Source organism: Mustelus asterias, chromosome 25 (genome assembly GCF_964213995.1).
Source record: "Mustelus asterias chromosome 25, sMusAst1.hap1.1, whole genome shotgun sequence".
NCBI classification, from domain to species: Eukaryota; Metazoa; Chordata; class Chondrichthyes; order Carcharhiniformes; family Triakidae; genus Mustelus; species Mustelus asterias.
The window spans coordinates 6,775,329-6,878,035 of record NC_135825.1 but is presented as its reverse complement, the minus strand read 5'-3'; the positions used below and the strand labels follow the sequence as shown (position 1 = coordinate 6,878,035).

The following is a 102,707-nucleotide window of genomic DNA, read 5'->3' as shown; positions in this document are numbered from 1 at the left end:
ATTACCACTCCTTTGAATGCTTTCCTACACTAATGGCATTATATATTTTAAAAATTTATTTTAATGGGTGTTGCTGGCTAGGCCAATATATTGCCGACTCCTAATTGCCCTTGAGAAGGGGATGGTGGGCTGCCTTCTGGAACTGCTGCAGTCCCTTCATCTCTGTCTTAAATGGATGATCCCTTTACTCTGAGATCATGCCCTCTGGTCCTGGACCCTCCTGCAAGGGAAACAACCTCTCAGCATCTACCTTGTGAAGCCCCGTTCGAATCCTATATGTCTCAGTAAGGTCACTTCTCATTCTTCTAAACTCCAATGAGTACAGGCCCAACTTACTCAACCTCTCCTCATATGAAAATCCTTCTATGCCTGGGATCAGCCTAGTGAACCTTCTCTGGACTGCCTCTGATGCCAGTATATCTTTCTTTAGACAAGAGGTGTTCAGAAGAGTGCGGGAGCAGAGGAGATTGTGGATGTAGGGAGGAGCTGAGGCCATGTATGGATTTTAAAGCAAGGATGAAAATTGTAATATCAAGTTGCTGCTGTCATGAACCTGGCTGATGATATCTGCAAGGGTGTCCCCACCTGGAATACCGGTTTGTATGAGCGTATAATATTGGTTTTTGAATGGTCCTATCATTTGAAACATAGAAACTAGAAGCAGCAGGAGGCCATTCAGCCCTTCGAGCTGCTCCACCATCCATTTTGATCATGGCTGATCATCGAATTCAATATCCTGATTCCCACTACCTCCCGTATCCCTTGATCCCTGTAGCCCCAAGAGCAATATCTAAGATATATATAATAAGCTGATCTTTCTCTAATCTATCAAGGGGAGGTATACATACGGTCATTTTTTTAGAACCACTGAAGCTGAGGGGACAGACAGCAAACACGCAGAGAGAACTTTCAAAGGGAAAAGTAGTATAATTGCCAACCTTACATAGAAGCAAGGAGGCAGTTTCCACGTAGCAGCCTGTAAGTCAGTTCTAGCTAGCAGACCAGAAGCAAGAGTGCAGAAACCTTTGTGGAGGCAGTTAAAATCATATCTTCACTGAACCATAAGAGATGTTTCATAGAACATAGAACATTACAGCGCAGTACAGGCCCTTCGGCTCTCAATGTTGCGCCGACCTGTGAAACCAATCTAAAGCCCATCTAACCTACACTATTCCAATATCATCCATATGTTTATCCAATGACCCTTTAAATGCCCTTAAAGTTGACGAGTCCACTACTGCTGCAGGCAGGGCATTCCACGCCCTTACTACTCTCTGAGTAAAGAACCTACCTCTGACATCTGTCCTATATCTATCACCCCTCAATTTAAAGTTATGTCCCCTCGTGCTAGCCATCACCATCTGAGGAAAAAAGCTCTCACTGTCCACCCTATCTAATCCTCTGATCATCTTGTATGCCTCTATTAAGTCACCTCTTAACCTTCTTCTCTCTAACGAAAACAGCCTCAAGTTACTCAGCCTTTCCTCATAAGACCTTCCCACCATACCAGGCAACATCCTGGTAAATCTCCTCTGCACCCTTTCCAATGCTTCCACATCCTTCCTATAATGCGGCGACCAGAACTGTACCCAATACTCCAAGTGCGGCCGCAGCAGAGTTTTGTACGGCTGCAACATGACCTCCTGGCTCCGAAACTCAATCCCTCTACCAATAAAAGCTAACACACTGTACGCCTTCTTAACAACCCTATTAACCTGGGTGCCAACTTTCAGGGATCTATGCACATGGACACCGAGATCTCTCTGCTCACCCACACTACCAAGTATCTTACCATTAGCCCAGTACTCTGTATTCTTGTTACTCCTTCCAAAGTGAATCACCTTTTCCGCATTAAACTCCATTTGCCACCTCTCAGCCCTACTCTGCAGCTTATCTATGTCCCTCTGTAACCTGCAACATCCTTCCGCAAATAATAATAGTTTCCAAGAATAACTCCTTTATCGTGTGCAGTGGGGTAACTATAAGCTGGCCTTTACTTATAGATCATTTAAGCAGATGTTGTTTGGGAAGAGGGAAGTGCTGAAAAGAGTTCAGATCTTGTAGGTGTACTCTGGATCAAAAAAGGGTCATTCCTACATTAGCTATGAGAATGTGTTTAGTAATTCCTATATGTAACTGTTTTAGATCATTATAGTCTATTGGCGTAGAAGTGTCTTTTTTTATTGTGATGAATAGCCTTTACTAAATGTTATACTCTGACTGGGCTGGTTACTTTCTCACTATGTCTTCCATGTGGCTCCTCACACCATTCCCATAATCTGATTTATTATAAAGCTTCCTGTCATAAATTTGTGTATCCACATTTACAATGGAAACCTGCCCCGTCACATGTATTGGGATACAGTAAAAAGTATTGCTTCTTGCGCGCTATACAGCCAAAACATATAGTTCATAGAGCACATAGGGGAGAAGGAAAGGAGAGGGTGCTGGATATAGTGTTGCAGTTACAGGTAGGGTGAAGAGTTAAAGTTAAAGTTTATTTATTAGTAACAAATAGGCTTACATTGATACTGCAATGAAGTTACTGTGGGAGGAAACCAGAGCACCCGGAGGAAACCCACGCAGACATGGGGAGAACGTGCAAACTCCACACAGATAGTGACCCAAGCCGGGAATCGAACCCAGATCCCTGGCACTGTGAGGCAGCAGTGCTAACCACTGTGCCACCATGCCGCCCACGGCACATACGCTTCTGGCCTGTTTCTGTGTTTCTAAAAATTGTCATATGGGAATAAGATACAGGAGTCTGAAAACATGACTCAAGAACAGCTTTTTCCCAGCTATCGTCAGGCATTTGAATGATCTAATCTTACAGAAACATAGAAACACAGAAACTAGAAGCAGGAATAGGCCATTCAGCCCTTCGAGCCTGCTCCGCCATTCATTTTGATCATAGCTGATCATCGAATTCAATATCCTGATTCCCACTTCCCCCATTATCCCTTGATCCTTGTAGCCACAAGAGCTATATCAAAGCTATATATATATATTAAGCTGATCTTCCTCTTCACCCTACCTGTGACTGCAACACTATATCCTGCACCCTATCATTTCCTTCTCCCTATGTATTCTATGAATCGTGTATTTTGACTGTATAATGCGAGAAACAATACTTTTTACTCTATCCCTGGAATTTAGAAGAATGAGGGGAGATCAAATTGAGGAATACAAGATGATAAAAGGTATGGATAAAGTAGACATGGAGCGAATGCTTCCTCTTGTGGGACATTCTAAGACGAGAGGTCAGAATCTTAGGATAAGGGGCAGCAAATTCAAAACAGAATTGAGGAGAAACTACTTCTCCCAAAGGGTTGTGAATCTGTGGAATTCGCTGCCCCAAAGTGCAGTGGATGCTGGGACAGTGAGTAAATTTAAGGAGGAGTTAGACAGATTTTTAATTGGTAACGGGTTGAAGGGTTATGGGGAGAAGGCAGGAAAATGGGGATGAGGAGCATATCAGCCATGATCTAATGGCAGAGCGGACTCAATGGGCCGAATGGCCTATTTCTGCTCCTATATCGTATGAATTTAGGTGGCAAGTTTCCATTGTAAATGTGAGTACACAAATTTATTAGAGGAAGATTTATAACAAATCAAATCAAATCAAATCCTCTTGATAGTTTGCCTAATTAAGGTGTTTCCTATTAGCAGGATGATGTATTCTTCTGGTGTGTCTAAAACCTGCTCATCTTGTTACTGAGGAACTCACATCCTGTGAAACGTCTTTTGAAATGCTGATGGCTTCTGACCTGTTGGTTTTGTGACACTCTTGGTGTTGCTTGTTACTGGACACATTCATGACATTGCGGGACCCAACGTGAGCCAATGTGGGCCAGTGAGCTTGGGAAGCTTCACAACACCACCAAAGTAATAGGAAAAATGAACATCGCAAATCACGGTGGCACAGTGGTTAGCACTGCTACCTCACAGCGCCAATGACCCGGGTTCGATTCCTGGCTTGGGTCACTTTGTGTGGAGTTTGCATGTTATCTCCGTGGGTTTCCTCTGGGTGCTCCAGTTTCCTCCCACAGTCTGAAAGACGTGCTGGTTAGGTGCATTGGCCATGCTAAATTCTCCCTCAGTGTACCCGAACAGGCGCCGGAGTGTGGCGACTAGGGGATTTTCACAGTAACTTCATGGCAGTGTGAATGTAAGCCTACTTGTAACTAACAAATAAAACTTTAATTTAAACCTATCAGCTTGTATTGGGCCATTTAGGCAGGATTATGTTTTTCTGACATTTTCAGTCAAGTCAGTTTTTTATTTTTCCACTTTTGTTGGCTCCTTTCTCCTCAATTCACGGTTGGAAGGGCAGGATACAACAACAACTTGCATTCCTCTACCACCTTTCACAGAGTAAAACATGCTTTGCTGGATGGAGTGTTATCAGACAACATTTAACACTGAGTCACATGTGGAGTTGTGAGGACTGGTGACCAAAAACCTCGGTCCAAGAGGTAGGCTCAAAGCATCTCCTTAGATGGGGGCTAGGGTGAGGGGTTTGGGTGAGGGGTTTGGGTGGGGGGGTGTCGGGGGTTGCATAGAGAGGCATTGGCTGGGAAATCAAGAATTTAGATCCCAGGCAGCTGGAGAGGGAGCACGTGGTGTTCAAGGGCCGCTATTGAGGCCTTCCGTGCCTGTTGGACACCGCGGGGACTGGAATATGTCATTGATCTTTTTAATTACCTTTTGATTTGATGCTTTAAGGTTCATTTGTGCTTTGTTTCTGTTTTGGGCGGTTCCCCTTTGAAGGAGCTGCCCTTCTTGCTTTGTCCCTCAGTTTGTTTGATTTAGTTTATTTGACTGGCCAAAAAGATTGGCAGCTGAAAGCACATACCTTGTCGATGAGGTAGGGTGGTAGGAGGCTCTTTAGGGCAGTATGACTTCTTTCTCATGCTACATTAACCCTATGGAGGGCAGGACGGTGGCACTGCATTGGCACTGGACCCAGGTTCGATTCCCAGCTTGAGTGACTGTGCGGAGTCTGCACGTTCTCCCCGTGTCTGCGTGGGTTTCCTCCAGAGGCTCCGGTTTCCTCCCACAGTCCAAACGATGTGCTGGCTATTGATTTGATTTGATTTATTATTGTCACATGTATTAGTATGCAGTGAAAAGTGTTGTTTCTTGCGCACTATACAGAAAAAGCATACCGTTCATAGAGAAGGAAAGGAGAGGGTGCAGAACGTAGTGTTACAGTCATAGCCAGGGTGTAACGAATTCCACGGATTCACAACCCTTTGGGAGAAGTAGTTTCTCCTCAACTCGGTTTTAAATTTGCTGCCCCTTATCCTAAGACTATGACCTCTCGTCCTAGAATGCCCCACAAGAGGAAGCATCCGCTCCACGTCTACTTTATCCATATCTTTTATCATCTTGTATACCTCAATTTGATCTCTCCTCATTCTTCAAATTCCAGGGATAGAGTAAAAAGATCAACTTAGTGTGAGGAAGGTCCATTCAAAAGTCTGATGGCAGCAGGGAAGAAGCTGTTCTTGAGTCGTTAGGTGCATCGGCCATGCTAAATTCCCCCTCAGTGTACCCGATCAGGTGCCGGATTGTGGTGACTGGAGGATTTTCACAGTAACATCATTGCAGTGTTGATGTAAGCCTTACTTGTGACTAATAAATAAACTTTAAAAACTATATAGCGCGCGAGAAACAATGCTTTTACTGTCAGATAACATTTAACACTGAGTCACAAGTGGAGTTGTGAGGACTGGTGACCAAAAACCACGGTCCAAGAGATAGGCTTGAAGCATCACCCTTCGAAGGGGGCTGGGGTGAGGGGTTTGGGTGGGAGGGCGGGGGTTGGATAGAGAGGCTTTGGCTGGGAAGTCAAGAATTTCAGGCCCAGGCAGCTGGAGAGGGAGCACGAGGTGTTCAGGGGGCGCCATTGAGGCCTTCCGTGCCTGTTGGGCACCGCGGGGACTGGAATGTGTCATTGATCTTTTTAATTACCTTTTGATTTGATGTTTTAAGATTCATTTGTGCTTTGTTTCTGTTTCGGGAGGTTCCCCTTTGATCTTTATTAGTCACAGATAGGCTTAAATCTTTTTATTGTATCAATAAAAAGGGTTGTGAATCTGTGGAATTCGCTACCCCAAAGTGCGGTGGATGCTGGGACAGTGAGTAAATATAAGGAGGAGTTAGACAGATTTTTAATTGGTAATGGGTTGAAGGGTTATGGGGAGAAGGCAGGAAAATGGGGATGAGGAGCATATCAGTCATGATCGAATGGTGCAGCGGACTCGATGGGCCGAATGGTCTAATTCTGCTCCTATATCTTATGAACTTATGTGGCAAGTTCCCATTGTAAGTATGGGTACAAATTTATAAGACAAAGATTTATAACAAATCAAATCAAATCAAATCCCCTTGATAGTTTGATTGCCTAATTAAGGCTGGCACGGTGGCACAGTGGTTAGCACTGCTGCCTCACAGCACCAAGGGCCTGGGTTCGATTCCTGGTTCGGGTCACTGTTTTTGTGGTGTTTGCACGTTGTCTGTGTGGGTTTCCTCCGGGTGCTCCGGTTTTTCTCCCACAGTCTGAAAGACGTGCTGGTTAGAGGCATTGACCCGAACAGACGGCGGACTGTGGTGACAAGGGGAATTTCACAGTAACTTCATTGCAGTGTGAATGTAAGCCTACTTGTGACTAATAGATAAAACTTTAATTTAAACCTATCAGCTTGTATTGGGTCATTTAGGCAGGATTATGTTTTTCTGACATTTTCAGTCACGTCAGTTTTTTTATTTTTCCACTTTTGTTGGCTCCTTTCTCCTCAATTCACGGTTGGAAGGGCAGGATACAACAACAACTTACATTCCTCTACCACCTTTCACAGAGTAAAACATGCTTTGCTGGATGGAGTGTTATCAGACAACATTTAACACTGAGTCACATGTGGAGTTGTGAGGACTGGTGACCAAAAACTTCAGTCCAAGAGGTAGGCTTAAAGCATCTCCTTAGATGGGGGCTAGGGTGAGGGGTTTGGGTGGGGGGTTTGGGTGAGGGGTTTGGGTGGGGGGGTGGGGGGGGGGGGGTTGGTGGTTGGATAGAGAGGCATTGGCTGGGAAATCAAAAATTTAGGGCCCAGGCAGCTGGAGAGGGAGCACGCGGTGTTCAAGGGCCGCCATTGAGACCTTCCGTGCCTGTTGGGCGCCACTGGGACTGGAATGTGTCATTGATCTTTTTAATTACCATTTGATTTGATGCTTTAAGGTTCATTTGTGCTTTGTTTCTGTTTTGGGCGGTTCCCCTTTGAAGGAGCTGCCCTTCTTGCTTTGTCCCTCAGTTTGTTTGATTTAGTTTATTTGACTGGCCAAAAAGATTGGCAGCTGAAAGCACATACCTTGTAGATGAGGTAGGGTGGTAGGAGGCTCTTTAGGGCAGTATGACTTCTTTCTCATGCTACATTAACCCCATGGAGGGCAGCACGGTGGCACTGCGTTAGCACTGGACCCAGGTTCCATTCCCAGCTTGGGTGACTGTCTGTGCGGAGTCTGCACGTTCTCCCCGTGTCTGCGTGGGTTTCCTCCGGGGGCTCCGGTTTCCTCCCACAGTCTGAAAGATGTGCTGGTTATTGATTTGATTTGAGTTATTATTGTCACATGTATTAGTATTCAGTGAAAAGTGTTGTTTCTTGCGCGCTTTACTGAAAAAGCATACCGTTCATAGAGAAGGAAAGGAGAGGGTGCAGAATGTAGTGTTACAGTCATAGCCAGGGTGTAGCGAATTCCAGAGATTCACAACCCTTTGGGAGAAGTAGTTTCTACTCAACTCTGTTTTAAATTTGCTGCCCCTTATCCTAAGACTATGACCTCTCGTCCTAGAATGTCCCAGAAGAGGAAGCATCCACTCCATGTCTACTTTATCCATACCTTTTATCATCTTTTATACCTCAATTTGATCTCCCCTCATTCTTCAAATTCCAGGGATACAGTAAGAAGATCAACTGACTGCGAGGTAGATCCATTCAAAAATCTGATGGCAGCAGGGAAGAAGCTGTTTTTGAAGGAGGCACATGACATGCATAGGCAGCTGGGATCAAATTAATCCCTTGAAGAGTATAGAGAGTGCAGGAGTAGAGTTAAGAGAGAAATCAGGAGGGCAAAAAGGGGACACGAGATTGTTTTGGCAGATAAGGCAAAGGAGAATCCAAAGTGCTTCTGCAAATACATAAAGGCCAAAAGAGTAACTAGGGAGAGAGTGGGGCCTCTTAAGGATCCACAAGAGATGGGTGAGATCCTAAATGAATATTTCTCATCAGCATTTACTGTTGAGAAAAGCATGAATGTTAGGGAATTTGGGAAATAAACAGTGATGTCTTGAGGAGTGTACATATTACAGAGAAGGAGGTGCTGGAAGTCTTAAAGCGCATCAAGGTAGATAATCCCCGGGACCTGATGAAGTGTATCCCAGGACATTATGGGAGGCTAGGGAAGAAATTGCGGGTTCCCTAGCAGAGATATTTGAATCATCGTTAGTCAAGGGTGAAGTGCCTGAAGATTGGAGAGTGGCAAATATTGTGCCTTTGTTTAAAAAGGGCTGCAGGGAAAAACCTGAGAAATACAGGCACAGGTGAGCCTCACATCTGTGGTGGGTAAGTTGTTGGAAGATATTTTGAGAAACAGGATCTACAGGCATTTAGAGACGCAAGGACTGATTGGGGACAGTCAGCATGGCTTTGTGACTGGAAAATCATGTCTCACAAATTTGATTGAGTTTTTTGAAGGGGTAACCAAGAAGGTAGATGAGGGCAATGCAGTTGATGTTGTCTACATGGACGTTAGCAAGGCCTTTGACAAAGTACTGCATGGTAGGTTTTTGCATAAGGTTAAATCTCATGGGATCCAGGGTGAGGTAGCTAAATGGATACAAAATTGGCTTGATGACAGAAGCCAGAGGGTGGTTGTAGAGGGTTGTTTTTCAAACTGGAGGCCTGTGACCAGCGGTGTGCCTCAGGGATCGGTGCTGGGTCCACTGTTATTTGTCATTTATATTAATGATTTGGATGAGAATATAGGAGACATGGTTAGTAAGTTTGCAGATGACACCAAGATTGGTGGCATAATGGACAGTGAAGAAGCTTATCTAAGATTGCAACGGGATCTTGATCAATTGGGCCAGTGGGCTGACGAATGGCAGATGGAGTTTAATTTAGATAAATGCGAGGTGATGCATTTTGGTAGATTGAACCAGGGCAGGACTTACTCAGTTAATGGTAGGGCATTGCGGAGAGTTACAGAGCAAAGAGATCTCGGGTTACAGGTTCAGAGCTCCTTGAAAGTGGAGTCACAGCTGGACAGAGTGGTGAAGAAGGCTTTCAGCATGCTTGGTTTCATTGGTCAGAACTTTGAATATAGGAGTTCGGACGTCTTGTTGAAGTTGTACAAGACATTGGTAAGGCTGCTCTTGGAATACTGTGTACAGTTCTGGTCACCCTATTAAAGAAAGGATATTATTAAACTAGGAAGAGTGCAAAAGAGATTTACTAGGTGATGCGCTATCAATTGGGCAAAAGACTACTTGTGTGCCAATACAACTGTAGGCTTTTATTCATTACAGAACTAGGAGCATATCCCAACAGATAACCGACCCGAACTGAACAAGGGGGAGGAAACAGCCACCTTTATACTAGGTGACAAGGGGAGGAGCCGGCAGGGGATGTGTCCAGGCATGACAAACACACAACGGTGGTCCAGGCAGGACAAAGGCGCAACTGAAGTCCACCACACTAGGATGCTACCGGAACTTGATGGCTTGAGTTATAAGGAAAGGTTGGATAGATGGGACTTTTCTCTGGAGCGTAGAAGGCTGAGGGGTGAACTTATAGAGATCTAAAAAATAATGACGGGTATAGATCAGCTAGATAGTCAATATCTTTTCCCAAAAGTAGGGGAGTCTAAAACTAGAGGGCATAGGTTTAAGGTGAGAGAGGAGAAATGCAAAAGTGTCCAGAGGGGCAATTTTTTCACACACAGGGTGGTGAGTGTCTGGAACAAGCTGCCAGAGGCAGTAGTAGAGGCGGGTACAATTTTGTCTTTTAAAAAGTGTTTAGACAGTTACATGGGTAAGATGGGTATAGAGGGATATGGGCCAAATGCGGGCAATTGGGACTAGTTTAGGGGTTTAAAAAAAAGGGCGGCATGGACAAGTTGGGCCAAAGGGCCTGTTTCCATGCTGTAAACCTCTATGACTCTATGAGTCGTTAGGTGCATTGGCCATGCTAAATTCTTCCTCAATGGCGCCAGAGTGTGGCGACTAGCGGTTAATGTAAGCCTTACTTGTGATACTAATAAATAAACTTTAAACAAATTACTTATGTACTCTATCCTGATATATGATCACCTGGGAATATTTCCTCTGAATCTCCATCTTTTGAATAGAGTCACCTGTCTCGTATTTTGAATGTGAAGTGCATCTGAGGAAGCTATCTTTGTTTAGGTAAGTCAGGTGAAGGGAGTGTTCCAATGGTGTAAAATGATCACACTGTCCAGCAAACAATGATCTATGATAAGCAAATGCACAATGGCTGAGTTCCAACTGATTACCAAGTGGAAGAAGAGAATCACTGAGGCCAACCTGGATCCAATCTTCCCACACCAGATAGCAAAGACTCTGGCATTTAATATAAGTTCTCCGATTCTTTCTGAACCTTGAACCTCAGATATACTTATTTGTATACCAGTGCACAATCTATTAAATCTTCCTGTTGTAAATTTGTGTACCCACATTTACGATGGAAACTTGCCACATTGCAAGTTGCACTGGAGGAGGTTTAGAAAGATATCAGAACAGAGAGGTCATGACAATGGGGGAAAAAAAATATTTGAACAGACTGGGACTAACAAACACAAGATAAGACAGGTAGGGAGCGGGCACGCCAACCTGCTCCCTACCAACCCACTCCCTTTCTGAATAAATTATATAATCAATTAAACTTAACCAAATAAACTGAGGGACAAATTAAAGAAGCATCCCTTTAAAGGGATTCAACAAAAAACAAATCACAGTTGAAACTGCAAACATCAAAACAAAATATGATTGAGAGGGTCGAGAAGGCACCTCAGCCCCCATGGTGTCCAGGGGGCATGGAATCCCTCAATGGTGTCGGTGGACTCCATGTGCTCCCTCTCTAAGGACACCCGGACACAGATGTAGCCACAGTGGAGCGGCAGGCTGTCAGGTCGGACGGCCTCCTTGGTCACCCGCTGCCTGACCCTATTTATGGCAAGTTTGGCCAAGCCCAGGAGCTGGTTCACCAGGTGGTCCTCCTCCTTCCCTGCCACTCTCCACACTGGGTGTCCATAGATCAGGAGCGTTGGACTGAAGTGCAAACAAAACTGTAATAATTGTTTTGTAAGAAACTGAAAAGTGGGTCTACATTAGGCCTCAATCCAATTGAGCAGGGGGGGGGGGGTGGGATACCATCGGTGGACTTCCTGCCCTTGGACCTATTGAGGCCCTTAAATGGTTACTTATGGGTGGCATGCTGCCATGGCGATTATAATGTTGATGGCAGGACAGTGGGAGAGGCTCACAACAGCCAGAAAACCCAACAGCTTTAGTGGTGTCGGACAAAGAGGCAGGGAATTTCCTTTCTGGACCTTTGGTCTCAATGAAGGCAAATTCCAACCCCCAAGCCCTCCCGTGTCACTCCGAGGTGCCGTTAGGTGGCACGGTGGCACAGTGGTTAGCACTGCTGCCTCACAGCGCCAGGGACTCGGGTTTGACTCCGGTCTCAGGTCATTGTCTGTGTGGAGTTTGCATGTTCTCCCCATATCTGCGTGGGTTTCCTCCGGGTGCTCCGGTTTCCTCCCACAGTCCAAAAATGTGCAGGTTAGGTGCATTGTGCATGCTAAATTGTGTCCCGGGATGCGTAGGTTAGAGAGATTAGTGGGTAAATATGTCAGGTTATGGGGATAGGCCTGGGTGGGATTGTTGTCAGTGCAGATGGGCCGAATGGCCTCCTTCTGCATTATAGGGTTTCTATGATCATCTCAATCCTCTCCCAATCGCTTCCAGAACTCATCTCCCCACCCCACCTCACCCCGCTTACCACGGCCCACCCACGCACCTCCAGTGAGACTCCAGGCATGTCTGTCAAGACAGGCTCCTGGGCATGGCGGATGGCCTGTAGTCCCAGCAGTGGCCACTGCTCCTGGTGGCGCTGCTGGGACTACAGAGCTGCTGTGCATCTGATTGGTCTGTAGCTCTCTAGGGTGGGAATTCCTCATGGGTAGAAGTCCCTCCTTATGCCGCATAATGTTGCTCCCAGGATCTGTTGGGGTTGGAGAGGGTTCCCCACTCCACGCTCTGCCCCCCCGAACCCCCCTTCCCCCACACCCACCAACTTTTAGCCAGTTAGCCAGGGATTGCGGCACTCAGTTAAATCCAAACCAGAGTTACGAATAAATCTAACAGAGAAGTAAGGAGAAGTTTATTTACATAAGGAGTGGCTAGGATGCAAATTGCTTGTGTGACACGGTGGCACAGTGGTTAGCACTGCTGCCTCACAGCACCAGAAACCCAAGTTCAATTCTAGCCTTGGGTGACTATCTGTGTGGAGTTTGCCTAATCATAGCTAATCATAGAATCCTACAGTGCAGAAGGAGGCCATTCGGCCCATTGAGTCTGCACCGACCATAATCCCACCCAGGCCCCATCCCCATGACCCCATGCATTTACGCTAGCTAGTCCCCCTGACACTAAGGGGCAACATAGCATGGCCAATCCACCTAACCCGCACATCTTTGCCTAATGCATGTCAGCAAATTATTTAGCATCCAATGTCCCCTTCAAGTTAGGATACGTGAAATAAAACTTTTTACTTTATCTTAAGTTTTATTACCAAGTAACGGCAGTAAGAATTTAAGGACTAATTCAGTTTTTTTAAACTGCTGGAAATACCATCTGGTCACCATCAGAAAAAAAATTATGAAACGAGAGAATAAAGTCAGCTAATTAAGTAAGTAGCCATTAAAGTCAACTAAACATTCAAATATACAATAGAGAGACTATTTAAAGTTCTTGGCATGAATATGGAGCTTTCCACAAAATATAAAGTAAATTTATTAGTTACAAGTAAGGCTTACATTAACACTGCAATGAAGTTACTGCGAAATTCCCCGAGTCGCCACACTCGGCGCCTGTTCGGGTACACTGAGGGAGAATTTAGCACGGCCGATGCAACTAACCAGCACGTCTTTCAGACTGTGGGAGGAAACTGGAGCACCCGGAGGAAACCCACGCAGACACGGGGAGAATGTGCAAACTCCACACAGACAGTGACCCGAGACTGGAATCAAACCCAGGTCCCTGGCGCTGTGAGGCAGCAGTGCTAACCACTGTGCCACCGTGCCGCCCAAACCTAAAGCATTGGGAAGGCACCTGTAAAAACTGGTACTTCCGGGTGTAATCATAGAATGATATTGGGGTGAAAGGGCTAAATAGTAATGGCAGATCGCGTAGAGCAGGCTTGTATACTATCAAGTGTCAGATTAAAGGATGATCTAACTGAGGTATCGAAGGTGACTAAAGGATTTGATAGGGTAGATAGAGAGAAATGATTCCCTCTGGGGGGAAAAGAGACCAAACTAAGAAGGAATAACAGCTAGGCTCAAAAACAGAAAATGCTGGAAAATCTCAGCAGGTCTGACAGCATCTACGGAGAGAGAATAGAGCCAACATTTTGCGTCTGGATGACCCTTTGTCAGAGCACTTAGAGCATTACAGCTAGGCTGCGCGATGGCAATATCAGGGAGGACTTCTTCACACAAAGGGACATCTAGATATCTGGAAATTCTCTTCCCAAAAAAGTTGGCAGGGTTGGGAGAAAATTGAAATTTGAAAACTGAGATTAGTAGCACTAATACAGTGACACAGTGGTTCGCACTGCTTCCTCACAGCGCCAGGGACCCGGGTTCGATTCCCGGCTTGGCTCACTGTCTGTGCGGAGTCTGCACGTTCTCCCCGTGTCTGCGTGGGCTTCCTCCGGGTGCACCGGTTTCCTCCCAAAGTCCGAAAGACGTGCTGGTTAGGTACATTGGCCGTGCTAAATTCTCTCTCAGTGTACGCAAACAAGCATCAGAGTGTGGCGACTAGGGGATTTTCACAGTAACTTCACTACAGTGTTAATGTAAGCCTTACTTGTGACACTAATGAATAAACTTCACTAGCTTTCTGTTAGACAAGAGTCCTAATGAGATATAGAACAAAGGCAAGTAAATGTATTAATATACAGATTAACAATGATCAAACTGAATGAGGAAACAGACTCAAGGGCCGAATAGTCTTCTGCTTGAAAACAAGGATAGGAATTTTAAAATCAATGAATCCAAATAAATATCTGTTATTAGAAAGTATGATTTGGCCCATTCCATGCTTGTGGAGAGGTTAGTTGGCAGCCTGGGCTCAATAGGCTGCCAGCTTCTTTCTGAGTAAGAAGTTTAACAACACCAGGTTAAAGTCCAACAGGTTTATTTGGTAGCAAAAGCCACACAAGCTTTCGAAGCTCAAACTTCTTACTGTGTTTACCCCAGTCCAACGCCGGCATCTCCACATCAGCTTCTTTCTGAGTCAGAAGGTTGTTGGTTCAGGTCCCAGATCACATTCTGTGTTGGCTTCTCATTATAGCACGGAATATTTTGGATGAGATGTTAAATTGAGGCCACCTCTTGTCTGCACTCAGGTGGACATAATGATCCCAAAATCTTTCTGAAGAGGAACAGCATTCATGAGATCTGTGGAATCTGATCAGGAAAATGCCTTCTGGGGACAAGGAGAGATAAATGACAGAAGAGGGACAGTATCCTGGCCAAACTAACATCTCATCATATCCGAGTATTAATCTCATTTCTGCTGCCTCACAGCTCCAGGGACTCTGTTCGATTCCAACCTCGAGTCACTGTCTGTGCAGTCTGCACATTCTCCCAGTGTCTGCTTGGGTTTCCTCCGGGTGCTCCAGCTTCCTCCCACAGTCCGAAAGACATGCTGGTTAGGTGGATTGGCCATACTAAATTCCCCCTCAGTGTACCCGAACAGGCGCTGGATTGTGACGACTAGGGGATTTTCACAGTAATTTCATTGCAGTGTTAATGTAAGCCTGCTTATGACACTGATAAATAAACTTAAACTTCGGAGAAATGTGGTGAGCCGCTGGAACTCTCTTCCTCAAAAGGCAGTGGAAGCAGAGACTGGGAATATTTTTAAGGCAGAGTTAGATAGATTCCTGATTAACAAGGAGGTGGAAGGTTATTGGAAGGCTGGAATGTGGGGTTAAAGTTACCCAGATCAGCCATCATCTCCGTGACTGGCAGAGCAGGCTCGAGGGGCTGAGTGGCCTACTCCTGATCCTAGTTCATTTATTTGTATAGTTCACATACATCCACTCAAAAGTACCTCTTTTGGCTGTTAAGCATTTTGGGATGTCTTAAGGTTGTGAAAGGTGTTGCGATGTTTGCTTCTAAATTCCCTTCTGAATTAATTCCCTTAATTCATACTTCTACGAGTATGAATTACTCATAGAATCCCTACAGTACAGAAGGAGACTATTCGGCCCATTGAGTCTGTGCCAACTACAGTCCCACTCAGACCCTATTCCCGTAACCCTCACTTACTCTGTTAATCCCCCTGACACTGGGGTCAATTTATCATGGCCAATCAACCTAATCCGCCCATCTTTGGACTGCGGGGGGAAACCGGAGCACCCGGAGGAAACCCACACAGTCACAGGGAGAACGTGCAAACTCCACACAGACAGCGGCCCGAGGCTGGAATCGAACCCGGGTCCCTGGCGCTGTGAGGCAGCAATGCTAACCACTGTGCCACCGTGCCACCATACTGATTCAACTCTTCCTACTTTTTTGAAAGATACTGAAGAGATCGCATGGGTTCAGCATTTAACTTTCAACTATCTGTGGGTACAGGTGTGCTAATCTCTTTCCGGAGTGTTGCTTCATTGGGTAACTAACTCGAAAGCTTTCTTAGTGTCTCAGATGGTGATTGAGTCACACAGACCCAGGAATGTCCTCATGATTAATCTCTAATCCAGGAATTAATTTGCCTGTGCGGTGCCCAAACAAACACAGGAAATAAACTCCAATGCACATTACCTGCAACATTCCTGCCAAATATTCTCCAGAAACGTCAATGGCTGGAGGAAGGCCTTGCATTTACAAAGCAACTTTCAACACCTCAGAACATTTCAAAGTTCAAAGTCCTCTCCAGCCAATGAAGTACTGTTCGAAGTGTACGCACTGTTACAGTGTGGGAAACAGCTCATTTGCATACAGCACGATCCCTCAAACAGCAGTGAGATCAATGACAAAATAATCAGCACTTAGATCAAGGATGTGAAAATATATGCTCGAATTCGATGGCTCACTGTAAACTACCAGTCCCAGCTATACCAACTGACACCAGTACTAGTGTCCACTTTAATTTAGAATCCCGACAGTACAGAAGGAGGCCATTCGGCCCATTGAGTCTGCACTGACCACAATTCCATCCAGACCCCATTCCCGTGACCCTCATTTACCCAGCTAATCCCCCTGATACGAGGGTCAACTTAGCATGGCCAATCAACCAGCCTCCCATCCATTGACTCTGTCTATACTTCCCGCTGCCTCGGCAAAGCAGCCAGAATAATTAACGACCCCACGCACCCTGGACTTCTCTCTTCCACCTTCGGGAAAAAGATACAAAAGTCTGAGGTCACGTACCAACCGACTCAAGAACAACTTCTTCCCCGCTGCTGTCAGACTTTTGAATGGACCTACCTCGCATTAAGTTGATCTTTCTCTACACCCTAGCTATGACCATAACACTACATTCTGCACTCTCTCGTTTCCTTCTCTATGAACGGTATGTTTTGTCTGTATAGCGTGCAAGAAGCAATACTTTTCACTGTATGTTAATACATGTGACAATAATAAATCAAACCTAACCCACATTATCTTTGGACTGGTGGGAAAACCGGAACACCCCGGAGGAAACCCACGCAGACATGGGGAGAATGTGCAAACTCCACACAGACAGCGACCTGGGGCCGGAATTGAACCCAGGTTCCTGGCACTGTGAGGCAGCAGTGCTAACCACTGCGCCACCGTGCTGCCTTACAGCAATCTGTGCATGCCGGAGAGATTCTTCAGTTGACAAGGCAGTGGCATCCATACCTTGATCAGATTCTTCCTTCACACAGCATAACACTTGGTGTATTTTCCCCCACCCACATTTCCTGCTTGTTTTTGCAGTGTGAATTTTCCCCAAGCTACAGACACAATGGAATGCTTTCTATTCTCCCACATTGTTCCCATTTGAGCGGAAACAGGAAACGTTGTAATGAATAGAGATGGCAGAATGATATTGTATTTACTATTTATTAAGGAGCAAATTCAGCCAGGGATCCCATTTGTGATTACGATTCTGTGTCTTCTGAATGGCTGCGAACATCAGATGAGAACAAAACTGTTCTCGGGATGATACCCTCCACATTGGATGTCCTACTTTTGCTCACAATGTGAATCATAAATTGATACAGGCCATCGAGCCTGCATAACTCTAAATCCCACTACCCTACCCATTCCATAGTCACAGAATCCTTACACAATGGACGGAGGCCATTCGGCCCACCGAGCCTGCCCCGACAACAATTCCACCCAGGCCCCATTCCCATGTATTTATCCTGCATATCTCTCTGACACCAATGGGTCAATTCATCATAGCCAATCAACCTAACTTGCACATCTTTGGACTGTGGAAGGAAACCGGAGCATCCGGAGGAAACCCACGCAGACACGGGGAGAACGTGCAAACTCCACGCACACAGTGACCCGAGGCCGGAATTGAACCCGGGTCCCTGGTGCTGTGGGGCAGCAGTGCTGACCACTGTGCCACCATTTCTAATCATAGAATCCTACAGTGCAGATGGAGGCTATTTGGCCCATTGGGTCTGCACTGATCACAATCCCACTCAGGCCCTATTCCCATAACCCCATGTATTTACCCTGCTAATCTCCCTGACACTAAGGGGCAATTTAGCACGGCCAATCCACCTAACCCGCACATTTTTGGAGTGTGGGAGGAAACCGGAGCACCCGGAGGAAACCCACGCAGACACGGGGAGAATGCACAGACTCCGCACAGACAGTGAGCCCAGCTGGGAATCGAACCCGGCTCCCTGACGCTGTGAGGCAGCAGTGCTAACCACTGTGCCACCATGCCACCCCAAAATCAAAGTGGAGAATATTCCTCATTTTAAAGCACCTTTTTTTTAAAAAGTAAAATTTCTAGACTCAGTGTTGAGTGATGGCTTCGATAAGGATTCTATCTGGAACATGGGCTGCTTCAGTGGGTGATTGGAGATGATGTATTTTCGCATTGATACAGGCCCCAGTATGAAGCCATGCTTTCCTGGGACCAAGGAATATAGGAGACCCTTGGGGGGATTGAGAGAACCCAACTGTTACACATCAAAATTATATTGTTGGTATTGTTTTGTAAATAGTATGCTAACAACACTTAGGACAATATTGCACTCAGCCTCGAGTTTAAGAGCAGCAGACACATGGGAAAACCACCACCTGCAAGATTCCCTCCAAGCTTACACACCATTCTGACTTGGAACCATGTCACCGTTCCTTCAGTCACTGGGTGAAAATCCTGGAACTCCCTTCCTAACAGCATTGTGGGTGTACCTACACCTTGCAGCGTTCAGGAAGGTGGCTCACCATCACTTTCACAAGGGCAATGACGGATGGGAAATAAATGCTTGTCTAGCCAGCGACACCCACATTCCCTGAATGAATGGAAAGACGATGTAGAAACAGGAGTAGGCCATTCGACCCCTCGAGCCCACTCCCCCATCCAATAGGATCATGGCTAATCCAACATTCCTCAGGCTCACTTTCCTGCCCTTTCCCCGTAACCCTTCATTCCCTTACTGATCAAAAATCTATCTATCTCAGCCTTAAATATACACAAGGACTCTGCCCCCCCAGCTCTCTGTGGCAAGGAGTTCCAAAGACTCAAACCACTGTGAGTGAATAACTTCCTGCTCATCTCTGTCTTAAATTGGTGCCCCTTTATTCTGAGGCTATGCCCTCTGGCACTAGGCTTTCCCATGAGGGGAAACATCCCCTCAGCATTTACTCTGTCAAGCCCCTTCAGAATCCTATATGCTTCAATGAGATCATCTCTCATTCTTCTAAACTCCAGTGAGTCCAAACCTGTTTAACCTTTCCTCATAAGACAATCCCTCCATACCGGGGATCATCCTAGTGAACCTTCTCTGAACTGCCTCCAATGAAATAATATCTTTCCTTCGGGGAGCAAATCTGCTCACAGACATGATCTAAGGAGATCCATCAAAGATGCCAAAAGACAGTACTGGACCAAGCTAGAGTCCCAGGCTAGCCACACCGACCCCCCGCCGACTATGACAAGGTCTGCAAGACATAACAGGCTACAAGATGAAGGCATGTAAAATTGCCGGCTAACGCACCCCTCCCTGTTGAGCTCAATGCATTCTACTCCCATTTTGAGCAACATGCCAGCGAAAGCATGTCCTCCACCCTGGAAGCCCTGGATGAACCTGTATCTGGGGGTCACCATTGCAGATGTCAGAGCAGCTTTCTTGAAGGTCAACCCACGGAAAGCAAGTGGCCCGGATGGGGTACCCGGACGAGCACTCAGATCCTGCGCGGATCAGCTGGCGGGGGTATTCGCAGACATCTTCAACCTCTCTTTACAACAATCTGAGGTCCCTATCTGCTCCAAGAAGACGACCATCATCCCTGTACCTAAGAAAAACCAAGCAGCGTGCCTTAATGACTATCGGCCGGTGGCTCTAACATCCTTCAGTATGAAGTGCTTTGAAAGGTTAGTCATGGCACAAATCAATTCCAGCCTCCCGGATTACCTGGAACCACTACAGTTTGCCTATCGCCGCAACATGTCCACAGCAGATGACATTTCCCTGGCCCTGCACTCAACCCTGAAACACCTAGATAACAAAGACACCTATGTAAGACTCCTATTTATTGACTACAGCTCAGCCTTCAACACTATTATTCCCATGAAACTCACCTCCAAACTCCGTGGCCTGGGCCTCGGCACCTCTCCCTGTGACTGGATCCTGAACTTTCTAACTCACAGACCACAATCAGTAAGGATAGGCAACAACGCATCCACCACGATCATCCTCAACGCCGGTACCCCACAAGGCTGTGTTCTCAGCCCCCTACTATACTCCTTATACACCTATGACTGTGTGGCCAAATTCCCCTCCAATTCAATTTTTTAGTTTGCTGACGACACCACCGTAGTGGGTCGGATCTCAAACAATGACGAGACAGAGTACAGGAATGAGATAGAGAATCTGGTGAACTGGTGCAGCAACAATAATCTCTCCCTCAATGTCAACAAAATGAAGGAGATTGTCATCGACTTCAGGAAGCGTAGTGGAGAACATGCCCCTGTCTACATTAACGGGGACAAAGTAGAAATGGTCGAGAGCTTCAGGTTTTCAGGTGTCCAGATCGCCAACAACCTGTCCTGGTCCCCCCATCCGACATTATAGTTAAGAAAACTCACCAATGCCTCGACTTTCTCAGAAGACTAAGGAAATTCGACATGTCAGCTACGACTCTCACCAACTTTTACAGATGCACCATAGAAAGGATTCTTTCTGGTTGTATCACAGCTTGGTATGGGCTTCTGCTCTGCCCAAGACCGCAAGGAACTACAAAATGTCGCGAATGGAGCCCAGTCCATCACACAAACCAGCCTCCCATCCATTGACTCTGTCTACACTTCCCGCTGCCTCGGCAAAGCAGCCAGCATAATTAAGGACCCCACGCACCCCGGACATTCTCTCTTCCACCTTCTTCTGTCAGGAAAAAGATACAAAAGTTTGAGGTCACGTACCAACCGACTCAAGAACAGCTTCCTCCCTGCTGCTGTCAGACTTTTGAATGGACTTACCTTGCATTAATTGATCTTTCTCTACACCCTAGCTATGACTGTAACATTATATTCTGCACTCTCTTGTTTCCTTCTCTATGAATGGTATGTTTTGTCTGTATAGCGTGCAAGAAACAATGCTTTTCACCGTATACTACTACATGTGACAATAATAAATCAAATCAAATCAAAAGTTCCAGATGTGGTCTCATCAGTACCTTGTCCAGTTGCAGTAAGACTTCCCCACTCTTATACTACAACCCCCTTGAAATACAGCACTGCTGCCTCACAGCACCAGGGATCCGGGTTTGATTCCCGGGTTGGGTCACTGTCTGTGCGGAGTCTGCATGTTCTCCCCGTGTCTGCATGGGTTTCTTCCGGGCGCTCCAGTTTCCTCCCACAGTCTGGGTTGGTTAGGTGCATTGGCCATGCTAAATTCTCTCTCAGTGTGCCCGAACAGGTGCCTGAGTGTGGCGACTAGGGGGTTTTCACAGTAACTTCGTTGCAGTGTTAATGTAAGCCTACTTGTGACACTAATAAGTAAACTTTAAAACTTGAAACAAGGGTCACCATTCCATTAGCCTTCCTGGTTACCTGCTGCACCTTCGTGCTAGCTTTCTGTGTTTCGTGCACAAGTTCCCCCAAGTCCCTTTGTGCTGCAGCTTTCTGCAGTTTTTCTCCATTTAAATAATTCTCTGTTCTTTTGTTCTGCCTTCCAAAATGAACAACTTCACATTTTCCCGCATTATACGCCATTTGCCAACTTTTTTGCCCATTTACTTAACCTATCAATATCTTTGTAAACTGTTAGAAAGAGATATTGATAGGTTCGCACTGCTGCCTCACAGCACCAGGGATCAATTTCAGCCTTGGGTGACTGTCTGTGTGGAGTTTGCATGTTCTCCTCGTGTCTGCGTGGGTTTGCTCCAGGCGTTCCGGTTTCCTCCCACAGAGATGCATAGGTTGGGTGGCTTGGCCATTGACCCAAGCCGGGAATCAAACCCAGGTCCCTGGAGCTGTGAAGCAGTCGTGCTAACCACTGTGCCCCTTAGTGTCCAAAGCTGTGAAAGTTAGGTGGATTGACCATGCTAAATTGCCCCTTGGTGTCCAAAGATGTGCAGGTTAGATAGATGGGCCATGCTAAATTGCCCCTTAGTGTCAGGGGGATTAGCAGGGGGTTACGGAGTTAGGGTGGGATTGTTGTTGGTGCAGGTTGGATGGGCTGAATGGCCTTTTGCCGCACTGTAGGGATTCCATGATTCTATTGTATGCACTTCAGTTTTGTTTGAGTTCAATGACCCACAAACTCTTTAGCGCCCCGAGGGGATAAAATCAAACTGAATTAAGCAGGTCAACATTGAGAAACATTAACCATTCCAAGCGCGTTTAACTCAACTCGCTCACAGTTTAACAACAATATGCCACACATCTTCCAATCCTTGCCCAATACTTTACCAAGAAACCCATTCACTCACACCCACCCTCTCTCCCTCTCCAGCCTCCCCCCGGGCAGTGAGTAAGCCATTAATGTAACATTGCTCCAGGGGTCAGATGACGATGACCAAACTCACCCTGCATGATGTGTGTGAAAGCAAACGGTTAATACCTGCTGCAGGGAGAGTATAAAAAGCAGGAGGGTTGCTGCTCTCGGAACCTGCTTTTGTTTGGGGGAGGTGGAGTCTAAATCTCTCTGCAGATTCTGTGCTGAAGCCAAGACGTGCCAAAGCAGGAGTTCTGTAGCCTCCACTTGCTGAGTTGGGTTTTTAGTTAATTCCAGTTGGGTGGAATTGAGTTACCTGTCCCCCTTGTCTCTCTCTCTCTGTACTCCCTCTCCCTCCCTCTCTGCATTGGGCACCGAGATGTGGGACGACCGTCGCTGGGCACTCTTCAAGCGCAACTTGCAGCCCACCCTGACCCTGTGGAGCGCTTTCTGCTCCTTCGGGCTGTGCATGGCTTTTCTGGGTCCAACACTACTCGACCTCCGCTGTCAGACACACTCCAGCCTGCAACAGATCACCTGGGTCTTCTTCGCTCAGAACTTCTGCGTCCTGGTCGGAACCATCATCGGTGGAGCCTTCAAAAAAACGTGAGACACCAACTGATTTCGCATCGCCCTTTAATCTTTCATTCCCCTTCTCTCTCTCCACTATTTAATATATCCTTCCAGATCCCAGTGTTTGAATTCCCTTTCTCTCTGGCCTTTAGCCAATTTGAATGAATTAGTTTACAAGCATCCATACTAAACCAGCATCAACTACATTGGCTTTATTTTTTATCCCCATGGGATTCGCTCCTGGCTGGATTGTATCATTGCTTTTGTAATCGTTTATAACCCAGGTTTGGGGATTTATTATTGAGTGAATGCATCACGTTGTGTTTTCAGATGTTCTTTTTGTTCCATATCTGTCCCTTTTAAAGTTTCAGACGAATGAGGGCGGGATCTCATAAAGACTTATAAAACTCTAACAGGGTAGATTGCAGGGAGGATTTTCCCGACGGTGGGAGGATGTCCAGAACCAGGGGTCACAGTCTGAGGATTTGGGGTAGATCGTTTAGTTTGGAAATTAGGAGACATTTCTTCAGCCAAAGAGTGGTGAGCCTGTGGAATTCATTACCGCAGGAAGTAGTTGATGCCAAAACATTGAATGTATTCAAGAGGCGGCTGGATATAGCACTTGGAGCGAATGGGATCAAAGGTTATGGGGAGAAAGAAGGGTTAGGCTATTGAGTTGGATGATCAGCCATGATCGTGATGAATGGCGGAGCAGGCTCGAAGGGCTGAATGGCCTCCTCCTGCTCCTATCTTACACATTTATTAGTGTCACAACTAGGCTTACATTAACACTGCAATGAAGTTACTGTGAAAATCCCCTAGTTGCCACACTCCGGCACCTGTTCAGGTACACTGAGGGAGAATTTAGCACGGCCGATGCACCTAACCAGCACATCTTTCGGAGTGTGTGAGGAAACCGGAGCACCCGGAGGAAATCCACGCAGACACAGGGAAAATGTGCAGACTCCACGCAGACAGTGACGCAAGCCAGGAATCGAACCCGGGTCCCTGGCGCTGTGAAGCAGCAGTGCTAATCCACTGTGCCACCATATGGATCACATTTGGTTCAGTTTGTTCCCTCTCACACAACCCAGTGAGAATAATGGTTCTGGTTACAAAAGCTCCCAGGAGAAGATGATCAAATAAAAAGTTGCCACCCATTAGGCTCCAGAGGACAAGTGACCAGAGGTTTGCTTGGAAGAGGCAGGTTCTGAGGAGAGGAGGGAGGCAGAGAGATTGGAGATGGATGAGGAGGAAATTGGACTTTGTGGCCTCTGGCAGCTAAAGTAAAGTAAAGTTTATTTATTAGTCACAAGTAGGCTTACATTAACACTGCAATGAAGTTATTGTGAAAATCCCCTAGCTGTACAGCAGAACCCCAGTGATGGAGGCACTGGGGCTGCTCCAAGGGTTAGAATTTTTGATTTGATTTATTATTGTTACATGTATTAACATACAATGAAAAGTATTGTTTCTTGCGCACTATACAGACAGAGCATACCGTTCATAGAGAAGGAAAGGAGAGAGTGCAGAATGTAGTGTTACAGTCATAGCTAGGGTGTAGAGAAAGATCAACTTAATATGAGGTAAGTCCATTCAAAAGTCTTGAACAGCAGCCGGGAAGAAGCTGTCCTTGAGTCGGTTGGTACGTGACCTCAGACTTTCGTATCTTTTTCCCAACAGAAGAAGGTGGAGGAGAGTATGTTCAGGGTGCGTGGGGTCCTGCTTTACTGAGGCAGCGGGAAGTGTAGACAGAGTCAATGGATGGGAGGCTGGTTTGAGTGATGGACCGGACTTCGTTAATGACCTTTTATAGATTCTTGTGGTCTTGGGCAGAACAGAATTGGCGGAGTGCAGTTGACTGTGAAGGTTGTGCAGCTGGAGGAGATCACAGAGGGAAGCCATGGGAGGGTGGCTGAAAAAAAAATCAGAACATGCTGGAAAATCTCAGCATCTGCGGAGAGAGAATAGAGCCAATGTTTTGAGTCAAGATGACCCTTCGTCAGAGGCTGGTTACACTCTGTTCAATCTTGATTGTCCCTTCCTCTGTTGCGATACGGACTAACTTGAGCCAGCTACTGTTGATAGAAGACTTCTAAAACTCAAATACTGGAAAGTAAACACATTTAGTCATATAAACACAGAACCAAGAGTTCTGCCCCGGCTTGCTTGTGTGTGAACTGACTTTAAGCATCTGTACCAGGACAGGCAGAGCACAACTACAGTTTTATTTTATTTCATTCTCTGGAATTCCTATTTAGTTTTCGATTTGAAATTGTAGTTAAATTCACTAAGCAACAGAAGGCAGAACATTTTAATCTGTCGATGATAAGATTAGGTGTGAAAAGTTTAACGTCTTAGGAACCTCAAGAGTTTTCACCTTCACCCCTTTTGTCACGAGAATATTGAATCTTTCGACCCGAGCTTTCAGGTTTATATTGTCGAAGTGGTTGATTGTGCTGTTTAACAGAGACAACGAACGGGCGAGAGAAACTTCTGAAAACAGTGCAATGCCATCCCTGCATTCAGGCGGTGAGAGAACAGACGCTTGTATGCAGTTCATAGAATTTACTGGTACAGAAGGAGGCTATTCAGCCCATTCTGCCTCTGCCAGCCCTTTGAAAACATTACTCAATCAATCCAAGATCATTGCTTTTTCTCCGTGGCCTTGCAAATGTAAAACAGTCACTGTTGTATCGTCCAAAATGCGGCAGCCAAATTGGGCACAGCAAGATCCCATGAACAGCAATGCGACAGATAATCTGTTTTGTAGCGATGTATTCCTGAGGAATACATGTTTTCCGGGATACTCCCCTGCCCTTCTTCAAGGTAGTGCAGGTTGGTTATTGTATGAGAGTGCAAATCGCCCTTTAGTTCAATGTCTCATCCAAAAAGGTAGCACTTCCAAGAAACACAGCATGTCCCCGGTATTCCACTGGAGAGTCCATCTCTGTTTTGTGCTCAGGTAGGATCTGAAATCATAATCTTCTGACATCTAATACAGGTCTTGAGAATTCTGAAAGGTTTTGACAGAGTTGGCTACAGAGAGAATGGGCGGGATTTTATGGCCTCACTCGAGCGAGACCGGAAATTCCCGCCCGAGGTCAACGGAAATTTCCGTTGTCGGGCCCCCGCCTGCTCCGATTGCGTGGCGGACAAGGTGGTCGAGTTCCGGCCAATGTTTCCAGTTGTGAGGAAGAGCAGAAGACGAGGCCATTAGTATAAGATAGTCCCCAAAAAAATCCAACTGGGAATTCAGAAGAAACTTCTTTATCTAAAGAGTAATGAGAATGTGGAGCCCGATACTACATTGAGTGGTAAAAGTGAACTGTAAGCATGTGTTTGAGGGAAAGCTAAATAAGGGAAGGAAAAGAGGGTCCCAATGATAGGTTTAGCTGAAGAAAGATGGGCGGAGGCTGGAATGTATGGGTTGGGCTGAATGGCCTCTTCCTGTGTCCTGAATCCTATACAATAATCATTCTCTTACGAACCTGAACCTGTGATGTGGAGTTGCCGGCGTTGGACTGGGGTGGGCACAGTAAGAAGTCTCACAACACCATGTTAAAGCCCAACAGGTTTATTTGGTAGTACAAGCTTTCAGAGTGCTCTCACCTGATGAAGGAGTAGCGCTCTGAAAGCTTGTGCTACCAAATAAACCTGGTGGACTTTAACCTGGTGTTGTTCGACTTCTTACTGTGCTAACCTGTACCTGTAATCCCCTTAGAGTCAGAGTCATAGAGGTTTACAGCATGGAAACAGGCCCTTCGGCCCAACTTGTCCATGCCACCCTTTTTTTAAAAAACCCGTAAACTAATCCCAATTGCCCGCATTTGGCCCATATCCCTCTATATCCATCTTACTCATGTGACTATCTAAATGTGTTTTAAAAGACAAAATTGTACCCGCCTCTACTACTACCTCTGGCAGCTTGTTCCAGACACTCATCACCCTTTGTGTGAAAACCTTGCCCCTCTGGACACTTTTGTATCTCTCCCCTCTCACCTTAAACCTGTGCCCTTCAGTTTTAGACTCCCCTACCTTTGGGAAAAGATGTTGACTATCTAGCTGATCTGTGCCCCTCATTATTTTATAGACCTCTATAAGATCACCCCTCAGCCTCCTACGCTCCAGAGAAAAAAGTCCCAGTCTATCCAGCCTCTCCTTATAACTCAATCCATCAAGTCCCGGTAGCATCCCAGTAAATCTTTTCTGCACTCTTTCTAGTTTAATAATATCCTTTCTATAATAGGGTGAGCAGAATTGCACACAGTATTCCAAGTGTGGCCTTACCAATGTCTTGTACAACTTTAACAAGACATTCCAACTTCTGTATTCAATGTTCTGACTGATGAAACCAAGCATGCCGAATGCCTTCTTCACCACTCTGTCCACCTGTGACTCCACTTTCAAGGAGCTATGAACATGTACCTCTAGATCTCTTTGTTCTGTAACTCTCCCCAACGCCCTACCATTAACTGAGTAAGTCCTGCCCTGGTTCAATCTACCAAAATGCATCACCTCGCATTTGTCTAAATTAAACTCCATCTGCCATTTGTCAGCCCACTGGCCCAATTGATCAAGATCCCGTTGCAATTGGAGATAACCTTCCTCACTGTCCACTATGCCACCAATCTTAGTGTCATCTGCCCCTTGTCGCAACTTCATTCATTATGTCCAAGCCCACTACAATATTATGCACAGGGTGGCACGGTGGCACAGTGGTTAGCACTGCTGTCTTACAGCGCCAAGGACCCGGGTTCAATTCTAGGCTTGGGTTACTGTCTGTGTGGAGTTTGCACGTTCTCCCAGTGTTTCCTCCGGGTGCTCCGGTTTCCTCCCACACTCCAAAGGTGTGTGGGTTAGGTTGATTGGCCATGCTAAATTGACCCTAGTGTCAGAGGGATTAGCAGGGTAAATGAGGGTTATGGGAATCGGGCCGAGGTAGGATTGTGGTCAGTACAGACTCGATGGGCCGAATGGCCTCCTTCTGTACTGTAGGGATTCTATGACCAGTTCCAAATGATCACTGATAATCCCAAGCTTCTCCCATCTTCTGCTAAAGCTATTGATTCAACCTTTATTTTCAAGAGGGAGGTGTTGCCTAAATTTCCTGAGGTATTTCTTACAGTGAGAGTGTTGACAGCTTTGGGATATCGAGTGGGGTTGACTAATCTGACAAGGTGAGGAGGCAAAAGAAAACCAAAGGTTTGGTGATCAGATTCAGACACGGCTGAGGCACATTCAAAACAGTGAGATAGAGAGAGAAGCATATTCAGATGAGCTTTTGAGACAACTTGACTGGTCGCTAAGGGAGCCTGCAGAGCTGTGGCGAGAGTTGCAAGCAGGTTTTTGGGCAATGAATTCCTTCTCTCTTGAAACGCCGTTGGAATCCTGAGATTTGCATCGGAAATGTCACAATGTAAGAAAAAAATAGACTAGATTAAAGACTTGGCACAAAAATATATAAGCCAGAATATTGTTGGAATCAAGGCAACTGAACAATTCAGGAAAAGGCGCAATGGCTTCTATGTACGTGATGGGATGGCAGAGTAAAGAGCCATTAAAGAGAGGAACTTTTTCTTTCTATTGTAATTAGTAGCCTGGATGACTAGGCACTCGAAGAAGCCATGATACATCGTGGGCCTGCCCCATCATTTAGTTAGATCATGGCTGACCTGTATCTCGATTTCATTCCCCCACCTTTGTTTTCCATTTCTTGCTACCCTTCCCCAACCAAATTCCATCAACCTCGGTCTTGAAGGCCCCTCACCCCTGGTGTTCACAGGCTTCTTTGGGAAGAGGGTTCCAGATTTCTGTAACTCATTGCTCCACCACTGGTGGCCCTACCTTCAGCTGTCTGTGCCCCAAACACTGGAAGCCCCACTTTGAACCTCTCTGCCTCTCAGTCAATTTCTTTCATTCTTGCTGCTTAAAATCCACTTCTTTGACCAAGGTTTTGGTCACCTGTCCCATGAAACTCAGGGTCAAATTTTGTCAGATAGAAAACAAAGAGTTGCAATAGATGGGTAATTTTCAGGGTGAAGAGATATAACTAGTGGAGTACCGCAGGGATAGGTTCAGTATTTACATTAATGACCTGGAGGAAGGAACAGAATGTAAGGCTTCCAACTTTGCCGATGACACGAAGATAGGTGGAAGGGCAGGTCGTGATGAGGATAATGTGATCCTGCAACGAGATATAGGTTGATTGAGTGATTGAGTGAAACCTGGCAAATGGAGTTTAATGTGGACAAGTGTGAGGCCATGCACTTTGATAGGAAGAATCAAAAGGCAGATTATTATCAAAATGGAGAGAGACTGCAGGTAAGTGAAGTACAGACAGGTCAAGGTGTTCTCGTGCATGAATCACGAGAAGCTAGCAAGCAGGTCCAACAAGTAGTTAACAAGGCAAATGGCATTTTGGTCTCTATCATAGAATCCCGACAGTGCAGTAGGAAGCCATTCGACCCATCGAGTCTGCACTGACAACAATTCCACCCAGGCCCAATCCATGTAACTCCGTGTATTTACGCTGCTAATCCCCCTGGCACTAATGATAAATTTAGCACGGCTGATCCACCTAACCCGCACATCTTTGGAGTGTGGGAGGGAACCACAGCACCTGGAGAAAAACTCACGCAGATATGGGGAGAATGTGCAAACTCCACACAGACAGTGACCTGAGGCCGGAATTGAACCTGGGTCCCTGGCGCTGTGAGACAGCAGTGCTAACCACTGTGCCACCATGCCACCCCGTGCAAAGGGGTTGGAGTTTAAAAATAGGGAGGCTTTGTTGCAATTGTACAGGGTGTTGGTGAGGCCTCACCAGGAATACTGTTTTGGTACAGTACAGTTTTGGTCCCTTACCTTAAAAAGGATATAGTAACATTGGAAGCAGTCCAAAGGAGATTCACCAGGCTAATTCCTGGGATGAGAGGGTTGTCCTATCAAGGGAGACTAAATAATCTGGGTCTGTATTCTTTGGAGTTTAGAAGAGTGAGGGGTGACCTTATTCAAACATATAAGAACCCGAGGAGCTTGCAAGGGTAGATGGTGAGATGGTTTCACTAGTGGGCGAGTCTTGAACAAGGGGGCATAGCTACAAGATAAAGGGTTGGTGATTTAAAACCGAGGTGCGTAGAAATGTCTTCTCGCAGAGGGTGGTGAATCTTGATGTTGATTTCATTTATTACGGTCACATATATTAACATACAGTGAAAAGTATTGTTTCTTGCACACTATACAGACAAAGCATACCGTTCATAGAGAAGGGAAGGAGAGAGTGCAGAATGTAGTGTTGCAGTCATAGCTAGGGTGTAGAGAAAGATCAACTTAATGAGAGGTAGGTCCATTCTGATGGCAGCAGGGAAGAAGCTGTTCTTGAGTCGGTTGGTACGTGACCTCAGACATTTGTATCTTTTTCCCGACGGAAGAATGGGGAAGAGAGAATGTCCAGGGTGTGTGGGGTACTTAAGTATGCCGGCTGCTTTGCTGAGGCAGCAGGAAGTGTAGACAGAGTCAATGGATGGGAGGTTCTGGAATTCTCTGCCCCATAGGGGAGTGGAGGCTGGATCATTAAAAGTATTTAAGGTGGAGGTGGATAACTATTTGATAGATCGAGGAATATAGGGCCACAGAACAGGAGTTGAGGCCACTATGGATCAGCCATGATGGTATTGAATGGCGGGGCAGGCTTGAAGGGCCTGGTGGCCACTCCTGCTTCTATTTCTGGTCTTGTGTGTGATAATGCTTTGACAAAATTGTGCAGTTTTGGTCTCCTTTTCTGAGGAATGATGTTCTTGCTCTCGAGGGAGTGCAGCGAAGGTTTACCAGGCTGATTCTGGGGATGGCGGGGCTGATGTATGAGGAGAGATTGACTAGGTTAGGAATATTTTTGCTGGAGTTCAGACAAATGACAGGGGATCTCATAGAGACTTATAAAATTCTAACAGGACTACACAGGGCAGATGCAGGGAGGATGTTCCCGATGGTGGGGGAGTCCAGAACCAGGGGTCACAGTCTGAGGATTCAGGGTAGACCATTTAGGATGGAGATGAGGAGACATTTCTTCACCTAAGGAGTGGTGAGCCTGTGGAATTCATTACCACAGGAAGTAGTTGATGCCAAAACATTGAATGTACTCAAGAGGCGGCTGGATATAGCACTTGGGGCGAATGGGATCAAAGGTTATGGGGAGAAGGCAGGATTATGCTATTGAGTTGGACGATCAGCCATGATCGTAATGAATGGTGGAGCAGGCTCGAAGGGCCAAATGGCCTCCTCCTGCTCCTATTTTCTATGTTCCTATGTAATTCTCTGGGATAGTTTACTGCATTAGAGATATGAAAACAAAACAGGTTATTGTTGACTGAAGAGTTGTGTTGTATTTAAATGTTTTTTACAAAATGGTGACATTTATCACATGCATCTGTTTGACACCTGGTTACAACTGCAGCATTAAGAAGTTGTGGCTGATTCTAATGGGAACAGAACTGCATGTATAATTGGCATGTAGAATGTGCTCTAAGATGCTCTATTTTATAGGGGCTGCATATTTGCCCTGTAACGTTCGGGAGCGTAGACTGCTCATTTAGAAACTCACCGTTGATGTTCAATCCACGTCCACAGTTTAAGTTGACAATCAAACCTGTTTTTTTCACATCAAAGGAGAAACATCTCTTGCCCGAAGGCCAGATCACAAACTTACTGACTTTTCTACCAACCGGACACGGTTTCCTGCGGTAATACTGCAATGCCTTTTATTTCCAGGGAATTTGGGCTACTGCAAAGAAACGCTCTTTGTAAAGTTAAGTCGCAAAACCAGTAAAGGAACTTGGTGATGTGTTGACTCAGATTTTAGCCACAACGCGGTGAGTTTTCCAGTCACTTCCTCCCAACCACGGGAATTGTCAGGGGCGAGACGGACAGTTTCACGGACCAATGAAAGCTCCATTGACCTTGGGTGAGAACTTCCAGTCCTGGGGTGGGCGGCGGGACTGGAGAACTCCATCCATAGAATGGTAACAGCACAGAGGGAGGCCATTCAGCCCATCATGTTTGTTGCTGACTCAGTAAACAGCAAGGTGTCAACCACTTTCAGTTTGCATTTAAGTAGACAGTTTAGGACTGGAAGTGTAACTGTGACTCGGGAGCCTGGAGCAGGCTGTGACCTGGAGTATCCATAAACTCCATGGCTTAGTTAGTAATGTCTTTGCCTCTGAGTTACATTGTTCTGGGTTGGAGACCCCCTCCAGCATTTCAGTAGAAAAATCAGGCCTGATACTCCAGTGCAGTATTGAGGGAGTGCTGCACTGCATGAGGTGCACTCATAGAGTCATAGAGGTTTATAGCATGGAAACAGATTCTTTGGCCCAACTTGTCCATGCCGCCCCTTTTTTAATCCACTTAGTCCCAATTGCCCGCATTTGGCCCATATCCCTCTATACCCATCTTACCCATGTAACTGTCTAAACACTTTTTAAAAGACAAAACTGTACCCGCCTCTACTTGCAGCCACTCACCACCCTCTGTGTGAAAACATTGCCCCTCTGGACCCTTTCGTATCTCTCCCCTCTCACCTTGAACCTATGCCCTCTAGTTTTAGACTCCCCTACCTTTGGAAAAAGATGTTGACTATCTAGCGGATCTATGCCCCTCATTATTTCATAGACCTCTATAAGATCACCCCTAAGTCTCCTACGCTCCAGGGAAAACAGTCCCAGTCTATCCAGCTTCTCCTTATAACTCAAACCACCAAGTCCCGGTAGCATCCTAGTAAATCTTTTCTCCGCTCTTTCTGGTTCAATAATATCTTTGGAATGAGATGTTAGACTGAGACCGCCTGCCCAAGCGGATGTAAGAGTAAGGGAGTTAACTCCTGGTGCACTGGCCAAAATTAATCCTTCAACCAATATCATAAAAAACAGATTGTCTGGTCAGTATTAAATCTCTGTTTGTGCGAGTTTGCTGTGTGAAAACTGGCTGCTGCGTTTCCTATATTGAAACAATGACTCCACTTCAAGGAGCACGTCCTCTTGTGCAAAGTGCTTTGAGACGTCTGAAAAGTGCTATGCAAATCTTTCTTTTCTGATGGAACAAGTAAATGCCAAAGGAACAACCTTTATTGTGAGCCGAGTCACACTAGGAGAGCTTGGACGAGGTTAAAGGGAATGTTGGGAAGTGGAAAGAAGGCAGGCGGAGGGAGTTGGAGCTGGCAGGGTTGAGGGGACTGAGCATTTCACTCTGAGTGACGGAGCAGTGAGCGAGGGGCAGGCGTGGGAAGTCGAGGGTGAGAGAGTGGGCAATATGCTGGTGGCGATTGCAGAGATAAAGAGGGCAAAGGTCATGGATGGACTTGAAGCTGAAGTTGAGGAGTTCAAAGCCTACGAACTTTTAAGTTTATTTTGTTAGCATCACAAGTAGGCTGACATTAACGCTGCACTGAAGTTACTGTGAAAATCCCCTAGTCACCACACTCCAGCGCCTGTTCGGGTACACTGAGGGAAAATTTATCATGACCAATCCACCTAACCTGCACACCTTTGGACCGTGGGAGGAAACCGGAGCCCCCGGAAGAAACCCACGCAGACACGTGGAGAACATACAGACTCCGCACAGACAGTGACCCAAGCCAGGAATTGAACCCGGGTCCCTGGCATTACGAGGCAGCAGTGCTAACCACTGTGCCACTGTGCCGTACTGGGGAAGAAGGAATAGGTGTGAACCACCTGAGTTGGCCATGATGAGTGAGCATTCTTCAGTGGAACAGGGCATGTAAAAAGAGTGAAACTTTATAAGGCTCCGTGTTAAACCTTTGCAGATAGCTGCGGGCCTGTCGAGAAACTGCCAATGTTATGTGCACAGTACACAGATCCTTAGTCAGTGATGAACACAACGCGAATGATTTCCTGATAATTGACCACTGCCAGCGAAAGCCCACCCTTTGCATCAGCTTACTGAAAATGTCCAAAATTGTCTGAGAAAGGACAGTCGAGAGGGTAAACAAAGCACAACATGGACCACCCAATTCAACTGTGGCCAATGCCGCTGTCATGAGGAGTGCCTGCATTTATGGAGAAATGTAAGAACCGATCGAGATGGCCTTCTAACTCATCAGATCCTGCACTACTGACCGAGGTCATGTCCCTAACAACCACTGTCATTTCTTTCTGCTAGTTTAGCTGTTGATGCATCTCATCGAGTCATAGAGGTTTACAGCATGAAAACAGGCCATTCGGCCCAACTTGTCCATGCCACCCTCTTTTTTAACTACCAAGCTAATCCCAATTGCCCACATTTGGTCCATGTCCCTCTATACCCATCTTATCCATGTAACTGTCGAAATGCTTTTTAAAAGACAAATTGGTACCAGCCTCTACTACTGTCTCTGGCAGCTTGTTCCAGACACTCGCCAACGTCTGTTTGAAAGATTTGCTCCTCTGGACCCTTTTTGTATCTCTCCCCAACCACCTTAAACCTATGCCCTCTAGTTTTAGACTCCCTTACCTTTGGGAAAAAATATTGACTATCTAGCTGATCTATGCCCCCCAATATTTTACAGACCTCTATAAGATCACCCCCTAAGCCTCCTACGCTCCAGGGGAAAAAATCCCAGTCTATCCAGCCTCTCCTTATAACTCAAACCATCAAGTCCTGATAGCATCCTAGTAAATCTTTTCTGCACTCTTTCTAGTTTAATAATATCCTTTCTATAATCGGCTGACCAGAACTGTACACAATATTCCAAGTGTGGCCTTGTATAACTTCAACAAGATGTCCCAACTCCTGTATTCAATGTTCTGACCAATGAAACCAAGCATGCCGAATGCCTTCTTTATCGCTCTATTGACCTGTGACTCCACTTTCAAGGAGCTATGAACCTGTAACCCGAGATCTCGTGTTCTGTAACTCTCCCCAACGCCATACCATTAACTGAGTAAGTCCTGCCCTGGTTCGATCGACCAAAATGCATCACCTCGCATTTATCTAAATTAAACTCCATCTGCCATTCGTCAGCCCACTGGCCCAATTGATCAAGATCCTGTTGCAATCCGAGATAACCTTCTTCACTGTCCGCTATGCCACAATCTTTGTGTGTTCTCTAGACATCATCCTTTTTCCTCATATTTGCTTTGATTATGCATCGTATTCTCTCTGGGTACATTATACTGAATGTCACCACAATGAGAACCTTAATTTATGCAGTGTTTTCTTTATCGTAACAAAACATCCAATCTTCACAGCGATGTAATCAGACATGCATTCGCTGTTCATGAGGAGATATTAGTGAATGTATCCCAAAGTTTGGCCGAAGAGTTAGGTTTTTGGGAACATCTTAGAGGAAGAGAGAGGGAGGTAGAAATGGGGAGAGGTTTCAGGAGGACATTCCAGAGCTTAGGGCCCAGGCAGCTGAAGGCACAACTGCCAATCACTGAGCAACAGAAACCAGGGATATGCAAGAGGCTCATATTGGAGGAGTGCAGAGATCTGGGATATTAGGCCACTCGGCCCATCGAGTCTGCACTGCTATTCAATCATGGTTGATATTTTTCACATCCCCATTCTCCTGCCTTTTCCCCATAACCCCTGATCCCCTTATTAATCAAGAATCTATCTATCTCTGTCTTAAAGACACTCAATGACCTGGCCTCCACAGCCTTCTGCGGCAAAGAGTTCCACAGATTCACCACTCTCTGGCTGAAGAAATTCCCCCTCATCTCGGTTTTAAAGGATCATCCCTTTAACCTGAGGTTGTGCTCTTTGGTTCTAGTTTTTCCCCCCTAGTGGAAACATCCTCTCCACGTCCACTCTATCCAGGCCTCGCAGTGTCCTGTAAGTTTCAATAAGATCCCCCCTCATCCTTCTAAACTCCAACGAGTACAGACCCAGAGTCCTCAACCGTTCCTCATACGACAATCCCTTCATTCCAGGGATCATTCTTGTGAACCTCCTCTGGACCCTTCTCAGGGCCAACACATCCTTCCTTAGATGTGGGGCCCAAAACTGCTCACAGTACTCCAAATGGGGTCTGACCAGAGCCTTGTACAGCCTCAGAAGCACATCCCTGCCCTTGTATTCTAGCCCTCTCGACATAAATGTTAGCGTTGCATTTGCCTTCCTAACTGCCGACTGAGCCTGCACGTTAAAGCTTTAAAATTTGAAGCAGTGCCGGGCCACAAGCCAGTGAAGGTGGGTGATAGGTCAATGGGATTTGGTTATGGGTTAGGATACGGGCACCAGGATGAGTTCCAATTTACAGAGGGCAAGATGGGAGATTGACCAGGACAGCATTCGGAATAAATGAGTGTGCAGTATGACTGAGTATCTCAGCAGCTAATAGGCTGAGGCAGGCTCAGATGAAACTTCATTGCTTTCATTGTCCCATCCTGTGTGTGGGTTTCATGGAGGATGTAAGCCAAGAGCCATGCAAAGGTTTCACTTTAGAAAGAGCTAACCATTCCTGCGCTCTCTGTTCACACTGTGTCAATTTCACCTTTTCAAACGTACATTTAATTCCATTTCAAAAGTTCTATTGCAGAGATTTGAGTACATAATCCAGGCTGACTTCCCTGTGCCGTACTGGGAATGTTGAACTCTTGAAGGTGCCATCTTTTGAATGAGATGTTAAACTGAGACACTACCCGCTCAGGCGGTTGTAAAAGATCCTAGAACCCTCTTTGTGGGCGGCATGGTGGCACGGTGGGTTAGCACTGCTGCCTCACAGTGCCAGGGACCCAGGTTCGACTCTGGTCTCGGGTCACTGTCTGTGTGGAGACTGTCTGCACATTCTCCCCATATCTGTGTGGGTTTCCTTCAGGTGCTCCGGTTTCCTCCCACAGTTCAAAGATGTGTGAGTTAGGTTGATTGGCTGTGCTAAGTTGCCCCTTAGTGTCAGGGGGAATAGCTAGCGTAAATGTGTGAGGTTGCGGAGGTAGGGCCTGGGTGGGATTGTGATCAGTCCAGACTCGATGGGCTGAATGGCCTCCTTCTGTACTGTAGGGATTCTATTTTGAAGAAGAGGAACAGACTTCTATCCAGGGTCCTGGTCAAAATTTATCACTTGACCATATCACTGGGTAACCAGGACGCTGGACCTACAGGAATAGGTGGAGGCCATTCAGAGCTTCAAGCCTCTCATTATTCAATTACATCATGGTCAATCTGTTTTTTAACGCCAAATATCCACTTTCATCTCATAGCTCTTATTATCCTTGCCCAAAATGAATTCTATCAATTTCAGTTTTGAAGTATTCAATTCTCCTCCAGTCTCCACAGCCTTTTGAATGGAGAGAGTTCCAGGGCGATAAGGTGGCACAGGGGAGACACGGTAGCACAGTGGTTAGCACTGCTGCCTCACAGCGCCCGGGACCCGGGCTCGATTCCCGGTTTGGGCCACTGCACTGTCAGGACACTGTGTCCTCTCCAAGGCCAGTCTATCTTTCTTCAGATGCAGTGCCCAGAACTGAATGTAATAATCTAAACAGAATCTGTAAGTGCGAGAGGGGAGCGTAATGGGCAGGGTGAGTAGGAAACAGCTGTTTCCATTGGTTGAGGGGTTAATCACGTTCTCCCCGTATCTGCGTGGGTTTCCTCCGGGTGCTCCGGTTTCCTCCCACAATCCAAAGATGTTTGGGTTAGGTTGATTGGCCATGCTAAATTGCCCCTCAGTGTTAGGGGGACTAGCTAGGGTAAATGCAGGGGTTATGGGGAGAGGGCCTGGGTGGGATTGTGGTCGGTGCAGACTCGATGGGCTGAATGGCCTCCTTCTGCACTGTAGGGTTGTATGATGTTCACTACATTTTGTGTGAAGAAATGCTTCCCTAATTCATCCTGAATGACCTAACTCTATTTTTAAGGTTATACTTCCTTGTCCTCGATTCCCGCAACAGAGGAAATAGCCTTGCGTTATCTCCGTGATTAAATCCTTTAATCAAATCAAACACATCAGTTCGATCACCCATTAATCTTATACACTTGAAGGAATACATGTCTAACTTGTGCTGCATCTCCTGACACATCTTACCCTGTTAGATCAGACACTGGCTGGGATTCTCCAACCTCGTCCGCGACTGGGATTATCCAGTCCCGCTGCTGTCAACGGAGGTTTGGCTGAGCGCCAAATTCTCCATTCCCGCTGGCAGCGGTGGTGAGGCGTCCGAGACCAGAGAATTCAGGCCACTGCACTGTGAGGGCACTGTGCCCTCTCCAAGGCCAGTCTATCTTTCTTCAGGTGCAGTGCCCAGAACTGAATGTAATAATCTAAACGGAATCTGAACGGAATCTGGAACTGCGAGAGGGGAGCGTAATGGGCAGGGTGAGTAGGGAGCAGCTGTTCCCATTGGTTGAGGGGTTAATCACGAGGGAGCATAGTTTCAGGATAAGCTGCAGGAGATTCACGGAGGATTCTAGAAAGAAAAATCACTCAGAGGATGGTGGGAAGCTGGAATGCACTTCCTGGGAAGGTAGTGGAGGCCGGAACCCTTACAACATTTAAAAAGTATTTGGATGAACACTTGAAATATCATTAACATTCAAGGATATGGGAGAAGTGCAGGAAAATAGGATTAGCGTGACTTTCAAGGTAGTTATTGTCAGTGCAGACTCGATGGGCTGAAGGGCCTTTTCTGCACTGAATGACTCTATGACACACCTAGACTACAATAAAGGGGCAGCACAGTGCATTTTGGTTAGCACTGCTGTCTCACAGCATCAGGGACCCAGGTTCGATTCCCAGCTTGGGTCTGTGCGGAGTTTGCACATTCTCCCCATGTCTGCGTGGGTTTCCTCCGGGTGCTCCGGTTTCCTCCCACAGTCCGAAAGATGTGCTGGTTAGGTGGATTGGCCGTGCTAAATTCTCCCTCAGTGTACCCGAACAGGCGCCGGAGTGTGGCGACTAGGGGATTTTCACAGTAACTTCATTGCAGTGTTAATGCAAGCCTACTTGTGACACTAATAAATAACCTTTTTCTAAATTTTCAAATGGTAGCAAATAAGATGAGGTATTGGCATTGAACGAGACAGCTCAGAAACTGCACAACGAGTGTGCAAAAGGGCAGAATAGTGCAAGATCAAATTTAATACAAATAAATGTAAAGTGCTCCAAGCAGGACAGAAAAGTGGACAGCATACCTGACTGGGGTTGAGGTAGCTAATTTGAAAGAAAACTGGGAAAGATTGCAGAGGTGATGATCTAGAACGTTGGCAGGGATGACAAACCTCAGTAATCTAGAGAAACTGGGATTATTTTCCAAGGAGCAGAGAAAGTGAAGAGGAGGTTTAATAGACGTGGGCAAAGTTATGAAAGATTTTTGGTGAAGATAATTGCGAGGCAGTTGGGAGAGGGATGCAGTTTAGTTTAAGTAAGTGGGCAAAAAAGTTGGCAAATATTGTATCATGCGTGAAAATGTGACGCTGTTCATTTTGGAAGGGAGAACAAAAGAACAGAGTATTATTTAAATAGAGAAAAACTGCAGAAAGCTGCAGCACAAAGGGACTTGGGGGAACTTATGCACGAAACACAGAAAGCCAGCACACAGGAGCAGCAGGTAACAAGGAAGGCTAATGGAATGTTGGCCTTTATTTCAAGGGGATTGGAGTATAAGAGTAGGGAAGTCTTGCTGCAATTGTACAAGGTGCTGGTGAGACCACATCTGGAACTGTGAGCAGTTTTGGTCCCTTTATTTAAGGAAAGATATTATTTCATTGGAGGCAGTTCAGAGAAGGTTCACTGGGATGATCTCCAGTATGGAGGGATTGTCTTATGAGGAAAGGTTAAACATTTGGGACTCATTGGAGTTTAGAAGAATGAGAGGCGATCTCATTGAAACATATAGGATTCTGAAGGGGCTTGACAGGGTAAATGCTGAGAGGATGTTTCCCCTCAGGGGAGAGTCTAGAACCAGAGGGCAGAGCCTCAGAATAAAGGGGCACCAATTTAAGATGGAGATGAGGAGGAAGTTCTTCTCTCAGAGGGTTATGAGCCTTTGGAACTCCTTGCCACAGAGCTGTCGGGGCAGAATCCTTGTGTATATTTAAGGCTGGGATAGATTTTTCATCAGTAATGGAATGAAGGGTTACGGGGAAAGGGCAGGAAAGTGAACGTGAGGAATGTGGGATCAGCCACAATCTTATTGAATAGCGAAGCAGGCTTGAGGGGCCTAACGGCCTACTCTTGTTCCTAGTTCTTATGGTCTTACAACTATTTCTACTGATAGAGAGTCAGCAATCCGAGAACATGGCTTTGAGATTCACAAAAGAACCCTGAGGGAGAATTGAGGAGAATTTATTTTTATGCAGTAAATTGTTATAATCTGAAATGCATTGCTTGATTTGATGGCAATTTCCAAAAGGAAATATTTGTACAAAGGAGACATTTTCTGGACTATAAGGAAAAAGCACGGGAGTGGGACGAATTGGTCAAAGGACTAGCATAGGCACAATGGGCTGAATAGCCGCCTTCTGTACTGTAGGATTCCTGGATTCTGTGCATCCTGCTAAGCTTGACACTACAGGTGTCCAATCAATGCCAAATAGCAATCAAGAATATCAACAGGTTGTTGAATGAAATAGCCGATAGGAGTTAATTATCAAACTTTATAGTGCTCTCATCAAATTGCATCTCAAATATTACGTCCACTTCTAGTTGCCAAGCAACAAGAGAGATATTAAACTGCTCAAGAGTGTGCCAAGATGAGTCACAAATGGGCTCAGGAGTACTGTGAGGAGCCTCTGATACAAGTGAAAAATGGGATTTCCAATCTTGATGTAGATGATAAAGGTTGCTTCACTGGTGAGTGGGGGGATGGATTGGGGAAGAGGTACCGGCTTGATGTGCTGAATGGCTTTCTTCCGCGTTGTGGCCATTCTGTGATTCTTGCATGCGAATGTTATATACAGGCCATTCGGCCCATATTGTCCATGCTGGCCACACCTGCCTCTAGTCATTCTAACTTATCTCTCCCCCTGTGCCGTTCTCCTGCAACTATTTGTTTAATTTCGCTGTTATTTTGTTTGCCTCAACCAATCCAAGCGGTGGCAATTTCCACATTCTCACTCCTGTCTGGTTATCAAAGTTTCTCCTGAGTTTCTTGTTGGATTTATTCCTGACTATCTTATATTTTTGGCCTCTATCCTTGGTTGCTTACACAAATGGAGACATCTATCTCATACTGAATGCGCCCCATGTGCAAATAATGCTTTCAACACGAGGAAGCCTTGATAAGAGTCTGTTCATTCCAGCTATCGATTATTCCTCTATATCCAGGAAGCCTATTCCGATTGTTCTCTTGAAATTGATGCACATTTTGGTTAGCACTGCTGCCTCACAGCGCCAGGGACCCGGGTTCGATTCCCGGCTTGGGTCACTGTCTGTGTGGAGTTTGCACGTTCTCCCCGTGTCTGCGTGGGTTTCCTCCAGGTGCTCCGGTTTCCTCCCATAGTCGAAAGATGTGCTGGTTAGGTGCATTGGCCGTGCTAAATTCTCCCTCAGTGTCCCCGAACAGGCGCCGGAGTGTGACGACTAAGGGATTTTCACAGTAACTTCATTGCAGTGTTAATGTAAGCCTACTTGTGACGCTAATAAATAAACTTTAACTTTCCTTGTTGTGGGGAAGGAGTCAGGACAGTGATACCTAACTGATAGCAATGACTTCCGGAAAGCTTTCGATGCCACATCACTCTGCTATTTCCCCATGTGGGCCAGGATTTGGCCTCTGTCTATCTCATCCAGGACAATGAATAGCAGCCAGGCCAATTCACCATGATGTTATCTTTTTGTGAACTTTGATGCTCACCAAAGTGAAGGCTGCCAACGCTGGGAATGGAACTCTTTTTAATCTCAGTGTGGGTGGGATCTTTTGTATGGTTTGCTACAGTTAATGCAAAGGCTTCACTTTCAGATATTTCTGCCTATGTAACTAACGATGCTAAGCTTTGAAGCTAACTTGGCCACATTTTAAAACTCAGCAGGCATGCTGGGATTATCTTAGAAATTGACTGCATTCTTTGAAAGGACAATGTTGGCAAAAGTGACTTTTTCATAAGCAGAACAGAGTTTTTCAGAAACAAAAGCCTTCAAGGGCAGCATGGCGGCATGGTGGTACAGTGGTTAGCACTGCTGCCTCACAGTGCCAGGGACCCGGGTTTGATTCCCAGCTTGGATGACATTCTGTGTGGAGTTTGCACGTTCTCCCTGTGTCTGGAAAGAGAGAGTGTGTCAGGACTGGCTTTTGATGTGATCTTATAGAGACATATAAGATAATGAAGGGGCTGGAGAGGGTAGAGGTGGAGAGATTCTTTCCACTTAGAAGGGAAACCAGAACTAGAGGGCACAGCCTCAAAATAAGGGGGGGCCGGTTCAGAACAGAGTTGAGGGGGAACTTCTTCTCTCAGAGGGTAGTGAATCTCTGGAATTCTCTGCCCATTGAAGTGGTGGAGGCTTCCTCGTTGAATATGTTTAAATCACGGGTAGATAGTTTTCTGATCGATAAGGGAATTAGGGGATATGGGGAACAGGCGGGTAAGTGGAACTGATTCGCTTCAGATCAGCCATGATCTTGTTGAATGGCGGGGCAGGCTCGAAGGGCCAGATGGCCTACTCCTGCTCCTATTTCTTATGTTCTTATGTCTGCGTAGGTTTCCTCCGGATGCTCCGGTTTCCTCCCACAATCCAAAGATGTGCGAGTTAGGTTGATTGGCCATGCTAAATTGCCCCTTAGTGTCAGGGGGACTAGCTAGAGTAAATGCATGGGGTTATGGGGATGGAGCCTGGGTGGGATTGTGGTCGGTGCAGACTCATTGGGCCAAATGGCCTCCTTCTGCACTGTAGGATTCTATGATTCTATGGCCACATTTTTAATGAAAGTTTGAGACACAGCTGGTACCAAGTAATTTCATAACACAGATAACCGAAAAGTTATAATGCTGTCTATAGCTATATGTGTGTCGTGTGTGAGGTTTGAGTCAAGTCTGTGTCAGGACTGGCTTTTGATGGTATCTCTATCTCTCTCTTTGTCTCTCACTCTCTCTTTCCAGTAAATCAGTTTGTTTTGTTTAGTGTAATGTGTTAATTTTAAAATTCTGCTTGTTGGGCAGTATGGTCAGTGCAGGCTTGGAGGGCCGAAGGACCTGTAATTTTCTTTGTTCTTTGTTCTAATGAATTCCTTTTGAAAGTGTAGTCATTGTGATAATGGTGAAACTCATGGGATGGGTTATTTTTTGGATGTTCCCGCTGGTGGAATCATCCAGTCTCACCGATGGTGAGCCCACTCCATGGGTTCCCCGGTGTCAGTGGGTACGAATAATGGGAAACCCCATTGACAGCGGTGGGACTGGAGGATCTTGCCACCGGCCAATGGTGGGCTGCCTCTGCTGCTACAAAACACTGCCCAGGGACGGGGGTGGGGCGGAAAGTCCCGCAAATGGAATTGGACTCATATTAAACACCCTTATTTCCTGCCCCAGAAAGTTGTCCCGGTCAGTCTCAGCTCCAAACTGCAGTAGATTTTATTTTATTTTATTTCTTGCACCAGTCATCTCTTGGAGTCAGATTAGGCTGGGACTTTCTGGCCCAGTTGTGGCAGAATCTGCCATCGGGGATGTGGCAGGCCAACTAAAAACCTGTTGACATTCGGCAGGACCGGAAGATTCTAGCGATGGGCAGGGCTGGAAAACCCGGGCCACTGTGCTGAACCAAATCCACTTCTTTTGGTTGTGGGCTAGGAGCAGCTTTCTATCAGGTGGGGCTGGTCAAATCTATTCCATATAAAGAGCTGTAATGAGAGGAGACAATATACACCTGTCTCATTCTAGTAAAGCTCTTCTGTACCATTTTTAAAGCCTTCACATCCTACCTAAAGTGTGGCGCCCATAATTAGACCCGATACTCCAGCTGAGGCCAGAGCAGCGTATTATAAAGGTTTAGCATAACCTCCTGATTTTGTATTGAATAATTCATCCCACGCTCAGATCCCTGTCGTAACAGACTCTAAATTACCTAACCATGGAATCCTTACGGTGCAGGAGGCCATTTGGCCCATCGCGTCTACACCGAGCCTCTGACAGAGTATCTTGCTCAGGCCTTCTGCGCTGCCCTGTCCCATAGCCCCGCGCATCTACCATGGCTAATCCCACTGACCTGCACATCTTGGGACACTAAGGGACAACTTAGCATGGCCAATCCACCTAACCCGCACATCTTTGGACACTAAAGGGTAATTTAGCATGGCAAATCCACCTAATCTACACACCTTTGGACTGTGGGAGGAAATCGGAGCACCGGGAGGAAACCCACGCAGACACAAGGAGAACGTGCAAACTCCACACTGTCATCCAAGGCCGGGATTGAACCTGGGCCCCTGGCGCTGTGAGGCAGCAGTGCTAACCACTGTGCCACCGTGCCGCCCCTGGACCCCAATGGCTGGATCTTGGGAGAAAGTCATGTGATGACTCTTCAATCATAGTTGGCAACTCTGATAGAGATGTTTAAAATGAACAAGTAGTAAATAAAGAGAAATTATTTACAATGGCTGAAAGACTAATAACCAAAAGACACAGGTTTAAGATGGTTGGCAGAAGTACCAGAGATGACACGACAGGGTGACAGAGGTCTCCCCGTGTCGGCGTGGGTTTCCTCCGGGTGCTCCGGTTTTCTCCCACACAGTAATTATGTGCGCGGGTTAGGTAGATTGGCCATGTTAAATTTCCCCTTAGTGTCAGGAGGATTAGCAGCGTAAATATGTAGGGTACTGGGTTAGGGCCTGGGTGGGATTGTTGTTATGCCAGGCTTGATGGGCCAAATGGCCTCCTTCCGCACTGTAGGGATTCTGTGAGGAAAGTTTGGATTCGGAGTGCGCTACATGACAGGCAGATTCAGAAACGGCTTTCACAAGCAACTGGGTAAGAGTTGGCAGAAAGAAGACATCGCAGAGTAATAGCCAAAGAACAGGGCAATTGGATGAACAGGAATGCTTTTCAAAAGGGTTAGTACAGACCCGATGGGGCAAATGGCCTCCTTCTGCGCTGTACTCTGATTCGATATCTCATCACTTTTGTTTTCCTACTCACGCCTGCTTGAATTTTCTTTGAGAAGGGATTGATTGTTCCGTATTTCCTGGAAATGTTGATCAATTTGTTTGCAAGTCTTCCCAGTGCCATCTCCCCTCTGAAGCAACAGGGAAACAATTATCTATTTATTGTTGATTTCTTACTAATTAGACACCAGCATGCGGTGGTTTATTTGCTATTTTGTTGACTGATCGAACAGGATCATATCGGTTTTTAAACTTATCTACCGGGATTTGGTGCTTAATAGCAGATGTTCTTCAATATATTGTAAAGGTCGCAGCTTAACATAATCAATAAGATTTCTTGATTAGTGAGACTAACCGATGCCAACAAACGTGGTAGAAGAGTCTTAGAATCCCTACAGTGCAGAAGGAGGCCATTCGGTCCATCGAGCCTGCACCCACAACAATCCCACCCAGGCCCTATCCCCGTAACCCCATATATTTACCCTGCTAATCCCCCTGACACCAAGGGGGAATTTAGCATGGCCAATCCACCTAACCTGCACATCTTTGGACTGTGGGAGGAAACTGGAGCACTCGGAGGAAACCCACGCGGACACGGGGAGAACGTGCAGACTCCACACAGACAGTGACCCGAGGCAAGAATCGAACCTGGGTCCCCGGCGCTATGAGGCAGCAGTGCTAACCACTGTGCCACCGTGCCACCCCATAATAATAATACAGGAAGGCTATACCATTCTGAAAATTTATCAACTTCTGTCTTGAAGACGCTCAACGTCTCGGCCTCCACAGCCCTCTGTGGCAATGAATTCCACAGACCCACCACTCTCTGGCTGAAATCTAGCTGCCTTTAGTTTAATTCTACACGACCAACACCCACCACCTCAAACCTCCGATCCTCGCCCCCTGTTTTCTAAATGTGCCAACCTGTGCTGTGGCACATGAGTGACAGTGTCCTTCTCAAACAGCCATCTAACACCGAGACAGTGAATGTTGGCAGGCTATTCCACCATGGTGCCATCACCGTTTTAAACAACAACTTGTGTTTTTATAGCACCTTTAACGTAGCAAAAAAATCCCAAAGCACTTCACAGGGGTTTTATCAAATAATATTTGACACTATTCAATGTAAGACAATCTTTGTGCAGGTTTTGGTCAAAGAGGTGGGTTTTAAGTTGGGCTTTAGAGGTTTAGAGAAAGTCAAAGTGATCAGTGAGGGAGTTCCAGAGTTAAAGTTTATTTATTAGTGTCACAAGTTGGCTTACATTAACACTGCAATGAAGTTACTGTGAAAATCCCCTACACACCACACTCCGGTGCCTGTTCAGGTACACTGAGGGGAAATTTAGCGTGGCCAATGCACCCTAACCAGCACGTCTTTCAGACTGTGGGAGGGAACTGGAGCACCCGGAGGAAACCCAGGCAGACACGGGGCGAACGTGCAAACTCCACACACACAGTGCCCCAGGCCAGGAATGCAACCCAGGTCCCTGGCGCTGTGAAGCAGCAGTGCTAACCACTGCACCACCGTGCCACCGTGCCACCTAGGGCCTAGGCAGCTGAAAGCATGATTGCCAATGTGGAGCAGAGAAACCCTAGATTTGCAGAATTGGAATTGGACCCCAATCTGCAGTGACCCAAATCCACAGCACGGGACGCGATCGCAATCGGGAGCAGGAACTCTGAATGATTTCCTTCTGCTTAGGGTGGCCAACTATGATTGAATATATTCCTCAAAGTTTCATCACATGACTTGCCCCCTCCAGCTCCAGCCATTAGTCAACCAGCATGTTCATCCCTGTGACGCTTTCCTACGCTAATCGGAAAGCAAAGAGACTCATTTCCCAATTGCATGATGCTTGAGTGACAAAACACACTATATAAATGAAGGTTCAGAGAAAGCTCGACGGGCTGAATGGCCTCCTCCTGCTCCTATCTTAACAGAATCACTACAGTGCAGAAGGAGGCCATTCAGCCCATTGAGTCTGCAACTACTCTCCGACAGACTGTCTTACTCAAGCCCTCTACCCCTGCGCTAGCCCTGTAACCCCACACATAGCTCATCTGTTTAGCCAGTCTGCGCTTTTAAAATAAAATCATTTTGAATATTTTTATACTTGGTAAAGAGAAATAGTCAAAGAAAATGACCAAAAATAACAGTCCCTTTTAATGTCCCAATGATTTTCTCTCCAGTCATGCACACTGCAATATCCTGGAGATTTATCTCCAATTTCTGGAGACTCCAGGCTGGTCCTGGAGGGTTGACAACCCTACCTCAACCCACCTTCTCCGACCTGAGATGTTGAAGTCAACAGCCAGGCTATTGCTATTGTTCCAACCAGATCAACGGTCAGTACAGTTGGTGGGTGGAAGCTGGGTGGATTCTGGTTTGTGTGGCTGGGTTCTACGACGGGTAACTCACTTGCCAGTTAAGCTGAGGAGTATCTTTATTTGTTATAGTAATTCTCCACCCCACGAAGGCATGTTCTAGCTGCCCAGCTACGCTCTGCAATCAAAACCTGGAGCTTTACCCGTACCTTTCACTGTTTATCGCTGAAGGTTTTGCAACTGTAATTAATCATGAGTGGTGGAACTGGAAAATGTTGATGATTTTGACGCTACATTAACTGTTCCCACGTCAGACACAGTGAAAATTGGAAGCAAAATAATCACCCCTACATTATCCCACCAACAACAAGGGCAGCATGGTGGCACAGTGGTTAGCGCTGCTGCCTCACTGCGCCAGGGACCCAGGTTCGATTCCAGCCTCGGGCCACTGTCTGTGTGGAGTTTGCACGTTCTCCCCGTGTCTGCATGGGTTTCCCCCGGGTGCTCCTATTTCCTCCCATAGTCCGAAGATGTGTGGGTTAGGTGGATTGGCCATGCTAAATTGTCTCAAGGTGTTTAAGTTAAATGGATTAGCTATGTGTGGGGTTACAGGGATAGGGCAGGGGTAGAGGGCTTGAGTAAAACACTCTGTCAGAGAGTAGTTGCCAACTCAATGGGCTGAATGGCCTCCTCCTGCACTGTAACAATTCTATTCTATGAATCTTCATTTATATAGTGTGTTTTAACATCATAAAACATCCGTAGGTGCTTCACAAGAGTGTCTTCAAACAAATTGTGACTACGAGCCACTTTGTGATACACAATATCAGGACAGCTAGGTAGGCTTGAAGGAACATCTGAAAGGAGGAGGGAAAAGTCAAGAAGCTGGAATGTTTTGAAGGAAAAACATGTTCAAAGTTGTCAAATCTCAGTAAACATCAGTAATCCAGATACCAATAACACTGGAGTTCTATTTTAAGGTACAGAAGGCTGGTTCAGACAAGTTGGACTGGTTCCCTTCAAGTTTAAAGTTTTACTGTTTTTTTTCCTTTTTATTCCCGAGATCAGGACCCAGGTAATTCAAAGTTCAAAAGTGATAGAAGTTGAAAGGTCAGAATGGGCGAAGGGCTGAGACCTCAGAGGATTGTGGTAAGCAGGAGCAAGAGTGAGCCATGTGGCCTCTCGGACCTATTCTACCATTCCATAAGAACATAAGAACTAGGAGTAGGAGTAGGCCATCTGGCCCCTCGAGCCTGCCCCGCCATTCAATAAAATCATGGCTGTTCTTTTCGTGGACTCAGCTCCACTTACCCGCCTGCTCACCGTAACCCTTAATTCCTTTACTGTTCAAAAATGTATCTGTCCTTGCCTTAAAAACATTCAATGAGGTAGCCTCAACTGCTTCACTGGGCAGGGAATTCCATAGATTCACAACCCTTTGTGTGAAGAAGTTCCTCCTCAACTCAGTCCTAAATCTGCTCCCCCTTATTTTGAGGCCATGCCCCCTAGTTCTAGTTTCACCCGCAAGTGGAAACAACTTCCCTGCTTCTATCTTATCTATTCCCTTCATAATCTTATATGTTTCTATCAGATCTCCCCTCATTCTTCTGAATTCCAGTGAGTATAGCCCCAGTCTACTCAGCCTCTCCTCATAAGCCAACCCTCTCAACTCCGGAATCAACCTCGTGAATCTCCTCTGCACCCCCTCCAGTGCCAGTATATCCTTTCTCAAGTAAGGAGACCAAAACTGTACACAGTATTCCAGGTGTGGCCTCACCAGCACCTTATGCAGCTGCAACAAAACCTCGCTGTTTTTAAACTCCATCCCTCTTGCAATGAAGGACAAAATTCCATTTGCCTTCTTAATTACCTGCTGCACCTACAAACCAACTCTTTGTGATTCTTGCACAAGGACACCCAGGTCCCTCTGCACAGCAGCATGCTGCAAGTTTTTACCATTTACCAAAAGGTCATTGTTGATCTACCTAAACTTACCTTTTCTATTCTAGCCTATAAAGGCTGTTATTGTGTCTCAAGCAGCCTACCACCAATATCCAATGTACGTTCCACACACAGAAGAACACTAATTATGGTGCCAATGTGTCCCATTCCCCTACTGAAGCTTGTGATCTGCCAGTGACACTAATAATTTGGCGCAAGTGGTTTCTGTTTAATAGATAATTTTGTTCTGTGGATTCACAGAATTCTCTTGCTCATTGGGAACTACTGCAGAGAAGTTATAAAACAAAGACAGATCACTTGTCCCAAACAGTGCACATCAACAAAATCTAATCTCAGCTTCGAAGTAAACCACTTCCTGCATCCCTCCAATCTCCTTTTCCTTCCCATCTTCAATGCGTTTGCCTTTTCATGTTCAAATCCCTCCGTGGTCTCAGCCCTGTCATTCTCTGCACCCTCCTACAGTCTGACAGCCTTCAGAGAGCTCCCCGTTCCTCTAATTGTGGCCTCTTGTGCATCGCCAACTTCCTGTCCTCCACCACTGGTGGCTGTGCCTTCAGCTGCCTGGGCCCTAAGCTTTGGAAATTACCCTTCTCGCTCCTCCTTTCAGACGTTCCTTAAAACCTTCCACTTTGACAATAAGTCACCTACTTTAGTCACTCTCTCTTGCGTGACTTTAGTGGTAGTTATTGTGGGTGCAGATCCGATGGGCTGAAGGGCCTTTTCTGTGCTGTACAACGTTATGACTCTATGAATCGTAATTAATATTTGATTATGCTTTTCTGAAATCTTGGAGGATTTTTCTGTGATTTGATTTGATTTATTATTGTCACATGTATTAGTATACAATGAAAAGTATTGTATCCTGCGCGCTGTACAGACAAAGCATGCTGTTCATAGAGTACATAGGGGAGAAGGAAAGGAGAGGGTGCAGAATGTAGTGTTACAGTCATAGCTAGGGTGTAGAGAAAGATCAACTTAATATATGGTAGGTCCATTCAAAAGTCTGGAAAATCTCAGCAGGTCTGGCAGCATCTGTAAGGAGAGAAAAGAGCTGACGTTTCGAGTCCAGATGACCCTTTGTCAGAGCTTGTATTGCTTTGATGAAGGGTCATCTGGACTCGAAACGTCAGCTCTTTTCTCTCCTTACAGATGCTGCCAGACCTGCTGAGATTTTCCAGCGTTTTGTGTTTTGGTTTCAGATTCCAGCATCCGCAGTAATTTGCTTCTATCCATTCAAAAGTCTGACAGCAGCAGGGAAGAAGCTGTTCCTGAGTTGGTTAGTACGTGACCTCAGACTTTTGTATCTTTTTCCCGACGGAAGAAGGTGGAAGAGAGAATGTCCAGAATGCATGGGATCCTTGATTATGTTGGCTGCTTTGCCGAGGCAGCGGGAAGTGTAGACAGAGTCAATGGATGGGAGGCTGGTGATGCTAGTTGTGCTTTATAAGTACAGGTTGTTGTATTGAAGATTGACTCTCAGATCATGCAGCCTCTTACGGAATTCTCATGCTCATTGGGAACGACTGCAGAGACGTTATAACAGAAAGATAGATCATTTGCCCCAAACAGTGCACGTCAACAAAATCTAATCTCAGCTTCTAAGTAAACTACTTCCTGCATCCCTCCAATCTCCTTTTCCTTCCCATCTTCAATGCTTTTGCCTTTTCATGTTCAAATCCCTCCGTGGTCTCAGTTCTGTCATTCTCTGCACCCTCCTACAGTCTGACAGCCTTCAGAGAGCTCCCCGTTCCTCTAATTGTGGCCTCTTGTGCATCGCCAACCTCCTTTCCTCCACCACTGGCGGCTGTGCCTTCAGCTGCCTGGGCCCTAAACTTTGGAAATTACCCTTCTCTCTCCTCCTTTAAGACGTTCCTTAAAACCTTCCACTTTGACAATAAGTCACCTACCTCAATGCCTTGTCTAACCCTCACTGGTCTGATCAGGATCCCCACAGTGCGTCTCCCGTTGCCAGGTGCATCCTGTAGCAAGCCCTTGTGTTGCCTTGTGCCAGGTTTCTCTCTTTGAAACAATACCAACGTCACATTGTATGATACAAGTCCAACTCTATACAAAAGCAGGACCCATTTAATCTGATTAGGGAACAGAATAGATGCAGATTCTGTTTCTTTGTCTCATTCATGGTCAGACAGCCTCTTGTCTCCCCTTCCCACTACAACCCTCCCCCATCCCTGCCACTCTTGTATAAAATCCCGACTAAATATAACATATCCTTCAATTGTCCTTTCAGTGACTCGTGTGCAGTTCCCAGCTGATAATGGCTTGTTTTTGATTGTTGGCTTAATTGCACATGACTTGACAAATGAAGCAATAATGTGCTTTCCATTGTATTGCTGCGAACCAGTGCTACTATTAAAACCCTTGACGTACAAATATAACTTCAAATTGTGAATTCAGCTTTTTTTAATATCAATCTGGGTAAATCATGTTGATTGAAAGCAATTGTTCATTTAGTGAGTCACTATTGTGGAATTTCAATGCATGTTTTAACAATAGCACTTTTCAAAATATTCCTGTACCTTGTGAATCCTTCTAACCCAATGATCCCTTGTGAACATACAATTCAATGCAGCTGCGCTGTTGTGGGAGATGGGAACAGTGGGTAGGCAGACAATAAAGGGTCAGAAGGTTTGCGTCTTACTCCTGAGAGCTGGACACACACAGCAGTCTCAGTTTATGATGCTCTCTGTTCATTTTAGTTTATTTATTAGCGCCACAAGTGGACTTACATTAACACTGCAATGAAGTTACTGTGAAAATCCCCTAGTTGCCACACTCAGGCGCCTGTTCAGGTACACTGAGAGGGAATTTAGCATGACCAATGCACCCTAACCAGCACGTCTTTCGGACTGTGGGAGGAAACCGGAGCACCCGGAGGAAACCCACGCAGACATGGGGAGAATGTGCAATCTCCACGCAGACAGTGACCCGAGCTGGGAATTGAACCCGGCTCCCTGGCTCTGTGGGGCAGCAGTGCTAACAACTGTGCCACCGTGCCACCCCAATTACAGGGATAGGGCAGGGGTGAAGGTCTGGGTAACTTACTCTGTCAGAGAGTCGGTGCAGACTCAATGGGCCGAATGGCCTCTTCTGCACTGGAGTGATTCCATGATCTCAAAATGGTTAACAGCCAATCAAATACTTTTGAAGTGTAGTCTCTGCTGTAATGTAGAAAACACGGCAGCCATATATAACCACAGATAACTGCAATGTGACAATAACCAGATCATCTGTTTTAGTGATTTTGATTGAGGGATAAATATTGACCAGAATATTGAGGAGTGGGATGTCATGTGATGCAGTGGGTAGCATCCCTGCCTCTGTGCCAGAAGCTCTGGGTTTAAGCCTGTAGGGTCCATTCATTCCTTTGAGTAGGCGGAGATGTCACGAGTATGATTAATTTCTTTTATTGAACAGAACTTAAAATTAAATCATTACAAAAGTGAACAGAAAGAGAAAAAAGCTGGAGTGAGAGAGACAGAGCGAGATTGGCTTCTTCTGCCAGTCCTGTACTGATCAAACCAGAATTCCAAAACAGACTGGACAGGTTGCGAAAACAGACTGCTAGGTGAACGCATAATCCCACAATATATCCATCCTTATCTCGTGGCCTCGTAGATGTTGTTTATGGAAAGCTTTGTTTGGCGTATGAAAAAGCCTGTTTTTGCTTCCATTGTACTTTCAAAAATGCAGTCAATTTTCCAGCTAACCCAGCATGCCTTCTGAGTTTTAAAATGTGGTCAAGTTAAGTTTTTTTCACAGTAACTTCATTGCAGTGTTAACGTAAGCCTTACTTGTAACTAATAAATAAACTTTAACTTTTTAAGCTTAGCATTTAAATGTAATTGCATGGGCAGAAATATCTAAAAATTTCTTAAAATGAAGTCCTGGCATAAATGAAGCAAAACATACACAGGCTCAACAAAGCCCCAGTCCAGGCCTTGACGGCCAAGAAACGTGCATTTCAAACAGGTTGAGTATCAGCCTGAAAATCCTTCAAACACACGCTAAAGGCAGGCAGTAAGAGCGGGAGAGACTCCTGGTCAGCCATGCTTGATGTGGAGTGGCACCCATCGAGCTATAAGCCCCTGGCAACAGACTAGTGACCTGTTCCAGAAAAAGCCTCGCGATGTAAGCAGATGGAAGTCTGAATCATAGAATCATAGAAACCCTACAGTGCAGAAAGAGGCCATTTGGCCCATCGAGTCTGCACCGACCACAATCCCACCCAGACCCTACCCCCATATCCCTACATATTTACCCGCTAACCCCTCTAACTTACGCATCTCAAGACACTAAGGGGCAATTTTTAGCATGGCCAATCAACCTAACCCGCACATCTTTGGACTGTGGGAGGAAACCGGAGCACCCGGAGGAAACCCACGCAGACACGAGGAGAATGTGCAAACTCTACACAGACGGTGACCCAAGCCGGGAATCGAACCCAGGTCCCTGGAGCTGTGAAGCAGCAGTGCTAACCACTGTCCCACCGTGCTGCCCCTCTGCCTTGCGCACCACTAAGTGCGAGGAGAGAAACACCAACTCCCTGGACAACTGCCCTTCTCAAAATGGTGCCAGTGCCATGGAATCCATTGCATCCACTTGAACAGGCGGTGGGGACATCAGTTTAATGTCACATCTGAAAGGCAGCATCTTCCTCAGTGCGGCATTGGGGTGTTTGCCCCGGATTTGATGCTCCGTAAGACCATAAGATATAGGAGCAGGATTAGGCCATTCGGCCCATCGAGTCTGTTCCGCCATTCAATCATGGTTGATATTTTTCTCATCCCCATTCTCCTGCCTTCTCCCCGTAACTCTTGATCCCCTTATTGATCAAGAACCTATCGATCTCTGTCTTAAAGGCACTCAATGACCTGGCCTACACAGCCCTCTGTGGCAGAGTTCCACAGATTCACTACTCTCTGGTTGAAGAAATTCCTCCTCATCTCAGTTTTAAAGGAGTGTCCCTTCACTCTGAGTTTGTGCCCTGAGTTCTCGTGGGAACATCGTCTCCACGTCCACTCTATCCAGTCCTCTCAGTATTCTGTAAGTTTCAATTCGCTTCCCCCTCATCCTTCTAAACTCCATTGAAGATAGACCCAGACTCCACAACCACTCCTCACATGACAAACCCTTCATTCCTGGGATCATTCTGGTGAACCTCCTCTGGACCCCCTCCAGGGCCAACACAATTTTCCTTATGTATAGGGCCCAAAACTGCTCACAATATTCCAAATGGGGTCTGACCAGAGCCTTATACAGCCTCAGCAGTACATCCCTGCTCTTGTATTCTAGCCCTTTAGCCCTCCACTCCTTCAGTAAGCCTTGAACCCAGAACTTTCTGATCAGAGGCATGAGAGTTACAACAGTACAACTGCTCTGTAGTCCCTGTGGCGCAATCGGTTAGCGTGTTCGGCTATTAACCGAAAGGATGATGGTTCGATCCCACCCAGGGACGAAGTGCATTCGTCTTTGGGGTGGCACGGTGGCAGCACTGCTGTCTCACAGCGCCAGGAACCCGGGTTCAATTCCCAGCTTGGGTCACTTTCTGTGTGGAGTTTGCACATTCTCCCCGTGTCTGTGTGGGTTTCCTCCGGATGCTCCAGTTTCCTCGCACAGTCCAAAGATGCACAGGTTAGGTGGACTGGCCATGCTAAATTACCCCTTAGTCCTGGGGGACTATCTAGGGTAAATGTTGGGGTTATGAGGGTAGGGCCTGGGTGGGATTGTGCTCGGTGCAGACTCGATGGGCCAAGTGGCCTCCTTCTGCACTTTGTGATTCTATGATCTATGAGTTGACATCATGGAAGTACAAGTTCCATCTTTTTAAAGCATGCTATAATCTGATTGCCCTGTTTTGGTCATTTCTGTCACCCAATCATTCCCCAGATGGAATTGACTATCCCAATTGGTCGCTTGTCACTCCTCCAGAGTTTATATGATCGTCTGACGTTATTGATTTGATTTATTATTGTCACATGTATTAACCTACAGTGAAAAGTATTGTTTCTTGTGTACTATACAGACAAAGCATACCGTTCATAGGGAAGGAAAGGAGAGAGTGCAGAATGTAGTATTACAGTCATAGCTAGGGTGTGGAGAAAGATCAACTTAATGCGAGGTAGGTCCATTCAAAAGCCTGACAGCAGCAGGGAAGAAACTGTTCTTGAGTCGGTTGGTATGTGATCTCAGAATTTTGTATCTTTCTCCCAACGGAAGAAGGTGGAAGAGAGAATGTCCAAGGTGCATGGAGTCCTTAATTATGCTGGCTGCTTTGCCGAGGCAGTGGGAAGTGTAGACAGAGTCAATGGATGGGAGGCGGGTTTGCGTGATGGATTGGGCTACATTCACGGCCTTTTGTAGTTTCTTGCGGTCTTGGGCAGAGCAGGAGCCATTCCAAGCTGTGATACAACCAGAAAGAATGCTTTCTATGGTGCATCTGTAAAAGTTGGTGAGAGTCGTAGCTGACATGCCAAATTTCATTCATCTTCTGAGAAAGTAGAGGCATTGGTGGGCTTTCTTAACTATAGTGTCGGAATGGGGGGACCAGGACATGGTGATCTGGACACCCAGAGGGCCAGGAAAAGCCGATGAATATTTTCCCTCACCCTTGGCCGGACCTCAAACCCCTCGCCCCCCCGCCCAGTGCCTCCAGCACCCCCCCACCCCGCTCTCTCCCCCACCCCCCCCAACCCCCCCGCCCAGTGCCTCCAGCCCCCGCACCAGGCCTTACTGGCTCCCCCTCCCCACACCAGCCTCCCTGTTAGACCTCACTGACTCCCACCCGTACCTGACCCCACCACCTCTTTGTGGAAAATGTCTGAGATTGGCTATTGTTTGTGAGGTCAGTTTTAGGCTGCTGCCAGTAAAGAGATCCCCTTGACTGCTCGAGGGTTCTCTCGGGACACCAATCTCAAACCCTGAATGAAATAGACTTTTGGATGGATCGCACTTGCAAGAGGGACTGAAGGAGGTGAATGTTTTGAACAGAGAAGGTTAAGGAGACATCAGATGTTACGTATAAATACACAACCCAAGGCACTGACTGGTTTCAAACTGGTTTGCACTTCGTTACCAGAAAGGGAAAAGAAAAACAGTTGCTTCGGAGCAGCGATATTACCAGACCAGAGCTTACTCATCTCATGCTTTGTTGCAAAAGCTGCTGCAATGTCAAAGTTGTGCTGACACAGGACATTATTACAGTGAACCCTCCCGCACCGCCCCCACTCCCCCCCCCCCCCCCCCCCCCCCCCGCCTCCTGCCCCCCCCGAGTGCTTCACAGGAGCGCAACCAGTCAAACTCTGTTGCCGAGTCACAAAGTAATATCAAAACAAGTGAGCAAAAGCTTGGTCAAACAAGCAGGATGTTAGGACCAATTACAGACCTGGAGAGGCAGAGAGGGAATTTCAGAGCTTGGGACTTGGTCAACTGAAAGTACAGCCAATGGAACGATTCCATTTGGAAATGCTCAAGAGGCCCGCGTTGGGGGATGGCAGATATTCTAAACACTGAGAAACATAGAAAATAGACGCAAGGGGAGGCCATTCGGCCCTTCAAGCCTGCTTTGCCATTCATTATGATCATGGCTGATCATCAAATTCAATATCCTGATCTCCCTTCCCCCCCCCGATATTCCTTGATTCCTTTAGCCTCAAGAGCTATATCTGATTTCTTCTTGAAATCACACAACATGTGGGCGGCACGGTGGCACAGTGGTTAACACCGCTGCCTCATAGCACCAGGGATCCGAGTTCGATTCCCAACTTGGGTCACTGTCTGTGCGGAGTCTGCATATTCTCCCCGTGTCTGCGTGGGTTTCCTCCGGGTGCTCCAGTTTCCTCCCACAGTCTGAAAGACGTGCTGGTTAGGTGCATTGGCCATGCTAAATTCTCCCTCAATGTACCCGAACAGGCACCGGAGTGTGGCGACTAGCGGATTTTCACAGTAACCTCATTGCAGTGTTAATGTAAACCCACTTGTGACTCATAAATAAACTTTAAAAAGCATTTTGGACTCAACTACATTCTGTGGGAGTGAATTCCACGCATTCACCAGCCTCTGGGTGAAGAAATTTCTTCTCACCTCAGTTCTAAAAGGTTAACCCCTTATCCTCAAACTATGTCCCTGGTTCTGGACTCCCCCACCATTGAGAACAATCTTTCTGAATCTACCCTGTCTAACCCTGTTGGGAATCTATAAATTTCTATGAGATCCCTTTCACTCTTCTAAACTCCAATGAATATGATATATTTTGGAGGGTTGTAGTGCTGGGGGAGGTTAGAGAGGGGTGAATGAGGCCATGGAGGGATTTTTAAAAATGAGGTGTTGCCAGACAGGGAGCCAAAAGTACATTATTGCTCCCACATATTCCTAACTTGCTTTAGCCAGTGTAATTATATCAGATTGTATAAAGGTGGGTGTAATCCCTACTTTAGCTTTGTTACTCTGTACCTCAGCCATCCTAAATGATCATAGAACATAGAACATAGAACATAGAACATTACAGCGCAGAACAGGCCCTTCGGCCCACGATGTTGCACCGACCAGTTAAAAAAAAACTGTGACCCTCCAACCTAAACCAATTTCTTTTGAGATTGGTGTCCTGATCATCTCAGGACACCAATCTCAAACCCTGAATGAAATAGACTTTTGGATGGATCGCACTTGCAAGAGGGACTGAAGGAGGTGAATGTTTTGAACAGAGAAGGTTAAGGAGAGATTTGATTTGATTCATTGTCACATGTATTAGTATACTGTGAAAAGTATTGTTTCTTGCGCGCTATACAGACAAAACATACCGTACATAGAGAAGAAAAGGAGAGGGTGCAGAATGTAGTGTTACAGTCATAGCTAGGGTGTAGAGAAAGATCAACTTAATGGGAGGCAAGTGCATTCAAAAGTCTTGACGGCAGCAGGGAAGAAGCTGTTCTTGCGTCGGTCGGTACGTGTCCTCAGACTTTTGTATCTTTTTGATAGAGGTGTTAAAAATTATAAGAGGCTTTGGAGAAGATGGGGAGTAACAGTTGCAACTGTCGGGGTAATCAAGAATCATAGAATCCCTACAGTGCAGAAGGGGGCCATTCGGCCCATCGAGCCTGCACCAACATCAATCCCACCCAGGCCCCTTCCCCGTAGCCCCAAGTATTTACGCTGCTAATGCTCCTGACACTAGGGTCAACTTAGCATGGCCAATCCACCTAACCCGTACATCTTTGGACTGGGAGGAAACCGGAGCTCCCGAAGGCAGGTTTGATCCCCACTCCAGCTGAGGGAGACCTGGGACCTGCCCTGTGGTAAAGTCGCGGTAGATATCATAGTTTGGCGACCCTCGGATAATCAGGGATGTTGCCTCGACAAAAAGATTGAGAAACATCGTTTCCTTTGGTGGATGGTTCCAGAATAAAGGTGTATCGGGAATTCATGTATTTATTACAGTTGCTTGAAGCTTATTGACACCCTTTCATTTGTATTACAACTTAAACTTTCAAAAGATATCTGCATTTAGTGAAATCTGCTTTTAAATTGTGCTATAGATATTTAACTTGCACTCATTATCTCAAGGCTGTATCAGTTACTGACACACATGTCTCCAGAATATTTATTTGATCATAATGAATGGCTGAGCAGGCTTGAAGGGCCGAATGGCCTCCTCCTGCTTCTATTTTCTTGGTACAGACGAAGGGGGAGAGAGGTGTCTGAACATCTTGTCCGTAACAGCCTAAGAGCCACACCTTGTTATTTGTAAACACACCCCCATCCCCCCATGCATTTTAATAATGGCCTCCTTCTCAGCCTGGTGGCGAAGATCTAAGTGGAGTAATACCTGTTCTTACCAGTTTACTTACCTGGCAGGGGTGAAACTGTGATCGAGCAGGGGAGATGGCTAGCCCATTGCACTGAGGTGTGCTGACGCCTGCGATCGTGGTTTGCCCTGGGTAGAGTAAGGGATCAGGGTAGCCAATGAGGTTAAACCAAGGCTTTACCTGATGCAATTTTCCAAAGTATTCTCAGTCTTTAGGCTAAGATGAAGCTCAGATCAAGCCCAGGTCTGGGTTGCAATGCCTCATCCTGTCAGCTTGGATCTTGTTTGATCGAGCCCAAGATAGGGTGTATATCCTTGTCAGTTTGGATCCGGTTTGTTCCTCATGTGGGATTCTGATTGGACTTCATTGGCTTTTTCACGGGACTACAGGAATACAGGACTCTGGGTCTGTACTCGTTGGAGTTTAGAAGGATGAGGGGGGATCTTATTGAAACTTACAGGATACTGCGAGGCCTGGATAGAGTAGACGTGGAGAGGATGTTTCCACTAGTAGGAAAAACTAGAATCAGAGAGCACAATCTCAGGCTAAAGGGACGCTCCTTTAAAACCGAGATGAGGAGGAATTTCTTCAGCCAGAGGGTGGTGAATCTGTGGAACTCTTTGCCGCAGAAGGCTGTGGAGGCCAGGTCATTGAGTGTCTTTAAGACAGAGATAGATAGGTTCTTGATTGATAAGGGGATCAGGGGTTATGGGGAACAGGCAGGAGAATAGGGATGAGAAAAGTATCAGCCATGATTGAATGGCGGAGCAGACTCGATGGGCCGAGTGGCCTAATTCTGCTCCTATATCTTATGATCTTATGGTTTTTTTGATTAGGATTAACTGTGTACAGTTCTGGTCACCCTATTATAGAAAGGATGTTATTAAACTAGAAAGAGTGCAGAAAAGATTTACTAGGATGCTACCGGGACTTGATGGTTTGAGCTGTAAGGAGAGGCTGGATAGACTGGGACTTTTTTCCCTGGAGCATAGGAGGCTGAAGGGTGATCTTATAGAGGTCTATAAAATAATGAGGGGCATAGATCAGCTAGATAGTCAATATATTTTCCCAAATGTACGGGAGTTTAAAACTAGAGGGCATAGGTTTAAGGTGAGAGGGGAGAGATACAAAAGGGTCCAGAGGGGCAAATTTTTCACATAGAAGGTGGTGAGTGTCTGGAACAAGCTGCCAGAGGTAGTAGTAGAGATGGATACAATTTTAACTTTTAAAAAGCGTTTAGACAGTTACAGTGGGATAGGGAGTATAGAGGGATATGGGCCAAATGCAGGCAATTGGGACTAGCTTAGGGGTTTTAAAAAAAAATGGCGGCATGGACAAGTTGGGCCGAAGGGCCTGATTCCTTGCTGTAATCCTCTATGACTCTATTGAAGTACCAAAAGGTACAAAAAGGTTTTTAAATACTGACCTACTCTTTGTTCTCTTTGCCAGGTTCTCCTGCTCTCTGGGTGCTCTGTTCATCTCCACTCTGCTGATATCAGCAGTATTTTCCATCATCCCTTTCTGCAACAATGTGATCATCCTTGCCTTCGTTCTGGCTGTGGCAGGTCTGGCCATGGGCTGTATTGACACCATCGCCAACCTACAACTGGTTCGCATCTACCAGAAGGATTCGCCGGTCTTCCTGCAGGTCAGCACACACTAGCTGGGGCAGTGTCCGTCTTCCGCTGGTTTTATATGACGGGATCCTCATCTTCATCACAAGTAACCCTTGAGCCCAATCCATTGCTCATTAAACTTGGCACAGTGGTTAGCAGTGCTGCCTCACAGTGCCAGGGACCTGGGTTCGATTCCCGGCTTGGGTCACTGTCTGTGTGGAGTCTGCACATTCTCCCCGTGTCTGTGTGGGTTTCCTCCGTGTGCTCCAGTTTCCTTACACAGTCCGAAAAACGTGCTGGTTAGGTGCGTTGGCCATGCTAAATTCTCCCTCAGTGTACCAGAACAGGTGTAGCGACTGGGGGTTTTCACAGTAACTTCATTGCAGTGTTAATGTCAGCGTACTTGTGACAGTAATAAATAAACTTAGCTTGCAAATTCATGGATGATCCTCTAAGTCAAGTCCACTTTCCCATCCTATCCCCATATCCCTTGATTCCCTTAGTACCCAAAGGTTTGCTGCTTTTAGTCTTAACTGTACTCAGTGACTCCACATCCACAGCTCTCTGGAATAGAGTATTTAAGCCATAAGATATAAGAGCAGAATTAGGCCATTCGGCCCATCGAGTCTGCTCCACCATTCAATCATGGCTGATACGATTCTCATCCCCATTCTCCTGCCTTTTCCCCATAATCCCTGATCCCCTTATTAATCAAGAACCTATCTATCTCTGTCTTAAAGACACTCAATGACCTGGCCTCCACAGCCTTCTGCGGCAAAGAGTTCCACAGATTCACCACTCTCTCTGGCTGAAGAAATTCCTCCTCATCTCTGTTTTAAAGGATCGTCCCTTCACTCTGAGGTTGTGCCCTTGAGTTCTAGTCTCTCCCACTAGTGGAAACATCCTCTCCACATCCACTCTATCTAGGCCTCTCAGTATTCTGTAAGTTTCAATTAGATCCCCCCTCATCCTTTGGGTGTAGACCCATACTCATCAACAGCTCCTCATATGACAAACCCTTCATTCCTGGGATCATTCTTGTGAACTTCCTTTGGAGCCCCTCCAGGGCCAGCGCATCCTTCCTTAGATACGGGGCCCAAAGCTGCTCACAATATTCCAAATGGGGTCTGACCAAGAGCCACAGCCCTCAGAGTAAAGATACCTCTCACCTCAGTCGTAAAAGACCAGCCTCTTATCCTGAGACTATGACCCATTGTTGTAGACTCTGTAACTGGGTAAAACATCTTCTCCTGCCTACCCCTATCGGTCTCTGTATATCCCTCGTGTCATTGCCAACTGTGGAAACAGACACTCTGTCAATACCCTTTCCTCAATCGCATCACTGCTATAATTTTAAAGGGACTCTCTATAAGTGCAGTGCACATATTTCTTAACTTGTTAAATTTCTTCATGTATAATGAACAATTTGATTTCTGGGGCGGCCATTTTGAGCACAGCAGGATCACACAATAAACAAGTGGCTAATCAGTGTTTTGCACTGTTGATTGAGGGAGAGATATGGGCCAACAAACATCTCAAAGCAACTTGAACAATTGATTTTCATTGACGTTGGTTAATCAGAACCGCGCTAAGGTGCGCTTGACTTTCCAGAATGGGACTCTTTGGCCAAAAGGCAAGAGTATTTCAGAGCGGGCCTGGCACACTGGTGCCAGTAGTGGTGGTGGGGGGAAAGAAGGAAACTGTTCAAATGGCATATCAACCCAAGTGGAAAAAGATAGAAAATAATAAAAGTGTTGAGTGAATTTTCTTGTCCTTACCATGTACAGCTCAATGGCCAGCAGCCCCGGACACGTTGTGTGTGTATATATAAGGGCTATAACGGTAGGAAAATATTGCAGAAGTCCAGATGGACCAATGATGAACCATTGTATTTTTAAATAAAATACAACCTGCTGCTTTGACCACCAATGTGTGCCCGCCATAGAATTCCTACAGTGCCGACCAAGGCCATTTGGCCCATCAAATCTGCACCGACTCTCTGAAAGAGCATCATACCCAATGCCCTGTTCCCCATCCAATCCCCATAACCCCGTGCGTTTACCATGGCTAATCCACCTAATCTTCACATCTTTGGACACTAAAGGGGCAAGTTAGCATGGCCAATCCACCTAAACTACACATCTATGGACACCAAGGAGCAATTTAGCATGGCCAATCCACTTAATCTGTACTTCTTTGGAGTATGGGAGGAACAAGAGCACCTGGAGGAAATCCACACAGACACAGGGAAAACATGCAGACTCTACACAGATAGTGACCCAAGGCTGGAATCAAATCCGGGTCCCTGGCGCAGTGCTAACCACTGCGCCACCGTGCTGCCCTCAACAATCACAGCCCTTTAGGAACAATGGTACAGTTCTTGCTTCCCCCCATGGTGATGTCAGATGATTCTAAGAATATTCATATCATCAGGAATAAGTCACCTATCCAACTGCAATTCCACTCTGTCTATCCAAAACCCTCATATAACGCACAACAACTTGCATTCATAATGATCACAAGGTACAAATACACAAAAACATGCTGCAGGAGTGTTATCAACCAAAATTTGACTCCAAAATGTATGAGGAGATGTTATTACAGGTAAAAGTAAAGTTAGTCACAAGTAGGTTTACATTAACACTGCAATGAAGTTACTGAGAAAATCCCCTAGTCGCCACACTCCGACACTGTTCGGGTTCATTGAGGGAGAATTCAGCACGGCCAATTCATCTAACCTGCACATCTTTGGACTGTGGGAGGAAACTGGAGCAACCCCCGCAGACATGGGGAGAACGTGCAAACTCCACACAGACAGTGACCCAAGCCAGGAATCAAACCCAGGTCCCTGGCACTGTGAGGCAGTGGTGCTAACCACTGTGCCACCGTGCCGCCCCCAAGCTGAAAAGCTTGCTCAAAGAGATGGGTTTTAAGGCACGTGTTAAAGGCAAAGTGGAAGGGAATTCCAGAGCTTAGGGAATAGTTAGTTGAAGGCACGAACACCAAAGCTGGGATCATCAAAAGCAAGGATGCTGTAATGACTTCAATCAGGCCATTGAGGTTGGCCTATTGGATTATGAACTCCCTGATCGAGGATCCAATTGATGGGCCAATCAGGGAGTCTTTGCCTTGTACTTAACTGAGCGTGTCAGTTCCTCTGACACCCCTGGAAATAGTCTGCCAACCACTAGCACTCTGTACCCTGCTGTTGCAAATAAAGGGATTTTGATGAAGGGGCTTCGGTCTCCGAAGACTTATTACAGATGTGTAGGAGGGCAGTATTGACAAAGTGCAGAGATCTCAGACGGTGGTAGAGCTGGGGGAGATTACTGAAATACAGACAGATAAAGACGGCAGGTGCGGGGCAGTAGAGGGATTGGAATGTGAGAATGGGAATGGTAAATTTGAAGTGTTGCTGACGAGGGGCCAGTGGCGATGAGTTGGCACACAGGGTGACGGGTAAACAGAAATTGAAGGGAATTAGGACATGGGCTTCAAATAAACTCCAGTTTATGTAGATGGGAGATCGCTCAGGGTATGAGCCGGTGTTCATCAAACATTCCAATCTTGTGAAAGTCTTGACTTCTCAAGCTGGACAGTGAGCCCTGTCAGAGTCCCCACACTTTGTGGAATAATGAGTGAGCGAGTGGGCTAAACCTCTCCGTGCTTGTCAGAGGGAATGGGAATAAATGACCTGGGCCTGCAGGGGGAGGGAAGATGCGTTCGATTTTCACTGACAGGTTCGGGAGGACTTCATAAATTAACTCAAACCTGCTTCTCTCACTTGTCAAATCCTTCAGGGCCGGCAGTTTATTTGGAAGTAATAATAGTGACTTGGATGGATCATTTTAAAAGAAGTGGCCTGGGGCAAGTCATGGACCTGAATTTTGCTTGACCCCTCAGCCAAGGACAAACCCAGTCGGTGATGAAAGCTGAAACAATAACTGCGCAGACCTGAGCTTGGGTTAGGGTTATTTAAGAGATTTCTCCATGCTTTTGTGATTGGCTTGATTCCGTAAACAAAAAACTTAATTCAAAGGTCAAAATATTTTGAATAAAAGAATTTGGCCAATTTATCTATTCTATTTTGATTAGAGCAGGCAAATTATTTAATACTATACCTTCCATTCAGTGTCTCAATGCCGAACAGTGACTCCCAATCCTCCAGTCAGATGTGTTGTAATTTTGAGAAAGTTAACTCTCGACTGGACAGACAGACTGGAATGAAATGAAGCTGAGTTACAGGACACTGATAGATCAATTTATATGTGTGGTTCATCTAACTTTGCTTGAGTTTCTGATTGTTACGGCACAGTGGTTAGCACTGCTGCCTCACAGCGCAGGGACCCGGTTTTGATTCTCGCCTCGGGTGACTGTCTGTGTGGAGTCTGCACATTCTCCCCGTGTCTGCGTGGGTTTCCTCCGGGTGCTCCAGTTTCCTCCCACACTCTAAAGGTGTGCTGGTTAGGTGGATTGGTCATGCTAAATTGAACCAAGATATCTAGGTTAGATGGATTAGACTTGGTAAATGTGTGGGGTTAGAGGGGATAGGGCTCGGGGAGAGGCCCTGGGTAAGATACTCTGTCAGAGAGAGATGGTAAGAAGTCTCACAACACCAGGTTAAAGTCCAACAGGTTTATTTGGTAGCAAATGCCACTAGCTTTCCGAGCGCTGCTCCTTCGTCAGGTGAGTGGGAGATCTGCTCATAAAAATAAACAGGGCATATAAAGACACAAAGTCAATTTACAGAATAATGAATAATGATTGGAATATGAGTCTTTACAGCTAATCAAGTCTTAAAGGTACAGACAATGTGAGTGGAGAGAGCATTAGCACAGGTTAAAGAGATGTGTATTGTCTCCAGACAGGACAGCCAGTGAGACTTTGCAAGTCCAGGCAAGTTGTGGGAGTTACAGATAGTGTGACATGAACCCAAGATCCCGGTTGAGGCCGTCCTCATGTGTGCGGAACCTGGCTAACCTGGCTATTATGAGCAGATCTCCCACTCACCTGACGAAGGAGCAGCGCTCCGAAAGCTAGTGGCATTTGCTACCAAATAAACCTGTTGGACTTTAACCTGGTGTTGGTAGACTCCTTCCTGTGTTTACCCCAGTCCAATGCTGGCATCTCCACATCAGAGAGAGATGGTGCAGACTTGATGGGCCAAATGGCCTCTTCTGCACTGTAGGGATTCTATGATTCTATACTGACAGGGAGATGCGTAACATTACCTCTGGGCCAAGACACAATTGGAGTGTATTTCTCAAAGACTTTGCGATGTCCTCATGGTAGAAAGATTAATGAGAATTCTTGGCTTGATGGCCTTGTTTCCTCTTTGCTGACAGGTTCTCCATTTCTGCGTTGGTTTTGGTGCATTTCTGAGCCCCATGATAGCCGACCCCTTCCTCTCCGAAAAGAACTGCATACAGAACAACCTGACTGCGAATGGGACCTTGTCGGACTTGACACACATTCGAAAATCCCTGGTTCCCCACCACGTCGTGAATGAGACCCAATTCGTTCTGCCAACTGATGGGCTTGTCATCTCACAAGTGTCCTACGCCTTCTGGATCATGGCCCTGATCAATGTGAGTAAAATATATCGCAAAAACAAGGGCGTGTGAGCTGTAACGAGCAAGCGATGCAGGCGGGTAGGATAAGCCTGACCCTTCCCGGGGCATTGAGTTTAAAAATTGGCAAGTCATGTTGCAGCTTTATAGAACCTTAGTTAGGCCGCACTTGGAATATCGTGTTCAATTCTGGTCGCCACACTATCAGAAAGATGTGGCGGCTTTGGAGAGGGTACAGAAAAGATTTACCAGGATGTTGCCTGATATGGAGGGCATTAACTATGAGGAAAGGTTGGAGAAACTTGGTTTGTTCTCACTGGAATGACGGAGGTTGAGAAGCGACCTAATAGAAGTCTACAAGATTATGAGGGGCATGGACAGAGTGGATAGTCAGAAACTTTTTCCCAGGGTGGAAGAGTCAATTATGAGGGGGCATAGATTTAAAGTGTGAGAGGCAAGATTTAAAGGAGATGTATGAGGCAAGTTTTTTACCCAGAGGGTGGTGGGTGCCTGGAACTCGCTGCCAGGGGGAGCAGATACGATAGTGAGTTTTAAGGGGCATCTGGACAAATACATGAATAGGATGGGAATAGAGGGATATGGTCCCCGGAAGGGTAGGGGGTTTTGGTTCAGTCGGGCAGCATGGTCGGTGCAGGCTTGGAAGGCCGAAGGGCCTGTTCCTCTGCTGTAATTTTTTTTGTTCTTTGTTCATACACCGTGATGGCATCTCCCATCCACACACACACCCCCCCCCCTCACTTCCTCACCCCCTCACCGCCGCCTCCACCTCCCGTCATGGGAGTGGCAACAAAAGAAAGCTGAGGCTTGTGAGGGGAAATTCCTCTCCAGTCTCATCAAGTGATTGAAACCAGTCAACTGGGGGGGCGGGGGGGGGATTGTTTTTATTTATGGGATGTGGACATCACTGGTTGAGTCAACATTTATTGCCCATCCCTGAAGGCAATTTAGAGTCAATCACAAGTCACTTGTAGGCCAGACTTGGTAGGATTTCCTTCCCTAAAGGACATTAGTGAACCAGATGATTTTTTTGTACACAATCAACAATGGTTTCATGGTCATCACAAGACTTTTCATTTCAGATTTTCATTGAATTCAAATTTCAAGTGGAGGGATTGGAACCCAGGTCCCCCAGAGCATTGCCCTGAGTCTCTAGATAACTACTGGATCCACTGCCGCCCCTATTATCTAGAAGGACACCTTTGGTCTTCATGTTCCTTCTCAAAGGTGGGAAACATGGCAGCCAATCCGTACACGAGCGACCACAAACATCAAACAAACAAGTTACCTGACGATGGGTACCTGACCCAAGAAACTTAGAGTCATACAATCTGACATCTCAAAAGGAGGCCATTCAGCCCCCATTTGAGTGTGCTAGCTCTTTGATTAGAACCACTGTTCCTGCAATAGGTCCAGAAGTGACTTCCATATATCCAACTCCCATTGAAAGTTACTATGACAGTGGTTACATGTCTGTAATAAGTCCACGGAGGCGAAAGTCTCATCACCAAAGATCCTTTATTTACAAGATCATACCACACAGAATGCTCACAGTGTGCCACCTGCATCAGGAGTGTAGAGGGACTGACACTCCTGTTTAAATACTCCCTGATTGGGCCATCAATTAGCTCTCTATCAGGGACATCTTTTGTTGTAAAGGACATTAGTGAACCAGATGGGTTTTTAACAATCGACAAGGATTTCATGGTCATCTGTAGACTTTTAATTCCAGATTTGTTTTTTATTCAATTCATATTTCACTCTCTGCCGTGGTGGGATTGGAACCTGGGTCGAAGCAGAACATTACCCTGGCTCCCTGGATTACAGTGACAATACCACTGCACCACTGCCTCCCCAGTTAGCTCTCAATCAGGGAACTCTTTTTGTGTCTAACCAAATAAACACAATCAAATTAACTTAAGGACAACTCAAAAAGGGGCAGCTCCCTAAAAGGAGGGGAACCGCCCGAAACAAAAAACAAAGCGGAAAGGAAACTTAAAACATCAAATTAAAATGTGATTAAAGGAGTCAATAATACATCCCAGTCCCTGTGGCAGGCATCAACTGCGCCCGTGGACACCACATGCTCCCTGTCCAGGGACACCCGGCCGCAAATATAGCCGCGGTAGAGGGGCAGACAGTCGGGATGGACGACCCCCTCGATCGCCCGCTGCCTGGACCTGTAGATGGCAGGCCTTGCCAGGCCCAGGAGCAGGTTCACGAGGAGGTCCTCCTCCATCCCCGCCCCCCATGGGTGCCCGTAGATCAGGAACGTGTGGCTGAAGTGCAAACAAAACATCAATAAAAGGTTTTTGAGAAAACTGAAAAGGTTTTGCAGCCTATAACACGAAACATAGACCATGGTCCACGGACTCCACAAGGTTGCAAAAAGAGCACACTTGGGAACCCATGAATCAGTACAACCTACAGTTGTACAGTACTGCTGCGTGCAGCACCCTCCACCCCAGGTCCCTGAGATAGTGGGGGGGGAGATCCCTCCGTAGAGGGACCTCCACTGAGGACCTCCGCCGCCCGGTGGCAACAAGGCCCGCCAAGGTGAGCTCTCAATCAGGGAGTTCATACTCAAGCAGGCCAACCTCAAAAGCCCGATTGAAGTCATCACAATGTCAAATATACTTCATTGTCTAAAAAGCACATTGGAATGTGTGAGGTTGTGTAGGACAGTGAATAAATGCAGTTATTCAGTTTCTTCCCCTCTTTCTTTCAGGCAGTTTGCTCCAAGTCATTACAACTTACCGCGTTTGAAATGAAAAGGGCTTTTCTCCATTGTCCGTGGTTTTCTGGCCAATTATCTGAAACCTGTGTCCTCTGGTTATTATTCCTCTTGATGTGGAGATGCCGGCGTTGGACTGGGGTAAACACAGTAAGAAGTCTCACAACACCAGGTTGACATCCAACAGGTTTATTTGGTAGCAAATGCCACTAGCTTTCGGAGCGCTGCTCCTTCGTCAGGTGGAGTGGGAGTTCTGTTCACAAACAGGGCATATAAAGACACAAACTCAGTTTACAAAATAATGGTTGGAATGCGAGTCTTTACAGCTAATCAAGTCTTAAAGGTACAGACAGTGTGAGTGGAGAGAGTGTTAAGCACAGGTTAAAGAGATGTGTATTGTCTCCAGCCAGGACAGTTAGTGAGATTTTGCAAGCCCAGGCAAGTCGTGGGGGGGTTATAGATAGTGTGACATGAACCCAAGATCCCGGTTGAGGCCGTCCTCATGTGTGCGGAACTTGGCTATCAGTCTCTGCTCAGCGACTCTGCGCTGTCGTGCGTCGTGAAGGCCGCCTTGGAGAACGCTTACCCGAAGATCACCTTGATTACCTGTAAAGACTCGCATTCCAACCATTATTTTGTAAATTGAGTTTGTGTCTTTATATACCCTGTTTGTGAACAGAACTCCCACTCACCTGACGAAGGAGCAGCGCTCCGAAAGCTAGTGGCATTTGCTACCAAATAAACCTGTTGGACTTTAACCTGGTGTTGTGAGACTTCTTACTGTATTATTCCTCTTGCCAGGGGCAATACTTTCATCCACTTACACGATGTTGCCATTGATTCTAAATATCAAATTTCAGAGCATTCAACTTTTTGTTGCTTCTGACAAATTAAATACTTTAATCTGTTGGTGAGTGCCACCAAAAATAATTGTTTGAAGCTGGGAGTTGTTCCAAATGTTATTGTTCAACAAAGGATTGAAACAATGCCGGACTGTTTGCCAGGGTACATTGTAACCTGGCAATTGGGTCAAGTTTGCTTTTTTTTCAATGATAAATCCCTCCATCTGCTGTCGAAGAACTGCTTGTGAAATTTCATTGAAACTCTCAACACAGTTCCTTCCCTTCCTTGCCCCCTGACCTGAATCTGACTTGGAATCTATCTGGCACAGAGGGAATTCTGTTCAGTCCGTGCCACTTCTTTGTAATCGTTTTTCACGCAGTTAACAATAGTTTCATGGCCATCACTAAATCAGTACCTGGGCGGCACGGTGGCACAGTGGTTAGCACTGCTGCCTTACAATGCCAGGGAGCCGGTGTCAATTCCAGCCTCGGGTGACTGTGTGCGCGGAGTTCACACATTCTCCCCATGTCTGCGTGGGTTTTCTCCGGTTTCCAATCCACAGTCCAAAGATGTGCAGGTGAGGTGGATTGGCCATGCTAAATTGCCCCTTAATGTCCCTGCCTGTGTAGATTAGTGGGGTAAGTACATGGGGTCACGGGGATAGGGCCTAGATGAGATGCTCTGTCAGAGAGTTGGTGCAGACTTGATGGGCTGAATGGCCTCTTTCTGCACTGTAGGGATTCTATGATAGGGCGACCTGATAGGAATTTATAAAATTACAAGGGGCACAGATAAGGTGAACAGTTGGAAGCTTCATCCCAGGGCAGAAATGACAATTACAAGGGGGCACAAGTTCAAGGTAAGGGGGGGAAAGGTTCGGTGGAGAATTGCGGGGGAAATTTTTTTACACAGAGGGTGATGGGGGCCTGGAATGCACTGCCAAGTGAGGTGGTTCAGGCAGACACATTAGCCACATTTAAGACTTATCTGGATAGGCGAATGAATTGGCGAGGAATAGAGGGATACAGGTGGTTGGTCTAGATAGGACAACGTGATCAGCGCAGCCTTGGTGGGCCGAAGGGCCTGTTCCTATGCTGTACTGTTCTTTGTTCATTGACACTCTACCATTGTAAACCTGCAAGTTTATTTCACTCAAGTGTCCATCCAATTTCCCTCTGAAATTATTTGTCATCTCCGCTTCCACCCCTCTCGTGAGCAGTGAGATTCAGGTCAGTACCACTTGCCGTATAAAAATGTTCTTCCTCACATCCGCCCTGTATCTCTTACCCAAAACTTTAAATCTGTGTCCCCTTAGTCCTTGTGCCATCAGCTAAAGAGAACAGCTTTTCTTTGTCTGCCTTCTCTAAACCTTGAACACCTCGATCAAATCTCCGCTCAACCTCCTTTGCTCCAAAGAGAACAACCCCAACTTCTCCAACAAAGGTTCACCAGGCTGATTCCGGGGATGGCGGGACTGATGTTTGAGGAGAGATTGACTAGGTTAGGATTGTTTTTGCTGGAGTTCAGATGAATGAGGGGGAAATCTCATAGAGACTTATAAAATTCTAACAGGACTAGACAGAGTAGATGCAGGGAGGATGGTGGGGGAATCCAGAACCAGGAGTCACAGTCTGAGAATTCGGGGTAGACCATTTAGGACGGAGATGAGGAGACATTTCTTCACCCAAAGAGTGGTGAACCTGTGGAATTCATTACCACAGGAAGTAGTTGATGCCAAAACATTGAATGTATTTAAGAGGCGGCTGGATATAGCACTTGGGGCGAATGGGATCAAAGGTTATGGGGAGAAAGCAGGATTAGGCTATTGAGTTGGACGATCAGCCATGATGGTGATGAATGGCGGAGCAGGCTCGAAGGGCCGAATTGCCTCCTCCTTCTCCTATCTTCTATGTTTCTATGTGGGGAAGAAAATCAATCGTTTCTTGAGTTGTTCTTTAACCCATACTTTATCTCTGCAGCTGCCGGTGCCGATTGCTGTCCTTTTCCTGATGTGTAAACAGGGTGTTGGATTCTGTTGCGGAAAGAAAAGTGCACTCCTCCTACCAGCTGAGGAACTGCCGCCTGACTTGCAGATGGACAGATTATCGCCGGGGCAGGAGCGAACACTGCGTGCTAAAGGTGGGTAAAGACTGTGGGCAGAATTTTCTCACCTCACCCACCAAGGGAATTGCAGTGGGAGGGACATGGACCAAGCAAAGGGCTGTTGTGCGTGTGTGTGCGCGTGTGTGTGCGCGTGTGTGTGCGCGTGTGTGTGCGCGTGTGTGTGCGCGTGTGTGTGCGCGTGTGTGTGTGAGTGTGAGTGTGTGGTATATCTGACCTCACACATGTGCATGTGGACATGTTCACTGCGGGTCGCACTCTCACTTAAGTCAGACGGGGACTGGGGTTGGTGTCTCATTTTCACAGAGCCAAGCATCCAATCCAGGCTGACACTCCCACTGTGGTGCTGAGGGTGAGCTGCATTGTCAGAAGTGCAACCTCTGGATGAGATGGTAGACCAAGGATCCCAGCAGCCCTCTAGGGTCCTCAGCATCATCTGGAAGAGAGTTCTTTCACGTCTTGGCCAACCTCTCAACCAGCATCACAGCAACACATGACCGGCCCATTGCCTTGTTGTGGTGTTAGCTGTGCGCAAATTGGCTGCTATATTTCCAACATCGTGACAATGGCACATTTCAAAAACATTGTACTAACTATGAAGTACTTTGGATGTCTTGACCTTATTCAAGGTGCTATATAAATGCAGGCTCTGACTTTTATATCTGTGAGATTGAGAGAGAGAGTGAGAGATAAACTATGTTAACCACCAAGCGAGCAGGAAACACTAATAAGAAGGAAGACTTTGACTTTGTACGTTAGTGTAATGCAATGATTGAGGATCCGCAACATTGTTTTCACGAAAGCCTGGCATAGTTCTGTCACTGAATGATTTGATTTGATTTATTATTGTCACATGTTAACATAGTGAAAAGTATTCTTTCTTGCATGCTATACAGACAAAACATACCATTCATAGAGAAGGAAATGAGAGAGTGCAGAATGTAGTGTTACAGTCATAGCTAGGGTGTAAAGAAAGATCAAGGTAAGTCTATTCAAAAGCCTGACAGCAGCAGGGAAAAAGCTGTTCTTCAGTCGGTCGGTACGTGACCTCAGACTTTTGTATCTTTTTCTCGATGGAAGAAGGTGGAAGAGAGAATGTCCGGGTGTGTGGGGTCCTTAATTATGCTGGCTGCTTTGCTGAGGCAGCGGGAAGTGTAGACAGAGTCAATGGATGGGAGGCTGGTTTGGGTGATGGATTGGGCTACATTCACAACCTTTTGTAGTTCCTTGCGGTCTTGGGCAGAGCAGGAGCCATACCAAGCTGTGATACAACCAGAAAGAATGCTTTCTATGGTGCATCTGTAAAAGTTGGTGAGAGTCGCAGCTGACAGGCCAAATTTCCTTAGTCTTCTGAGAAAGTAGAGGTGTTGGTGGGCTTTCTTAACTATAGTGTCGGTATGGGGGGGAACAGGACAGGTTTTTGGTGATCTGGACACCTAAAAACTTGAAGTTCTTGACCCTTTCTGGAGTGGGGTGGCCTGGCTGCCCGCTTCCTGCCAGCTCTCCACCAAAACAATTTTGCCTGTCCCACTCCCCCACACTTTCCCTGGAGCCTGGAAAACGCTTTCCTTCGGATGCTTATGAAATTCCATTTGGGAAGCCACGATTGAATCCCTCCCCACCACACTCAGGGAGTGCATTCCTGATCCTAACCACTTGTATAAACAGAAAAGGCTTTCCTCATGTCGATTACAATTCTTTTGTCAATCGCTTCAAATCTGAGTCTGGTTTTCGATCCTTGCGCCAGTGGGAACAGCTTCTCTCTGTCTGCTCTTATCTAGCTTCCTTGCGACTTTGGAAACTTCTGCCAAATCTCCTCTCAAACTTCTCTACAGAAAACAGCCGCAGCGGCACGGTGGCACAATGGTTAGACTGCTGCCTTCCAGTGCCAGGAATTCAATTCTGGCCTTGGGTGACTGTGTGGAGTTTGCATGTTCTCCCTGTGTCTGCATGGCTTTCCTCCGGGTGCTCCGGTTTCCTCCCACCACTCCGAAACTGCGCAGGTTCGGTGGATTGGATATAAGACCATAAGACATAGAAGCAGAATTAGGCCACTCGGCCCATCAAGTCTGCTCCGCCATTCAGTCATTTTTCTCATCCCCATTCTCCTGCCTTTTCCCCATAACAATTAATCAAGAACTATCGATCTCTGTCTTAAAGACACTCAATGACCTGGCCTCCACAGCCTTCTGCGGCAAAGAGTTCCACAGATTCACCGCTCTCTGGCTGAAGAAATTCCTCCTCATCTCTGTTTTAAAGGAGCATCCCTTCAGCCCGAGGTTGTGCTAAATTGCCTCTTAGTGTCAGGGGGATTAACAGGGTAAATGCATGGGGTTATGGGGACAGGGCCTGGGTGGGATTGTTGTCAGTGCAGGCTCCTTCTGCACTGTAGGGATTCTACGATTCGGCAGTCCCTACATTTAATTGAAGACCTTAACTCCTGGAAGCAATCTTGCAAATCTTTTCTCTCCAACATCTCCCCCCCCACCGGATAAATCAAAATGAGAATGGGGGAGAGTGAACACAGGGATGCAGAATCAATGTTCTATCACGCCTGGAATCTGCCCCCCCAGTCAGTACCTGCCTCTTTCACACCTGGCTATCAGCATGTGAGTGCAATGCTGGCTGTTTGTCAGCAGTTCTGTGGAACACTATGTACAACTGATAGCTCAAGATGAGAATTTAAATGCTATTTACATTCAGAATATCAATCTGTGCCAACAAAATTTGCAAACCAGTTATCTTATAACACACTAATTATACCTGTTAGATGAATGGACTGAAATTCAAGTTCCTATTAGGCAGTCATCGTGAGCAATGTTGCATTTTACTGGCCTATTACCAATCCAAATTACAACCTGCTCTCTTGTACTTTTGGCTACATTTCACTCCTGTAACCTATGGCAAGTTAAAAGTAACAGAGGTTAACTGTTCCCAAAGCATTAGAACTCTTTTAAATCTCTTCCTTCCCCCTCACCACCCTCTCTGAATTTCTTTTGGAGACTTGCTGCATCGTGGTTCCATGAGATTGGATCGCCGTTTCCTGGCTTTTCTGCCGTGGCTCATCTGGATTGACACATGAACAGGCGGGTTATAGAGGGATATCAGTGGTTAGTCTAGATAGGACAATGTGATGGGCACAGGCCTGGCAGGCCGGAGGGCCTGTTCCTGTGCTGTACTGTTCTTTGTTCATAACCCCAGGCTATCCCAAGATGCTCCACAGTTAATTAAGTGTTTTCTAAGTGTCACTGTTTTAATGTCAGCGACACTGCTTCCTGTAGTCTCGCTAGAACAGGAAGTTGGCGCTGTTGATGTCATCATTGCGTTCCCATTGTCCTGGAACAGGACGTCAGTGCTGCTGATGTCCCGCCAGCCTCCCCTCGCCAGCCTCCCCTCGCCAGCCTCCCCTCGCCAGCCTCCCCTCGCCAGCCTCCCCTCGCCAGCCTCCCCTCGCCAGCCTCCCCTCGCCAGCCTCCCCTCGCCACCCTTCCCTCGCCACCTTCCCCTCGCCACCCTCCCCTCGACGCACACAACCATTCCCCTCACTGAACCGCTCTCCGCCCACTTCGACAAACACCCCCGCCATTTCCCTACTCACCGCACCCACAGCCGCCCCCCCTCCCAGCTGTTCTCCTTGCCACCCTTTTATCACAGACCGCCTTACTAGCACGCCCCTCACTGCCTCCCCATCACCCTCTCACTGCCCCCCCACCACCCTCTCACTGACCCCCCACCAACCCCATACTGCCCCTCCCAACCACCTCCGCACTGCCCCCCCAGCCACCCTCTCACTGCCACCCCCCAGCCACCCCTCGTCAACTCCTCCCTCTCTGCCCCCCACTACGCTCTCATTGCCGTCTCTTTCAACACCACCTCCCTGGCCACACCCCTCACTGCCCACCCCCCCCCCCCCCGCCCCACCCCACCACTCTCTCTCTGGTCCCCCCTAGCCACACCCCTCACTGCCCCTCCCCCCCCACTGGGCTGCACCCCTCGCCAACCCCTCCGTCACTGTCCCCCCCAGCCGCCCCCTTACTGGCTCGCCCTTGACACCCTGCTCGCATCCCCCTTGCACAGCCCATTTCACTGCCCGCTTGTTGCTTCGCTCCGGGAGTGGGATGGTCGACAAGAAGGGCAGCGAGTGGTCAGGGAGCAAAATGGTGAGAGGGGCAGCGAGGGAGGGGGAGAGGGGCAGTTATCGGCAGTCAGGCAGGACATTGTTTTTTGATGCGGGCAGGGGGGTGGGGGGTACCCGCCATGTCACTGCCAGTGACAGCACTGTCTGCGCTCCCTGCAATTACAGTGCAGCAAATCCAGCCTGTCAAAAAAGATGATGGTTTATTTTCACACAGCAAGATCCCTCAAACACAACCAGATAACCAAGCAAATGATTCCCTTTTTCAAGCGGTCAAGATAACTGTTGACCAGGAGAGGGTGAAAGGTGGGCCGAGTATTATTAGCAACGTGGCCTCTTCCCCCAGTTTTTAAAAATTATTGATTTGATTTGATTTATTATTGTCACATGTATTAGTACACAGTGAAAAGTATTGTTTCTTGCGCGCTATACAGATAAAGCATACCGTTCATCGAGAAGGAAAGGAGAGAGTGCAGAATGTAGTGTTACAGTCATAGCTAGGGTGTAGAGAAAGATCAACTTAATGCAGGGCAGGTCCATTCAAAAGTCTGACAGCAGCAGGGAAGAAACTGTTCTTGAGTCAGTTGGTACGTGACCTCAGACTTTTGTATCTTTTCCTGACGGAAGAAGGTGGAAGAGAGAATGTCCAAGGTGTGTGGGGTCCTTAATTATGCTGGCTGCTTTGCCGAGGCAGCGGGAAGTATAGACAGAGTCAATGGAAGGTTTGCGTGATGGTTTGGGCTACATTCACGACCTTTTGTTGCTCCTTGTGGTCTTGGACAGAGCAGGAGCCATACCAAGCTGTGATACAACCAGAGAGAATGCTTTCTATGGTGCATCTGTAAAAGTTGGTGAGAGTCGTAGCTGACATGCCAAATTTCCTTAGTCTTCTGAGAAAGTAGAGGCGTTGGTGGGCTTTCTTAACTATAGTGTCAGCATGGGGGGGACCAGGACAGGTTGTTGGTGATCTGGACATTAGTTGTGTTGAGGTAATGCAATCAGCCCAGACGGAGGAGCAGAAGAATCTGACCCCGTTATAGTGGTGTAGTTGGTATTGTTGCTAACTCAGTCCATCCAGGACATTGGATCCATTCGGGTGACATTAACCCCGGTGACTGTATTCATCCAGAGAAAAATCAATCAACAATAAACATGTTTCAAGAATTATTCGAACCAAAGCATTTTCACTGCGCATTCCGCAGAGGGAGGGAGTGTTACACTTCCCATTTGTATTAAACTGGTTCTTCACATTATCAGAGCGTGCATTTCATATAATCACTACAGTGCAGAAGGAGGCCATTCGGCCCATCGAGTCTGCACTGACCACAATCCCACCCAGGCCCTAACCCCACACATTTACCCCACTAATCCCTCTAACCTAGACAGCTCGGGACACTAAGGGGCAATTTAGCATGGCCAATCCATCTAACCCGCATATCTTTGGACTGTGGGAGGAAACCAGAGCACCCGGAGGAAACCCACGCAGACACGGGGAGAATGTGCAGACTCCACACAGACAGTGACCTGAGCTGGGAATTGAACCCAGGACCCTGGTGCTGTGAGGCAGCAGTGCTGACCACTGTGCCACCTTTCACAGCCTCAGTCCATCCCAAATGGCTTTACGACCAATGAGGTACTCTTTGAAATGTAGCCACTGTGGTAATGTAGGAAATGTGGCAGCCAATTGCTCACACAGGAAAAAGCAATGTGAAAATGACCGAGGGGCGGAGTCTCCGACCTCCCCCGGGGCTGGGATTCTCCGACCTCCCCCAGGGCTGGGATTCTCCGACCTTGCCCATGGTTGGGATTCTCCGATCTCGCCCGCGGCTGGGATTCTCCGACCTCCCCCGGGGCTGGGATTCTCCGACCTCCCCCAGGGCTGGGATTCTCCGACCTCACCCACGGCTGGGATTCTCCGATCTCGCCTGCGGCTGGGATTCTCCGACCTCGCCCCTGGCTGGGATTCTCCGACCTCGCCCCTGGCTGGGATTCTCCGACCTCGCCCAGGGCTGGGATTCTCCGACTTCACCCGCGGCTGGGATTCTCCGACCTCATCCGCGGTTGGGATTTTCCGGTTCCCACTACAGTGAACGGAGATCTGGCTTGAGCGCCACAATTCTCCATTCTCGCTGGTAGCAACAGCAGGGTGTGAATGGCCGGAGAATTCGGGTTCAGATAACCTCTTGGTTGAGGGACAAATGTTGGTTGGGACACCCGGGAGGACTCCCCTGTCCCTCTTGGAAAGCAATGTGTGGGATCTTTCTTGTCTACTCACAGGGCCTCGGTTTAACCAAAGGACAGTAAGTAGTCTCACAACACCAGGTTAAAGTCCAACAGGTTTATTTGGTAGCACGAGCTTTCGGAGCAGCGCTTGTGCTACCAAATAAACCTGTTGGACTTTAACCTGGTGTTGTGAGACTTCTTACTGTGCCCACCCCAGTCCAACGCCGGCATCTCCACATCACAGCTAACCAAAGGACAGCATGGGCTATAGTGCAGAAATTCCTCCGTAATGCCGCCTTGCATTATATGTTGAATTGGGATTCAAAGCCATGATCTACAGGCTCTGAGGTGGCAGTGATACCAGCTTGAGTGATGGCTGACACTGGCATGTTGAGTCTGTTCCACTCAACACCAGTTGCGGCCTCCCATGAGCTATTTGAGCTCCCATTCTTGCATTGCAGCTAGCGAGAACTGGCAAGGTTGGAACTGGACAGGGAATACTTTCTGATGCATCAAGAAGGTGAGGGAGGTTGATAATCTTGAAACATGTTTGCAAAACACTGCAGGTGTGTTGTGTAAATAGCTGGAAGCAGAGTGCGGTGTTTAAATAGCAGCAGTGTTACATGCGGTCTAGGACGCAGGAGTTGCACTGTCAAGATTTCCTCCAACACTCAACAGCTGACCTTGATCACACTGGAGGCTCTTTCTTGCAAGAGGGGGGGACAGAGTATACAAGTTCAGAAGTCTTGCTGCCACTGTGTAAGGCATTGGCAAGATGGTGGGACAGTGGTTAACACTGCTGTCTCACAATGTTAGTGACCCGGGTTCAATTCCTGGCTTGGGTCATTGTCTGTGTGGAGTTTGCACGTTCTCCCTATGTCTGTGTGGGTTTCTCCCGGGTGCTCTGGCTTCCTCTCACAGTCTGAAAGATGTGCTGGTTAGGTGCGTTGACAATGCTAAATTCTCCCTCAGCGTACCCAAACAGGCGCCGGAGTTTGGCAACTAGGGGATTTTCACAGTAACTTTATTGCAGTGTTAATGTAAGCCTAATGTGACACTAATAAATAAACTTTAAAAGTTATGGAGATAGGCCCTGGGTGAGATTGTGGTTGGTGAAGACTCAATGGGCCGAATGGCCTCATTCTGCATTGTAGGATTCTATGAATATCTATCTTGTGTAATTTTGACCTCCTTATTTAAGCAGGGATTTACTTGCATTGGATGTAGTTCAGGGAAGGTTCCTTGGTTTGACTCCTGGGATGAAGGGGTCATCTGATGAGGGAAGGCTGAGCTTATGCTCATTGGAGTTTAGAAGACTGAGGGATGATCTTGATGGAACGTAAGATTCTGAAGCATCTTGAAAAGATGGAGAGGATGTTTCCCATCATAAACTAGGGGCACAGTTATAAAATAAGGAGCCACACATTTAAGGCATTGATTCGGAAGAATTTCTTCTTTCAGAGAGAGGAACATGCATCTTTCAAATTCTTCATCAGAGCTATGTGCAAGTTGAATGTAGGTGAGATTGAGGTAGACAGATTCTTAAACTATAAGGGAGTTGAAAGTTCACACTTTTAGTACAGTGGTTAGCACAGCTGCCTCACAGCTCCAGGGACCCAGGTTCAATTTCGGCCGTTTCTTCCGGGTGCTCCGGTTTCCTCCCACAGTCTGAAGATGTGCAGGTTAGGCGGATTGGCCATGCTAAATTGCCCCTTAGTGTCCCGAGAGGTGTAGGTGAGGGGGATTAGTCGTGGTAAAAGTTGGAGGTTACGGGGAAAGGGCCTGGGTAAGATACTCTGTTGGAGACACGATGGGCCAAATGAACTGTAGGGATTCTCTATGATTATGGGATTTAGACGGGGAAGTGGACTTGAGTTCAAGATCAGAACAGCCATGATCTTATTGAGCGGTGGAGTAGTCTACGCCTGCCTGTTTCTTAGAGAGGCTCATTCATGTCAACATTAGATGGATAAAAATTTCCTGTGTGATGTTTTTCCCCCTTCCTCCCTGTGCTGAGGCCGGACTCTGTGACGCACCCTGTGGTTGGACAACACAGTAGCACCTGACACCAAGGCACATGTGGACAATAGGGACTTGTGCAAGGAGCCAGCGCTCCATTGGAACTTGTGCCTCAGTGAGTGGTGAACAGTGTCAGAGGGGCAAGGGGGTCAATGAGGAAACTGATCAGAGAAGAAGAGGGACATGCTTTTAACAAGGCTCATGGGAATCGCTGAATGTGCAGCCTTTACCCCTTCTCTGCGATAACTCTGAATCCACCATAGGAACAGGAGTAAAAGGTTCAGTCCCACTAGCTGGTTCTGCCATTCAATGGGATCATGCTGATCTGGGTCTCAACTCCATCCACCTGCCTTGGTTCCATGTCCCTTAGCTAGCAAAGATCTCTCAACCCAGACTTAATTAAGGGCGGCTCGGTGGCACAGTGGTAATTAGCACTGCTGCCTCACAGCGCCAGGGTCCCAGGTTCGATTCCCGGTTTGGGTCACTGCCTGTGCAGAGTCAGCACGTTCTCCCCGTGTCTGCATGGGTTTCCTCCGGGTGCTCCGGTTTCCTCCCACAGTCTGAAAGACGTGCTGGTTAGGTGGATTGGCCATGCTAAATTCTCCCTCAGTGTACCCAGACAGGTGCCGGAGTGTGGCGACTAGGGGATTTTCACAGTAACTTCATTGCACTGTTAATGTAAGCCTACTTGTGACACTGATAAATAAACTTAAAATTGAACTGAGTTCACATCAATACTTATTGTGAGAGCGAATTCCATTCTTCTAACGTACCTTGTGTGCAGTTCTTCCGAATGTCTCTCTGAATGACTTGGCAACAAGTGACTTTGTGCTGTGGTCCCTTCACCTTCTCCCCTGAGGTAAGTTCATGGTTACATCCTCTTGTCCTTGGAATCTTAGCATAATGCAGCAGCGAAGGAGGCAAGTCACCGTGTTGTGACTGAGCTGCTTTTTTGTTGTAGCAATCCAGTTAATCCCACTCCCCTGCTCTTTCCCCATTGCTCTGTGATAGTTTCCCCTTAACGTATTTCTCCAATTCTTTTGCTGAAAACTCCTATTGAATCTGCTTCTGTTAGGATGTAATCGGTGATAACATTGTATCGATTGTAATGTGACCAATGGTAACAAGCTGTAAGGGTCAGCTGACCCAGTAAACCGTGTAACCAATGACAGAATGGTGTAATGATCAGCTGACTCGGTATAAATAGGAACCTGTTGGGAATTGTTAATTTCCTTGGAATGGCCCAGGATGTGGCCTCAAGTGTTGGAGTAATGAAGTTCCTCTTTTAAACTTTTTCTTTGATGGGGAAGTTGGAGCAAGTTTTGTTATATTTTGATTGCCTTCACTGGAAGAGTTCCTTCTGGATCAGCATCTTCCACTGTCCTTTCAGGCAGTTAGTTCCGGATCACAATCGTCGGGATTTTCCAGCTCCGATATGGTGGGAGATTCAGCATTCCAGCCAAAGGCCTGGTGACGTTTGGGTGGGATTGAATGATCCTGGCATTGGGCAGGGCCAGAAACTCCCACTCGATATCTCCCCGCGTGAAAAGGTGTTTCCACATGAAGTTCTTGAGTCGGTTGGTACGTAGAATCATAGAAACCCTACAGTGCAGAAGGAGGCCATTCGGCCCATCGAGTCTGCACCGACCACAATCCCACCCAGGCCCTATCCCCACATATTTACCCGCTAATCCCTCTAACCTTCACATCTCAGGACTCTAAGGGGCAATTTTTAACCTGGCCAATCAACCTAACCCGCACATCTTTGGACTCGTGACCTCAGACTTTTGTATCTTTTTCCCGACGGAAGAAGATGGAAGAGAGAATGTCCGGGATGTCATTGCAGTGTTAATGTAAGCCTGCTTGTGCCACTAATAAATAAACTTTAAACTTTCCTGACCTCTGGGTCAGAATGTTGTGGAACGAGGACCAATCCATGCTTCGAGCACATTCCAGGCTGATGTTTCCGGGGGGGGGTTTTGGCTGAGACATTAAAACGGAAGCCTCAGCTCTCAGCTGATATGGAAATGAAAGATCCGGCTGCACTTCTTACAGAGAACAAGAATATTGACCCGGTCAACATTCACCCCTCAACCAGCATCATGAAAGTAGATAATCTGGTCATGCATCACACATTGCGGTTCGTGGAATCTTGCTGTGTGTGAATTGACATCTTGAGTTTACAGCAGTGACCCCACATTGATTTTACTTAATTGACTGGGAAGTATTTTGGGATGTCCGGCGGGGGGGGGGGGGGGGGGGGGGGGGGGGGGCGGGGGGGGGGGGGAGGTGCTATATAAATGCAATTTTGTTCTTTCCTTGTGGCTACTAGTTTGCTGACACAGTCTAGTCTGTTCGCATAGACAACAACTACTTGCATTTATGTAGCACCTGTTGCACAGTAAACCACCTCAAGGCATTTCACCGGAGGATGAAATTTGATACTAAACTACGTAAGGTGATATCAGCAGAGTAAGAGTTTTAACAACACCAGGTTAAAGTCCAACAGGTTTATTTGGTCGCAAATGCCATTAGCTTTCGGAGCGCTGCTCCTTCGTCAGATGGAGTGGAAATCTGCTCTCAAACAGAGCATACAGAGACACAAAATCAAGTTACAGAATACTGATTAGAATGTGAATCTCTACAGCCAACCAGGTCTTAAAGATACAGACAATGTGAGTGGAGGGAGCATTAAGCACAGGTTAGAGAGATGTGTATTGTCTCCAGACAGGACAGCCAGTGAGATTCTGCAAGTCCAGGAGGCAAGCTGTGGGGGACAGGTGACCAGAGATAAGCCCGTTCTTAGCTTCAGGGTGAGAAGATGGAATATATTGGGGAAGAGAGTGTGAGAGCGAGAGAGGGCGATTGCCTGGATAGGATTGAGATGCAGTGACACCTGTTTACACTAAACAAGGTGTGATAGCAACTGGAATGACGATGTGTTAGTGTCTGTGATTAACAAATATTTTGCAACAAATAACATGCCAGGCCATATTGATGTTACTATCCAACCTCTGGTGATGGCTCAGATCTCGTTCTTGCATGTTTTAGCCCCCCAGAGGGCAGCGGTGTGACTGACAGCTCAGGCAGGGGATGAAGCAGTTAAAGTAAAGTTTATTTAATAGTCACAAGTAAGGCTTACACTGCAATGAAATTACTGTGAAATTCCCCTAGTCACCACACTCCGGCGCCTGTTCGGGTCAATGCACCCTAACCAGCACGTCTCTCAGAATGTGGGAGGAAACTGGAGCACCCGGAGGGAACCCACGCAGACACGGGGAGAATGTGCAAACTCCACACAGACAGTGACCCAAGCCGGGAATTGAACCCGGGTCCCTGGCCCTGTGAGACAGCAGTGCTAACCACTGTGCCACTGTGCCGCCCCCAGTGGAAGAGGTGTCAGTTCTTTCCAGGTGCTGGCACAGGGCAGGATGGGCTGAATGGCCTCCCTCTGGGCTTCATCATTCCTTGATCCTATGAACGGATAATTAGATCCTGAATTTGTTGCAATGCGGTTTTGAAATGGTGACGAACTTGAGACCAGTTTATCCAGTGATAGCAAAACCTGAACTGCAAGCAGCAGTGAACACAGCAGGAGAAACCAGCTACTGCCTCAAATATCAAACACAGTTTAGCAAAAGCCCTGTTTTTACAAAGGGATCGCAATTTATTGACCACTGAACAGCTTGATACCCTGAAATCTCTATCTAATTAGCACTGATCATCATAAAGATTCTTGTGTCACCACTGTATCCAGGAAAAAGACTGACTTTCATTTATATAGCGCCTATAACCACCTCAGAACATCCCAAAGAGCCTCAGAGGCAATGAAATCCTTTTGAAGTGTAGACAGTGGTTAGCACTGCTGCCTCACAGCGCCAGGGACCCGGGTTCGATTCCTGGCTTTGGGTCACTGTCTGTGTGGAGTCTGCATGTTCTCCCCGTGTCTGCGTGGGTTTCCTCCGGATGCTCCAGTTTCCTCACACTCCAAAGATGTGTGGGGTAGGTGGTTCGCCATGCGAAATTGCCCTTTAATGTTAGGGGGACTAGTTAGGGTAAATGCATGGGATTATGGGGAATAGGGCCTGGGTGAGATTGTGGTCAGTGCAATCTCGATGGACCGAATAGCCTCCTTCTGCACTGTAGGATTCTATGAACTCTACGAAGATTGTACTCATGAAAGGAACACAGCAGCCAATGTGTGGTGTCTGGGATTCTGAGGGCGGGATTTTCCAGTTACGCTCACCCCAAAACCGGAAAATCCCACCTGAGATCAACGGACCTTTGCATGGTCCGTGTCCCGCCCGCTAAGATTCCCGCAGTGTCACAGGAGTGAAAGTCAGCATTCTGTGTGATGGAGCAAGTGTGTGATCAGGAAGGAGCCCAGCTTGGAGCCACATGCGGTCACATCTTGACACCAAATGCAGCTCTAGGCTGTCGGAGGGTCACTGGCTTGGTATGCTCATAGGCCTAGGATAAAAAACGGATGGGAGGAGGCTGGTGTGGAGTCGAGCTGTGGGGCCGAATGGCCTTTTCTTGTGCTGTATGTTATCCCATCTAACAGCTCCCTTCAATAAATGTCTTTATTCCCAATTCACAGAACCAGATGGTATCATTGACTGCCTCAAGGGATTGCATCTTCAAGAAGCTCCTTGTACTTTCTTTGTTGTCCACATTATTGGCGCTGTTGTGCTTTTTATGACGGATGGAATTTTGGTAAGCAGATTCTACTTTTCAGGGGGGGTTCAGAATCATAGAATCATACAGTGTAGAAGGAGGTCTGTACCGACCACAAATCCACCCAGGCCCTATCCCCATACATTTACCCTAGCTAGTCCCCCTGACACTAAGGGGCAATTTAGCATGGTCAATCCACCCAACCCACACATCTTTGGACTGTGGGAGGAAACCGGAACACCCGGAGGAAACCCACGCAGACACGGGGAGAACGAGCAAACTCCACACAGACAGTGGCCCAAGCTGGGAATCGAACCCGGGTCCCTGGCGCTGTGAGGCAGCAGTGCTAACCATTGTGCTACCGTGCCACCCATTTTCACTTTCTGTTTTTGTCTCCTTTCCCAGTCTGAAGCATAAAGTGAACTCACACATGCCAAAAAGGCCATGAGACATAGGAGCAGAATTAGGCCACTCGGCCCATCGAGTCTGCTCCGCCATTCAATCATGGCTGATATTTTTCTCATCCCCATTCTCCTGTCTTTTCCCCATAACCCCTGATCCCCTTATTAATTAATCAAAAAGGATTGGATTCTATGGTTAAATGTTGCGAGGGCAGGTTACTGCAGGGAGGTGGGAGGGGTGGGGGGGGGGGGGGTGGGGGGCGGGTGGGGTTGTGAGGGAGTGGAGTGTTGGAGGAGGGGTGGGGTACCAAGCACTGGACAAGGAGGATTATCTCACGTGTGGTCGTGCCAGTCTTATTTTCCCTTGTGCTGTGCCCGCTGCAACCTCCCCCTGGTCCAATGGCGGCACGGTAGCACAGTGGTTAGCACTGCTGCTTCACAACTCCAGGGACCTGGGTTCGATTCCTGGCTTGGGTCACTGTCTGTGTGGAGTTTGCACATTCTCCTCGTGTCTGCGTGGGTTTCCTCCGGGTGCTCCGGTTTCCTCCCACAGTCCAAAGATGTGCGGGTTAGGCTGATTGGCCATGCTAAAATTGCCCCTTAGTGTCCTGGGATGCGTAGATTAGAGGGATTAGCGGGTAAAATATGTAGGGATATGGGGGTAGGGCCTGGGTGGGATTGTGGTCGGTGCAGACTCAATGGGCCGAATGGCCTCTTTCTGCGCTGTAGGGTTTCTATGATTTCTATGATTTCAATGCAAAGAGGTGAAAATCTGCCCGAGAGTCTTGCGTTCTGTCAGCTTTGAAGATAATTCTAGATTGGAGTTAGGGTTAGGTTGATTGGCCATGGTAAATTACCCCTTAGTGTCCCGGGATGCGTAGGGTAGCGGGATTAACAGGGTAAATATGTGGAGTCACGGGGATAGGATCTGGATGGGATTGTTGTCAATGCAGATTCGATGGACTGAATGGCCTCCTTCTGCACTGTAAGAATTCTATGATTCTGGAGCTCCCTACACTCAGTCTAAAACCCATATTCCAGTGTTATTAGAATGAAGGATAGACAGAGAGGCAGAGGAACTGTCCAGAAACTGGGTTTTGCCTCAAGTCCTCATTGCTTTGCTGTAACTAGTTTCTTTTTGGACGTTTATCAATTCTTTCTAAGAACATAACATTTGGTATCAGCCGAAGCTTGAATTGGGTCTGTTGCTAGCAAACACCGTGCCGTTGGTAGGGTTCATTATATATTAGCTGTGTACGTGCCAACTACCTGCTGTTGATGTAGACACTTAGGCCCTGATATTTATGGTGGGAGGGAGTGCAGGATGGAGACGGGCACAGGATTTGATTTCCCAGCCAGGTTGGGAATGTGCCAGCCACAAACGAGGGGAAGGCTTGTGCTGGAAAGCTGCAGTCCAGGAAGTGGCCTGTAGGAAGAGAGGAATTGCGGGTGTCGAGAGGATTGAGATCGGAGGCTGTGGGAGAGAGAATGTGAGCGCATGGTGAGGGGTTAGCGTGTAGGTCGGGGTGCGATTGCAAGGGAGGAGTCTGGTCACAGGGGCAGGCTCGTTTGTGAGAGATATAGAAACATAGAAACTAGAAGCAGGAGGAGGCCATTCGGCCCTTCGAGCCTGCTCCGCCATTCATTTTGATCATGGCTGATCATTGAATTCAATATCCTGATCCCCCCTTTCCCCCCATATCCTTTGATCCCTTTAGCCCCAAGAGCTATATCTAATTTCTTCTTGAAATCAGACAGCGTTTTGGCCTCAACTACTTTCTGTGGTAGTGAATTCCACACATTCACCATCCTCTGGGTGAAGAGATTTCTCCTCACCTCAGTTCTAAAAGGTTTACCCCTTATCTTCAAACTATGGTCCCTAGTTCTGGACTCACCCCATTATTGGGAACAATCTTTCTGAATCTATCCTGTCTCACCCTGTTAGAATTTTACAAGTTTCCATGAGATCCCCTCTCACTCTTCTAAACTCCAGTGAGGAGGGGCTTCTGCCTGCGTGGAGGATGAGGGAAGAGTTAAAATTCTCTCCAGAATGTATTGTGGGTCTAGCCCATGTCTCCATGATGGAGAACAGTGTGAATCCCCCCGCCCCCCCCCCTGCATCAACCCCTACCCCACCTGAGCTCCATGGCTGCTGCATTGTTGGCCACAGCAGTTGAGTCTTGCTGCCTAGTCTAAGCAGAGATTCTCGCTGCTCTGGAGTTTCTGCTCTCAGTATCCACGTTAATATAGTTGCTTTAGCCTCAGGATGATGGCCTGGAGCAGCACAACAAGTGGGCTGGATATGGGGGGAGTGGGGGGATAGTGGGATGGTAGCAGAGGAAAGAGTGGAGAGCCCCCAGGACTTGGAGGAGAGGGGGGGGGGGGTGGGGGGGGGGTGGGAGGGGGGGGGGGGGGGTGGTTGAGGAACTCTGGGGGAGGGAGGGTGTGTCTACACAAACGTGATGTGGGGGAGAATATCAGATGTGGATGAGGGGGAGGGGGGAGACTTTCTCCCTGGACTGGGGAAGAGTGGAAACTTTTCCTACACAGACTGAGGCAGATTGGGAGGGGGGGGGGTGGAGATTTCCTGAATAGATTTTGGAGGGGGTGAAGGTGGGTAATTTCCTGCAAGGACTGGTGGGGGGAGTTAAGATGAACTGGAGATCGGGGCGGGGAGGAGTGAGATAGACTGGAGATGGGGAGGGGGTAAGATAGACTGAGCAGCACGGTGGCACAGTGGTTAACACTGCTGCCTCACAGTGCCAGGGGCCCGGATTCGATTCTCGGGGGGGGTGGGGGGGGGCATTGAGTGCCTTCACCAGATAGCAGTGGGAAAGGGTAAGATTGACATTTTAGAGCAAAACTTCAATCTTGCCTTTTTTAATTGTTGGCAGTGTAAAGGAATAAGTATCGATGTAACATAATGAAGTGTGAAGTTTTGTGTTAAGACACCCTGACCTGTGTTTGATTTCTGACAGGGAGAGTATTCTGGATTTGTATATACCTACGCTGTGGAGAAACCTCACCTCATGGAGCCTCGGGTAGCTGGCTACCTCAGCAGTCTGTTTTGGGCTTCCATCACTCTGGGGAGACTGGCGTCTATACCGATGTCTGGAAAGTTAAAACCAGTGACTATGGTGTTCATAAACCTGGTGAGGATTTCATTCACTCCTTGTTTCATCTCCTTGAATGCCATCTTCCTCTTTCACCATGAAGCCTGTTCCTGATTCACACCTTGAGGCCCGTCTACAAGTAGTTACCTCAGGAGGGAGGTGATCAGAAAGAGTGCAGAAGAGATTTACTAGGATGCTACCGGGACTTGATGGTTTGAGTTATAAGGAGAGGCTGGATACACTGGGACTTTTACCCCTGGAGCGTAGGAGGTTTAGGGATGATCTTGTAGAGATCTCTAAAATAATGAGGGACAGAGATAGACTAGCTCGATAGTCAACATCTTTTCCCAAAGACAGGGGAGTCTGAAACTAGAGGGCATAGGTTTAAGGTGAGAGGGGAGAGATACAAAAGGGTCCAGAGGAGCAATTTATTCACTCAGAGGGTGGTGAGGGTCTGGAATGAGCTGCCTGAGGTAGTAGTAGAGGCGGGTACAATTTTGTCTTTTAAAAAGCATGTAAACAGTTACATGGATAAGATGGGTACAGAGGGAAATGGGCCACATGCAGGTAATTGGGACTAACTAAGTGGCTAAAAAAAAGGATGGCATGGACACGTTGGGCTGAAGGGCCTGTTTCCATGCTGTAAACCTCTATGAGTCTTTGATCAAGAGAGGAAGCTCATTGCAGGGTCCACATTGCCCTGATTAGTCTGGACACGCGGGGTTGATAACCTTGGGGTAGCTGTGGGTCAGGGCACTCGTGTCTGAGCCTGGAGCTTCGAGGTCCACTCCTCAGTCTTAAGGACAAAAATGGAGACTGACAGTCTGGTGCAGCGCTGAGAAAGTGCTGTTCTGTCTGAGGTGCTACCTTCCGGATGAGATGTTAAACTGAGGTCCCGTCTGCCCTCTTGGACGAATGCTATTGGTAAATGAATGTTTGTCATCTGTACATCTCGCCATGTGAAAAGCCCTGGCCACCGAACCCTCTCAGTCTTTCCACTTCTCTCTCTATCCAGTTCTTGTGATAATGTAAGAGGTTGGAGAAACTTGGTTTGTTCTCACTGGAACGACGGAGCTTGAGGGGGGGGGGCGACCTGATAGAAGTCTACAAGATTATGAGAGGCATGGACAGAGTGGGCAGTCAGAAGCTTTTTCCCAGGATGGAAAAGTCAATTACTAGGGGGCACAGGTTTAAAGTGCGAGGGGCAAGGTTTACAGGAGGTGTATGAGGCAGATTTTTTACACAGAGGGTGGTGGGTGCCTGGAACTCGTTGTCGGGGGAGGTAGCGGAAGGAGATACGATAGTGACTTTTAAGAGGTGTCTGGACAAATACATGAATAGGATGGGAATGGAGGCATATGGTCCCCGGAAGGGTAGGGGGTTTTTAGTTAAGTCGGGCAGCATGGTCGGTGCAGGCTTGGAGGGCCGAAGGGCCTGTTCCTGTGCTGTAATTTTCTTTGTTCTTTGTTCTAAGCAAGAAGCTGGGCTTGTGTATCATTTTGAAAAGTTGCTTCAGTGGCAGTCTGTTCTGATGTGATTTTCCATCTTGCAGGGTGGAATCATTGGCACCTTTGTCCTGATGCTGTGCTTTCCGGTCAGTGTAATTTGTCTCTATGTGGGAACTGGACTTTTGGGTTTTTTTCTGAGCAGTACCTTCCCCAGTATGTTGGCTTACACTGAGGACATCCTCAATTACCAAGGTTTGTTGCACATTCTACCATGCTCTTAATTCCTGTCACTCTGTGACAGAACCCTCCTATAAACTGAATATGTCAGTTATGCATAGAATATACAGCATAGAAACAGGCCATTCGGCCCAACTCACCTGTGCTGGCATTAATACTCTGCACAAGTCTCAGTCCCATTCCACCTGCATCATCTCAGCTTTTCAGCATATCTTTCTATTGCCTTTTCTCTCATGTCCTTACCTAGTTTACTCTACACCCTAGCTATGACTGTAACACTGCATTCTGCACCCTCTCCTTTCCTTCTCTGTGCACGGTATGTTTTGTCTGTATCGCACGCAAGAAACAATATTTTTCGCTGTATGTTAATACATGTGACAATAATGAATCAAATCAAATCAAAGACTGCCTTCATGCCAACCCCCTAACACCTTTAGTTACCAAAAATCTGTCAATCTTTGTTTTAAAAGTAACAATTGATCAATTGGCGCATGCGTTCCAAACTTCTGTCACTCTTTATGTGTAGAAGCGTTTCCTAATTTCACCCGGGGATTGGCCTGGCTCTAATCGTTAAACTATGCCCTCTAGCTCTAAACTCCCCAACCAGTGGAAATAATTCCTCTGTCTCTACCCTATCTGTTCCTTTTAATAGCCTGAAAATTATAGAACCCCTACAGTGTAGAAGGAGGCCATTTGGCCCATCAGGCCTGCACTGACTCTCCGACAGAACATCTTACCAGGCCTTATCCCTGTGACCCCACGTATTTACCCTGCTAATCCCCCAGATCTGCACGTATATGAAATTACATTTTAACCTTCTAAATTTCAGGATCGGAGCTGTATTTGTGTAAGCTCTCCTTGTAATGTAACTCTTGGGATCCAGGTATCATTCTGGTAAATCCAAGCTGCTCTCCCTCAAAGGCCAATATATAAGTTAACCAAGGCTTTGTGCACCTGAAGCAGAATGTCCTTTGTATTCCAGTCCTAGTTCTCTTTAGTCAAAAGACTCCTTCCCCTGGGCGCCACTTACTTTCCTGGTAGGGGAGAAAAGAAAATTAAAAAACCAAGGTCAGTTTTTAAGTTAAAGTTTATTTATTAGTGTCATGAGTAGGCTTACATTAACACTGCAATGAAGTTACTGTGAAAATCCCCTAGTCGCCACACTCCGGCATCTGTTTGGGTTACACTGAGGGAGAATTTAACATGGCCGATGCACCCTAACCAACACGTCTTTCAGACTGTGGGAGGAAACCGGAGCACCCGGAGGAAACCCACGCAGACACGGAGAGAACGTGCAGACTCCGCACAGACAATGACCCAAGCTGGGAATCGAACCCGGGTCCCTGGCGCTGTGAGGTGCTTGCCACTGTGCCGCCCTGTTGTGGTCAGTTGTGGGTGGGTGGGGGAAGGGAGTGGCATCTCTGATCCCTCTTGGTGATAAAATGGATACTTCATTGTCCTTGTCTTGCATTGTTTGGTACCCACCTCATACCACACAGTATAAATGTATTTATTAGTGTCACAAGTCAACTTACATTAACACTACAATGAAGTTACTGTGAAAATCCCCTAGTTATCACACTCCAGTGCCTGTTCGGGTACACTGAGGGATAATTTAGCATGGCCAGCGCACCCTAACCAGCACGTCTTTTTGGACTGTGGGAGGAAACCCATGCAAACATGTGGAGAATGTGCAGACTCTGCACAGACAGTGACCCAAGCTGGGAATTGACCCCAGGACCCTGGCACTGTGATGCAGCAGTGCTAACTACTGTGCCACCATGCCGCCCACATTATAATTCCAATCACATGCAGTTTGAAACCTTGGATGCTCTTTACTTAGTTGATTTTCCTTCTATGTGTTAGGTTGTGCAACCACTGTGCTGGTGACAGGGGCAGGTGTTGGAGAGTTTGCCCTCCAGATGCTTGTTGGATCGGTGAGTATATAATTTCAATTTTTTTTTTTAAAGAGAATCATGTCTGACCAATTTAACAGCAACCTAAGGAAATACAGCGGACTGATTTACCAAAGGCACTTGATATGGTGCTATGTTGAAGGTTTTTTGACAGTATATGGCATCTAGTATTGAAATCAGTTACTTGGTGTTTTTCCAAACATATGCACAATGTCCCCCCCGGGGTAGAGTTGCCAAATCTCCCCCCACCACTTCATCCTGGATGGAACACAGGAGGTAAATCACAGGGGCGTGAGAAAAGATCAGAGATATGGGGGGAAATAATACTGTTTGACCATCAGTCAACTTTTCTCCAATACACTATCAAGAGTCCAGTTGGCATGGGAAGGTAAAACACCACGTAGACAGACAGATTGGACGGTGCCTAGCAGGAGTGTGGGGCCATGACAGCTGGATATCATGTGGTGAAACCTCCTGGAACATGTCCAACCAGAGTTGGCATCTGTACCCAGGGGTCATTGTTGGGATCATGGCTCTCAGTATGTGCATATGGGTACAAGGGATCCAATAACAGAATTTGCAGATAATACAAAAAGTGGGAGTGTGGTTAAATGTGAAGAAAACTATAAGTGATTTCAGGAGGGTGAAGAACAGTTTGAGCAACTAGTTGGAAATCAGGTAATATTAGTAGAATCATAAAATCCCTACAGTACAGAAGAATGTCCGATAGAGCATCTTACCCAGATCCTATCCTCTTACTCCCACGTATTTACCCCAATATTCCCTCTAACTTACAAATCTTGGGACAAGAAGGGACAATTCAGCATGGCCAGTCTGCTTAACCTGTGATGCACCATCAATCGAGCAAAGACTAGTTTGTATGCAAGAACAAATAGGCTTTTATGAGCAAAAGACTTGGAGCACACCTGTGCCGATGAACTGGTCCAGACTGAGGCAGGGGGGTGGGGAGCAGTCGCCTTTATACCTGGACCAGGGTGGGGAGGAGTCTCGGGTAGGGCCGTCAGGGATATGTCCAGGCATGTCACATATACAGGTAATAAGCTAACAGTGGTTTACCACAACCTGCACAACTTTGGAGTGTGGGAGAAAACCGGAGCACCCGAAGGAAACCCTCGCAGACACGGGGAGAATGTGCAAACTCCACACAGTCACCCAAGGCTGGAATTGAACCCGGGTCCCTGTCGCTGTGAGGCAGCAGTGCTAGCTACTGCGTCACCGGGAAATGTGAGCTGATATACATCTGGGGGAAGTGTAGGAAGGTGGAAATAACCTTGAGAAAATGACATTTTGAGGGAAGTCGAGCAGGGATGGGATTTGAGTATCTTCCAAATGGGAAAGGTCAGTTACTAAAGCTGGAAATAAAAGAGGAACCAAGGTTTTATCAATTGGGGTGTTAAGTTAAAATTGAAAGCACGGATGATGTTAAACCCACACAGACCATTACTAAGGTTGTGGACACATAATTCTCACTTGAACAGAGAAGGGGAGATTTGACTGAGATGTTCAAAAATGTTGAGGGATTTTGATCAAAAAAATCAGGAAATAACCTGTCAAACTGGTCAGTCAGTAAGTCACTCGAGGGTAAAGGATCGTACAGCACTGAAGGAGGCCATTGTGCCTCTGCTGACCTTTAGAACGTGATCCAATTTGTCCCACTCCCCTGCCCTTTCCCCAATGGCTTTCTTTGTTCTCTTTTTCAAGAATTTATCCAATTCCCTTTTGAAAGTTACAATTGAATCTGCTTCCATGCGTGCTGTCCCCCAGGGATAGAGTTACCAAACCACCTCCCACGTCATTGTGGAGGGAACGCAGGAAGGAGAAAAATCACAGGGCCGGGAGCTCTGGATGAAGGGTCATCCAGACTCGAAACGTTGGCTCGATTCTCTCTCCACAGATGCTGTCAGACCTGCTGAGATTTCTGTCTTGGTTTCAGATCGATGGGCCAAATGGCCTCTTTTGGCACTGTAGGGTTTCTATGATTCCAGCATCCGCAGTAATTTGCTTCCATCTCACTGCTTCCACCAGCCTTTCAGGCAGTGCATCCTATAGAAACTAGAAGCAGGAGTAGGCCATTCGGCCCTTCGAGCCTGCTCCGCCATTCATTTTGATCATGGCTGATCATCGAATTCAACACTCTGATCCCCCCTCCTTCCCCCATATCTCTTGATCCCTTTAGCCCCAAGAGCTATATCGAATTTCTTCTAGAAATCAGACAACGTTTTGGCCTCAACTACATTCTGTGGGAGTGAATTCCACACATTCACCACCCTCTGGGTGAAGAAATTTCTCCTCACCTCATTCCATCTTGTGCTTGAGTCTCAGAAGTAAGAATTGAACCCAAAACCTCCTGACTCAGTGGTCTGTGTGTTGCTGCTGAACCACGGCGAGTACATTCCAAATCCTCACCATCACTGTGCAGAAAAATCAATCTTTTGTTATTTATTGGTCACAAGTAGGCTTACATTAACACTGCAGTGAAGTTACTGTGAAAATCCCCTAGTTGCCACACTCCGGTGCCTGTTCGGGTACAACTGAGGGAGAATTTAGCATGGTCAATGCACCTAACCAGCACGTCTTTGAGACTGTGGGAGGAAACCGGAGCACCCGGGAGAAACCCACGCAGACACGGGGAGAACGTGCAAACTCCACACAGACAGTGACCCGATCTGGGGATCCAACCCGGGTCTCTGACGCTGTGAGGCAGCAGTGCTAACCACTGTGCCACCGTGCCGCCCCAACACTTCTAAGATGATCACCAAAAATAAAGGGAGAGATTAGGAAAAGAGTATTTAACGTCGAAGATTATTGGAACATGAACAGGCCAACTGGAAACAAGATTGGAAGCGGACCACGTGATGGCTCGAAAAGTGAAAGTGGATAAATATTTGAAGAGAAAGCTTTTGAAAGGAGATGGTGAATAGATCGAAGGATGGGGTCCAGATGGACAGTTCTTTCAGGTGGAGAAATCTCTTGAAAAGTCTCCTTTTGTGCTGTAAGGTTCCATTGAGTAATTTTCAACTTCCAAAAGAGAGCAAGAGAGAGCTGGAGGCAGGACTTTCAATGGCCCGTTTTACACACACCATCATGAAGCCAATCAGGTGACCAATTCGCCACTTCCCATTGAGGTTGGAAATGCCACTCCCCTGCCCGGGTCAGAGCGGGCTCGAGGGGATGAGGACCTGCTCCAGCTCCTAATTTGTATGTTCCTAATTGATATGGTTCTGTTGACCATCATTCTTTTATTGTGTTGACTAATTCATCTTCTGGCTCCTTTCAGATTATTCAGTCGCCCGAAACCGATATATTCCTGGTGTGTGGGCTAACGTTTGGCTGTCTTGCCCTTTTGTTCTACCTGGTTCTTTTACTCGTACACAGATTGCACAGTCATCAGAGAATGGCAGGTAAGCAGTCAAAGAACAAAGAACAGTACAGCACAGGAACAGGTCCTTCGGCCCTCCAAGCCTGTGCCGATCGTGATGCACTAATTAAACTAAAAAAAAACTTTCTGCCCTTACTCGGTCCATATCCCTCTATTCCCTCCCTATTCATTCCCATCCAGATGCCTCTTAATTTTGCTAATGTGCCTGCTTCCACCACCTCCTCTGGCAGCGTGTTCCCGGCACCCACCACCCTCTGCGTGAAAAACTTCCCCCGCACATCCCCCTTAAACTTTCCCCCTCTCACCTTGAACAAAGAACAAAGAACAATACAGCACAGGAACAGGCCCTTCGGCCCTCCAAGCCCGTGCCGCTCCCTGGTCCAAACTAGACCATTCTTTTGTATCCCTCCATTCCCACTCCATTCATATGGCTATCTAGATAAGTCTTAAACGTTCCCAGTGTGTCCGCCTCCACCACCTTGCCCGGCAGCGCATTCCAGGCCCCCACCACCCTCTGTGTAAAATATGTCCTTCTGATATCTGTGTTAAACCTCCCCCTCTTCACCTTGAACCTATGACCCCTCGCGAACGTCACCGCCAACCTGGGGAAAAGCTTCCCACCGTTCACTCTATCTATGCCTTTCATAATTTTATACACCTTTATTAAGTCTCCCCTCATCCTCCGTCTTTCCAGGGAGAACAACCCCAGTTTACCCAATCTCTCCTCATAACTAAGCCCCTCCATACCAGGCAACATCTTGGTAAACCTCCTCTGTACTCTCTCCAAAGCCTCCACGTCTTTCTGGTAGTGTGGCGACCAGAACTGGACGCAGTATTCCAAATGCGACCGAACCAACATTCTATACATCTGCAACATCAGACCCCAACTTTTATACTCTATGCCCCGTCCTATAAAGGCAAGCATGCCATATGCCTTCTTCACCACCACCTCCACCTGTGACGTCACCTTCAAGGATCTGTGGACTTGCACACCCAGGTCCCTCTGCGTGTCTACACCCTTTATGGTTCTGCCATTTATCGTATAGCTCCTCCCTACATTATTTCTACCTGTGCCCCCTTGTAATTGACATTTCCACCCTGGGAAAAAGCCTCTGTTTATCACTGGGTCAATAAGGGTAGCGCATTATTTAGGAACAGTAAGAAGTCTCACAGCACCAGGTTAAAGTCCAACGGGTTTATTTGGAATCAAGAGCTTTTGGAACGCTGCTCCTTCATCAGGTGAGTGATGAAGGGGTTGCGCTCCTCACCTGATGAGATAGCAGCGCTCCAAAAGCTCGTAATTCCAATGCTGGTAGCTCCACATCGTATTTAGGAATGGCAGACTCGGAGGCAGAAACTGGTCGGTTTTAAGGGGCTTATAGTACATGTAACAATTTAGCATTCAGACAGTGCACTCCCAATCTAGACCTCCCTGGAGATTTCTGGGGTCTTTTTTCAGCTGCGATATGGGAGAAAGGAGCAGAACCTTAGATGAGCTCAAGTCACGGCAGTTGTGATCAGCCCTCCCACAACCTCACTCCCACCATCAAGCATTCCAATCCTGTAGACCTCCCCACCCCCACCTCCTCAGCCCCCCCCCCCCCCCCCCCCCAACAGAATGGCTAAAATAGATATCACAGCCTCTTGGGGAAAGGGAGGTGGTGAGTTTTGAGAATTCTACTGTCTTTCGTGTGGAGAGGTGCTTCCTAGTGGCAATTTCACTGTGACACATGAGGCACACTATACCAGGATGTATGATTTTTATTCTGTTGGTTCTTATGCCTTGTTTTGTCTTTGTAGTCTGGGACAGCACGGTGGCACAGTGGTTAGCACTGCTGCCTCACAGCGCCAGGGATCCGGGTTCGATTCCCGGCTTGGATCACTGTCTGTGCGGAGTTTGCACATTCTCCCCGTGTCTGCGTGGGTTTCCTCCAGATGCTCCGGTTTCCTCCCCCAGCCCAAAGATGCGCGGGTTAGGCTGATTGGCCATGTTAAATTGTCCCTTAGTGTCAGGGGGGAATTAGCAGGGTAAATGTGTGGGGTTACGGGGATGGGGCCTGGGTGGGATTGTGGTGGGTAAAGACTCGATGGGCTGAATGGCCTCCCTCTGCACTGTAGGGATTCTATGACAGAAAGAAACAGCACTCATTTCCCAATTTTCTTTGTTTTCTCAGAACCTTCGAAAGCCGGCACGATAGAGGAGTCGAAGTTCTCATTCCAAAGCTGAGATTTAGCAAGCGACCGGTCACAATAACGCGCACTAGTTCCGAATGGATCTAATGCATTATTGGAATAGACTGATTGCCCATACTGGCTATTACAATGGACATTACTGCGATAAATTCACACGCAGCTGCCCTACTCTGTTGAAGAAGTGGCGAGGTCGCTTTTGTCTTAAACCTCTGGTTAAACTGATGCGTCGCACTGATCTGTGCGGCTGCAATAATAATCTTCCCAAGTGAATGGACATCGAAGGTATAATGTACCAGAGATCATCTTAGTAATCGGCACCTTGTGGAACCTGAGTTAACTGCTTCATATCTTTTTTTTAAGTACAACTGTTTTATTTTTAAAAACACATTTGATTTTTTCAGGGGAATGATTCTTTTTGCTTAACTCTTTTTTTTTTGCTGTTTAAAAAAATAATTGCCAAATGTGAATAGCGTGGGAATTTGAAGCATTTTGTTTCAATTTCACTTACGGTAAAAATGAAGGTTACAAATTGGGGAGGGGCGTTGGGCGGGGAGGGGCGGGTGGAATTGGTGTCAGTGTACAAACTCCTCTTGGCCTAAAATTGCTCTTTTTACCACTTTACCGACACAGTTGTAAGCGAAAGGGTCTACACACATCTCTGTTAAAGCTTACTTACATTTTTAATCTCTTGGTGGCTGACACTAGCAAGACAGCATGAATCTCTCTTTTCCTGATACAGCCCTGGTGGTGCGGGACGTGCGATGTTGGTTAAGTACCTCTTAGTTTCCCTACCTAACAGCATTGTTTTGGGGCTCCTTTGCCACATGGACTACAGTGCTCCAAGGTGAAGGTCCAACACCACTCCCTTCCCAAGCGCATCTCAGGATGGGCAATAAGTGTCATTCTTGCCAGCAGCACCCTGGGGATGAATTAACTGGGTAGAGGGTTTTTAAAAATTCATTTGTGGGACATGGGCATTGCTGGCTGGCCAGCATTTATTGTGGAGATGCCGGCGTTGGACTGGGGTAAACACAGTAAGAAGTTTAACAACACCAGGTTAAAGTCCAACAGGTTTATTTGGTAGCAAAAGCCACACAAGCTTTCGAGGCTCTGAGCCCCTTCTTCAGGTGAGTGGGAATTCTGTTCACAAACAGAACTGATAGCCAGGTTCCGCACACACAAGGACGGCCTCAACCGGGATATTGGGTTTATGTCACACTATTTCACATAAATATTTCTGCTTTTTTCCTCCTGAGTCTTTATCATGCGATCCTAGAATCAGAATTTATGTCACACTATTTGTAACTCCCACAGTTGCGTGGACCTGCAGAGTTTCACTGGCTGTCTTGTCTGGAGACAATACACATCTTTTTAGCCTGTCTTGATGCTCTCTCCACTCCCATTGTTTTGTTTCTTAAAGACTGGATTAGTTGTAAGTATTCGCATTCCAACCATTATTCATGTAAATTGAGTCTGTGTCTTATAAGTTCTGTTTGTGAACAGAATTCCCACTCACCTGAAGAAGGGGCTCAGAGCCTCGAAAGCTTGTGTGGCTTTTGCTACCAAATAAACCTGTTGGACTTTAACCTGGTGTTGTTAAACTTCTTACAGCATTTATTGCCCATCCCTTGTTGCATTTGAGAAGGTGGTGGTGAGCTTCCCTCTTGAATCGCTGCAGTCCACGTGCTGTGGGTTGACCCACAATACCATTAGGGAGGGAATTCTTGGATTTTGACCCAACGACTGCGAAGGAACGACGATATATTTCCAAGTCAGGATGGTGAGTGGCTTGGAAGGGAACTTGCAGGTGGTGGTGTTCCCATGTATCTGCTGCCCTTGTCCTTCGAGATGGAAGTGGTCGGGGGTTTGGAAGGTGCTGCCTAAGGATCTTTGGTGAATTGCTGCAGTGCATCTTGTAGATAGTACACACTGCTGCTACTGAGCGTCAGTAGTGGAGGGAGTGGATGTTTGTGGATGTGGTGCCAATCAAGCAGGCTGTTTTGTCCTGGATGGTGTCAAGCTTCTTGAGTGTTGTTGGAGCTGCACCCATCCAGGCAAGTGGGGAGAATTCCATCACACTCCTGACTTGTGCCTTGCAGGTGGTGGACAGGCTTTGGAGAGTCAGGAGATGAGTTACTCGCCGCAGTATTCCTAGCCTCTGACCTGCTCTTGTAGCCACTGTGTTTATGTGGTGAGTCCAGTTGAGTTTCTGGTCAATGGTAACCCCAAGGATGTTGACAGTGGGGGATTCAGTGATGGTAACACCACTGAATGTCAAGGGGTGGTGGTTAGTGTCTCTTATTGGTGATGGTCATTGCCTGGCATTTGTGTGGCGCGAATGTTACTTGCCATTTGTCAGCCCAAGCCTGGATATTGTCCAGGTCTTGCTGCATTTGGGACATGGACTGCTTCAGTATCTGAGGAGTCACGAATGGTGCTGAACATTGTGCAATCATCTGCGAACATCCCCACTTCTGACCTTATGACGGGGGGAAGGTCATTGATGAAGCAGCTGAAGATTGTTGGGTCTAGGACACTACCCTGAGGTGTCTGGTATGTTATCTGTAAGGTATGATTCCGTGAGAATGACTATGTCAAGCTGTTGCTTGACTAGTCTGTGAGACAGCTTTGGCACTTGCTCCCAGATTTTAGTAAGGAGGACTTTGCAGGGTTGACAGGGCTGTTTGGTTTGCTGTTGTCTTTTCCGGTGCCTAGGTTGATGCCAGGTGGTCCGCCCGGTTTCATTTCTTTGTTGAGACTTTGTAGGATTGTTACAACTGAGTGGCTTCCTAGACCATTTCAGAGGGCAGTTAAGAGTCAACCACATTGCTGTGGCTCTGGAGTCACATGTAGGCCAGACCAGGTAAGGACAGCAGATTTCCTTCCCTAAAGGTCATTAGTGAACTGGATGGGTTTTTTCCGGACAATCGACAATGGTTTCATGGTCATCAGTAGATTCTTAATTCCGGATATTTTTTATTGAGTTCAAATTCCACCATCTGCTGTGGCGGGGTTCAAACCTGGGTCCCCAGAACATTATCTGGGTTTCTGGATTAATAGTTCAACAATAATACCACGAGGCCATCGTCTCCCCTGCGGTTGCAGGTTCCCTTCCCTGAACAACATTCGTAACCTTGTTGAGCTTTTCCTCCTGGTACCAGCCCAATCTTGACCAGATTTATTAAGTTAAAGTTTATTTAACTTTATTTATTAGTCACAAATAGGCTTACATTAACATTCAATTAAGTTACCGTGAAAATCCCCGAGTTGCCACACTCTGGCGCCTGTTCGGGTACACTGAGGGAGAGTTTAGCACGGCCAATGCACCTAACTAGCACATCTCTTGGAGGAAACCCACACAGACTCTGCACAGACAGTTGACCCAAGCCAGGAATTGAACCCAGGTCCCTGGCGCTGTGAGGCAGCAGTGCTAACCATGGTGCCACCACCATTTATTGGCGTGGATGGATTTAAACCAGAAAACCTCTGGGTTATCACAAGGAAGAGAGGGGAAAGAGAGGCACGTCCATTAACTCTTTGCATATTGGTTTTCATTCATTCTCACACAGGGAAATAAGAAGTGCCTTGTATTTGCACACATAAGAAAGTACAGTCACTGCTGTTACGTGGAGAATGCAGCGACCATTTGGTGTACAGCATGCAATGATTTTGTTAATTTATATTTTACTGGGGATTTGCTGAGGGAGGAATATCAGCAAAAGTAGTGGGAAAACATAAAAAAATAGGAACGAGGAAGCCATTTCGCCATTTGATCTTGCTTCACCATTCAATAACATCATGGCTGATCTTCCTCTATCCATTTTCTTGCCTTATTCCCCTGCATGTCTTTGGGCGGAATTTTACTGTCCCGACCGCTATGGGAATCGTAGCGGGTGAGAGGCGGACCATGGAAAGGTCCGTTGACCTCGGGCGGGATTTTGATTTGATTTGATTCATTATTGTCACATGTATTAACATACAGTGAAAAGTATTGTTTCTTGCGCACTATACAGACAAAGCATACCGTTCATAGAGAAGGAAAGGAGAGAGTGCAGAATGTAGTGTTACAGTCATAGCTAGGGTGTAGAGAAAGATCAACTTAATGCCAGGTAGGTCCATTCAAAAGTCTGACGGCAGCAGGGACGTTCTTGTGACGTGACCTCAGACTTTTGTATCTTTTTCCCGACGGAAGAAGGAGGATCATTTCTGGTTTCGGAGGCCAAAAAATCCCACCTTTCAGCACCATAAATGTATTGATCTCAGATTTGAATATTCTCAGTGATTGAGCATCTGACGTAGAGACCTCCAAGATTCACAAGCCTTTGAGTTTAGAAATTTCTTCTCATCTCAGTCCTAAATGGCCAATCCCTTATTTCGGGAATTCCTTACTCTCCAACAAACGATGGCAAATAAACTTTTGTTCGTGTCCACTTCTCAAAGAATGGTACCTCTGACGTGTTAGCACTCCCTCTGTACTGTATTGTATTTGTTGTCCCCAAGTGATGTTGTCAAAGTCCTGTCTTGAGATTGAAAGAGAAGGAAAGGTGCTAAATATAATAACCTGACATCCCACCAAGAATCCGATAACATTCAGGGCGAGAAATTAAACCTGAGCCATATTATGAGTGCGACTCGGTGGAAGGAAGATCACAATTGTCCGACCATTCCTGGTGGTTTTTCTGTCTAAATATCAAGCAATTGTTAATTATGGATGAGTGGGGTTACAACATAATCTCAAGCCTAACCTTTTTACCAAGGATATCTCCCCTCAGTTTCAGATGAATTTCTTATTTTTCTAACAGATTCGTCACAAGAGCTTAAATCATAGAATGGTTACCTCACAGAAGGAGGCCATTTGGCCCGTAATG

The 102,707-nt window shown here is 46.8% G+C and overlaps 1 protein-coding gene and 1 non-coding gene across 3 annotated transcripts; both read left to right on the top strand.

The window, feature by feature from the left end:
- The first annotated feature begins 22,660 nt into the window (after positions 1-22,660).
- slc60a1a (solute carrier family 60 member 1a) lies at positions 22,661-98,809 on the top strand. 2 transcript variants are annotated; one of them, XM_078197888.1, is made up of 10 exons: positions 22,661-23,072; positions 60,625-60,823; positions 66,137-66,379; positions 71,936-72,095; positions 85,055-85,170; positions 88,511-88,684; positions 90,198-90,345; positions 92,197-92,267; positions 95,545-95,668; positions 97,821-98,809. In XM_078197888.1, the coding sequence occupies exons 1-10, from the start codon at positions 22,846-22,848 to the stop codon at positions 97,871-97,873; spliced, it is 1,515 nt and encodes a 504-aa protein (XP_078054014.1). In that variant the 5' UTR covers positions 22,661-22,845; the 3' UTR covers positions 97,874-98,809. The 2 variants fall into 2 exon arrangements, with proteins under 2 accessions (XP_078054014.1, XP_078054015.1); XM_078197889.1 differs by lacking the exon at positions 66,137-66,379.
- Positions 54,757-54,830, top strand: trnan-auu (transfer RNA asparagine (anticodon AUU)). Its single transcript has one exon. It is a non-coding gene; the product is annotated as a tRNA-Asn (tRNA).
- Positions 98,810-102,707: the final 3,898 nt, after the last annotated feature.

Excerpts from the sequence above, each read along its gene's own strand:
- slc60a1a (XM_078197888.1), top strand. The coding sequence starts at position 22,846 with ATGTGGGACGACCGTCGCTGGGCACTCTTCAAGCGCAACTTGCAGCCC. Across the intron at positions 60,824-66,136 it reads ATTCGCCGGTCTTCCTGCAG|GTTCTCCATTTCTGCGTTGG; the intron begins GTCAGCACACAC and ends CTTTGCTGACAG. Across the intron at positions 88,685-90,197 it reads CTATGGTGTTCATAAACCTG|GGTGGAATCATTGGCACCTT; the intron begins GTGAGGATTTCA and ends TCCATCTTGCAG.